The sequence below is a fragment of the Pseudophryne corroboree genome, chromosome 9, assembly GCF_028390025.1.
Source record: "Pseudophryne corroboree isolate aPseCor3 chromosome 9, aPseCor3.hap2, whole genome shotgun sequence".
Classification (NCBI taxonomy): Eukaryota; Metazoa; Chordata; class Amphibia; order Anura; family Myobatrachidae; genus Pseudophryne; species Pseudophryne corroboree.
In genome coordinates, this window is record NC_086452.1 from 196,391,293 (window position 1) to 196,535,471 (window position 144,179).

The window sequence follows — 144,179 nt, forward strand, 5'->3', positions numbered from 1 at the left end:
TCAAATGTCTGCAGATGGTTCTCTATATTGTGACTAATGTACAACGCAGGCTGCTTCACAATCAGCCAGTGTTTCTCAGGATTCCACACTAGTTTGGGTGTCAGCTCTGACAGGGGTTGTGTCTGACCTTTCATCAGAATTGGCTGCTACCAGGAGAGATAGGGAGTGTCTTCAGTCACAGCCAGTACATTCCCCAGAGCCTATGTGGGCTCAGGCTTTAGTAAAGTCGGTTCACGGATTGGCCTCATGTATGGATACTGCTAAGCACGGTTCCCCTCAATCCCCTCAGTCGGTAACAAAAAAGTGTTTCCTCCTGACAGTCTTACAGTCTGATGACTCAGATAATGATAGGCCTCCTTTAGAGGAGGGGGAGTTTGAAGAGACTGAGGAGTCTTATATTGACTATTCAGAATCTTCCGCACAGGGGGTGGAAGCTTTAATCCAGGCAGTTAGAGAGGTTTTAAAGATACCTGATACGGAAGTTGGCCAACAGGAACCCACTTTTTTCAGTAGACAACGGAAATTTTTAGTAACTTTTCCAGTGTCGCAGGAATTAGATAGCCAGTTCCAGGAGGCTTGGCTACACCCAGATAACAACTGACAAGAGAAAAAAGGGGGTTGTATCTGTAAGGTGCACTCAAAATAAAAATTTACTTTTATTATTGCATTTAAAAATTGCCGTCTTGTGGAACTAAATTCCTTAGCGAAAAAATAACTTTAAAACCAATTAGGAATGTGATAGAAATGTGCGCAAAGATAGAACAAATAGGATTTTAATTACCTACCGGTAAATCCTTTTTGCGTAGTCCATATGGGATGCTGGGGTTCCATTTAGTACCATGGGGTATAGACGGGTCCACTAGGAGTTATGGGCACTTTAAGAGTTTAATAGTGTGGGCTGGCTCCTCCCTCTATGCCCCTCCTACCAGACTCAGTCTAGAAACTGTGTCCAAGGATACAGACATACTTAGAGAGAAGGAAATACACAGATAGTGGTGAGATTCACACCAGCTCACACATAACAAAAGGAAAGCCAAGCTAACCAAACCGAAACGATTCAGCAACGACTGAACCAACAATACTTAACCTAGTAACAGTGCTGGAAAACGAAGCAATGGGCGGGCGCCCAGCATCCTCTATGGACTACGAGAAAAGGATTTACCAGTAGGTAATTAAAATCCTATTTTATCTTACGTCCTAGAGGATGCTGGGGTTCTATTTAGTACCATGGGGATGTACCAGTATGGGAGGGAGAGTGCTGAGGTTCCTGCAGAACAGATTGACCAAACTTTAGGTCCTCAGAGGCCACAGTATCGAACTTAAGGATACGCTTCATAGCTTACAAATTTTGAATGATATAGAATGGAAAGAAGATTATTTTCTATGTACAAGTGATGTAAAGAGCCTTTATACTTGTATAGCACACGATCAAGGTTGTGAAACAAGACAATTTTTAACAACACAGAGTGACCTTAAAAATTGCCAGTTTAATTTCATTATGGCAAGTATTGAGTTTATTTTAAGTCAAACATTTTTTTGTAATAAAGGTGACTTTTACAATCAGATCAGAGGGACCGCAATGGGTTCGTCATTCGTGCCAAGTTACGCAAATTTGTTCGTCTCCGGATGGGAACAAGATAGGATCTGGAATAACAACCCATTTCATAATCACATCATCCTGTGGAAACGTTACAAAGATGACCTCATCTTTATCTGGAACGGCCCAAAAGAAATATTAGACATTTACAACATATTTGAATGACAATGACAGAGGTCTTGAGTTCACCACCGTTATGAGTAAGGAGTTGGTCATATATCTTGACCTAGAAATTTTCATCTCAAATAATCAAATTCATACCAGAACACACTTCAAATCTGTTAGTTCAAACAATGTACTTCCAGTTAGTACAAACCATCACAGACAGTGGATAAAGAATATACCGAATGGGCAGTTCAGAAGACTAAAAAGAAATTGCACTGAACAGGACACTTTTCTGGAACAAAGCAAACAAATGCGGAATAAATTCATCCACAGAGGGTATGAAGAAAAAGCTCTACAGTCACAAATTGATAAACATTGCGGATGTAGAAAGAAAAGATCTATTACAGTATAAACCCAAAGTAATGACAGAAGATTTTCAAATTGCTTTTGTTACTCAGTTTAATAGCCAAAAATATTTATTTGAAAATATCCTGAATAAGCACTGGCATATATTATGCCTGGATGAACAATTGAGGACATTTGTTCGTGATAAACCAAAAATAATTTATAGAAAGGCCAGGAATTTAGAGCAAGAATTAACGAAAAGTTTTATTCCACCAGAAAAAGAGTCCACACAGATGAAGTCAAAAGGCTTCGTTCCTTGTTTGAACTGTTTAGCATGTAAGACCACTAACAAGCAAACTACAAAACCAGAAAAATCATTCAAATCAAAGACCACACAAAAGGAATATCAAATAAAAGATTCTTTATCTTGCAATACTGTAGAAGTTATTTATTTGTTGCAGTGTCAGTGCGGTTTCCAATATATTGGGCAAACTAAAAGAAAACTGAAGACAAGAATTGCTGTACATATTTTTAACATAAATAAAGGACTTTTAACCCATAGTGTGTCTAAACACTTTTTAGAGCATCATAATAAAGATCCGACTGGTCTAATTTTTACTGCAATAGAAAGAGTGAAGAGAAATTGGAGAGGTGGCAACATTGTACAGGATTTAAAGAAGAAAGAAACAGTGGATATTTTGGATGCAAACACTGGAGCCTTGGAGTTTAAATATTGATTTTGAGTTTAGCTCTTTTATATAAAATATTTATAATTTACACAAATATTTATTGATTAAATACACACGCTATTTTAGATATACCACATATATTTGATAGACGCATTGCTAAATTCTCCACATCTTTTTATTACCAAAGGGTGTGGTTGATTTTTAAATAGTGGGAACATTGTGTCTGGTTTCAATAAAGTTTTTTAATAAATACTGACACTGGGGCCACAGCACCATCCTTGACAAAGGGCTACGGCCAGAAACGCGTTGGAGCGTGCATACGTTTTTGCGGCATCAGGACGGAGACGCTATCTCAAGCCACCAGATAGCGCTATTATATAGCATCGGGGAGCAGCGTTTCACAGCACTGAGGACGGAGAACGGAGGCTACCAGCCGGGAAACTGCTTGATAGCAGGTAGGGAAAGTTAGGGAGAGTTTCCTCTTTAAACTGTTTACATCCAGAGCTACGGTTTCAATCCATCATACTGCCGGCACCTACCTGGACGCCCCGCACTTGCCTCACTCTGAAAGTCCCGTCATACAAATATTCACAAAAAGAGTTTAAACATTATATTGTTTAACCCCTTTTCTCTTACGTCCTAGAGGATGCTGGGGTCCACATTAGTACCATGGGGTATAGACGGGTCCACTAGGAGCCATTGGCACTTTAAGAGTTTGAGAGTGTGGGCTGGCTCCTCCCTCTATGCCCCTCCTACCAGACTCCATTTAGAAAATGTGCCCGGAGGAGCCGTTCAGAGCTAGGGGAGCTCTACAGAGCTTATTTAGTAAAAGTTTAATTTTAGAGTTTATTATTTTACAGGGAGGCTGCTGGCAACAGCCTCCCTGCTTCGAGGTACTAAGGGTTGGAGTAGTTTCCGCCCTGCGGGGTCGGAGCCACTCTCCGCTGACAGGACACTGAGCTCCTGAGGGGATGGAACGTCCCCCGCCACGGGATCGTTCACCCTGGCAGCATGCCGCCATCCCCTTACAGAGCCAGAATATCAGTGGCGAGTCAGTTACCGGCCCTCCTAACAAGCGGGGAGCCGGTGTGAAGATGGCGGCAACAGGGTATGGAGCGCAGTACTAACTGCGCTTCGGGGCTCATCGGTACATAGTGCGGCGCTGTGAGGGGCGCCCTGAGCCAGCGCCTACACCCTACACTGACCTCTCAGCCTGTCAGGGTCCCAGGATCGCTGCCAGCACAATTCCTCAGGCCAGTATAATCTCCAGAAGAGCGGGAAGACAGCGCCATTAAGGTGGCGGAGCTTCTCAGAGCAGACCCAGCAGCGTTCAGCGCCATTTTCCTGCCTGCAGAAATGCTGTCGGTGAAGAGCAGTCCCTCCAGAGCAACTCCAGCTATGTCTTACGGTACCTGGGGGGGGGGGGGAGAGGCTGTGTAAAGACTGTGTAACCTATTAAGGTGCACAGTCAGCACTGGTTTTGGGGTCTCCCTATACCTTGAAAGCGCTGTGTGTGGGTTGGCTCCAATCTCTGTGTCTCTCTTGCCATTCTTGGGGGTGAAACTCTGTCTAGCCTCCCCTGTGTGTGTGTGTGGAGTGTTTGAGGTCTCCATTTAGTTATTCCACGGACTCTGTGTCATATGCTGCAGAGGATATGTCCTTTCAGGATGATCTCATTCCATGTAATCAGGATTGCACTGTTTTAGCGCAGATACCAGCAAGGGAGCCTGAATGGTTATCCTCTATCAAATCTATGATTTCTCAGATTTCTACTAGGGGTTTACAGAACTCTATGGCAGTTTGGCCCGGTTCTGTTACTTAAGGGCCCCCCTCTGTAGGTTCCCACAAATGTGCTCTTGCCCAGATTATGCAAGATGACACAGATACCGATTCTGACACGGCAGACTGTGATGGGGATGTGCTCAGGGGGGCCGCATCTCTTGCTAAAGGGGTGCAGTTGATAGAGGCTATCAGGGATGTGTTGAATATTGCTGATACAATACCTGAGCAGGTTGAGGAGGTTTACTAAGTTACACTGACAATAAGAAAGCCTCGCTAACCTTCCCTGCGTCCAAAGAATTAAATGCTATTTTTGAAAAAGCATAGGAAAACCTGGAGAAAAAATTCCAGTTTCCTTGAAGGGTTCTGGTTGCTTTCCCCTTCCTTGAGGATAGAAAAAAAATGGGAAAACCCATCCATAGTGGACGTGTCTGTATGCAGACTCTCGAAAAAAGTGGTTTTACCTGTCCCAGGATCTACCGCCTTAAAGGTGCCGGCTGATCGCAAAATTGATACTACGCTCAAATCCATATACACTGCTTCAGGGGCGATACTACGTTCTACTATTGCTTGTGCATGGATTTCCAAAGCTATAGTAAAGTGGTCAGGCACGTTACTTGAGGATTTGGATACAATGGATAAAAGTGACGTTGAATTGTTTTTACATAACATTCAGGATTCTGCAGGATTTATGGTGAAATCCATGAAAGACCTGGGTTCAATGGCTGCAGGAATATCTTCCATGTTGGTCTCAGGTCGTCGAGGACTGTGGCTGCGCCAGTGGTCTGCCAGAATCCAGGAGAGGTTTGCAGACCCTACCCTACACAGGTCAGGCTCTCTTTGGGGAAGTGTTGGATGCGTGGATCTCCACGGCTACAGCGGGTAACTCACCTTTTCTTCCTTCAGCTGCACCTGCTACGAAGAAACCTTTTTCTCCAGCTGCATCACAGTCCTTTCGGGTTGCTAAAACAAGAAAGGCCAAACCATCTAACACCTTCTTTAGAGGAGGTCGACCAAAATCCAAGAAACGTGCTGCTGCGGGTTCCCAAGAACAGAAGCCTGCTTCAGGTACGCCAAATTCCTCAGCATGATGGTGGACCGCGCAGCCTGGAGGTAGGGCCGGAGGGGGCGAGACTCAGACATTTCAGTCACGTTTGGGTGTCATCCGGCCTGGATCCCTGGGTACAAGATATTGTGTCCCAGGGGTACAGGCTGGAATTTCAAGATCTCCCTTCTCACCGTTTCTTCAAATCAGGCTTGCCAGTTCTACTGGTAGACAGGACTGTCCTACAAGCAGCGGTCCAGAAGTTGGTGGAGGCACAGGTTATTGTAACAGTTCCTCCCCAGATGCAAAAAAAGGGCTACTATTCGAACCTTTTCTTGGTACCGAAACCGGATGGTTCGGTCAGGCCCATTCTGAACCTAAAATCACTAAACCCCTTTCTAAAGTGAGTTCAAGTTCAAAATGGAGTCTCTAAGGGCGGTGATATCAGGTCTAGAGGAGGGGGAATTCCTGGTATCCCTGGATATCAAGGATGCGTACCTCCACATTCCGATTTGGCAGCCGCATCAAACTTATCTCCAATTCGCACTGTTGGACTGTCATTTTCAATTCCAGGCCCTGCACCGAGGGTTTTCACCAAGGTGATGGCGGAAATGATGGTTCTCCTCCGCAGACAGGGGGTGAACATAATTCCATATCTGGACGATCTGCTGATAAAGGCATCGTCCAAGGAGAAGCTGTTACAGTCCATAGCTCTCACGACCCAGCTTCTCAAGGATCATGGTTGGATCCTAAATCTTCCAAAATCACATTTGGAACCAACCAGAAGGTTGTCGTTTCTGGGAATGATCCTCGACACGGAAGTGCAGAGGGTGTTTCTTCCAGAGGGAAAAGCGTTGGCGATACAAACAATGGTCCGGGATGTCCTGAAGCCAACCCGGGTGTCGGTTCATCAGTGCATTCGCCTTCTGGGGAAGACGGTGGCCTCTTACGAGGCTCTGCAGTACGGGAGATTTCATGCTCGGCCCTTCCAACTGGATCTCCTGGACAAATGGTCGGGATCTCATCTACACATGCACAAGAGAATACGTCTGTCGTCAAAGGCCAGGATCTCACTCCTCTGGTGGCTGCAATTACCACACCTTCTGGAGGGCCGCAGGTTTGGGATTCAGGACTGGATCCTTCTAACCACGGATGCAAGTCTCCGGGGCTGGGGCGCAGTCACTCGAGGGGAAACCTTCCAAGGAAGGTGGTCAAGTCTGAAGCTGGCCTGCCGATAAAAATTCTGGAATTAAGAGCCGTCTACAACGGTCTTCGCCAAGCGGCCCATCTTCTGATAAATCGGGCCATTCAAGTGCAGTCGGACAATGTAACAACAGTGGCTTACATAAACCGATAGGGCGGAACGAAGAGCAGAGCTGCAATGTCAGAGATAACAAGAATCATCCTCTGGGCGGAAAAACACGTGTTGGCACTGACGGCAATCTTCATTCCAGGAGTAGACTGGGAAGCGGACTTCCTCAGCAGGCACGAGGTGATCCGGAGGTGTTCACGGAGGTGACAAATCTTTGGGGTGTACCTCAAATAGACATGATGGCCTCTCGTCTCAACAAGAAGCTTCGGCGGTATTGTTCCAGGTCGAGGGACCCGCAAGCCATGGCGGTGGACGCCCTAGTGACTCCGTGTGTGTGTTCCAGTCGGTATACATGTTTCCTCCACTTCCACTCATTCCAAGGGTTCTAAAACGCATAAGGAGAACAAGAGTTCAGGCGATCCTCATTGCTCCGGACTGGCCAAGAAGGGCTAGGTACGCAGATCTTCTGGATCTACGGCTAGAAGAGCCGAGGCCTCTTCCTCTGCGGGAGGACCTGCTATAGCAGGGGCCGTTTGCTTATCAAGACTTACCGCGGCTACATTTGACGGCATGGAGGTTGAACACCAGATATTAGCTCGGAAGGGCATTCCGAACAAGGTTATTCCTACCCGGATACAGGCTAGGAAAGGAGTAACTTCAAAGCATTACAATCACATTTGGAAAAAGTATGTATCTTGGTGTGAATCCAAGAAGTTTCCTACGGTGGAGTTTAAACTTGGATGATTTCTCCTCTTCCTCCAAGCAGGTGTGGATATGGGCCTGAGATTAGGTTCTGTAAAGGTCAAGATTTCGGCCCTATCCATTTTCTTCCAGAAACAGTTGGCTGCCCACCCTGAGGTTCAGACCTTTTTGAAGGGAGTTCTGCACATCCAGCCTCCCTTTGTGCCGCCTACGGCGCCCTGGGATCTTAACGTGGTGTTGCAGTTCCTCCAGTCGGACTGGTTTGAGCCTCTACAGGAGGTTGAGGTCAAGTTTCTCACGTGGAAGGCTGTCACTTTGTTGGCCTTGGCATCTGCTAGACGTGTGTCGGAGTTGGGGGCTTTGTCATGTAAAAGCCCATACTTGATCTTCCATGAAGATAGAGCTGAGCTCCGGACACGTCCACAATTCCTTCCGCAGGTTGTGTCGGCATTTCATATCAACCAACCTATTGTGGTGCCAGTTGCTACTGACTCCTCAATTTCATCAAAGTCCTTGTATGTTGTGAGGGCTCTGAAAATCTATGTAAAGAGGACTGCTCATCACAGAAAATCAGACTTTCTGTTTGTCCTGTATGATCCCAAGAAACTTGGGTGTCCTGCTTCTAAGCAGACGATCTCTCGCTGGATCAGGTTCACTATCCAGCATGCGTATTCTACGGCAGGATTGCCGTGTCCTACGTCTGTTAAGGCCCACTCTACTCGTAAGGTGGGTTCTTCCTGGGTGGCTGCCCGGGGTGTCTCAGCTTTACAGCTTTGCCGAGCGGCTACTTGGTCTGGGTCAAACACGTTTGCAAGGTTCTACAAGTTTGATACTTTGGCCTCTGAGGACCTCAAGTTTGGTCAATCAGTTCTGCAGGAGCCTCCGCACTCTCCCTCCCGTTCTGGGAGCTTTGGTACATCCCCATGGTACTAATGTGGACCCCAGCATCCTCTAGGACGTAAGAGAAAATAGGATTTTAATTACCTACCGGTAAAACCTTTTCTCGTAGTCCGTAGAGGATGCTGGGTGCCCGCCCAGCGCTCCGTGATCCTGCAGTGGTTACTTAGTTCAGTACTTAGTTCATGGTAAAGTAATGTTTTGTTACTTGATAAGTAATATTGTTCAGCCGTTGCTGATGTTTCAAGCTAGTTAGATTGGTTTGCCTTGTGTGGGAGCTGGTATGAATCTCACCACTATCTGTGTATTTCCTTCTCTCTAAGTATGTCTGTATCCTTGGGCACAGTTTCTAGACTGATTCTGGTAGGAGGGGCATAGAGGGAGGAGCCAGACCACACTCTCAAACTCTTATAGTGCCAATGGCTCCTAGTGGATCTGTCTATACTCCATGGTACTGATGTGGACCCCAGCATCCTCTACGGAGTACGAGAAAAGGATTTACCGGTAGGTAATTAAAATCCAATTTTTTGTTTTTTAGGTAATGCGTCTACCATTCACACAAGCGCTCTGCTAAAACTTCATTTGGTGTACCTTTTAACTATCAGAGCAGAGTAATATTAACCTCAGCGCAGCCCCACTTATTTCTTCATTCAGATTTTGGATGCGGCAAGCCTGCCGTAGAATAAGCATGCTGGATAGTAAACCTGATCCAGTGAGAAATCGTCTGCTTAGAAGCAGGACACCCAACCTTGTTGGGATCATAAAGGACAAACAGAGCATCCGACTTCCTGTGATGAGAAGTTCTCTTCACATATATTTTCAAAGCCCTTACAACATTCAAGGACTTTGAGGCAATTGAGGAGTCAGTAGCCACTGGCACCACAATAGGTTGGTTGATATGAAAAGCCGACACAACCTTTGGAAGAAATTGCTGACGCATTCTGAGCTCAGCTCTATCTTCATGGAAAATCAAGTAGGGGTTCTTGCATGACAATGCCCCCAATTCTGACACACGTCTAGCAGATGCCAATGCCAACAGTGTGACCGCCCTCCAAGTAAGAAACTTGAAGTCCACCTCCTGTAAAGGCTCAAACCAATCCGACTGCAGGAACTGCAGCACCATATTAAGATTCCCAAGGTGCCGTAGGAGGTACAAAGGGTGGTTGGATGTGCAGAACCCCTTTCAAGAATGTCTGAACCTCAGTGAGAGCAGCCAATTGTTTCTGGAAGAAAATGAACAAGGCCGAAATCTGGACTTTTATGGAGCCCAAGCGTAGGCCCACATCCACACCTGCTTGCAGAAAGAGGAGAAAGCATCCTAGTTGAAACTCCACCGTAGGAAACTTCTTGGATTCACACCAAGAAACATACTTTTTTCAAATCCGATGGTAATGTTTAGATGTTACTCCCTACCTAGATTGGATCAGAGTAGGAATGACCTTGTTCGGAATGCCCTTCTGAGCTAAGCTCTGGCGTTCAACCTCCATGCCGTCAAACGTAGCCGTGGTAAGTCTTGATAGGCGAACGGCCCCTGTTGTAGAAGGTCCTCGCGAAGAGGAAGAGGCCTTGGATCCTCCAGCAGTAATTCCAGAAGATCTGCGTACCAAGCCCTTCTTGGCCAGTCCGGAGCAATGAGGATCGCCTGAACTCTTGTTCTTTTTATTAGTTTGTGAATCCTTGGGATGAGTTGAAGTGGAGGGATCACATACACTGACTGGAACACCCACGGAGTTACAAGGGCGTCCACCGCCACTGCTTGTGGGTCTCTCGACCTGTAACAGTACCTCTGAAGCTTCTTGTTGAGGCGGGAGGCCATCATGTCTATTTGAGGTACAACCCATCGACTTGTTACCAGTGCGAACACCTCCGGGTGGAGGCCCCATTCTCCTGGATGGAGATTGTGTCTGCTTACGAAGTCCGCTTCCCAGTTGTCCACTCCCGGAATGAAGATTGCTGACAGCGCCACCGCATGCTCTTCTGTTCAGAGGAGGATTCTTGTTACCTCTGACATCACCGTTCTGCTCTTCGTTCCGCCCTGTTGGTTTATATAGGACACTGCCTTTACATTGTCCGATTGAACCTGAATGGCCTGATCTTGCAGAAGATGTGCCACTTGTAGAAGGCCGTTGTATACGGCCCTTAGTTCCAGAATGTTTATTGGAAGGATGGATTCCAGATTTGACCACTTTCCTTGGAAGTTTTCCCCTTGGGTGACTGCTCCCCAACCTCTGAGACTTGCATCCGTGGTTCGAAGGATCCAATTCTGAATCCCGAACCTGCGGCCCTCAAGAAGGTGAGAAGCTTGTAGCCACCAGAGGAGTGAAATTTTGGCTTTCGGCGACAGACGTATCCGCTGGTGCATGTGAAGATGAGATCCCGACCAATTGTCCAAGAGATCCAGTTAGAAGGACCTTGCATGAAATCTTCCGTACTGTAGAGCCTCGTAGGAGGCAACCATCTTCCCCAGAAGGCGAATGCACTGATGAACTGATACCTGGGGTAGGTTCAGAACATCCCGGACCATTGATTGGATCACCAATGCTTTCTCCACTGGGAGAAAGACCCTCTGCACTTCCGTGTCGAGTATCATCCCCAGGAAGGGCAGTCTCCTTGTCGGCTCCAAATGCGACTTTGGAAGATTCAGGATTCATCCATGATCCAGGAGTAGTTGAGTTGAGAGAGCAATGCTCTGTAACAGCTTCTCCCTGGAAGACGCTTTTATCAGCAGATCGTTCAGATAAGGAATTATGTTCACACCCTGCTTGCGGAGGAGCATCATCTCCACCATGACCTTAGTGAACACCCTTGGTGCCGTGGAGAGGCCAAACGGCAGTGCCTGGAACTAATAGTGACAGTCCAGCAGCACAAATCTTAGATAAGCCTGGTGAGGCGGCCAGATCGGAATGTGAAGGTACGCATCCTTGATATCCAGGGATACTAGAAATTCCCCCTCCTCCAGACCTGAGATCACCGCTCTCAGAGACTCCATCTTGAATTCCCTCAAATAAAAGGTCAATGACTTTAGGTTCAATATTGGCCTGACTGAACCATCCGGTTTCGGTACCACAAACAGGTTTGAGTAATAACCCTTGTTTGTGAGGTGAGGTGGAACTGGAACAATGACATTTGACCTTAGCAATTTTTGAATGGCTTCCTGTAGAATAGCACTTTCTGTCAGCGAAGCTGGTAAGCCTGATTTGAAGAATCTGTGAGGTGGGAGTTCTTGAAACTCCAGTCTATCTTGTACCCAGGGGTCTAGGCATGATGACGCCCAGACATGACTGAAATTTCTTAGTCTTGCTCCCACCTGCCGGATCTCCAGGCTGGGAGGTCCACCATCATGCCGAGGATTTTGAGGAAGCAGAACCAGGTTTCTGTTCCTGGGAACCTGTTGGTGCAGGTTTTCTGGATTTCCCCAGACCTCCGCTAAAGAAAGTGGAAGGGGGTTTTGACTTTTTAACTTTCGTGGTCCGGAAGGACTGCATTGATAAGATTTCCTAGTCGGCGGTGTTGCTAAGGGAAGAAAGGTTGACTTACCTGCAGTTGCCGTGGAGATCCACGCATCTAATGCTTCCCCAGAGCCTGACCTGTGAAGGGAAGGTTCTCCACACTTTTCTTGGATTCTACAGCCATGGAAGAAGCCCTCGCATTAAGATAGCCAAGGTCCTTCATGGCCTCCACCATGAAACCTGCAGAATCCTGCATGTGACGTAAAAACAATTCAATGTCACTTCTATGCATAGAATCTAATTCCTCTAGTAATGTGCCTGACCACTTTACTATGGCTTTAGAAATCCACGCACAAGCAATAGCGGGTCTTAAAGCTACCCCCGTAGCTGTGTATAGTGTTTTGAGTGTAGTCTCAATCTTGCTGTCAGCTGGCTCTTTTAAAGCGGTGGACCCAGGGACAGGTAAAACTACCTTTTATACAACCTAGATACAGAAGCGTCTACTACAGGCGGGATTTCCCACTTTTTCCTGTCCTCCTCAGGGAAAGGAAAAGCAATGAGAACCCTTTTTGAGATCTGGAATTTTTTCTCCGGGTTTTCCCAAGATTTTTCAAACAATGCGTTTAATTCCTTAGACGTAGGGAAAGGGAGATTTTCTGTAAAGTAAGCCTCCTCTACCTGCTCAGGTACCTTATCAGTAATGTGTAAAATGTCCCTAATAGCCTCAATCATGAGTTGCACCCCCTTAGCAAGGGATGCATCTCCCCCCTGCATATCCCCATCACCGTCCCCTGTATCAGAGTTGGTATCCGTGTCAGATTGCATTATCTGGGCAAGAGCACGCTTCTTTGCGTATATAATGGGGGCTTTAGATGAGGTAGTGGGCGCTGAATACGACAACCTGCACAGACTTTCTAAAAACCTGTGTTTCTGTCTCATTTTGAGCTATCCGAGATGAGATCTGGGATATCATGCCCTTAATAGAATCCACTCATGGGGGTTTGGATTCAGAAAGCTGAGAGAACCTGGCATTCCTGAGTACATGGAATAGACTCTTCGGGAGAAGATACACACTCTGCAGCACAAGATACAGAGTTCTTAGACATGTTTATGTGAGATATATAAAAACACACAGGAAAATGCAGACACCGTTTTCCGCAGTGTACCTTCAGAGAACCACACAGTATAAGGAGCCAGCCACACAGCGCCCCAGTAGGCAGTTAATACAAGAAAACGGCCAGCACTGAACTGAATAACCTTAATAGGATTAAACAGCTATGATAACACTCCCCCCCATGTCTATAACACCCTGGTACCGCAGAGGTACTGTATGCTGGAGTTATGTGGAGGGTAGTGCCCCCTGTCAACGTCTCTTCATTGTGATCTGCAGAGAGAAAATGGCGCTGGTGGGTGCTGGATCCGCTCTGATGAGAAGCCACCCCCCCCCCCTGTAATGGTGCGTCTTCCCGCTTTCACAGATTATACTTGTCACACACCAGAGGCGGCGTTCGCCGCGCTTACCCCTGCGTGTCTGCTGGTCGGTGTTGCGGCCTCTGCCTTCGGTGGGCCACGGGCTCCGGCGTCTGGCTGGCGCGGCTCCCGGCGGTTCTCCGGGGCATGGGTGCCGCCATGACACCCGGCTTCACGTGGACGGGGGGGGGGGGGGTGACGTCATCAGACTGCTCCGCCAATCCAGCGGTGGCGGGGAATTCAAAGTCAGACGCCGGACGGAGCCTCAGTGCCTGAGTATCGTCTTTCCCTGACGTAGATGCCAGCGCTCTTGTTCCCGACAAGGATCTCTGCAGTTGTACTCCAGTGTCTCCGGCATTTCCAGTCTGCCAGTTCGCTGCACCGGTTCCAGTGTACTCAGCGGCCGGTATATCTCTCTGCGGTCCAGTCACCAGTGCTCCTAGGAATCAGCGTGGCTGCGGGCCTAAATCACCGTTCTCAAGTTCTACAAATTAACATCGTCTAAAACCCCTGCACTTCAGTTCCTCACATCATCAGCGTCTCAGTCACCGTTCTCAAGTTCTACAAATTAACAGCGTCTAAAACCCCTGCACTTCAGTTCCTCACATCATCAGCGTCTCAGTCACCGTTCTCAAGTTCTACAAATTAACAGCGTCTAAAACCCCTGCACTTCAGTTCCTCACATCATCAGCGTCTCAGTCACCGTTCTCAAGTTCTACAAATTAACAGCGTCTAAAACCCCTGCACTTCAGTTCTTCACATCATCAGCGTCTCTGTCACCGCTCACAAGTTCTTTATCCATCTGTGCCTTTATCATCATTTATAAGTTATCAGTGACTTTTAAACATCACCCACAGTTTCTTCAGTTACCAGCATCTCTAATCCTGCTCATAAAACCCTTCAGTGGGTCTGGACATTTCCCTCATTTATCCCTTTTGTCATTTGACTTTAAGTTGTTTTCCCTGCAATAAAATTCTTCAATATTTCATCAAACTCCACTGTCAGCGTCCTGTATGAGGAAATCCTATATTAGGCCTCCCCTTTTCCGGCTCAGTTGTGGTTCCTCTTCCCAACCATCGGAAGAATCCCCGAGTTCACAACACCCTCAGTCTAGGCCAGTGACAATACTGGCCTGAGGTGATTTTGCAGGTAACAGTAGGATTAGCCCGTTAGCATATGGGACCAGTGTAGGGTATGTTGTGCTGGCCAAGGACGCCCCTCACAGCGCCGTACACCAAGTGCTGCTGAGCCTTCCGAAGCGCAGCCTGTCAGAGCTGCGTTACCACCCTTTTGCCGCCGGCATCATACTCACCACTCTTCTATCTTCTGGCTCTGTCAGGGGGTGGCGGCCGTGCTGTGGGAGTGAGCGGTCGCCTCGTGGGCTTGCGGTCAGCACACTCATGAGCTCAATGTACTGTCAGCGGAGATAGAGAACCATTAACTTCTAGAGTTGGTTCCTACTCCCCCCCCCCTACCCCTAAGTCCCACGAAGCAGGGGCGCTGTTGCCAGCAGCCTCCCTGTACCTAACACTCTTAAATAAACAATAAAACTAGAAAAACTCCTAGGAGCTCTCCTAGCTGTGACCGGCTCCACCGGGCACTTTTTCTAAACTGAGTCTGGTAGGAGGAGCCAGCCCACACTATTAAACTCTTAAAGTGCCCATGGCTCCCAAGGGACCCGTCTATACCACATAGTACTAATGTGGACCCCAGCATCCTCTAGGACGTAAGAGAAAATGTGAATAATAAAAGAAAGAAAAAAATGTGTCTGCTCCGTTATTTCTTTCTTTCTTGTTTTAGTAAACACACAGTTCTGCATGTTTTTATAGGTTTTTAAGTTAACCCAACACACACAGGAATCTGCAGCCTATCTCTGTGAGGCTTCCAGAGAAGTAGGTTAACTTAATTTCAGAATTTAATCAATGGCAGTCTTGGCTCACAGAGCTTCATGGCTCCGTCAGTGGACTGCGGATGCAGAGTCAAAGAGGGGGGTGTAGAGGGTCTTCCGTCTGTACACAGGGGATGCCCTGTTCGGATCAGAATCGAATAAGTGGATATCCCAGGCTACGGCGGGTAAATCCACTTATCTTCCTTTTGCACCTCCTCCAAGGCGTACATACTCTGGTCCTTCCTTTCAGTCCTGCCACGTTCACAGGTAGAGCCAGAGGAGCCTCAAATGTCGCCAGAGGTCGTAGACATCAAGCAGCCACTTATACTACTCAACAGGAACAGAAGTCTACCCCTAAGCCTTCAGCATGACTCTCTGCCCGCTTACCTCTGGGATTTCAGGGTGGGAGCCTGTCACAGGGATTTCAGTCACATCTGTCAGGGCTCCTGTCGAGACGCCTGGGTCAGGGACCTGATCTCAACAGGCTACAAAATAGAATTTGAGGTTTCTCCTCCTCACAGATTTTTCACCTCAGCTTTGCCAGTTTCTTTAGAGAAACAGGTGACTCTGCAGGCGGCTATTTACAAACTTCTGGAATCAGCGGTCATAGGCCCTGTTCCAACACATCAACGGAACAGAGTTTTTTCCCCCTCAAATTTGTTTATGGTTTCCAAGCCAGATGGCTCAGCCAGATCTATTCTGAATCTAAAGTCCCTAAATCAATACATAAGGGTCTTTTGCTTCAAGATGGAATCACTGAGAGCAGTGATTGCGGGATTGGAGGAGAATGAGTTCATGGTGTCTTTGGATATCAAGGACGCCTACCTCCACATGCCAATCTGGCCTCCTCATCAGGCATTCCTCTGGTTTGCCCTACACGGTCTTCAATATCAGTTCCAGGCACTTCCCTTTGGCCTATCGTCCGCTCCAAGGGTTTTCACAAAGGTAATGGCTGAGATGATGCTCCAGCTCAGATTACAGGGGGAGAATATTGTTCCGTATCTGGACGATCTGCTCACAGAGGCACCAACCAGAAAACAACTTCTTCACAATGTTACCCTCACTCAACGTCTGTTTACTCAGCACGGGTGGATCCTGAATATCCAGAAGTCTCATTTGGAACCTATACAGAGGCTACAGTTTCTCGGAATGATACTGGGCACCGTGGCTCAGAGGGTATTTCTTCCCCTCAACAAGGCTCAGGACATTCAGGCTATGATACGGCTGGCCCTTCAAACATGTCAGGTGTCAATTCATCTTTGTATCCGCCTTCTAGACAAGATGGTTACTTCCTTCGAAGCCATTCAATACGGCAGGTTCCACTCCCAGACCTTTCAGCTACATCTCCTTACCAGGTGGTCTGGATCACACCTGCACATACATCAGATAATACGCCTATCCCTTCAGGCACATCTGTCTCTGCTATGGTGAATACTCCACATCTTCTAGAGGGGCGGTCTTTCAGCACGTCGGACTGGGAACTGCTGACCATGGATGCAAGTCTCCGGGGTTGGGGAGCTGTAACCCAGGGATGTCAGTTTTAAGGACGTTGGTCCAGGTTGGAAGCAACTCTATCAGTCAACATATTGGAGTTGAGGGCGATCTTCAACGCTCTAGGTCAAGTGTGTTCCCTGCTTCGAGGTCGACCTGTTGAAATACAGTCAGACAACGCCATGGCCATAGCATACATCAACCGTCAGGGAGGAAAAAAGAGCAGAGCAGCAATGAGAGAAGTAACCAAAATTCTCCATTGGGCAGAAGTATGCGACAGCCATTTCGGCTAGCTTCATACCAGGAGTCGACAATTGTGAGGCGGATTTCTTAAGCAGACAAGATCTCCATCCCGGAGCGTGGGGTCTTCATCCTCAAGTGTTCCAACAACTAGTTTCCAGATGGGGGTATCCTCAAATAGACTTGATGGTATCCCGGAACAACAAGGAACTTCAGATTTACTGTTCCAGGACACGGGACCCACAAAAGGTGTTTTAAAATATACATTCAGCTTGGGGTTACAACCCTAGATTCCTTCTTCAGAATAATTATGCGGTCAAATCAGAATTTTATATTATTACCTTTACTGCCTGAGACAATCCCTATTTGCCTATAGAATATACGGTATCTTATTGCCATTCACGTGGATGGGCTTTGTACTGTTTAGCAGTCACTGGGATACTGTTTTCAGCAGGGACGTGCGGTGAGCTAAAAGGCTATGGAGGCATTAGCTAGCACCAGAGCCAGATTTACACACAAAATTTGAGCAAAGGGTACATCTGGGCATTATACACAGGTGCAGCCGTATAAAGTCCTGGAATTTTGGTGATTTTTGATCAGAGATGTGTGGAAAAGATAAGCAGGTGAGCCATAGACTTTTTACTTCAGAGTATTGGCTATAAAAATGATTAGAATGATGCAAAGAAGATAATTCAAACATAATCTTTGTATTTTTCATATACTTTATACAATCAAAACTCTGGTACAAATGTAAGTATGACAGGAAAGGCTCTGAGGCTCTGCCTCACCTCACCGCACGTCACTGGTTTACAGGCCTGGTGCTACCCGCTCAGCAAAGGGATGCAAAGCAGGGAGGTGCCCGTCTGGAGGGGTGGTAGTCATGTGACCGCCGGTCGGTTGACCGACAGTCACATGACCTCCTCCGTGAGCCCGACGGCTCACTATCCCGATGGTCGGCATCCCGACCAACAGGGACTATTTCCACTCGTGGGTGTCCACGACACCCATAGAGTGGGAATAGAACCCGTGGCGACCGCAGGTCGCCACCGAGCCCGCAGCGTGGCGAGCGCAGCGAGCCCGCAAGGGGCTTGCTGCACTCGCCCCTCCCCGCCGGGATCCCGGCGTCGGTATGCTGCCGGGATCCTGGCGTCGGTAAGGTGACCGGCGGTCAGGAGACCGCCGGTCACCCGTACTACACCCGTCTGGAGAGGTGTGCTCCCTGTTCTACATCCCTGCTGCTGCCGGCTGCTGTGCCTATCACACTGTATGACAGGCCACAGCACCAGTAGCTTAAAGCCTCTCCCCCCCACCCACCCCGTGATCGCATCAGTGTTTGGTCTGAAAAGGGGGCAGAGCTATAAAGGACCAAACTGCTACAGAGGAGGATGAGCTGCTACAGCTACAGCCAGCCAGACTTTTTTTTAGGTAAGTGGGAGAGTGAGAACGTGTGTGTGTATATGTATATATGTGTGGGGTGGGGGGCATAGTGTGTATGAATAGCACTTTTGTGAGCATTATGTTTAAGCGGCACTACTACTGAGGGCATTATGTGTAAAAGCTGCACCACTACTGGGGGCATAATGTATTAACCCCACCACTACTGGGGGCATTGTGTATAAGCAACACTACTGAGGGCATTATGTATAAGCGGCTCCACTACTGGATGCTTTATGTGTATAAGTAGCACTACTACTGCCTGCATTATGTGTATAAGAACCACCACTACTGAGGGCATTGTGTATAAGCGGCTCTACTACTGAGGGCATTATGTGTATAAGCGGCTCTACTACTGGGGGCATTATGTGTATAAGCGGCACTACTACTGGGGACATTATGTGTATAAGCGGCTCTAATACTGGGGGCATTGTGTATAAGCAGCACTACTACTGTGGCCATTATCTGTATAGATGGAACTACTACTACTACTGGGGGCATTGCGTTTATAAGTGACACTTCTGGGGGCATTATGTGTATGTGACACTACTTCTGGGTGCATTATGGGTTTAAGCGTCACTACTTCTGGGGGAATTATGTATATAAGCAGCAGTACTGCTGGGGGCACTATTTGTGTAACGGATACCACTGGGGCATTATGTGTATAAGCAGCACTACATATGTGAACATTATGTGTATAAGCAGCACATATGTGGGCATTATGGCCCTCATTCCGAGTTGTTCGCTCGCTAGCTGCTTTTAGCAGCATTGCACACGCTAGGCCACCGCCCTCTGGGAGTGTATTTTAGCTTAGCAGAATAGCGAACAAAAGATTAGCAAAACTGCTACTAAATAATTCTTTGTAGTTTCTGAGTAGCTCCAGACCTACTCACAGATTGCGATCAGCTCAGTCCGTTTAGTTCCTGATTTGACGTCACAAACACGCCCTGCGTTCGGCCAGCTACTCCCCCGTTTCTCCAGACACTCCCACATTTTTCCCTGACACGCCTGCGTTTTTTAGCACACTCCCGGAAAACGCTCAGTTACCACCCAGAAACGCCCCTTTCCTGTCATTCACCGATCAGTAGAGCAACTGAAAAGCGCCGCAGGATCCACAGCAAAACTGCTACGTTTTTAGTTAAATAACTAAGCGCATGCGCCCTGCGTGCCTTGCGCAATTAGCAACAAATCGCAGCATAGCGAAAATTGGCAACGAGCGAACTTGGAATGACCCCCTATGTGTATAAGCAACACTACTATGTGCGGTGTAATAAGAATAAGATTGTGCTACCATATGGCGTAATTTGAAATGGGTGTACTATTGTATGATCACACCCCTTTCTCTAACGTCCTAAGTGGATGCTGGGGACTCCGTCAGGACCATGGGGTTTAGCGGCTCCGCAGGAGACAGGGCACAATAATAAAAGCTTTAGGATCAGGTGGTGTGCACTGGCTCCTCCCCCTATGACTCTCCTCCAAGCCTCAGTTAGATTTTTGTGCCCGGCCGAGAAGGGTGCAATATAGGTGGCTCTCCTGAGCTGCTTAGAATAAAAGTTTAAGTTAGGTTTTTTATTTTCAGTGAGTCCTGCTGGCAACAGGCTCACTGCTACGAGGGACTTAGGGGAGAGAAGTAAACTCACCTGCGTGCAGGATGGATTTGCTTCTTAGGCTACTGGACACCATTAGCTCCAGAGGGAGTCGGAACACAGGTCTCACCCTGGGGTTCGTCCCGGAGCCGTGCCGCCGACCCCCCTTGCAGATGCCGAAGTTGAAGAGGTCCAGAGGTCCAGAAACAGGCGGCGGAAGACTTTCAGTCTTCATAAGGTAGCGCACAGCACTGCAGCTGTGCGCCATTGTTGTCAGCACACTTCATACCAGCGGTCACTGAGGGTGCAGGGCGCTGGGGGGGGGCGCCCTGGGCAGCAATGTATTATACCTTTTTTATGGCTAAAATACATCACATATAGCCCTTGAGGCTATATGGATGTATTTAACCCCTGCCAGATCTCACAAACTCCGGGAGAAGAGCCCGCCGTTTTAGGGGGCGGGGCCTATTCTCCTCAGCACACGGCGCCATTTTCCTGCTCAGCTCTGCTGTGAGGAAGGCTCCCAGGCTCTCCCCTGCACTGCACTACAGAAACAGGGTTAAAACAGAGAGGGGGGGCACTTATTTGGCGATATGATTACATATGTGAAAATGCTATAAGGGAAAACACTTGTATAAGGGGTTGTCCCTGTATAATTATAGCGTTTTTGGTGTGTGCTGGCAAACTCTCCCTCTGTCTCCCCAAAGGGCTAGTGGGGTCCTGTCCTCTATCAGAGCATTCCCTGTGTGTGTGCTGTGTGTCGGTACGTGTGTGTCGACATGTAGGAGGACGATGTTGGTGAAGAGGCGGAGCAAATTGCCTGTATTGGTGATGTCACTCTCTAGGGAGTCGACACCGGAATGGATGGCTTATTTAGGAATTACGTGATAATGTCAACACGATGCAAGGTCGGTTGACGACATGAGACGGCCGGCAAACAAATTAGTACCTGTCCAGGCGTCTCAGACACCGTCAGGGGCTTGTAAAAACGCCCATTTACCTCAGTTGGTCGACACAGACACGGACACTGACTTCAGTGTCGACGGTGAAGAAACAAACGTATTTTCCTTTAGGGCCACACGTTACATGTTAAGGGCAATGAAGGAGGTGTTACATATTTCTGATACTACAAGTACCACAAATAAGGGTATTATGTAGGGTGGGAATAATCTACTTGTAGTTTTTCCTGAATCAGATAAATTAAAGTGTGTGATGATACGTGGGTTTCCTCCGATAGAAAATTATTGGAGGTATACCCTTTCCCGCCAGAAGTGAGGGCAAGTTGGGAAACACACCTTAGGGTGGATAAGGCGCTCACACGCTTATAAAAACAAGTGGCGTTACCGTCTCCAGATACGGCCGCCCTCAAAGAGCCAGCTGATAGGAAGCTGAAAAATATCCAAAAAAGTATATACACACATACTTGTGTTATACTACGACCAGCAATCGCCTCAGCCTGGATGTGCAGCGCTGGGGGGGCTTGGTCGGATTTCCTGACTGAAAATATTGATACCCTTGACAGGAACAATATTTTATTGACTATAGAGCATTTTAAGGATGCATTTCTATATATGCGAGATGCGCAGAGGGATATTTGCATTCTGGAATCAAGAGTAGATGTGATGTCCATATCTGCCAGACGATGTTTATAGACACGACAGTGGTCAGGTGATGCAGATTCCAGACGGCACATGGAAGTATTGCCGTATAAAGGGGCGGTCCATCGGACCTGGTGGCCATGGCAACAGCTGGAAAATCCACTTTTGTTACCCCAAGTCACATCTCAGCAGAAAAGGACACAGTCTTTTCAGTCTCAGTCCTTTCGTACCCATAAAGGCAGGCGGGCAAAAGGCCAGTCATATCTGCCCAGGGTTAGAGGAAAGGGAATAAGACTGCAGCAGGCAGCCCATTCCCAGGAACAGAAGTCCTCCACAGCTTCTGCCAAGTCCGCAGCATGACGCTGGGGCCATACAAGCGGACTCAGGTGCGGTGGGGGGTCATCTCAAGAGTTTCAGCACGCAGTGGGCTCACTCGCAAGTGGACTCCTGGATCCTACACGTAGTATCCCAGGTGTACATTGGAAATTCGAGACGTCTTCCCCTCACAAGTTCCTGAAGTCTGCTTTACCAACGTCTCCCTCCGACAGGGAGGCAGTATTGGGAAAAAAAAAAAAAAAAAATTTCACAGGCTGTATTCCCAGCAGGTGATAATCAAAGTACCCCTCCTACAACAAGGGAAGGGGTATTATTCCACACTATATTGTGGTACTGAAGCCAAACGGCTCGGTGAGATCTAAAAGATTTGAACAATTACATACAAGGGTTCAAATCAAGATGGAGTCACTCAGAGCAGTGATAGCGAACCAGGACGATATGGTGTCACTGGATATCAGGGACGCTTACCTACATGTCCAAATTTTGCCCTTCTCACCAAGGGTATCTCAGGTTCGTGGTACAGAACTGTCACTATCAGTTCAGAAGCTGCCGTTTGGATTGTCCACGGCACCCCGGGTCTTTACCATGGTAATGGCCGAAATGATGATTCTTCCTAAAAGAAATGTGGACGCTTTCCTGATAAGGGCAAGGTCCAGAGAACAGTTGGCGGTCGGAGTAGCACTATCTCAAGTAGTTCTACGACAGCACGAGTGGATTCTAAATATTCCAAAATCGCAGCTTTTTCCGACGACACGTCTAATGTTCCTAGGAATGATTCTGGACACAGTCCAGAAAAGGATGTTTTCTCCCGGAGAAGAAGGCCAGGGAGTTATCCGAGCTAGTCAGGAACCTCCTAAAACCAGGAAAAGTATCAGTGCATCATTGCACAAGGGTCCTGTGAAAAATGGTGGTTTCTTACAAAGCGATCCCATTCGGTAGATTTCACGCAAGAACCTTTCAGTGGAATCTGCTGGGAAAATGGTCCGGATCGCATCTTCAGATGCATCAGCGGATAACCCTGTCTCCAAGGACAAGGGTGTTTTCTTCTGCGGTGGCTGCAGAGTGCTCATCTATGAAAGGGCCGCAGATTCGACATTCAGGACTGGGTCCTGGTGACCACGGATGCCAGCCTGAGTGGCTGGGGAGCAGTCACACAAGGAAAAAATTTCCAGGGAGTGTGATCAAGTCTGGAGACTTCTCTCCACATAAATATACTGGAGCTAAGGGCAATTTACAAGGCTCTAAGCTTAGCAAGACCTCTGCTTCAAGGTCAGCCGGTATTGATCCAGTGGGACAACATCACGGCAGTCGCCCACGTAAACAGACAGGGCGGCACAAGAAGCAGGAGGGAAATGGCAGAAACTGCAAGGATTCTTCGCTGGGCGAAAAATCATGTGATAACACTCTCAGCAGTGTTAATTCCGGGAGTGGAAAACTGGGAAGCAGACTTCCTCAGCAGGCATAACCTCCACCCGGGAGAGTGGGGACTTCAGCGGGAAGTCTTCCACATGATTGTAAACCGTTGGGAAAACCAAAGGTGGACATGATGGCGTCCCGCCTGAACAAAAAACTAGACAAATATTGCGCCAGGTCAAGGGACCCTCAGGCAATAGCGGTGGACGCTCTGGTAACACTGTGGGTGTACCAGTCAGGGTATGTGTTCCTTCCTATGCATCTCATACCAAAAGTACTGAGAATCATAAGAAGGAGATGAGTAAGAACGATACTCGTGGTTCCGGATGGGTCAAGAAGGACTTGGTACCCGGAACTTCAAGAGATGCTCACGGAAGAACCGTGGCCTCTACCTTTAAGAAAGGACCTGCTCCAGCAGGGGCCTTGTCTGTTCCAAGACTTACCGCGACTGCGTTTGACGGCATGGCAGTTGAACGCCGGATCCTGAAAGGACATTCCAGATGAAGTCATCCCTACCCTGGTCGAAGCCAGGAAGGATGTAACCGCAAAAACATTTTCACCGCATTTGGCGAAAATATGTTGCGTGGTGTGAGGCCAAGAAGGTCCCTACAGAGGAATTCCAACTGGGTCGTTTCCTACATTTCCTGAAAACAGGACTGTCTATGGGCCTAAAATTAGGGTCCATTAAGGTTCAAATTTCGACCCTGTCGAATTTCTTCCAGAAAGAACTGGCTTCAGTGCCTGAAGTTCAGACGTCTGTAAAAGGGGTACTGCATATACAGCCTCCTTTTGTGCCCCCAGTGGCACCTTGGGATCTCAATGTTGTTTTGAGTTTCCTAAAAGTCACATTGGTTTGATCCACTCACCACTGTGGAATTAATATATTTCACATGGAAGGTGAAGATTCTATTAGCCCTGGCTTCAGCCAGGCGTGTGTCAGAATGGGCGGCTTTATCATATAAAAGCCCTTACTTAATTTTTCATTCTGACAGGGCAGAATTGAGGACTCGTCCTCAATTTCTCCTTAAGGTGTTTTCTGTTTTTCACATGAACCAACCTATTGTGGTACCTGCGGCTACTAGGGACTTGGAGGACTCCAAGTTACTTGACGTTGTCAGGGCCCTGAAAATATATGTTTCCAGGACGACTGGAGTCAGAAAATCTGACTCGCTGTTTAGCCTGTATGCACCCAACAAGATGGGTGTTCCTGCTTCTAAGCAGACGATTGCTCGCTGGATTTGTAGTACAATTCAGCTTGCACATTCTGTGGCAGGCTTGCCACAGCCAAAATCAGTAAAAGCCCATTCCACAAGGAAGTGGGCTCATCTTGGGCGGCTGCCCGAGAGGTCTCGGCTTTACAACTTTGCCGAGCTGCTACTTGGTCAGGGGCACACCCTGACTGAGGAGGACCTGGAGTTCTCTCATTCGGTGCTGCAGAGTCATCCGCACTCTCCCGCCCGTTTGGGAGCTTTGGTATAATCCCCATGGTCCTGACGGAGTCCCCAGCATCCACTTAGGACGTTAGAGAAAATAAGAATTTACTTACCGATAATTCTATTTCTCGTAGTCCGTAGTGGATGCTGGGCGCCCATCCCAAGTGCGGATTGTCTGCAATACTTGTACATAGTTATTGTTACAAAAATCGGGTTATTCTTGTTGTGAGCCATCTTTTCAGAGGCTCCTTCGTTGTTATCATACTGTTAACTGGGTTCAGATCACAGGTTGTACGGTGTGATTGGTGTGGCTGGTATGAGTCTTACCCGGGATTCAATATCCTTCCTTATTATGCACGCTCGTCCGGGCACAGTATCCTAACTGAGGCTTGGAGGAGAGTCATAGGGGGAGGAGCCAGTGCACACCACCTGATCCTAAAGCTTTTATTATTGTGCCCTGTCTCCTGCGGAGCCGCTAAACCCCATGGTCCTGACGGAGTCCCCAGCATCCACTACGGACTACGAGAAATAGAATTATCGGTAAGTAAATTCTTATATTTGTTGTTGTCCTTTTGTAATGTCTGGGATTGTACAAATTTGTAGTTTGCAGGGACGCGCCAAACACCCTAGCACTGGCTCTGGCTGTTTGAACCCCAGGTGAAGCGGCGAAAGGAGCCTCGAAACATATTTTTGTAAATGGGCCCACCACTCAAGTCATAAGTTCCGCCAATGGGAGCCTCGTAGTCTATACGGCTGCATTTTCACAATTCCGCAGTGAAAGCAATATGCATCTTCTGGCCCAGCTGCAGCCACCACCATATGGTTGTGTCTATGTTGCCTTCGTGCTAAGGACCTGGACGTGACAAAACGAGAGGGCAGGAGAGCACTTCCGTCCTTACAGCATCTAAATGTCTCCTTCGTTCTCCAATCGTTTGGGACAAATTTATTTCTCTATGCAGCATTGGACGCTCGCCACGCATCGGGCTAGGTGTCTCGCTCCGCTCGCCACGCATCGGGCTCGGTGTCTCGCTCCGCTCCGCTCGCCACACTTTACTATTCCAAATAGATTGTGACATGGACCCAGGGTAGATGCTAGAATCAAGTGGGCTAAGGGACCTTGATATAGAACCAACCATGGACCCAGGGGGTTATGGGAAAGGTCCTTAGCGCGAAGAGAATCTAGACGCTACCACCACCATATCCACAATGCACACTGCCGCCGCCTCGCACCACTGGGCACGCCGTGTACACACAGTGACAGGATCCGCACGGAATGTGTGACGTTCCATGTCTGCCCTCGCCCCGCACCGCGCGGCGGACTGAGGTCGGAGAGTGACGCGACGATCACGTGCGCAACAGGGCAGCCAATGGGCGGGTCGCGCGATGTGACGTGGGAAGGTGGAGCGTACGCAACATGGCGGCTGAGTGAGAGCAGCGGCGGCAGGAGGAGAGAAACAGGTAGGCAGGGAGGGGAGGCCGTGCGGCCAGCACAGCAGGGGAGACCCGGGGTAGCTACAGCAGAGATGGGGGGCAGGGGAGCGACACCCGCCAGTATGTGGTGATGCGTCAGAGTCAGGTTGCAGAAGTGACAGATGGAGGCGGACAGTGGGCTCTCTCTCTCTCTCTGATCCTGTGTATGTGCCGCTCTGTTCCGTCACTGGGAGCACTGCTCACTAGCACAGGGGCACCAGTATCACCAACACACCACAGTAACACTATCTCCTAGTGTCACTACCACAATAACAGTACAACTCGGTAATCCTATCATCTGTAGTGTGACTGCAACATTGTCACCAACACATCATCATCTCAGTGTCACCACCACAATAACACACTAACTCAGAAATCAGAATGTGAAACTACACTATTGCCACCATTACACTAATATAATTTATAGTGGAACTACTACAGTATGTTGTCACAATAACACTGCAACTCAGTATATTCTAGTACCACTACCACAGTAACCCTATAGTTTAGTAATAATCTCATCATTGCTTATTGCGACAATAAGAAATTAAGCATCTCCTTGGTGAATTTAAAAAAAAAAAACCCCGCAAGGGCAGAGTCTACAATACTGAACCCCTAATTTCTTTTTTGGGACCCCAGCGCGGTTCTGCTGACGACACTTGTGCAAGTGAACACTCTACCCGCGCCAACATCCGTAATGCTTTGCATTCCAGAGCTTGATAAATTCTACTATTAAGCAGCCCACATAGAAACCTGTGGGGCTGCTTTTGGTATCAAAACTGGGGATCGCAGCAGATATTTCCAGTATGTGCTGTGGTCCCACAAAGATTCATCTAGAGGATACTTAATATTTGGGGGTGCCCCACAAGTATTCATTAATAAATAGTTCCCATAGTGTCACTACAGCATGTCATCACCACAATGACGTTAGCTCTCAGTAATGGTGTCACTTCTATGGGGTCAATCCAGTGCGAGTTGCCATAGCTGCAGTGTTTCAGTGCCGGCAACAACACCACATCTCGCACCCTTTGCGGGCCAAATTTTCACAAACATATTTGCAACACTATGGGGCCGTGAGCAGTTTTGAGCGAGTTCAGCCTGATGTAAAGTGTGGCTGTTGCCGTGCTAACTTGGGATGCGAGAAATTTGCACCTAACTGGATTGCCCTCTAGTGCGACAACGGTACAGCAACACAGTAAATCTAGTAATAACATCACTTCTAATGTTGTAATCGCAAATGTTGCAAACACAGTAACAGTTGATCTCTGTAAAAGTATCACTTCATGTTGCAATAACATTGGGCCTTATTCAGGTTTGTTAGCAAACCAAAAAGGCACATCAATGGGTAAAACTATGTTGCACTGCAGGTGGGGCAGATGTAGCGTGTGCAGAGAAATTTAGATTTGGGTGGGATGTGATCAAGTGAAATCTAAAGGTGCAAACACGGTGAGATCCTTGCTATGCCCGATTTTGACTATGCGATTTCCCTTGAACTCGCCCAGATGGCACAGATTTTGACTATCTGTTCTTGAGATTTTGTCGATGTACGATTTTGACTGAAGGGGCCACATACACTAGAACGATATGTCTAAAGGCTGAAGTCAGGACGATTTTCCCTTGAATTCTCCCGGGAGCGTTTACATACGATTCCAAACGATTTGGTACAATGTGACTTTTTGGAGCATGCTATACATCACATAGGATATGTCAAGCGCCTACATATCACATGGGATGTATAGCATGCATTCACAGGTACTATCCGATGCATCTGATGGGCTGGATTAGGGTGCTTCAAACTTCCTACTATAGATCACAAGCTATGTATCGTGAGCACATAAACCACTGTTCGATTCCATACAATTCCACTTGATCACGACAAATAACGAGTGCAGCACCAACAACCTGGAGGAGTTGACCCGACGCTCACGGGGCCGCGCATCGGATCGGGTCGGATACACAGCTAAAAATGCACAATTTCACCCAATATATACTCCCGAGTGACCAAATCGAGCTGAAATTTAGCAAAATCGTTCTAGTGTATGGGGCCCTTAAGTGCCAATTTTGACTATACTTTGTACTAGATCAGGCATGTCCAAACTGCGGCCCTCCAGCTGTTGTGAAACTACATATCCCAGCATGACCTGACACAGTTTTGCTGTCAGAGAATATCTAGCCTTGCGATACCGACCCCATGGGAGTGCGCACCGGGATCGAATCGTTATCTCAAGCTGCCTAATATATTGGTGTGTACACACGGTGAGATATTTTCTTAAGATTTTGACTATATAGTCAAAATCGTAAGAAAAGTTAGTGCAGATCACAAGGTGAAAGTCACCTTGCGATGCTGATGCGCGGTCGGCATCGCAAGCCTAGATAGACTGTGCAGGCAAGTCAGTTTTGACTATCTTGTAGAAAAGATAGTCAAAATTGACACTTATCCAAAATCGCACATAGTATCGCAAGCACAGTCTTTGGGGTCGATTCAATTCGGCAACAGTTGAAACTCCCGGCGCTATTCAATTCAGCGACGACTGACCCTCAATTGTCGGGAATTCTTCTTTCATCCCTGGGGGATGAGAGAAGAAACCCGACAAAAGTGCAGCTGCGCGGCCGGCGCAAGACTGATTCTGTCGGGAATCAGCATCGCCGCGGGTAGTTAAGTCGGGGAATGCCCATTCTCCCGACAAAACTACCTGTTAAGTCTGCGAGAACGGGCCATCGCCGACTTAACTGGAGCTTAATTGAATAGCATCTGGAGCTAATTCCCGGCGCTATTCAACTGTTGCCAAATTGAATCGACCCCATTGTGTGCTTGCGATGCCGTCCTAGCCCCTGTCGCATAGTGAGAATCGGGGTTAGCCCAAATCTCACCGTGTGTATGCACCTTGAGATTTGCACTAACTTTCCTTAAGATTTTGACTATATAGTCAAAATCTTACAGATTTATCTCACCTTTAAAGCAAAAAACGGCTGCGCTGTATATCAGGAGAAGATAAAGAGATGGGAGCCGGCATAAGCAATGTAAATTTATTAACCATATAAAAGATTAAAAGATAACTAATTGTGAATAAACATCCATATATTATGTAAACACACCTTATTGGTCTCTAAAAAGAGGTCTCTCTTTCAACATAGAGGGACAGTAGCTGGAATAAGTTCCTTTGGTGATGTCCACAGTCACTGAATGCTGATAATAAGGATAGTGGCTGGTAATGGTAAATGATTGCAGCCGTCCCGGAATTTCAAATGATCAGTCTCACCACGCTCAGTAAATAGATTGATGTTTACCTCTCTTTGTGGGCTGGTATTGGACTGAGCGTCCTCGGCCAAAGTCCTGCGATGCCCACAGGCGCTAGGCAGCGGGAGGAGGGTGGAATAAAGGAGCCGTCGGTAGAGATGTCTGGCCGGGAACGGCGTGAGGCACAGCCGTTGTCAGCAGCAGTGAGCAAGTCGGATGAGGATCAAAGCGGATCAGTGCATGTGGTCACGTATGGAGACCTGAGCAGGTGTGTTGGAGGTAGGATCCTAACGCGTTTCGTCACGCTCCACGTGACTTTGTCAAAGGTCAACTACCTTTGACAAAGTCACGTGGAGCGTGACGAAACGCGTGACCACATGCACTGATCCGCTTTGATCCTCATCCGACTTGCTCACTGCTGCTGACAACGGCTGTGCCTCACGCCGTTCCCGGCCAGACATCTCTACAGACGGCTCCTTTATTCCACCCTCCTCCCGCTGCCTAGCGCCTATGGGCATCGCAGGACTTTGGCCGAGGACGCTCGGTCCAATACCAGCCCACAAAGAGAGGTAAACATCAATCTATTTACTGAGCGTGGTGAGACTGATCATTTGAAATTCCGGGACGGCTGCAATCATTTACCATTACCAGCCACTATCCTTATTATCAGCATTCAGTGACTGTGGACATTCACCAAAGGAACTTATTCCAGCTACTGTCCCTCTATGTTGAAAGAGAGACCTCTTTTTAGAGACCAATAAGGTGTGTTTACATAATATATGGATGTTTATTCACAATTAGTTATCTTTTAATCTTTTATATGGTTAATAAATTTACATTGTTTATGCCGGCTCCCATCTCTTTATCTTCTCCTGATATACAGCGCAGCCGTTTTTTGCTTTAAATTCTTCTCCTTACCACGTCCACATATTGTGTACGGCGGCGCAGTTTCTCAGGAGATTCTTTATTAATTCACTTATAGTTTTTATTTTTGGAGGCGCTTTTAGCAGTATTTTGTTTTTTTATCTCACCTTTAGTTGCAGTGTAAAATTGAAGCAGCCAGTATTTACCCTGCACAGAAACAATGTAACCCACCCAAATCTAAATCTCTCTGCACATGTTATATCTGCCCCCCCCCCCCCCCTGCAGTGCATATGGTTTTGCCCATTAGTGTGCATTTATGGTTTGCTAACAAAATGAATACCCTTTGTCAGCGACACCTAGGCACTGTTTCTCAGTAATAATCACTTGTAGTTTCAGAACAACATTTGGACCAGCACAATAGTACAAATCAGTAATAATATAACTTTTTGTGGTAGATGCAAGTTGCGATGGCCAATTCCGGCGCAGCACATCACAGCCAATAACTTCACTAGTTTTTCATTGTACATACAGGAGCAAAGGAAAATTATTAATGTTCAGGGTACTGTATATGTGCACAGCCAAATGTCCCTCTGAATTGAATCCGTCCTTTATGCAGGGCTTACATGATACAAGTGTTTTTCAAACATTGTACACAAGGCACCCAACAATACAGGTTTTAGGGATATCCCTGCTAGTGCAGAAATGGTGTAATCAAGCTACTGTAACTGAGGTACTAATTAAGTCATCTGTGCCCAAGCATGGACTGTTGGGGTGCTCTGAGGGCCGTGTTTGGGAACTACTCACTTTATAGTTATCTGGCCGATTTGACTGATCGCTCAGATAATTGTACGGTATATTCTTGTGACTGACAACTAATTATATCTGTCAGACATGCTGAAATATCTCCGTGTTTGGCTACCATCTCTGATGGTTTCAGCTTGTCAGATAAATTGTCTGAAAGTCATTTTATCTGACAGTGTACACCCCACGGCTAATTGGATAGCTCCCTTATTGTCACTACGGCATTGAAACCAACACTACTTTCTCTAACGTCCTAGTGGATGCTGGGGACTCCGTCAGGACCATGGGGATTAGCGGCTCCGCAGGAGACAGGGCACAAAAAGTAAGCTTTTAGGATCACATGGTGTGTACTGGCTCCTCCCCCCATGACCCTCCTCCAAGCCTCAGTTAGGTTTTTGTGCCCGTCCGAGCAGGGTGCAATCTAGGTGGCTCTCTTAAAGAGTTGCTTAGAAAAAGTTTTTAGGTTCTTTATTTTCAGTGAGTCCTGCTGGCAACAGGCTCACTGCTACGAGGGACTTAGGGGAGAGAAGTGAACTCACCTGCGTGCAGGATGGATTGGCTTCTTAGGCTACTGGACACCATTAGCTCCAGAGGGAGTCGGAACACAGGTCTCGCCCTGGGGTTCGTCCCGGAGCCGCGCCGCCGACCCCCCTTGCAGATGCTGAAGATTGAAGAGGTCCGGAACCAGGCGGCAGAAGACTTTCAGTCTTCATCAGGTAGCGCACAGCACTGCAGCTGTGCGCCATTGTTGTCAGCACACTTCACACAGCGGTCACGGAGGGTGCAGGGCGCGGGGGGGGGCGCCCTGGGCAGCAATGTATAATACCTGTATGGCGAAAAATACATCACATATAGCCCTTGAGGCTATATGGATGTATTTAACCCCTGCCAGATATCACAAACTCCGGAGAAGAAGCCCGCCGAAAAGGGGGCGGGGCCTATTCTCCTCAGCACACAGCGCCATTTTCCCTCGCAGAAATGCTGGTGGGAAGGCTCCCATGCTCTCCCCTGCACTGCACTACAGAAACAGGGTTAAAACAGAGAGGGGGGGCACTGATTTGGCGATATGAATATATATTAAATGCTATAAGGGAGGAACACTTATATAAAGGTTGTCCCTGTATAATTATAGCGTTTTGATGTGTGCTGGCAAACTCTCCCTCTGTCTCCCCAAAGGGCTAGTGGGTCCTGTCCTCTATCAGAGCATTCCCTATGTGTGTGCTGTATGTCGGTACGTGTGTGTCGACATGTATGAGGAAAATGTTGGTGAGGAGGCGGAGCAAATTGCCTGTAATGGTGATGTCACTCTCTAGGGAGTCGACACCGGAATGGATGGCTTATTTATGGAATTACGTGATAATGTCAACACGCTGCAAGCCGGTTGACGACATGAGACGGCCGGCGATCAAATTAGTACCTGTCCAGGCGTCTCAAACACCGTCAGGGGCTGTAAAACGCCCATTTACCTCAGTCGGTCGACCCAGACACGGACACTGATTTCAGTGTCGACGGTGAAGAAACAAACGTATTTTCCTTTAGGGCCACACGTTAAGGGCAATGAAGGAGGTGTTACATATTTCTGATACTACAAGTACCACAAAAAAGGGTATTATGTGGGATGTGAAAAAACTACCTGTAGTTTTTCCTGAATCAGATAAATTAAATGAAGTGTGTGATGATGCGTGGGTTTCCCCCGATAGAAAATTATTGGCGGTATACCCTTTCCCGCCAGAAGTTAGGGCGCGTTGGGAAACACCCCTTAGGGTGGATAAGGCGCTCACATGCTTATCAGAACAAGTGGCGGTACCATCTACAGATAGGGCCGTACTTAAGGAGCCAGCTGATAGGAGGCTGGAAAATATCCTAAAAAGTATACACACACATGCTGGTGTTATACTGCGACCAGCGATCGCCTCAGCCTGGATGTGCAGAGCTGAGGTGGCTTGGTCGGATTCCCTGACTAAAAATATTGATACCCTTGACAGGGACAGTATTTTATTGACTATAGAGCATTTAAAGGATGCATTTCTATATATGCGAGATGCGCAGAGGGATATTTGCACTCTGGCATCAAGAGTAAATGCGATGTCCATATCTGCAAGAAGATGTTTATGGACACGACCGTGGTCAGGTGATGCAGATTCCAAACGGCACAAAGATGTATTGCCGTATAAAGGGGAGGAGTTATTTGGGGTCGGTCCATGGGACCTGGTGGCCACGGCAACTGCTGGAAAATCCACCGTTTTTTACCCTAAGTCACATCTCTGCAGAAAAAGACACCGTCTTTTCAGCCTCAGTCCTTTCGTCCCTATAAGAGTCATATCTGCCCAGGGATAGAGGAAAGGGAAGAAGACTGCAGCAGGCAGCCCATTCCCAGGAACAGAAGCCCTCCACCGCTTCTACCAAGTTCTCAGCATGACGCTAGGACCGTACAGGACCCCTGGATCCTACAAGTAGTATCCAAGGGGTACAGATTGGAATGTCGAGACGTTTCCCCCTCGCAGGTTCCTGTAGTCTGCTGTACCAATGTCTCCCTCCGACAGGGAGGCAGTATTGAAAAAATTCACAAGCTGTATTCCCAGCAGGTGATAATAAAATTACCCCTCCTACAACAGGGAAAGGGGTATTATTCCACACTATATTGTGGTACTGAAGCCAGAAGGCTAGGTGAGACCTATTCTAAATCTGAAATATTTGAACACTTACAAAGGTTCAAATCCAGATGGAGTCACTCAGAGCAGTGATAGCGAACCGGGAAGAAGGGGACTATATGGTGTCCCGGGACATCAGGGATGCTTACCTCCATGTCCCAAAATTTGCCTTTCTCACCAAGGGTATCTCAGGTTCGTGGTACAGAACTGTCACTATCAGTTTCAGACGATGCCGTTGGATTGTCCAAGGCACCCCGGGTCCTTACCAAGGTAATGACCGAAATGAGGATTCGTCTTCAAAGAAAATGGACGACCTCCTGATAAGAACAAGGTCCAGAGAACAGTTGGAGGTCGGAGTAGCACTATCTCAAGTAGTTCTACGACAACACGGGTGGATTCTAAATATTCCAAAACCGCAGTTGTTCCGACGACACGTCTGCTGGTCCTAGGGATGATTCTGGACACAGTCCAGAAAAAGGTGTTTCTCCCAGAGGAGAAAGCCAGGGAGTTATCCGAGCTAATCGGGATCCTCCTAAAACCAGGAAAAGTGTCAGTGCATCATTGCACAAGAGTCCTGGTAAAAATGGTGGCTTATTACGAAGCGATTCCATTCGGCAGATTTCACGCAAGAACTCTTCAGTGGGATCTGCTGGACAAATGGTCCGGATCGCATCTTCAGATGCATCAGCGGATAACCCTATATCCAAGGACAAGGGTGTCTCTCCTGTGGTGATTACAGAGTGCTCATCTTCTAGAGGGCCGTAGATTCGGCATTCAGGATTGGATGCTGGTGACCACGGAGGCCAGCCTGAGAGGCTGGGGAGCAGTCACACAGGGAAAAAATTTCCAGGGAGTGTGATCAAGTCTGGAGAATTCTCTCCACATAAATATACTGGAGCTAAGAGCAAATTTATAATGCTCTAAACTTAGCAAGACCTCTGCTTCAAGGTCAGCCGGTATTGATCCAGTGGGATAACATCACGGCAGTCGCCCACGTAAACAGAAAGGGCGGCACAAGAAGCAGGAGGGCAGTGGCAAAACTGCAAGGATTTTTCGCTAGGCGGAAAATCATGTGATAGCACTGTCAGCAGTGTTCATTCCGGGAGTGGACGACTGGGAAGCAGACTTCCTCAGCAGGCACGACCTCCACCCGGGAGAGTGGGAACTTCATAGGGAAGTTTTCCGCGTGATTGTGAACCGTTGGGAAAGACCAAAGGTGGACATGATGGCGTCCCGCCCGAACAAAAAACGGGACAGGTATTGCGCCAGGTCACGAGACCTTCAGGCGATAGCTGTGGATGTCCTGGTAACACCGTGGGTGTAACAGTCGGTGTATGTGTTCCCTCCTCTGCTTCTCATAACCAAGGTATTGAGAATTATAAGACGTAGAGGAGTAAGAACTATACTCGTGGCTCCGGATTGGCCAAGAGGGACTTGGTACCCGGAACTTCAAGAGATGCTCACAGAGGACTAATGGCCTCAGGAGCTAAGAAGGGACTTGCTTCAGCAAGTACCATGTCTGTTCCAAGACTTACCGCGGCTGCGTTTGACGGCATGGCGGTTGAACGCCGGATTCTAAGGGAAAAGGCATTCCGGAAGAGGTCATACCTACCCTGGTCAAAGCCAGGAAGGAGGTGACCGCACAACGTTATCACCACATGTGGTGAAAATATGTTGCGTGGGTGAGGCCAGGAAGGCCCCACGAAGAAATTTCAATTAGGTCGATTTCTGCACTTCCTGAAAACAGGAGTGTCTATGAGCCTCAAATTGGGGTCCATTAAGGTTCAAGTTTCGGCCCTTTAGATTTTCTTCCAGAAAGAATTGGCTTCAGTTCCTGAAGTCCAGACATTTGTCAAGGGAGTATTGCATATACAGCCCCTTTTGTGCCTCCAGTGGCACCGTGGGATCTCAAAGTAGTGTTGGGATTCCTCAAATCATATTGGTTTGAACCGCTCAAATCTGTGGATTTGAAATATCTCACATGGAAAGTGACCATGCTGTTGGCCCTGGCCTCGGCCAGGCGATTGTCAGAATTGGCGGCTTTGTCTTACAAAAGCCCATATTTGATTTTCCATTCGGACGGGGCAGAACTGGGACTCGTCCCCAGTTTCTTCCTAAGGTGGTGTCAGCGTTTCACCTGAAACAACCTATTGTGGTGCCTGCGGCTACTAGGGACTTGGAGGACTCCAAGTTGCTAGACGTTGTCAGGGCCCTGAAAATATATATATATATATATATAATTCCAGGACGGCTGGAGTCAGAAAGTCTGACTTGCTGTTTATATTGTATGCACCCAAAAAGCTGGGTGCTCCTGCTTCTAAGCAGACTATTGCTCGTTGGATTTGTAGTACAATTCAACTTGCACATTCTGTGGCAGGCCGGCCACAGCCAAAATCTGTAAATGCCCATTCCACAAGGAAGGTGGGCTCATCTTGGGCGGCTGCCCGAGGGGTCTCGGCTTTACAACTTTGCCGAGCAGCTACGTGGTCAGGCGGGAACACGTTTGTAAAATTCTACAAATTTGATATCCTGGCTGAGGAGGACCTGGAGTTCTCTCATTCGGTGCTGCAGAGTCATCCGCACTCTCCCGCCCGTTTGGGAGCTTTGGTATAATCCCCATGGTCCTGACGGAGTCCCCAGCATCCACTAGGACGTTAGAGAAAATAAGATTTTACTTACCGATAAATCTATTTCTCATAGTCCGTAGTGGATGCTGGGCGCCCATCCCAAGTGCGGATTGTCTGCATTACTTGTACATAATTATTGTTACAATAATCGGGTTATTATTGTTGTGGGCCATCTTTTCAGAGGCTCCTTCGTTGTTATCATACTGTTAACTGGGTTCAAATCACAGGTTGTACGGTGTGATTGGTGTGGCTGGTATGAGTCTTACCCGGGATTCAAGATCCTTCCTTATTGTGTACGCTCGTCCGGGCACAGTACCTAACTGAGGCTTGGAGGAGGGTCATGGGGGGAGGAGCCAGTACACACCATGTGATCCTAAAAGCTTACTTTTTGTGCCCTGTCTCCTGCGGAGCCGCTAATCCCCATGGTCCTGACGGAGTCCCCAGCATCCACTACGGACTATGAGAAATAGATTTATCGGTAAGTAAAATCTTATTTCTCTATCGTCCTAGTGGATGCTGGGGTTCCTGAAAGGACCATGGGGAATAGCGGCTCCGCAGGAGACAGGGCACAAAAAGTAAAGCTTTAGGATCAGGTGGTGTGCACTGGCTCCTCCCCCTATGACCCTCCTCCAAGCCTCAGTTAGATTTTTGTGCCCGGCCGAGAAGGGTGCAATCTAGGTGGCTCTCCTAAAGAGCTGCTTAGAAAAGTTTAGCTTAGGTTTTTTATTTTACAGTGAGTCCTGCTGGCAACAGGATCACTGCAACGAGGGACTTAGGGGAGAAGAAGTGAACTCACCTGCGTGCAGGATGGATTGGCTTCTTGGCTACTGGACATTAGCTCCAGAGGGACGATCACAGGTACAGCCTGGATGGTCACCGGAGCCTCGCCGCCGGCCCCCTTGCAGATGCTGAAACGAGAAGAGGTCCAGAATCGGCGGCAGAAGACTCCTCAGTCTTCTTAAGGTAGCGCACAGCACTGCAGCTGTGCGCCATTTTCCTCTCAGCACACTTCACACGGCAGTCACTGAGGGTGCAGGGCGCTGGGAGGGGGGCGCCCTGGGAGGCAAATGAAAACCTTTTTTGGCTAAAAATACCTCACATATAGCCTCCGGGGGCTATATGGAGATATTTAACCCCTGCCAGAATCCGTTAAGAGCGGGAGACGAGGCCGCCGAAAAAGGGGCGGGGCCTATCTCCTCAGCACACAGCGCCATTTTCCCTCACAGAAAGGCTGGAGGGAAGGCTCCCAGGCTCTCCCCTGCACTGCACTACAGAAACAGGGTTAAAACAGAGAGGGGGGGCACTAATTTGGCGTTAGAAATATATAAAAAAGATGCTATAAGGGAAAACACTTATATAAGGTTGTCCCTATATAATTATAGCGTTTTTGGTGTGTGCTGGCAAACTCTCCCTCTGTCTCTCCAAAGGGCTAGTAGGTCCTGTCCTCTATCAGAGCATTCCCTGTGTGTGTGCTGTGTGTCGGTACGTGTGTGTCGACATGTATGAGGACGATGTTGGTGAGGAGGCGGAGCAATTGCCTGTAATGGTGATGTCACTCTCTAGGGAGTCGACACCGGAATGGATGGCTTATTTAGGGAATTGCGTGATAATGTCAACACGCGCCAAGGTCGGTTGACGACATGAGACGGCCGACAAACAATTAGTACCGGTCCAGACGTCTCAAAAACACCGTCAGGGGTTTTTAAAACGCCCGTTTACTTTAGTCGGTCGACACAGACACAGACAGGGACACTGAATCCAGTGTCGACGGTGAATAAACAAACGTATTCCTTATTAGGGCCACACGTTAAGGGCAATGAAGGAGGTGTTACATATTTCTGATACTACAAGTACCACAAAAGAGGGTATTATGTGGGATGTGAAAAAACTACCGTAGTTTTTCCTGAATCAGATAAATTAAATGAAGTGTGTGATGATGCGTGGGTTCCCCCCGATAGAAAATATGGGCGGTATACCCTTTCCCGCCAGAAGTTAGGGCGCGTTGGGAAACACCCCTTAGGGTGGATAAGGCGCTCACACGCTTATCAGAACAAGTGGCGGTACCGTCTATAGATAGGGCCGTCCTCAAGGAGCCAGCTGACAGGAGGCTGGAAAAATATCATAAAAAGTATATACACACATACTGGTGTTATACTGCGACCAGCGATCGCCTCAGCCTGGATGTGCAGAGCTGGGGTGGCTTGGTCGGATTCCCTGACTAAAAATATTGATACCCTTGACAGGGACAGTATTTTATTGACTATAGAGCATTTAAAGGATGTATTTCTATATATGCGAGATGCACAGAGGGATATTTGCACTCTGGCATCAAGAGTAAGTGTGATGTCCATATCTGCCAGAAGATGTTTATGGACACGACAGTGGTCAGGTGATGCAGATTCCAAACGGCACAAAGGTGTATTGCCGTATAAAGGAAAAGGAGTTATTTGGGGTCGGTCCATCGGACCTGGTGGCCACGGCAACTGCTGGAAAATCCACCGTTTTTACCCTAAGTCACATCTCTGCAGAAAAAGACACCGTCTTTTCAGCTTCAGTCCTTTCGTCCCTATAAGAGTCATATCTGCCCAGGGATAGAGGAAAGGGAAGAAGACTGCAGCAGGCAGCCCATTCCCAGGAACAGAAGCGTTCCACCGCTTCTGACAAGCTCTCAGCATGACGCTGAGACCGTACAGGACCCCTGGATCCTACAAGTAGTATCCCAGGGGTACAGTTTGGAATGTCGAGACGTTTCCCCTGCGCAGGCTCCTGAAGTCTGCTTTACCAAGGTCTCCCTCCGACAAGGAGGCAGTATGGGAAAAAATTCACGAGCTGTATTCCCAGCAGGTGATAATTAAATTACCCCTTCTACAACAAGAAAAGGGGTATTATTCCACACTATATTGTGGTACTGAAGCCAGAAGGCTAGGTGAGACTTATTCTAAATCTAAAAAAATTTGAACACTTACAAAGGTTCAAATCAAGATGGAGTCACTCAGAGCAGTGATAACGAACCGGGATCCATGTCCCAAATTTGCCCTTATCACTAAGGGTACCTCAGGTTCGTGGTACAGAACTGTCACTATCAGTTTCAGACGCTGCCGTTTGGATTGTCTACGGCACCCCGGGTCTTTACCAAGGTAATGGCCGAAATGATGGTTCTTCTTCGAAGAAAAGGCGTCTTAATTATCCCTTACTTGGACGATCTCCTGATAAGGGCAAAGTCCAGGGAACAGTTGGAGGTCGGAGTAGCACTATCTAGGATACTGTTACAACAGCAGGGGTGGATTCTAAATATTCCAAAATCGCAGCTGATCCCGACAACAAGTCTCCTGTGCTTAGGGATGATTCTGGACACAGTCCAGAAAAAGGTGTTTCTCCCGGAAGAGAAAGCCAGGGAGTTATCCGACCTAGTCAGGAACCTCCTAAAATCAGTGCATCATTGCACAAGGGCCATGGTAAAAAAATGGTGACTTCCTTCGAAGCAATTCCAGTCGGCAGATTTCATGCAAGAACTTTTCAGTGGGATCTGCTGGACAAATGGTCCGGATCGCATCTTCAGATGCATCAGCGGATAACCCTATATCCAAGGACAAGGGTGTCTCTCCTGTGGTGGTTACAGAGTGCTCATCTTCTAGAGGGCCGCAGATTCGGCATTCAGTTTTGGATGTTGGTGACCACGGAGGCCAGCCCGAGAGGCTGGGGAGCAGTCACACAAGGAAAAAATTTCCAGGGAGTGTGATCAAGTCTGGAGATTTTTCTCCACATAAATATAGCTAAGGGTAAATTTATAATGCTCTAAGCTTAGCAAGACCTCTGCTTCAAGGTCAGCCGGTATTGATCCAGTGGGATAAAACATCACGGCAGTCGCCCACGTAAATAGACAGGGCGGCACAAGAAGCAGGAGGGCAGTGGCAAAAACTGCAAGGACTTTTCGCTGGGCGGAAAATCATGTGATAGCACTGTCAGCAGTGTTTCATTCCGGGAATGGAAACTGGGAAGCAGACTTCCTCAGTAGGCACGACCTCCACCCGGCAGAGTGGGAACTTCATGGGGAAGTTTTCCACATAATTGTAAACCGTTGGGAATTACCAAAGGTGGACATGATGGCGTCCCGTCTGAACAAAAAACGGGACAGGTATTGCGCCAGGTTAAGAGACCCTCAGGCAATAGCTGTGGACGTTCTGGTAACACCGTGGGTGTACCAGTCGGTGTATGTGTTCCATCCTCTGCTTTTCATACCTAAGGTACTGAGAATTATAAGACGTAGAGGAGTAAGAACTATACTCATGGCTCCGGATTGGCCAAGAAGGACTTGGTACCCGGAACTTCAAGAGATGCTCACAGAGGACTTATGGCCTCTGCCGCTAAGAAGGGACTTGTTTCAGCAAGTACCATGTCTGTTCCAAGACTTACCGCAGCTGCGTTTGACGGCATGGCGGTGGAACGCCGGATCCTAAGGGAAAAGGCATTCAGGAAGAGGTCATTCCTACCCTGGTCAAAGCCAGAAAGGAGGTGACCGCACAACATTATCACCACATGTGGCGAAAATATGTTGCGTGGTGTGAGGCCAGGAAGGCCCCACGAAGAAATTTCAACTCGGTCGATTCCTGCATTTCTTGCAAACAGGAGTGTCTATGGGCCTCAAATTGGGGTCCATTAAGGTTCAAATTTCGGCCCTGTCGATTTTTCTTCCAGAAAGAATTGGCTTCAGTTCCTGAAGTCCAGAAGTTTGTCAAGGGAGTATTGCATATACAACCCCCTTTTGTGCCTCCAGTGGCACTGTGGGATCTCAACGTAGTTCTGGGATTCCTCAAAACACATTGGTTTAAAACCAGTCAAATCTGTGGATTTGAAGCATCTCACATGAAAAGTGAACATGCTCTTGGACCTGGCCTGGACCAGGCGAGTGTCAAATTGGTGGTTTTTTTCTCAAAAAAGCCCATATCTGTTTGTCCATTCGGACAGGGCAGAGCTGCGGACTCGTCCCCAGTTCTCTCCCTAAGGTGGTGTCAGTGTTTCACCTGAACCAGCTTATTGTGGTGTCTTGCGCCTACTAGGGACTTGGAGGACTCCAAGTTGCTAGATGTGGTCAGGGCCCTGAAAATATAGGTTCCAGGACGGCTGGAGTCAGGAAAACTGACTTGCTGTTATCCTGTATGCACCCAACAAACTGGGTGCTCTTGCTTTTAAGCAGACTTTTGCTAGTTGGATGTGTAATACAATTCAGCTTGCACATTCTGTGGCAGGCCTGCCACAGCCAAAATATGTAAATGCCCATTCCACAAGGAAGGTGGGCTCATCTTGGGCGGCTGCCCGAGGGGTCTCGGCTTTAAAACTTTGCCGAGCGGCTATTTAGTCAGGGGCAAACACGTTTGTAAAATCCTACAAATTTGATACCCTGGCTAAGGAGGACCTGGAGTTCTCTCATTCGGTGCTGCAGAGTCATCCGCACTCTCCCGCCCGTTTGGGAGCTTTGGTATAATCCCCATGGTCCTTTCAGGAACCCCAGCATCCACTAGGACGATAGAGAAAATAAGAATTTACTTACCGATAATTCTATTTCTCGGAGTCCGTAGTGGATGCTGGGCGCCCATCCCAAGTGCGGATTATCTGCATTACTTGTACATAGTTACAAAAATCGGGTTATTATTGTTGTGAGCCATCTTTTCAGAGGCTCCGCTGTTATCATACTGTTAACTGGGTTCAGATCACAGGTTGTACAGTGTGATTGGTGTGGTTGGTATGAGTCTTACCCGGGATTCATAAATCCTTCCTTATTGTGTACGCTCGTCCGGGCACAGTACCTAACTGAGGCTTGGAGGAGGGTCATAGGGGGAGGAGCCAGTGCACACCACCTGATCCTAAAGCTTTACTTTTTGTGCCCTGTCTCCTGCGGAGCCGCTATTCCCCATGGTCCTTTCAGGAACCCCAGCATCCACTACGGACTCCGAGAAATAGAATTATCGGTAAGTAAATTCTTATTTTTTCATATTAGTATCACTGTAGTGTCATAACATTGTCATCAACATCAGGGGTGCGCGCATTCACACGTTGTATATAAGTTTCATGATGCAAATTCGCACATCACAGCTATATTTTTTATCAATATATAGTGCCTTGCGAAAGTATTCACCCCCTTGGCTTTTTACCTATTTTGTTACAATAAATCCTGTAATTTAATTTTATTTTTTTTATCTGAATTTTATGTGATGAATATGCACAAAATAATCTAAGTTGGTGAAGTGAAATGCGAAAAATATATATAAAAAATAATTTTTATAAATAAAAATTTGAAAATTGGCATGTGCATATGTATTCACGCCCTTTGCTAGGAAGCCCCTCGAAAGTTCTGGTGCAACCAATTACCTTCAGAAGTCACATAATTAGTGAAATGAAGTCCACCTGTGTGCAATCTAAGTGTCAAATGATCTTTCAGTATAAACACACCTTTTCTGAAAGGCCCCAGAGGCTGCAACACCACTAAGCAAGAGGCATCACACCATGAAGACCAAGGAGCTCTCCAAACAAGTCAGGGACAAAGTTGTTGAGAAGTACAAGTCAGGGTTGGGTTATAAAAAAATATCCAAATCATTGATGATCCCCTGGAGCACCATCAAATCCATCATCCTCAAATGGAAAGAACATGGTACCACAACAAACCTGCCAAGAGAGGGCGGCCACCGAAACTCACAGACCAGGCAAGGAGGGCATTAATCAGAGGGGCAGCACAGAGACCAAAGGTAACCCTGAATGAGCTACAGAGTTCCACAGCATAGACTGGTGTATCTGCACATGTGACCACAGTAAGCCGTACACTCCATAGAGCTGGGCTTTATGGAAGAGTGGCCAGAAAAAAGCCATTACTTAGTGTTAAAAATAAGAAGGCATGTTTTAAGTTTGCCAAAAGGCATGTGGACGACTCCCCAAATGTATGGAGGAAGGTGCTCTGGTCAGATGAGACTAAAATTTCACTTTTCGGCCACCAAGGAAAACGCTATGTCTGGCGCAAACCCAACACATCCCATCACCCCAAGAACACCATCCCCACAGTGAAACGTGGTGGTGGCAGCATCAGGCTGTGGGGATGTTTTTCAGCAGCAGGGACTGGTAAACTGTTTCGAGTCGAGGGAAAGATGGATGGTGCTAAATACAGGGATATTCTTGAGCAAAACCTGTTTCAGTCTGCCTGTGATTTTAGACTGGGACGGAGGTTCACCTTCCAACAGGACAATGACCCGAAGCATACTGCTAAAGCAACACTCGAGTGGTTTAAGGGGAAACATTTAAATGTGTTGGAATGGGCTAGTAAAAGGCCAGATCTCAATCTAATTGAGAATCTATGGTCAGACTTGAAGATTGCTGTTCACAAGCGGAAACCATCCAACATGAAGGAGCTGGAGCAGTTTTGCCTTGAGGAATGGGCAAAAATCCCAGTGGAAAGCTCATAGAGACTTATCCAAAGCGACTTGCAGCTGTAATTGCCGCAAAAGGTGGCTCTACAAAGTACTGACTTTAGGGGGGTGAATAGTTATGCACACTGAAGTTTTCTGTTATTTTGTCGTATTTGTTGTTTTCTTCACAGTAACAAATAAAAAAAAAAAAATAAAAAAAATATATATATATATATATATATATATATATATATATATATATATATCTTCAAAGTTGTAGGAATGTTATGTGAATGAAATGATGCAAACCTTCAAATAGTCCATTTTAATTCCAGGTTGTGAGGCAACAAAACATGAAAAATGCAAAGGACGGTGAATACTTTAGCAAGGCACTGTAGATAGGGCCTGATTTATGTTTGTACACAATTGTGATTTTCTAGGCTACGGATCTGTTAATGTTAGCAAGTGTAGCTGCTGAAAAGACATGCCCATTGGAGTCATCGCAAACTCCTTTGCAATTGCATACACATGTGCAGCTTGTACTCAAAAATGAGGAACATTGAGGTGAAGGATAGACCTATAACTGCTCAGACTGTACACAGCACTAGTGACGCAGGCACCATGTTTTTGCACATGCGATCTTGCAGCTGATGGCAGATACATGCTCCAAAAATGGCCATGACATGTCTGCGTTTCTCCAGCCTCTTTCCGTCAACACTTCCAAACAGTCACTTCTCTATGAAATCCTCATTGTGAGTGAGATTGCAGCGGCACCTTGACACATGCGCAGGCTGCTGATAATCACGCTGGCCTTTGGGTGCAAACCTAAATGAAGCACATAGTATCATAGCACCATTAACGCTATAAACACTGCTCAGTGTATGTACTGTATACTGGAATCTTATGTCTGCGTATCAGTTCACTGTTTATTACTCATTAAATGGATCTGGATCTTTATATTTGTTCAATGTCTGTGATTTGGTCCATCTATCCTGCTATTATTTTATGTGCCACTCTACTGGTAAATACATCTTCCTTTCACTTTTGTGTGCCGCTCTATTGGAAATAGACCCTGCTGTCATTTTTATTTGCTCCTCTATGTGTAAATTAATCTTGATGTCTCTTAGACCGTAGTGTTTTCCTGTCATCTGCAGAATATTTCTGTCCGTCCCTGTACACAGATTCTGCTGCTATTCCCATTATTGTTCTTTCTCTCATAATAGTAATCTGACTGTATTTAATGTTGCTTAAATGATCTTGTCTACCATGTTTGTTTCCCAATGTCAGTAATTGTTTCTTGCCAGCTACCCACCTGTCTCCCTATCCTCATGTTTTGAGAAGCAGGATTAGGCGGCACCATCGGTTTGCTTACCTATGTTGACACTTCAGTTTTGCATACATATATTACCATATGTTACAAAACACAGCACATTTTTACCTTGGCAGATAACAGCCACAATATTAAAAGTGCAGAAGTTGGCAAATACTGGATTTGTGTAGCAGGTTTTTCCTGATCTAGTGACAATAAATGCTGAGTAAGACACACAGAGTATACGTAGGACAAGTAAGCTATACATGGCATTATGGAACATCTGTGACCAATTGTTTTGATATGTTGCTATTATATCTTAGCATGGTCATGTCTTCGTAATACAAAACTATATTTGAATACATAATAGTTTTACACTCTGGATTTCGTATGTAAGGGCCGTTCGTTCCTTTACCATCAGTCTTTGTTACATTACTTAAGGTACCTTTGTGGGTGAATGTTGCCAGGACCCTAGTGATGTGAAAATGACTCAGGGGAAGAAAAAGAAGAGAGTGAACCGCAGTGTTCTTCTCGCCAAAAAAATTATCATCAAAGACGGCGGCTCGGTAAGTTATATTCTGAATGATCCTTACTCCAGCTGAACAGCAATAGGGCTCCTGCTGGCAGAATTATTTTGGATATACTATATCGACTATAATACTTTGTATTTTGCTCTTTTATTTCCACTTGCACGTTAATTAATATATATGGCTATATTGTAATAGAATATATTTTTGTTTGAATCAAATCAACATATCTCCTTTCCTGATTTGGGCAAACTATTTCCTGGAAGTCCTTGACAGCATATGCAGTCAGCAGTTTAATTTCCTTTACTTTATTTTTGCATACAGTTTGGGCCTAGGCAGGGAAGGCTGAGTCTTCTTTGATTTCCTGTGTGATTTGTGTGCACAGCTCCCCGCTGTCACTTTTGATTTGCGAACTGGCTATGTGAGGCATGTGTGATTTGTAGCCCAATTGGCAGGGAGAATTTAAAAAATGTGTGTATCTAACATATCCACTTAACAATATGACACAATTGTCTTGTTTTCCACCTTTTGCCCTATAACATTCCCTTATATAGTTTTGTAGATTGTTTATTACTGAAGTCTCCAGTGCTAGTTTTGAGACCTATTAAATACATTTTTTCTCCTTGTTTCAGTTTAACTTCATGATAGGTGGTTTCACATTGGCAGTCTCAGTTTAGGTTGTTACATATTGGTATTAGATTCTCTGCTTCTTTAAAACTAGCTTATTTTATGACTCCTTATGACTCCTTTGCCTCTAATAATACTCCTTGTCTCTCAAGCCTCAGGGGTTTGGTTCTCCCAGCGTTTATCATGCAGTCATCGTGATCTTCCTCGAGTTCTTTGCTTGGGGTTTGCTTACGGCTCCAACCTTGGTGGTAAGTTTGTGGGGATTTTATTATCCTGGGGATTATGCCTTAATTATTTCTGTAATTAACTTGTTTTTAAGCACTTTAATTCTACTTTAAAGTCCTATGTAGCTGTTCCTGACTTTTGTTAAAGTTACTGCTTGCTGAATTTTATATATATATATTTCTCTTATGTCCTAGGAGATACTGGGAATCCATTTAGTACCATGGGGTATAGACTGGTCCACTTGGAGCCATGGGCACTATAGAAGTTTGATAACGTGTGCTGGCTCCTCCCTCTATGCCCCTCCTACCAGACTCAGTTTAGAAAATGTGCCCGAAGGAGGCGGTCACATCTCTGGAAGCTCCTGAAGAGTTTTCTGCATTTATTTTAAAAGTTTGTTGTTTTCAGGCAGGACTGGATGGCACCAGCCTGCCTGCTTCGTGGGACTTAGGGGGTGGAACAGACCAACCACACTAAGGGTTAGTGGTTCCGTTCCCCGCTGACAGGACGCTAGCTCCTGAGGGAACTATTCGCAAGCCCCACCACGGCGAGCTTACATTCCCGCAGCATGCCGCCACCCCTAACAGAGCCAGAAGAAAGAAGAGTGGTGAGTACTAAGCCGGCGTCCCAGTTAGTGGGTCGCCGGCCTTTATGGCGGCATGAGGGTACGGCGATGCACGGCTTCTACACGGGCCGGAATGAGTCTCCAGACTTAGTACACTATAGTGTACACAGAACCCAGACTGGCAATGCAGGCTTAAAAGGAGGCTTACTCCATTTTATGCACTCAGACACATAAAGACCATTGAAGGGGCGGGGCTTCACTGAGCGGATCCAGCAGCTCACAGGCGCCATTTTACCCTACTGTAGCTACAGAGACGCTGACTACAGGTACGTGCAACTCCTCTGGAGAACCTCCAGATTACCTCAGCGATACCAGGGGGTCATAGCAAGGGGGAGCGTTATACTAGTGTACTAAGGGGGTTCATTCCGACCCGTTCGCATGCTGCTCTTTTTCGCAGACGTGCGAGCGGGTCCATAATGTGCATGCACAGCGGGTGCAGTGCGCAGACGTGTCGCTGCCCGGCGACGGGGAACGCCGAGCAGCGACTGACTTAAAGAAGAAAACGATCGCTGCCGCGATCGCAACGTGGAGGAAGGCGTTCCGGGATGGCAACGGGTTTTCTGTGAGTGATGAGGAAAACGCAGGCGTGTCCAGGCCGGGTGTCTGACGTCAATTCCTAGACCTGGCAGGCTGAAGTCATCGCAGTAGGTAAGTAAGTCCAGACCTACTTAGAAACTGCACAAAATGTTTTTGCATAGCTCTGTTGCACAAGCGATCGCAGCCTTGCTATGCAAAGATACACTCCTCCATAGGCGGCGTCTAGTTGATCGCACGGGCTGCAAAAAGTGGCAGCATGCGATCAACTCGGAATGAGGGCCTAACTCCCTAATCTAGGTACTTAGTCTGCGACCCGGCTAAGCTTGGCTTTAGTGATAAGGGTGCCGTTTGCTGGTTCTATCCTCTCTGTGTCTCTCTGGAAGGGCTCTTTGTGGGTTAATTGTGCTTTTAACCCTTTCCTGTGTGTGTGCTGTCACTGCTGCAGTATGTCAGGCACAGAGTGTGTTTCATGTAAGGCACAGTGTTCCTCTTCTCCTGGGGGTTCACTAGTGTGTACTCAATGTAGTATCTCTTGTCAGGCTAGTGGGGAGGAGCCAGCATGGCTGGACTCCCTTCAGGGGATGATTTCCACCATCTCTACTAAATTATCTCGTAATGAGAAAGAGACACAATACTTAAGACAATCTATGGCTGAGTTTATGCAAAAGGACTACGCAGACCAGCGTCTCAGTCGTCTACTATTTGTCCACAAAAACGTACTTTGGCCCATATCCTGCATTCTAACTCTGATAATGAAGCGTCAGAAATGGAGGAAGGTGAGGTGGACATAGAGGGTAGGAGAGGGTACTCTGTCACATGGTGTAGAGGCTCTCATAGATTCTATCAGAGAAGTCCTAAATATCCCTGATAAGGTGACAGAGTAGTGTGAGGAATCTTACTTTAATATAAAGAAAAAATACTCAGCCACTATTCCCGTATCAAAGGAACTAAATACCCTGGGGTATATTTACTAAGATGGGAGTTCTATTTAAGATGGGATGTTGCCTATAGCAACCAATCAGATTCCAGGTATTATCTTCTAGAAGGTGCTAGTTAAAAGAGAAGTAGAATCTGATTGGTTGTTATGGGCAACATCCCTCCTTAAATAGAACTCCCATCTTAGTAAATTTACCCCCCTGTTTGAAGAACCGTGTACTGAAGAATCTCAGTACATCTGTCATCTGTGCATCAGCCTTCTGGGGAAAATGGTGGCTTCTTACGAAGCAATTCAGTACTGAAGGTTTCATGCAAGGGCCTTTCCAGTTGGATCTATTGGACAAAGGGTCCAGATCGCATCTTCACATGCATCAGCGGATTTGTCTGTCGCCAAAAGCCAGTATCTACCTCCTGTGGTTGCTGCAAACTTCTCACCTTGTGGAGGGTCAAATGTTTGGGATTCAGAATTGGATTCTGCTAACCACAGACGCAAGCCTCAGAGGTTGGGGTGCAGTTCCAAGGAATATGGTCAAGTCAGGAAATCATTCTTCCGATAGCCCTGAGTTCCAGGATGTTTATCTACAAAGCCCTTCTGCAGGCCTCATATCTTCTACAGAATCGGTCCATTCAGGTTCAGTCGGCCAGTGTGACAGCTGTGTCTTACATCAACCGACAGGGCGGAACGAAAAGCAGGGCCGCAATGACAGAGGTGTCAAGAATTGTCCACTGGGCGGAAAAACGTGCTGCGCCATTGTCTGCGATCTTCATTCCGGGAGTAGACAACTGGGAAGCAGATTTCCTCAGCAGACGCTACCTGCACCCGGGGGAATGGGGTCTCCACCCGGAGGTGTTCCAGTGGCTGACACATCGGTGGTGTTATCCACAAATCGACATGATGGCCTCTCGACTCAACAAGAAGCTCAAGCGGTATTGTTCCAGGTCGAGGGACCCACAAGCTGTAGCGGGCAACGCCATGACAACTCCGTGGGTCTACCAGCTGGTGTATGTGTTTCCTCTCTTTCCTCTGATCACAAGAGTTATCAAAAGAATAAAAAGGGAAAGAGTTCAAGCAATTTTCATTGCACCGGACTGGCCGCGAAGGGCTTGGCATGCGGATCTTCTCGAGATGCTAATCGATTTTCAATGAGGACAGAGCAGAACTCAGGACTCGTCAGCAGTTCCTTCCTAAGGTGGTGTCGGCGTTTCACATCAACCAGCCAATTGTGGTCCCGGTTGTTACTGACGCCTTTGCTTCTTCAAAGTCCTTAGATGTTGCAAGGGCTTTGAAGGAATAGGTAAAGCGAACTCGCTGTTTGTTCTATATGATGCCAACAAGATTAGGTGTACTACTTCAAAGCAGTCAATTGCTCGCTGGATCAGGCTCACTATCCAGCATGCTTATTACATGGCAGGCTTGCCGATTCCTAAATCTGTACAGGCCCACTCTACTAGGTCGGTGGGTTCCTCATGGGCGGCTGCCTGGGGTGTCTCGGCATTACATCTTTGCTGAGCAGCTACTTGGTCAGGTTCGAACACGTTTGCCAAGTTTTACAAGTTCGATACCTTGGCCTCTGAGGACCTTCAGTTTGGTCAGTCAGTTCTGCAGGAACCTCAGCACTCTCCCACCAGATTTGGGAGCTTTGGTACTTCCCCATGGTACTAAATAGATTCCCAGTATCCCCTAGGACGTAAGAGAAAATAGGATTTTAATTACCTACCAGTAAATCCTTTTCTCGTAGTCTATACTGGGCGCCCGCCCGTTGCTTCGTTATCCCTGCACGGTTACTAGTTTAACTACTGTTGTTTGGTTTAGCTGTTGCTGTTCCTGGTTTCAAGTTGGGTTAGCATGGCTTTCCTCTTTTTCTGGTTGTGCAGGTTCGTAATCGCACTACTTTCCTTATCTATATCCTTCTCTCAAAGTATGTCCGTCTCCTCGGGCACAGTTTTCTAGACTGAGTCTGGTAGGAGGGGCATAGAGGGAGGAGCCAGCACACGTTATCAAACTTCTATAGTGCCCATGGCTCCAAGTGGACCCGTCTATACCCTATGGTACTTAATGGATTCCCAGTATCCCCTACGGACTACGAGAAAAGGATTTACCGGTAGGTAATTAAAATCCTATTTCTCATACGTCCTAGAAGATGCTGGGGACTCCAAAAGGACCATGGGGTATAGACGGGATCCGCAGGAGACATGGGCACTTTAAGACTTTAAATGGGCGTGAACTGGCTCCTTCCTCTATGCCCCTCCTCCAGACCTCAGTTAGATTCTGTGCCCAGAGGAGACTGGTTGCACACTAGGGGAGCTCTACAGAGTTTCTCTAGAAAATACTTTTGTTAGGTTTATTATTTTCAGGGAGCACTGCTGGCAACAGGCTCCCTGCTTCATGGGACTGAGGGGAGAGAAGCAGACCTACTTCTGTGAGTTTAAAGGCTCTTCTTCTTAGGCTACTGGACACCATTGGCTCCAGAGGGCCTGATCACTTGGTGCGCCTAGCTGTTCGTTCCCGGAGCCGCGCCGCCGTCCCCCTCACAGAGCCTGAAGAGAGAAGCCGGGTGAGTAAAGAAGCAAAGAAGACTTCAAAGGCGGCAGAAGACTTCAGATCTTCCGGAGGTACCGCGCAGTGGTCGCGCTGCGCGCCACTGCTCCCTTCCACAAGCGGCACTACATGGGTGCAGGGCGCAGGGGGGGGCGCCCTGGGCAGCAATAAACCTCATGTTTAACCTGGATATATGTATATACATTGCCTAGGCAACGTATAGGGACCCCCGCCAGTATAATAAAAACGCGGGACCGAAGCGCGCCATATAGGGGGCGGGGCTTCCTCCTCAGCTCAAACCAGCGCCATTTTCTCCACAGCACAGCTGCAGAGATGCTGCGCCTGGCCCTTCACTGCTACCACAAGTAACAGGGTGCACGGCAATTTAGTGTTGATTACTATTATATAAAAAGCGCTTACAGGTCTGGGGCATTGGTTAATTCCTTCAGACTGGTGGGGCGCTGGGTGTGAGCTGGCAAACTCCCTTTCTGTCTCTCTGAAGGACCTTACTGTTGTTCTGTCCCCTATAGCTCAGTGTGTTTGAGGGTGTCAGTACGTGTGTGTCGACATGTCTGAAATTGAATGCTTTTCCCAGGAAGAGGCTGGTGAGGGAACTGAACAGAATGTGGGAGTGACTCCATCGGCTCCGTCGACTGCTGATTGGATGTGGAAAGTTTTAAATGCAAGTGTGGCTTTATTGCATAAGAGGTTAGACAATTCTAAGTCTCAGAACCAAGCATGGAGACAATCCATGGGTGATGTTTTATCACAGTCTCAGGCCCCCTCAGGGTCTCAGAAACGTCCATTTACCCAGGTAGCAGACACAGATACCGACACGGATTCCGACTCCAGTGTCGACTATAATGATGCCAAGTTACATCCTAAAGTGGCTAAGACTATTCAGTACATGATTGTGGCTATTAAAGATGTGTTGCATATCACAGAAGACCCCACTGTCCCTGACACAAGGGTCTGTATGTTTAAGGGAAAGAAACCTGAGGTAATGTTTCCTCCCTCTCATGAATTGAACGTTCTTTTTGAAAAGGCTTGGGAGTCTCCTGACAAGAGACTGCAGATTCCCAGGAGAATTGCTATGGCGTATCCTTTCCCCTCGCCGGATAGATTACGGTGGGAATCATCACCCACAGTGGACAAAGCCCTGGCGCGTTTGTCCAAGAAGGTGGCGCTATCGTCCCCTGACACGGCAACCCTTAAGGATCCTGCGGATCGTAAACAGGAAACTACCTTGAAATCTATTTATGTTACTACCGGTACGCTACTCAGGCCGGCCGTGGCATCGGCATGGGTGAGTAGTGCTATTGAAAAGTGGGCAGATAACTTGTTATCTGACATAGACACCCTGGATAGGGACGCAGCGGTTTATCTAAGGGAGGCTGCGAGGGATATTGGCCTCTTGGGATCAAGGGCCAATGCCATGGCAATCTCGGCTAGGAGGGCGTTGTGGACTCAGCAATGGATCGGTGATGCTGACTCTAAGAAGGCTATGGAGGCTCTGCCCTACAAAGGTGAAGTTTTGTTTGGTGAGGGCCTCGCGGACCTGGTTTCCACAGCTACCGCGGGTAAGTCTTCCTTTTTGCCTTTTGTCCCTCCACATCAAAAGAAAACGCCTCAATACCAGATGCAGTCCTTTCGGTCGCATAAGTTCAGGAAAGGACGTGGTTCTTCCTTCCTCGCGGCCAGAGGTAAGGGAAGAGGTAAAAGATCCCCGGCTGGGGCAAGCTCCCAGGAACAGAAGTCCTCCCCGGCTTCAACCAAGTCCACTGCATGACGCTGGGGCTCCGCTGCGGGAGTCCGCACCGGTGGGGGCACGTCTTCAACTCTTCAGTCAGGTCTGGGTTCGCTCGGACCTAGATCCTTGGGTGCTGGATATTGTGACCCAAGGATACAAGCTGGAATTCCAAGACGTGCCTCCGCACCGATTTTTCAAATCGGCCTTACCAGTTTCTCTTCCAGAGAGAGAGGTAGTATGTGCTGCAATACAAAAGCTGTGTCAACAGCAAGTCATTGTCACGGTACCCCCGTCACAACGGGGAGACGGGTTTTATTCAACCCTGTTTGTAGTCCCGAAGCCGGATGGCTCGGTCAGGCCGATTCTGAACTTAAAATCCCTCAACCTTTATTTAAAAAAATTCAAATTCAAGATGGAATCTCTCCGAGCAGTGATCTCCAGTCTTGAAGGGGGGGATTTTATGGTGTCGGTCGACATAAAGGATGCGTACCTACATGTCCCCATATATCCTCATCAGGCGTATAGGAGGTTCGCTGTTCAGGATTGTCACTACCAATTTCAGACGTTGCCGTGTGGTCTTTCCACGGCCCCGAGGATTTTCACCAAGGTAATGGCGGAAATGATGGTGCTCCTGCGCAAACAAGGGGTCACAATTATCCCGTACTTGGACTATCTCCTGATAAAGGCGAGATATCAGGAGCAGTTACTGAACAGCGTTGTGCTCTCCCTGCAGGTGCTGCAACAGCATGGCTGGCTCCTAAATTTACAGAAGTCGCAGTTGATTCCGACAACTCGGCTATCGTTTTTGGGCATGATTCTGGACACCGACCTACAGAGGATCTTTCTCCCGTTGGAAAAAGCTCAGGAAAACCAGAACATGGTCAAGGAACTTCTGAAACCGCCAAGAGTGTCGATTCATCACTGCACTCGAGTGCTGGGAAAAATGGTGGCGGCCTACGAGGCCATTCCGTTTGGCAGGTTCCATGCAAGAACTTTTCAGTGGGACCTGCTGGACAAGTGGTCCGGGTCCCATCTGCAAATGCACCGGAAGATAAGCCTGTCCCCCAGGGCCAGGGTTTCTCTCCTGTGGTGGCTCCAAAGTTCTCACCTTCTAGAGGGTCGCAGGTTCGGAATCCAAGATTGGATTCTGGTGACCACGGACGCGAGTCTCCGAGGTTGGGGAGCAGTCACACAGGGACAAAATTTCCAGGGAAAATGGTCAAGCCAGGAAGCTTGTCTGCATATAAACGTGCTGAAGTTAAGGGCCATCTACAACGGCCTGCGGCAGGCGGAACATCTTCTTCGCGACCTGCCCATCCTGATTCAGTCGGACAACATCACAGCCGTGGCGCACGTAAACCGCCAGGGCGGAATGAAGAGCAAAGCGGCGATGGCGGAGGCCACCAAGATTCTTCGCTGGGCGGTAAAACATGCAAGCGCTCTGTCAGCGGTCTTCATTCCAGGAGTGGACAACTGGGAAGCAGACTCCCTCAGCAGACACAATCTCAATCCAGGAGAGTGGGGTCTTCATCAAGAGGCCTTTGCAGAAGTGACAAGTCGTTGGGGACTTCCTCAAATAGACATGATGGCGTCTCGCCTCAACAAGAAGCTTCGGACATATTGTTCCAGGTCGAGGGACCCTCAAGCAATAGCAGTGGACGCACTAGTGACACCGTGGGTGTTTCAGTCGGTCTATGTGTTCCCTCCGCTTCCACTCATCCCAAAGGTATTAAGGATCATAAGAAGAACAAGGGTTCGGACGATACTCGTTGTTCCAGATTGGCCACGGAGGGCCTGGTATCCGGATCTTCATGAATTAATCACAGGAGATCCCTGGCCTCTTCCTCTCAGAGAGGATCTGTTACAGCAAGGGCCGCGTGTGTTCCAGGACTTACCGCGGTTGCGTTTGACGGCATGGCGGTTGAACGCCAAATCCTAGCTAGGAAGGGTATTCCTGGGGAAGTCATCCCCACTCTACTCAAAGCTAGAAAGGAGGTAACGGCGAAGCATTATCACCGTATTTAGAGAAAATATGTGTCTTGGTGTGAATCCAAGAAGGCTCCTACAGAAGAATTTCAGCTGGGGCGTTTTCTCCATTTTTTGCAAGCAGGTGTGGATGCGGGCCTGAAGTTAGGCTCCATTAAAGTGCAGGTGTCGGCCTTATCAATTTTCTTTCAAAGGGAATTAGCCTCACTTCCAGAAGTGCAGACTTTCGTGAAAGGCTTGCTACACATCCAACCTCCATTTGTGCCCCCTGTGGCACCGTGGGACCTTAATGTGGTGTTACAGTTCCTTACGTCACATTGGTTTGAACCTTTACAAACGGTAGAGTTGAAATTTCTCACTTGGAAGGTGGTCATGCTATTGGCCTTGGCGTCCGCAAGGCGAGTGTCCGAATTGGCGGCTTTGTCTCACAAAAGCCCCTATCTAATTTTCCATGAGGATAGAGCAGAGTTGAGAACTCGTCAACAATTTTTACCAAAGGTGGTTTCTTTGTTTCACATGAACCAACCTATTGTGGTGCCTGTGGCTACTGAAGCCTTGGCTGATTCCAAGTCTCTTGATGTGGTCAGAGCTTTGAAAATTTATGTAGCCAGAACGGCTCGGGTTAGGAAGACAGAGGCGCTGTTTGTCCTGTATGCTCCCAACAAGGTTGGCGCTCCTGCTTCTAAGCAGACTATTGCACGCTGGATCTGTAATACGATTCAGCAGGCTCATTCTACGGCTGGTTTGCCGTTACCGAAATCGGTGAAAGCCCATTCCACTAGGAAGGTGGGCTCGTCTTGGGCGGCTGCCCGAGGTGTCTCTGCTTTACAGCTTTGCCGAGCAGCTACTTGGTCGGGGTCAAACACTTTTGCAAAATTCTACAAGTTTGATACCCTGGCTGATGAGGACCTCCTGTTTGCTCAATCGGTGCTGCAGAGTCATCTGCACTCTCCCGCCCGGTTTGGAGCTTTGGTATAAACCCCATGGTCTTTTTTGAGTTTCCAGCATCCTCTAGGACGTATGAGAAAATAGGATTTTAATACCTACCGGTAAATCCTTTTCTCTTAGTCCGTAGAGGATGCTGGGCGCCCATACCAGTGCGGACTCTATCTGCAGTAATTGTATATAGTTATTGCTTATGTTACACAAAGGTTGTGTTTTGGTAAGGGTCAGCCTGTTGCTGATCTCGTTGGTTCACGCTGTTAACTTGTGTTAGTGAAATGCCATGTTGTACGGTGCGTTGTGGTGTGAGCTGGTATGTATCTCACCCTTAGTTTAACAAAATCCTTTTCCTCGAAATGTCCGTCTCCTCTGGGCACAGTTCCTATAACTGAGGTCTGGAGGAGGGGCATAGAGGGAGGAGCCAGTTCACGCCCATTTAAAGTCTTAAAGTGCCCATGTCTCTTGCGGATCCCGTCTATACCCCATGGTCCTTTTGGAGTCCCCAGCATCCTCTACGGACTAAGAGAAAAGGATTTACCGGTAGGTATTAAAATCCTATTTTTTTTTTTATATTACCTTTATATTATAAGGATTTAGGTTTTTTTTTGGTTTTTATCAGACACTACTTCTGAATTTTGTTTTTTTTAAATGTATGTTTGGTCTTTTAAATGAAGTATGCCTTTGGTTTTTTTTCATATGGGCTTACACTGAAGCTGTGTGCACATTATAAAATTCTCTGGCAGACCTGTCAGATATTAGGTCGTTGGCCTGAAAATTGCTTAGTGTGTATGTTGCACCAGGACCTGGCGGTCAGTTGATAATCTGCCGGATGAGTCACCGACATAGCGTGTGCGGCACCCGCTATGTCAGTGCAGTCGGAAAGTTATAGTTTGGAATTTGTAATGTGTACAGAAATTAACCCGATTCTGTATATAAAAAAACGTTACCTCCACGATTCTAGGTCCAGGTGATCGCTTGAAACAAAGCAGTTATTGTGTAGTGTATACGCCCCATATCTGGTGTTATCAGGATTTTTTCTTTCATAGGTGTTTGTCTAGTTATTGGCAAATCTGTTAGCTGTGTACCTAGCTTTAGTATGTACTTCTATTTCTGTGTATGAAAATGTAACCCGTTAATTCCATAAACTCCGAGAGTTAATGACCAATAAAGTGAAGGTTGTTTTGTTTAAGTAGTATTAAAACAAAGTGAGAGCGCTTCGAGACTGTATCAGAATCATCATGAAATTAAAGTGTTTGAGTTGTAGTTGTAATTGTGTTGAGGGTGGCATTTTATTCCTATGGCCACCAGATTTGGTCTTTATGTTCTATGGTCATGATTCAATTCGATGACTGTTGAATTGTGCCGGCAATTAGCTACCGGGCTATTCAATACAGCACAGTGGTAAGTTGGAGAATGCCCGTTCTCCCGGACTAAACAGGGTGTTTTGTCAGGAGAAAGTGCCTCCGGTGGTGCGAGATTAATTCCCGTCTTTGGGTGTCACAGGGTGCTGTATTGAATAGCCCTGGGAGCTAATTCCCAGTGATATTCAACTGTCACAGTATTTCTCTAACGTCCTAGTGGATGCTGGGGACTCCGTCAGGACCATGGGAATAGCGGCTCCGCAGGAGACTGGGCACAAAGTAAAAGCTTTAGGACTAGCTGGTGTGCACTGGCTCCTCCCCCTATGACCCTCCTCCAAGCCTCAGTTAAGATTTTGTGCCCGAACGAGAAGGGTGCAATCTAGGTGGCTCTCCTGAGCTGCTTAGAGTAAAAGTTTAAATAGGTTTTTTATTTTCAGTGAGACCTGCTGGCAACAGGCTCACTGCATCGAGGGACTAAGGGGAGAGAAACGAACTCACCTGCGTGCAGAGTGGATTGGGTTTCTTAGGCTACTGGACATTAGCTCCAGAGGGACGATCACAGGCCCAGCCATGGATGGGTCCCGGAGCCGCGCCGCCGGCCCCCTTACAGATGCTGAAGCAAGAAGAGGTCCATAAATCGGCGGCAGAAGACTTTCCTGTCTTCATAAGGTAGCGCACAGCACTGCAGCTGTGCGCCATTGCTCTCAGCACACTTCACACTCCGGTCACTGAGGGTGCAGGACGCTGGGGGGGGGCGTCCTGGGAAGCAATGAATTTACCTTAGTTGGCAAAAAATACATCACATATAGCTCCTGGGCTATATGGATGTATTTAACCCCTGCCAGTTTTCCAGAAAAAAGCGGGAGAAGAGCCCGCCGTGAAGGGGGCGGGGCCTATCTCCTCAGCACACAGCGCCATTTTTCCCACACAGCTCCGCTGGTAGGAAGGCTCCCAGAATCTCCCCTGCATCCTGCAACTACAGAAACAGGGTAAAAAAGAGAGGGGGGCACTTATTTGGCAAAATAACAGATATAAGCAGCTATAAGGGATAGACACTTATTGTAAGGTTGTCCCTATACATATATAGCGCTCTGGTGTGTGCTGGCAAACTCTCCCTCTGTCTCCCCAAGGGGCTAAGTGGGTCCTGTCCTCTATCAGAGCATTCCCTGTGTGTGTGCTGGGTGTCGGTACGTGTGTGTCGACATGTATGAGGAGGAAAATGATGTGGAGACGGAGCAGAGTGTCTGTAACAGTGATGTCACCCCCTAGGGGGTCGACACCTGAGTGGATGTACTGTTGAAAATTACGTGACAGTGTCAGCTCTATATAAAAAAACAGTGGTTGACATGAGACAGCCGGCTACTCAGCTTGTGCCTGTCCAGACGTCTCATAGGCCGTCAGGCAGATGGCAGATACAGACGCCGACACGGATACTGACTCCTGTGTCGACGGTGAAGAGACAACCGTGATTTCCAGTAGGGCCACACGTTACATGATTGAGACAATGGAAAATGTTTTATACATTTCTGATAATACGAGTACCACCAAAAAAGGGGTATTATGTTCGGTGAGGGAAAAACTACCTGTAGTTTTCCTGAATCTGAGAAATAAAATGTGTGATGATGCGTGGGTTTCCCCCCGATAACAATTAATAATTTCTTAAAAAGTATTGGCTGCATACCCTTTCCCGCCAGAGGTTAGGATGCATTGGGAAACACCCCCTAGGGGGGATAAGGCGCTCACACGCTTGTAAGAACAAGGGCTCTACCCTCTCATGAGATGGCCGCCCTTAAGGATCCTGCTGATAGAAAGCAGGAGGGTATCCAAAAAAAAAAAAGGTATTTACACACATACTGGTGTTATACTGCGACCAGCTATCGCCTCAGCCTGGAGGTGCAGTGCTGGGTTGGCATGGTCGGATTCCCTGACTGGAAATATTGATATCCTAGATAAGGATAGTATATTATTGCCTATAGAGCATTTAAAAGATGCATTTCTATATATGCATGATGCACAGCGGAATAATTGCCGACTGGCATCAAGTATAAGTGCGTTGTCCAATTCTACCAGTAAAATGGTCAGGTGATGCGGATTCCAAACGGCATTTGGAAGTATTGCCTTTGAAAGGGGACATTTGGGGTCGGTCTTTTAGACCTGGTGGCCACGGCAACAGCTGGGAAATCCACGTTTGTACCCCAGGTCGCCTCTCAAAATAAGACGCCGTATTATCAGGCGCAGTCCTTTGTTGGCAAGCGGACAAAAGGTTCCTCTTTTCTGCTCGTGACAGAGGGAGAGGAAAAAGGCTGCAGAGATCAGCCAGTTCCCAGGAACAGAAACCCTTTCCAGCCTCTGCCAAGCCCTCAGTATGACGCTAGGGCTTTACAAGCTCAGGCACGGTGGGGGCCCGTTCTCAATGAATTTCAGTGCGCAGTGGGCTCACTCGCAAGTAGACCCCTGGATCCTTCAGGTAATATCTCAGGGGTACATATTGGAATTCGAGACGTCTCCCCCTCGCCGTTTCCAAAAGTCGACTTTACCGACGTCTCCCTCTGACAGGGAGGCAGTTTTGGAAGCCATTCACAAGCTGTATTCCCAGCAGGTGATAATCAAGGTACCCCTCCTGCAACAGGGAACGGGGTATTATTCCACACTATTGTGGTACCGAAGCCAGACGGCTCGGTGAGACCGATTCTAAAATCTAAAATCTTTGAACACTTACATACAGAGGTTCAAATTCAAGATTGAGTCACTCAGAGCAGTGATTGCGAACCTGGAAGAAGGGGACTACATGATGTCTCGGGACATCAAGGATGCTTACCTTCATGTCAAAATTTACCCTTCTCACCAAGGGTACCTCAGGTTTATGGTACAGAACTGTCACTATCAGTTCAGACGCTGCCGTAGGGATGGTCCACGGCACCCCGGGTCTTTACCAAGGTAATGGCCGAAATGATGATATTCCTTCGAAGGAAGGGAATTTTAGTTATCCCTTACTTGGACGATTCCCTGATAAGGGTAAGATCCAGGGAACAGTTGGAGGTCGGTGTAGCACTATCTCAGGTGGTGTTGCGGCAGCACGATTGGATTCTCAATATTCCAAAATCGCAGCTGGTTCCGTCGACGTGTCTTCTGTTCCTAGGGATGATCCTGGACACAGTCCAGAAAAAGGTGTTTCTCCCGGAGGAGAAAGCCAGGGAGTTATCCGAGCTAGTCAGGAACCTCCTCAAACCGAGCCAAGTCTCAGTGCATCAATGCACAAGGGTTCTGGGTAAAATGGGGGCTTCCTACGAAGCAATCCCATTCGGCAGATTCCACGCAAGAACTTTCCAGTGGGACCTGCTGGACAAATGGTCCGGGTCGCATCTTCAGATGCATCAGCGGATAACCCTGTCACCAAGGACAAGGGTGTCCCTCCTGTGGTGGTTGCAGAGTGCTCATCTTCTAGAGGGCCGCAGATTCGGCATTCAGGACTGGGTCCTGGTAACCACGGATGCCAGCCTGCGAGGCTGGGGAGCAGTCACACAGGGAAGGAATATCCAGGACTTATGGTCAAGCCTGGAGACATCACTTCACATAAATATCCTGAAGCTAAGGGACATTTACAATGCTCTAAGCTTAGCAAGACCTCTGCTTCAAGGACAGCCGGTGTTGATCCAGTCGGACAACATCACGGCAGTCACCCACGTAAACAGACAGGGTGGCACAAGAAGCAGAAGGGCAATGACAGAAGCTGCAAGGATTCTTCGCTGGGCGGAAAATCATGGGATAGCACTGTCAGCAGTATTCATTCCGGGAGTGGACAACTGGGAAGCAGACTTCCTCAGCACGACCTCCACCCGGGGAGAGTGGGGACTTCACCCAGAAGTCTTCCACATGATTATAAACCGTTGGGAAAAACTCAACAGGTATTGCGCCAGGTCCAGGGACCCTCAGGCAATAGCTGTAGACGCTCTGGTAACACCGTGGGTGTACCAGTCAGGGTATGTGTTCCCTCCTCTGCCTCTCATACCCAAGGTACTGAGATTGATAAGATGGTGAGGAGTAAGCACTATATTCGTGGCTCCGGATTGGCCAAGAAGGACTTGGTAACCGGAACTTCAAGAGATGCTCACGGAGGATCCGTGGCCTCTACCTCTAAGAAGGGACCTGCTCCAGCAAGGACCCTGTCTGTTCCAAAACTTACCGCGGCTGCGTTTGACGGCATGGCGGTTGAACGACGGATCCTGAAGGAAAAAGGGCATTCCGGATGAAGTCATCCCTATCCTGATCAAAGCCAGGAAGGATGTAACCGCAAAAACATTATCACCGCAATTGGCGAAAATATGTTGCGTGGTGCGAGGCCAGTAAGGCCCGACGGTGGAAATTCGACTGGGTCGATTCCTACATTTCCTGCAAACAGGAGTGTCTATGGGCCTGAAATTGGGGTCCATTAAGGTTCAAATTTCGGCCCTGTCAATTTTCTTCCAAAAAGAACTAGCTTCAGTCCCTGAAGTTCAGACGTTTGTAAAAGGGGTACTGCATATACAGCCTCCTTTTGTGCCTCCAGTGGCACTTGGGATCTCAATGTAGTTTTTTTTTTTTTTGGATTCCAAAAGTCACATTGGTTTGATCCACTTAAATCTGTGGAGTTAAAATATCTCACATGGAAAGTGGTCATGCTGTTGGCCCTGGCCTGGGCCAGGCGCGTGTCAGAATTGGCGGCTTTATCCTGTAAAAGCCCTTATCTGATTTTCCATTCGGACAGGGCGGAATTGAGGACTCGTCCTCAATTTCTCCCTAAGGTGTTTTCAGCATTTCACTTAAACCAACCTATTGTGGTGCCTGCGGCTACTAGGGACTTGGAGGATTCCAAGTTGCTGGACGTAGTCAGGGCCCTGAAAATATATGTTTCCAGGACGGCTGGAGTCAGAAAATCTGACTCGCTGTTTATCCTGTATGCACCCAACAAGCTGGGTGCTCCTGCTTCTAAGCAGACGATTGCTCGTTGGATTTGTAGTACAATTCAGCTTGCACATTCTGTGGCAGGCCTGCCACAGCCAAAATCTGTAAAAGCCCATTCCACACGGAAAAGTGGGCTCATCTTGGGCGGCTGCCCGAGGGGTCTCGGCTTTACAACTTTGCCGAGCAGCTACTTGGTCAGGGGCAAACACGTTTGCTAAATTCTACAAATTTGATACCCTGGCTGAGGAGGACCTGGAGTTCTCTCATTCGGTGCTGCAGAGTCATCCGCACTCTCCCGCCCGTTTGGGAGCTTTGGTATAATCCCCATGGTCCTGACGGAGTCCCCAGCATCCACTAGGACGTTAGAGAAAATAAGAATTTACTTACCGATAATTCTATTTCTCATAGTCCGTAGTGGATGCTGGGCACCCATCCCAAGTGCGGATTGTCTGCATTACTTGTACATAGTTATTGTTACAAAAATCGGGTTATTGTTGTTGTGAGCCATCTTTTCAGAGGCTCCTTCTGTTATCATGCTGTTAACTGGGTTCAGATCACAAGTTGTACGGTGTGATTGGTGTGGCTGGTAATGAGTCTTACCCGGGATTCAAAATCCTTCCTTATTGTGTACGCTCGTCCGGGCACAGTATCCTAACTGAGGCTTGAAGGAGGGTCATAGGGGGAGGAGCCAGTGCACACCAGCTAGTCCTAAAGCTTTTACTTTGTGCCCAGTCTCCTGCGGAGCCGCTATTCCCATGGTCCTGACGGAGTCCCCAGCATCCACTACGGACTATGAGAAATAGAATTATCGGTAAGTAAATTCTTATTTTTTCATATTGGATCAATTTATGTTTCTCTAACGTCCTAGTGGATGCTTGGGACTCCGTAAGGACCATGGGGATAGACGGGCTCCGCAGGAGACATGGGCACTTTAAGAAAGAATTTAGGTTCTGGTGTGCACTGGCTCCTCCCTCTATGCCCCTCCTCCAGAACTCAGTTTGATACTGTGCCCAGACGAGCTGGGTGCTTTTCAGTGAGCTCTCCTGAGTTTGCTGAGAGAAAGTATTTTGTTAGGTTTTTTATTTTCAGGGAGCTCTGCTGGCAACAGACTCCCTGCATCGTGGGACTGAGGGGAGAGAAGCAGCCCTACTCTCTGAAGCTAGGTCCTGCTTCTTAGGCTACTGGACACCATTAGCTCCAGAGGGATCGTACGCAGGATCTCACCCTCGCCGTCCGATCCCAGAGCCGCGCCACCGTCCCCGTCCCCCTCTCAGAGCCGGAAGACAGAAGCCGGGTGAGTATGAGAAGCAAAGAAGACTTCACAGGCGGAAGAAGACTCCGTTCTTCACTGAGGTAACGCACAGCACTGCAGCTGTGCGCCATTGCTTCCACACACCTCACATACTCCGGTCACTGTAAGGGTGCAGGGCGCAGTGGGGGGCGCCCTGGGCAGCATTTGGGACCTCTTTTGGCAAAAGTTAAACATATATACAGCTGGGCACTGTATATATGTATGAGCCCCCGCCATAAATTGCATATTTAAGCGGGACAGAAGCCCGCCGCCGAGGGGGCGTAGCTTCTTCCTCAGCACTCACCAGCGCCATTTTTTCTCCACAGCTCCGCTGAGAGGAAGCTCCCCAGGCTCTCCCCTGCAGATACACGGTAGAAGAGGGTAAAAAGAGAGGGGGGGCACATAATTAGGCGCAAAAAACAATATATAAACAGCAGCTACTGGGTTAACATTAAGTTACTGTGTTATTCCTGGGTTTATAGCGCTGGGGTGTGTGCGTGCTGGCATACCCTCTCTCTGTCTCTCCTAAGGGCCTTGTGGGGGAACGGTCTTCAAAAGGGCATTCCCTGTGTGTGTGGTGTGTCGGTACGCTTGTGTCGACATGTCTGATGAAGGCTATGTGGAAGCAGAGCGGGAGCAAATGAATGTGGTGTCTCCGCCGACGGCGCCGACACCTGATTGGATGGATATGTGGAAGGTTTTAAATGATAATGTTAATTCCTTGCATAAAAGGTTAGAAAAAGCTGAAGCCTCAGGACAGTCAGGGTCCCAACCCGTGCCTGATCCTATGTCGCACAGATACCGACATGGATTCTGACTCCAGTGTCGATTACGATGATGCAAAGTTACAGCCAAAATTGGCTAAATCCATCCGTTATATGATTATAGCAATTAAGGATGTGTTGCACATCACAGAGGAAATCCCAGTCCCTGACAAGAGGGTACATATGTATGGGGAAAAGAAGCCGGAGGTAACCTTTCCCCCCTCACACGAGCTAAATGAGTTATGTGAAAAGGCTTGGGAATCTCCAGATTAAAAACTGCAGATTTCCAAAAGGATTCTTATGGCGTATCCTTTCCCGCCAACGGACAGGTTACGCTGGGAATCCTCCCCTAAGGTGGACAAAGCTTTAACACGCTTATCCAAGAAGGTAGCCCTGACGTCACAGGATACGGCTACCCTCAGAGATGCTGCGAATCGCAAACAGGAGGTTACCCTGAAGTCCATTTATACACATTCAGGTACCTTACTGAGGCCGGCGATCGCGTCGGCCTGGGTGTGTAGTGCTGTGGCAGCATGGACGGATACCGTGTCTGAGGAAATTGATACCTTAGACAAGGATACTATATTGTTGACCTTGGGGCATATTAAAGACGCTGTCCTATATATGAGAGATGCTCAAAGAGACATTAGTCTACTGGGTTCTAGAATAAATGCTATGTCAATTTCTGCCAGAAGGGTCCTGTGGACTCGGCAATGGACAGGTGATGCCGACTCAAAAAGGCATATGGAGGTTTTACCTTACAAGGGTGAGGAATTGTTTGGGGAGGGTCTCTCTGACCTGGTCTCCACAGCTACTGCTGGAAAGTCAAATGTTTTGCCATATGCTTCCTTACAGCCTAAGAGAGCACCGTATTATCAAATGCAGTCCTTTCGATTACAGAAAAACAAGAAAGTCCGAGGTGCGTCCTTTCTTGGCAGGGGCAGAGGAAAGAAGCTGCACAACACAGCTAGTTCCCAGGAACAGAAGTCCTCCCCGGCCTCTACAAAATCCACCGCATGACGCTGGGGCTCCACAAGCGGAGCTAGGCCCGGTGGGGGCACGTCTTCGAAATTTCAGCCACAAGTGGGTTCACTCCCAGTTGGATCCCTGGGCAATAGATATTGTGTCTCAAGGATACAAGCTGGAATTCGAGGAGATGCCCCCTCACCGATACCTCAAATCGGCCCTGCCAGCTCCCCCCCACGAGAGGGAAATAGTGTTAACTGCAATTCGCAAATTGTATCTTCAACAGGTGGTGGTCAAGGTTCCCCTCCTTCAACAAGGAAGGGGTTATTACTCGACCATCTTTGTAGTCCCAAAACCGGACGGTTCGGTCAGACCCATATTGAATTTAAAATCCCTGAACATATACCTGAAAAGGTTCAAGTTCAAGATGGAATCGCTGAGAGCGGTCATCACAAGCCTGGAAGGGGGGGATTTTATGGTGTCTCTGGACATAAAGGATGCATACCTTCATGTCCCCATTTATCCACCTCATCAGGCGTACCTCAGATTTGTGGTACAGGATTGTCATTACCAATTTCAGACGTTGCCGTTTGGTCTCTCCACGGCACAGAGAATATTTACCAAGGTAATGGCGGAAATTATGGTACTCCTGCGGAAGCAAGGAGTCACAATTATCCCATACTTGGACGATCTCATAAAAGCGAGATCAAGAGAGCAGTTGCTGATCAGCGTAGCACTTTCTCTGGAAGTGTTACGGCAACACGGCTGGATTCTAAATATTCCAAAGTCGCAGTTGGTTCCTACGACTCGTCTGCCTTTCCTGGGCATGATTCTAGATAAAGACCAGAAAAGGGTTTATCTCCCGATGGAGAAAGCTCAGGAACTCATGACACTGGTCAGGAACCTATTAAAACCAAAACGGGTGTCAGTGCATCACTGCACTCGTGTCCTGGGAAAGATGGTGGCATCATACGAGACAATTCCCTTCGGCAGGTTCCATGCGAGGACTTTTCAATGGGACTTACTGGACAAGTGGTCCGGATCACATCTTCAGATGCCTCGGTTAATCACCCTATCCCCCAGGGCCAGGGTGTCACTCCTGTGGTGGCTACAGAGCGCTCACCTTCTCGAGGGCCGCAGATTCGGCATTCAGGACTGGGTCCTGGTGACCACGGACGCAAGCCTCCGAGGTTGGGGTGCAGTCACACAGGGAAGAAATTTCCAAGGTCTGTGGTCAAGTCAAGAGACTTGCCTTCACATCAACATCCTGGAACTAAGGGCCATATACAACGCCCTACGTCAAGTGGAGACCCTGCTTCGCGACCAACCGGTTCTGATTCAGTCAGACAACATCACCGCAGTGGCTCATGTAAACCGCCAAGGCGGCACAAGGAGCAGAGTGGTGATGGCGGAAGCCACCAGAATTCTTCGCTGGGCGGAGAATCACGTAAGCGCACTGTCAGCAGTGTTCATCCCGGGAGTGGACAACTGGGAAGCAAACTTCCTCAGCAGACACGACCTCCACCCGGGAGATTGAGGACTTCATCAGGAAGTCTTCGCACAGATTACAAGTCGGTGGGAACTGCCACAGGTGGACATGATGGCATCCCGCCTGAACAAAAAGCTACAGAGGTATTGCGCCAGGTCAAGAGACCCTCAGGCTATAGCTGTAGACGCCCTTGTGACACCGTGGGTGTTCCAGTCGGTCTATGTATTTCCTCCTCTTCCTCTCATACCCAAGGTGCTGAGGATAATAAGAAAAAGAGGAGTGAGAACAATACTCATTGTTCCAGATTGGCCACGAAGGACTTGGTATCCAGATCTGCAAGAAATGCTCACAGAGGACCCGTGGCCTCTTCCTCTAAGACAGGACTTGTTGCAACAGGGGCCCTGTCTGTTCCAAGACTTACCGCGGCTGCGTTTGACGGCATGGCGGTTGAATGCCGGATCCTAGCAGAGAAAGGCATTCCGGATGAGGTCATTCCTACGCTGATAAAGGCTAGGAAGGACGTGACAGCTCAACATTATCACCGTATATGGCGAAAATAAGTTGCTTGGTGTGAGGCCAGGAATGCTCCTACGGAGGAATTCCAGCTGGGCCGTTTCCTTCACTTCCTACAGTCCGGAGTGAATTTGGGCCTAAAATTGGGTTCCATTAAGGTCCAGATTTCGTCCCTATCCATTTTCTTTCAAAAAGAGTTGGCTTCTCTACCTGAAGTTCAGACGTTTGTAAAGGGAGTGCTGCATATTCAGCCCCCTTTTGTGCCTCCAGTGGCACCTTGGGATCTAAACGTGGTGTTGAGTTTCCTGAAATCCCACTGGTTTGAACCACTCAAAACGGTGGAGTTGAAATATCTCACGTGGAAGGTGGTCATGCTATTAGCCTTGGCTTCGGCTAGGCGTGTGTCAGAGTTGGCGGCTTTGTCACATAAAAGCCCCTATCTGGTTTTCCATGCGGATAGAGCAGAATTGCGGACCCGTCCACAATTTCTGCCGAAAGTGGTTTCATCCTTTCATATAAACCAACCTATTGTGGTGCCTGTGGCTACTACTGACTTGGAGGATTCCGAGTTACTTGATGTGGTCAGGGCTTTGAAGGTTTATGTAGCCAGAACGGCTAGGGTCAGGAAAACAGAGTCTTTGTTTATCCTATATGCTTCCAACAAGCTTGGTGCTCCTGCTTCAAAGCAAACTATTGCTCGCTGGATCTGTAACACGATTCAGCAGGCTCATTCTGCGGCTGGATTGCCGCTGCCAAAATCAGTTAAGGCCCATTCCACTAGGAAGGTGGGCTCTTCTTGGGCGGCTGCCCGAGGGGTCTCAGCATTACAGCTTTGCCGTGCGGCTACTTGGTCAGGTTCAAACACTTTTGCAAAGTTCTACAAGTTTGATACCCTGGCTGAGGAGGACCTTGTGTTTGCTCAATCGGTGCTGCAGAGTCATCCGGAACTCTCCCGCCCGTTTGGGAGCTTTGGTATAATCCCCATGGTCCTTACGGAGTCCCCAGCATCCACTAGGACGTTAGAGAAAATAAGATTTTACTTACCGGTAAATCTATTTCTCGTAGTCCGTAGTGGATGCTGGGCGCCCGTCCCAAGTGCGGACTTCTTCTGCAATACTTGTATATAGTTATTGCTTCAATAAGGGTTAAGTTATGGTTGCATCAGGGTTTGACCTGATGCTCTGTTATTTGTCATACTGTTAACTGGTTGTGATCACATGTTATACGGTGTGGTTGGTATGAATCTTGCCCTGGATTACTAAAATCCTTTCCTTGTACTGTCAGGTCTTCTGGGCACAGTTTCTCTAACTGAGGTCTGGAGGAGGGGCATAAAGGGAGGAGCCAGTGCACACCAGAACCTAAATTGTTTCTTAAAGTGCCCATGTCTCCTGCGGAGCCCGTCTATCCCCATGGTCCTTACGGAGTCCCCAGCATCCACTACGGACTACGAGAAATAGATTTACCGGTAAGTAAAATCTTATTTCTCTAACGTCCTAGTGGATGCTGGGAACTCCGTAAGGACCATGGGGAATAGCGGGCTCCGAAGGAGGCTGGGAACTCTAGAAAGATTTATGACTACCTGGTGTGCACTGGCTCCTCCCACTATGACCCTCCTCCAAGCCTCAGTTAGATTTTGTGCCCGGCCGAGGTTGGATGCACACTAGGGGCTCTCCTGAGCCCTTAGAAAGAAAGTATAGTTTAGGTTTTTTATTTTCAGTGAGACCTGCTGGCAACAGGCTCACTGCAGCGAGGGACTAAGGGGATAAGAAGCGAACTCGCCTGCTTGCAGCCGGATTGGGCTTCTTAGGCTACTGGACACCATTAGCTCCAGAGGGATCGACCGCAGGCCCAGTCCTTGGTGTTCGGTCCCGGAGCCGCGCCGCCGTGCCCCTTACAGAGCCAGAAGCAAGAAGAGGTCCGGAAAAACGGCGGCAGAAGACATCAGTCTTCACCAAGGTAGCGCACAGCACTGCAGCTGTGCGCCATTGCTCCTCATACACACTTCATACTCCGGTCACTGAGGGTGCAGGGCGCTGGGGGGGGGGCGCGCCCTGAGAAGCAATAATAACACCTTGGCTGGCCAAAACTCCACAATATATAGTCCCAGAGGCTATATATGTGGAAAATACCCCTGCCAGAATATGAAAAAAAGCGGGAGAATAGGCCGCGGAAAAGGGGCGGAGCTATCTCCTGCAGCACACTGGCGCCATTTCTCCTTCACAGATCCGCTGGAAGGAAGCTCCCTGGCTCTCCCCTGCAGTCTACACTACAGAACAGGGTAAAAACAGAGAGGGGGGGCACTAAATTTAGGCGCAATATATATATTATATAAAAAAGCAGCTATAGGGGACATAACTCAGTTAGTCCCTGCATTATATAGCGCTCTGGTGTGTGCTGGCATACTCTCACTCTGTCCCCCCAAAGGGCTTTTGTGGGTCCTGTCCTCATTCGGAGCATTCCTTGTGTGTGTGCGGTGTGTCGGTACAGCTGTGTCGACATGTTTGATGAGGATAATGATGTGGAGGCGGAGCAGATGCCTTTAGAAGGGATGTCACCCCCTGCGGGGCAGACACCTGAGTGGATGGGCTTATGGAAAGTAATGAGTGCACGTATAGACTCCCTATATAAGAAAATCGACGACATGCCAAATGTGGGACAGCCGACTTCTCAGCTCGTGCCTGCCCAGGCGTCGCATGGGTCATCAGGGGCTCTAAAACGCCCGCTACCTCAAGCAGACCCAGATGTCGACACTGATACTGACACCAGTGTCGACGACGATGAGTCTAACCTGATGCCCACTAAGGCCATTCACTGCATGATTGAGGCAATGAAAGAGGTGTTACACATTTCTGATATAACTACAGGTACCACTAAAAAGGGTATTATGTTTGGAGAGAAAAAACTACCCGTAGTTTTTCCCCCATCAGATGAATTAAATGAAGTGTGTGAAGAAGCGTGGGCTTTCCCTGATAAAAAATTGGTAATTCCTAAGAAGGTACTAATGGCGTTCCCTTTCCCACCAGAGGATAGGTCACGTTGGGAAACACCCCCTAGAGTGGATAAAGCGCTCACACGTTTGTCTAAAAAGGTGGCACTACCGTCTCCGGATACGGCCGCCCTCAAGGAACCTGCTGATAGAAAGCAGGAGGCGATCCTGAAGTCTGTATATACACACACAGGCATTATACTTAGGCCAGCTATTGCGTCAGCTTGGATGTGCAGTGCTGCCGCTGCGTGGTCAAATAAACTGTCAGAAAATATTGACACATTAGACAGAGACACGATCCTGTTAACCATAGACCATATAAAAGACTCAGTCTTATATATGAGAGATGCACAGAGGGAAATCTGCCGACTGGCATCAAAAGTAAGTGCATTGTCCATTTCTGCTAGGAGAGGCTTATGGACTCGCCAGTGGACAGGAGATGCGGATTCAAAAAAGCACATGGAAGTGTTACCATATAAGGGTGAGGAATTATTTGGGGATGGTCTCTCGGACCTAGTTTCCACAGCAACGTCTGGGAAGTCAGCATTTTTACCCCATGTCCCCTCACAGCCTAAGAAGGCGCCGTTTTATCAGGTTCAGTCCTTTCGGACCCAGAAAAACAGGCGTGGAAAGGGCGGGTCCTTTCTGTCCAGAGGCAGAGGTAGGGGAAAAAGGCTGCAACAAACAGCAGGTTCCCAGGAGCAAAAGTCCTCCCCCGCTTCTTCTTCCAAGTCCGCCGCATGACGGTGGGGCTCCACAGGCGGAGCCAGGTACGGTGGGGGGTCGCCTCAAAAATTTCAGCGATCAGTGGGTTCGCTCACAGGTGGATCCCTGGATCCTGCAAATAGTATCTCAGGGGTACAAGCTGGAATTCGAGGCGTCCCCACCCCACCGGTTCCTAAAATCTGCCTTGCCGATTGCTCCCTCAGACAGGGAGGCGGTGCTAGCGGCAATTCACAAGCTGTATTCCCAGCAGGTGATAATCAAGGTACCCCTACTTCAACAAGGCCGGGGTTATTATTCCACACTATTTGTGGTACCGAAACCGGACGGTTCGGTGAGACCCATTCTAAATTTGAAATCCTTGAACACGTACATAAAGAAATTCAAGTTCAAGATGGAATCGCTCAGGGCGGTTATTGCAAGCCTGGACGAGGGGGATTACATGGTATCCCTGGACATCAAGGATGCTTACCTACATGTCCCCATTTACCATCCTCACCAGGAGTACCTCAGATTTGTGGTACAGGATTGCCATTACCAATTCCAGACGCTGCCGTTTGGACTGTCCACGGCACCGAGGGTATTTACCAAGGTTATGGCGGAAATGATGATACTCCTTCGAAGAAAGGGAGTTTTAATTATCCCGTACTTGGACGATCTCCTAATAAAAGCGAGGTCCAAGGAACAGTTGTTGGTGGGAGTAGCACTATCTCAGGAGGTGCTGCACCAGCACGGCTGGATTCTGAATATCCCAAAGTCACAGCTGGTTCCGACGACACGGCTACTGTTCCTGGGTATGATTCTGGATACAGTCCAGAAGAAAGTGTTTCTCCCGGAGGAGAAAGCCAGGGAGTTGTCATCTCTAGTCAGAGACCTCCTGAAACCAAAACAGGTATCAGTGCATCGCTGCACACGGGTCCTGGGGAAGATGGTGGCTTCTTACGAAGCAATTCCCTTCGGCAGGTTCCATGCCAGAATCTTTCAGTGGGACCTGTTGGACCAGTGGTCCGGATCGCATCTTCAGATGCATCGCTTAATAACCCTGTCTCCAAGAACCAGGGTGTCTCTACTGTGGTGGCTGCAGAGTGCCCATCTTCTAGAGGGCCGCAGGTTCGGAATACAGGACTGGGTCCTGGTGACCACGGATGCCAGCCTTCGAGGCTGGGGGGCAGTCATACAGGGAAGAAACTTCCAAGGACTATGGTCGAGTCAGGAGACTTCCCTTCACATAAATATTCTGGAACTAAGGGCCATCTACAATGCCCTAAGTCGAGCAAAAGCCCTGCTCCTACACCAGCCGGTGCTGATCCAGTCAGACAACATCACGGCAGTCGCCCATGTAAATCGACAGGGCGGCACAAGAAGCAGGATGGCGATGGCAGAAGCCACAAGAATTCTCCGATGGGCGGAGAATCCTGTACTAGCACTGTCAGCAGTGTTCATTCCGGGAGTGGACAACTGGGAAGCAGACTTCCTCAGCAGACACGACCTCCACCCGGGAGAGTGGGGACTTCACCCAGAAGTCTTCCAGATGCTGGTAAACCGTTGGGAAAAACCACAGGTGGACATGATGGCGTCCCGTCTCAACAAAAAGTAAAAAAAATATTGTGCCAGGTCAAGGGACCCTCAGGCGATAGCTGTGGACGCTCTAGTGACACCGTGGGTGTACCAGTCGGTTTATGTGTTCCCTCCTCTGCCTCTCATTCCAAAGGTATTGAGAATAATAAGAAAGCGAGGAGTAAACACAATTCTCGTGGTTCCGGATTGGCCAAGACGAGCGTGGTACCCGGAACTTCAAGAGATGCTCTCAGAGGACCCGTGGCCTCTACCGCTCAGACAGGACCTGATACAGCAGGGGCCCTGTCTGTTCCAAGACTTACCGCGGCTGCGTTTGACGGCATGGCGGCTGAACACCGGATCCTAAAGGAAAAGGGTATTCCGGAAGAAGTCATTCCTACGCTTATTAAGGCCAGGAAAGATGTTACGGCAACGCATTATCACCGCATATGGCGAAAATATGTTGCATGGTGCGAGGCCAATAAGGCCCCAACAGAGGAATTTCAACTAGGTCGATTTCTGCATTTCCTGCAAGCAGGAGTGGATATGGGCCTAAAACTAGGCTCCATTAAAGTACAGATCTCGGCTCTGTCGATTTTCTTTCAAAAAGAACTAGCTTCAGTACCTGAAGTTCAGACTTTTGTAAAAGGAGTGCTGCATATTCAGCCCCCGTTTGTGCCTCCTGTGGCACCTTGGGATCTCAACGTGATGTTGAGTTTCTTAAAATCACATTGGTTTGAGCCACTAAAAACCGTGGATCTGAAATATCTCACGTGGAAAGTGGTCATGTTATTAGCCTTGGCTTCAGCCAGGCGAGTGTCAGAATTAGCGGCTTTATCATGTAAAAGCCCTTATCTGATTTTCCATATGGATAGGGCAGAGTTGAGGACTCGTCCCCAATTTCTCCCTAAGGTGGTGTCAGCGTTTCACCTGAACCAGCCTATTGTGGTGCCGGCGGCTACTAGTGAATTGGAGGACTCCAAGTTGCTAGACGTTGTCAGGGCCCTGAAAATATATGTTTCCAGGACGGCTGGAGTCAGGAAAACTGACTCGTTGTTTATCCTGTATGCACCCAACAAGCTGGGTGCTCCTGCTTCTAAGCAGTCTATTGCTCGCTGGATTTGTAGTACAATTCAGCTTGCACATTCTGTGGCAGGCATACCACAGCCAAAATCTGTAAATGCCCATTCCACAAGGAAGGTGGGCTCATCTTGGGCGGCTGCCCGAGGGGTCTCGGCTTTACAACTTTGCCGAGCAGCTACTTGGTCAGGGGCAAACACGTTTGCAAAATTCTACAAATTTGATACCCTGGCTGAGGAGGACCTGGAGTTCTCTCATTCGGTGCTACAGAGTCATCCGCACTCTCCCGCCCGTTTGGGAGCTTTGGTATAATCCCCATGGTCCTTACGGAGTTCCCAGCATCCACTAGGACGTTAGAGAAAATAAGAATTTACTCACCGGTAATTCTATTTCTCGTAGTCCGTAGTGGATGCTGGGCGCCCATCCCAAGTGCGGATTGTCTGCAATACTTGTACATAGTTACTGTTAACTAAAGGGTTATTGTTGAGCCATCTGTTGAGAGGCTCAGTTGTTTTCATACTGTCAAACTGGATATAGTATCACGAGTTGTACGGTGTGATTGGTGTGGCTGGTAAGAGTCTTACCCGGGATTCTAAATCCTTCCTTATTATGTCTGCTCGTCCGGGCACAGTGTCCTAACTGAGGCTTGGAGGAGGGTCATAGTGGGAGGAGCCAGTGCACACCAGGTAGTCATAAATCTTTCTAGAGTGCCCAGCCTCCTTCGGAGCCCGCTATTCCCCATGGTCCTTACGGAGTTCCCAGCATCCACTACGGACTACGAGAAATAGAATTACCGGTGAGTAAATTCTTATTTTTTAGGCTTATTAGTTTTAAAGTAGGTCTAAGGTTCTAAAACACAGGTTCTCAGACTCTGTCCTTAAGACCCCACACTGTTCATGTTTTTTCAGATCACCTGTGGATTTTTAAACTGAGTGGGGTCCTGAGGTCTGAGTTTGAGAACCACTATTCTAGAGTACTGTAGAACTATAGCAATTAAGTATGCAATTCAAATTTGATGGAATATCAACAGGACTGATCAGCTTATGCTTGAGATAACTGCAAGAAGTTTTTCTCATGTAACATAAGTGGTTTGATAAACCCAATAAAACACCTCCAGCAGGTTTTTGTTTTTATTTAATTTTTTTTTTAACAGAGGGATACAGAAGGAACAAAAGGGGTAGCAGGGTTACATAGAACGCCAACCTCTCTGTTAACAATTGTATTTACACAAAATTAACCCATACATTTAGGGTGATGGATGTCTGCCAGCTCACGCGGGGGAGAAAATGGTTATTTATAGCCCAAAGGAGAAATAAAATAGGGGAGAAGCAGTATGTTTATGTCGTGTTATTTCTAGAGATGAGCGGGTTCGGATTTAACGCCAGAATTAACGCCAGTTCGGTTTTATCCGGATTTTTCTTATTGGCTATCCAAAACACATGACATCCGTGAGCCAATAAGGTGCCGTTTTGAGAACCGAGTAAATCCGAGTAAAACTGAGTAAAACCGAACCCGCTCATCTCTAGATTTCCTCCACTCAATAAAGTCCCTATGTTTGTGGAAATCTGACATTTCTTTTGGGGTTGGATTAGTAGCATTGGTATCACCTTATTATTATGATTGTTGAACTACAATATGTTCTCTCATGAAATTGTTAAACATTTGATTCTCCCACCTGCTTTATTTATTAAGACCTTTTCATAGAAAATGCACTAATCAGAAAATAAAAAATTATTTATTTAACTATAAAAGCGAACACCTAATTACACCACGTTCACCAGTGTCAGGGAATGGACAACATCACTTCCTCAGGATTGGGAATAAATTTCAAACAAATTTATGGCATAAACTGCTATATTAGGCATAGCACTCCACTACAAGACATTACATAACCATGCATTGTTATATTAGGCATAACACTCCACTACAAGACATTACATAGCCATACATTGTTATATTAGGCATAGCACTCCACCACATAGACATTACATAGCCATACATTGTTATATTAGGCATAGCACTCCACTACAAGACATTACATAGCCATACATTGTTATATTAGGCATAGCACTCCACTACAAGACATTACATAGCCATACATTGTTATATTAGGCATAACACTCCACTACAAGACATTACATAGCCATACATTGTTATATTAGGCATAGCACTCCACTACAAGACACATTGTTATATTAGGCATAGCACTCCACTACAAGACATTACATAGCCATACATTGTTATATTAGGCATAGCACTCCACTACAAGACATTACATAACCATACATTGTTATATTAGGCATAACACTCCACTACAAGACATTACATAGCCATACATTGTTATATTAGATATAGCACTCCACTACAAGACATTACATAACCATACATTGTTATATTAGGCATAGCACTCCACTACAAGACATTACATAACCATACATTGTTATATTAGGCATAGCACTCCACTACAAGACATTACATAACCATACATTGTTATATTAGGCATAGCACTCCACTACAAGACATTACATAGCCATACATTGTTATATTAGGCATAGCACTCCACTACAAGACATTACATAACCATACATTGTTATATTAGGCATAGCACTCCACTACAAGACATTACATAACCATACATTGTTATATTAGGCATAGCACTCCACTACAAGACATTACATAACCATACATTGTTATATTAGACTTAGCACTCCACTACAAGACATTACATAGCCATACATTGTTATATTAGGCATAACACTCAACTGCAATACACTAGATAGCCATACATTGTTACATGGGGTTGGGGCTGGGAGATCGGCGCTGGTGATCCCGGCGGTCAGCATACCGACCCCGGCAGCAGAATGGTGGGGGGTGGTGTGCTAGCGCAACAAAGCCCCTAGCGGGCTTGGTGGGAATAGTCCCTGTCAGTCGGCATGCCGACTGTCGGGCTGTTAAGCGGGCAGGATCCTGATCGCCGGTCACATGACCGGATCCCATTATATTTGGGATATCACTCCACTACTAGACACTACATAGCCATACATTGTTATATTTGGCATTGCACTACACTGCAGGACACCATATTGGTATACATTTTTAGGCATAGCACTCCACTGCAGGACACTACATGGTATAAATTGTTATATTAGGCATAGCACTCCACTGCAAGGAACTATATTTATGTACATTGTTATATTAGGCATAGCCCTCAACTGCAGGACACTACATTGGTATAAATTGTTATTCTAGGCATAGCACTCCACTGCAGGACACTACATTGGTATAAATTGTTATTCTAGATATAGCACTCCACTGCAGGACACTACATTGGTATAAATTGTTATTCTAGATATAGCACTCCACTGCAGGACACTACATTGGTATACATTGTTATATTAGGCATAGCACTCCACTGCAGGACACTACATTGGTATAAATTGTTATATTAGGCATAGCACTCCACTGCAGGACACTACAGTGGTATAAATTGTTATTCTAGATATAGCACTCCACTGCAGGACACTACATTGGTATAAATTGTTATATTAGGCATAGCACTTTACTGCAGGATACTGTGTTTTTATAATGTTATATTGGGCATAGCACTCCACTGCAAGGAACTATATTTGTATACATTGTTATATTAGGCATAGCACTCCACTGCAGGACACTACATTGGTATAAATTGTTAAATTAGGCATAGCACTCCACTGCGGGATACTACATTGGTATTAATTGTTTCATTAGGCATAGCACTTTACTGCATGATACTGTACTTTATTTTTATACATTGTTATATTAGGCATAGCACTCCACTGCACCATACTAGTTAGCTTTAAAAGCACTCTAAGCAATAATTTGGACCATCTGCCTTTTAGTTTGGTTTGGAAGGTCAACTAGAAATCTAAGGTTTACTGCTTTGACTTTCCTTTTTATCATAAACTCTTTGAGTGAACATAATGAGTGAACATCATTATCTGAATTTGTAGTCCATGATAATTCAGTTGTATCTGTAATAAGTGATGAGTGTTTTCCTCTCTCTATACATTTTTTTTTTTTTATTGGTTGAGGAACAAGTTACTCATAATCCACAGTATGAGTCACTGTCATCCATTCCTGTACTGATACATGCTAAGTGCTGTATTCATGTCTGTTTCCTGAGCACTAAATAACACATGCTGTCCCCATGTTTGTTGTCACCTATGCAGGTTTTACATGAAACGTTCCCCAAGCACACATTTCTGATGAATGGCCTCATCCAGGGCGTAAAGGTGAGGTGTATGCTCATCATTGGAATCTGAAACCTTTACATTGATTTTTGTTTAAATACCCAGTATGGGAGTATGGTATTGCTACTGACACTATCACTTTGTAGTAGTTTATTTTCTACATGGTATTCTACATGAAAAATGCAGTGTGTATGTATGTTGTATGTGCGTGCATATATATATATATATATATATATATATATATATATATATAAAGAATATATATATATATATATATATATATATATATATATATATATATAAGAATATATATGCCTGTGGAGCGCTCTTATTTGACAAAATATTCAATTTGTTTTTTTTGTTTTTATATAGATATAAATCGAGGATGATTTTATCTGTACCTCATAGATGTATACACCCAGATGTTAAAAAACACATCTTTTTATTAAAATGTAAATAACATAATAAAAAAATACATTTCTGTACTCAACAATATTGATCATTAAATAAACATGTGTTTGTTCAATTTTTGTTCATACAATAAAAACATTAAATTGTGTTTATTTTCACCAAGGGACACTATTTTTTGATTGTTATTTACATTTTAATAAAAAGATGTGTGTTTTTTAACATTTGGGTGTATACATCTTTGAGGTACAGATAAAGTCATCCTCGGTTTATATCTATATAAAAACAGAAAACAAATAGAATATTTTGTCAAATAAGAGCGCTCCACAGGGATATATATTCTTTGTATCTATTTCCATTCGATCCTTATCGGCAAGGGATTATTTTCCTGTGTTGAAGCTGCCCAAAGAGAGTAGTGTTGAACAAAAAACAAATTACATTAAACAAAATAATTGACTTCAAGGCTGGTTAAATTTATAATTTTATATCTTAGCATTAAGGAACTTCTTATATATATAATATATATCACACAAAAATAATACTATGATGCTTCATATAAAAAAGCAGGGCCTTCCTATCTCTAACTGTTTATTATCCAGTTTTTTTCTTTGTTTCCAATTGTAAAGCGCAACGGAATTTGTTTGGCCGGGGGCTAGCTGCACAGCACTGTGGCTGCGGAGGGCTGGTGTGCTTGGGGGTAACTCTTTAGTTGTGTGGCCGTGGGGGTTAGTTTGCCTGGGGGTGAGGAAAGCTGCACAATAATGAGGGGGGGTATCAGATTTTTTTGGGAGGGGGAGGGGTCGTCTGCCTTCTAGAGTTTCTAAAAATTTGTGAAGGCCTCAAAGACATCTCAATAGGTTGAAGGTTTTGAATTGAAATAAACATGAAGATGATAAAACCATGAGGTAGTGTTTTTCGTAATTTGTTTTATTTTTAACTGCCGTTTTATTTTTTCAGCCTATCCAATTAGGCTCCCGTTTTTTTGTGCCCGAAAAATTTACAGTTCTCTCGCGAAAATGCAGAAGATTTGTAAAAAGTCATGGACTTAAGTATTTTCACTACCGTGTTCTCGGTAAATAAAAAAATAAAAAAAATAAAGCTAGTTGCCAGGGATTTGGTTTCACCTGTCTGAGGCAGGCAAAACAAAATTCCTGATATGTGCTAAGATCTGGGCTAATTGGATTTGAGCCTGTGAGATGTGTGCTGAGTGGTCTGTGCTAGATTGCTCAGCACACATCTCTACCGTATGTACTGTACTCCCCTTAAATGTATTGGAGTTGTTTAACCTTTAAGAATGTTGTGGTTTTCTTCTGTCCGTTAGGATTGTTAGTGGATGAGTTTGTGGAGTCATAGCTGATTACTTGCAGATTTAGTACCTCTGTGATCAGGTACACCTTCCATAATACCCGATAAGTGCTGGCATCAGGGCTAATAGGATAGCCCTGGCGATCCTATTAGCAACAGTAAAGTACAGCTGCTAATAGGATACCGTTCATTGGGGCAGATGTATTAACCTGGAGACAGCATAAGGAAGTGATAAACCAGTGATAAGTGCAAGGTGATAAATGCACCAGCCAATCAGCTCCTAACTGTTCATTTACATATTGGAGCTGATTGGCGGGGCCGCGCATCGTTCATCGCTGGTGCCTCCACACTCAAAGATATGAACGGTATCTCATTAATTAATGAACTAGATCGTTCAAAACTTTGAATATTATCGCCCCGTGTGTAGGGCCTATTAATCCGTGCATCTGGTCCTCTCTTGTGATTACCGATGAGAATAGCTCATTTAATTTGTCTGCAATGTCATTATTGTTTTTGATTAAGACTCCCAGCTTGTCCTTTAAAGGGCTTATACTCTCCTTTAATCTTGTGCTGTTGATATATTTAAAAAAAAATTGGGGTTTCCTTTGCTTTGCTTTCTTTTGCTACTAGCTTTTCATTTTCTACTTTAGCCGCTCTTATTTCTGTTTTGCATATTTTGTTACAACCCTTATAGTGCTGGAATGACTCCTCATTCCCGTCTGATTTGTATTTTTTACGAATGCTCGCCTTTTTTTTTTTGCCCATTAGTTCCTTTAATCCTTTTTTTTTTTAAGCCTCACTGGTTTGGAATTTATAGTCCTTTATTTGCTGCCCATGGGAATAAATATGCGACTAACGAACAGCGATTTTAATATCTCCCATTTCTCCGTAGTATATTTTCCTTGAAACAAAATTTCCCATACAATGTCCCTTAAAGCTTCCCTCATCATGTCAAAGTTGGCTTTGCTAAAGTTTAGGGAGTCCTGGTTGAGCCTATATAGGGGGACATGTACTAAGCAGTGATAAAAGTGGAGAAGTTGCCCATGGCAACCAATCAGCTGCTCTGTATACTTTTATAGTATGCAAATTATAAATGTTATGTCAATGCGGATTGGTTGCCATGGGCAACTTCTCCACTGGCTCACTTCTCCACTTTTATCACCTCCTTAGTACATGTCTCCCATAGGACTGCTTCTGAAAACTTATATTGAATGTGACCATATTGTGGTCGCTGTTTTCCATGGGCTCCCCTACTATAATATTTGATATCAATTCCCCATTGTTAGTTAATACCAGGTCTAAGATTGCATTGTACTTAGTTGGTTCCTCGATTAGTTGAAGCAAGTAGTTATCATTTAGTGTGTTTAAAACCATTATTAACCCTAGCAGTATCACATGAATCATTTGTCCAATTTATCTCCAGATAGTTAAAATCTCCCATCACAATTACGCCTCCTACGCCTGCTTTTTCAATTTGCGTCCGTAACATTTCCTCATTAGACACATTAATACCAGGTGGCTTGTAGCATAGCCCCAATACTATCTTTTTTGTTCCCTTTCCCCCACATGCAATTTCTACCCATATGGTCAACTGGAACAAAAGGTTGACCAGGTCAAAAGGTCGACATGACAATGGTTGACAGAGTTTTTGGGCCAAATCTTGTATATATCCTGTTGTGTGTCCGTCAGTACAAACAAAGCCCTTTGCAGGCTCGGTGGCTCGCTGCGCTCGTCACAGGTTCTATTCCCATTCCACGAGTAGGAATAGTCCCTGTTGTTCGGCATGCCGACTGGCGGGATAGTCAGTGTTCGTGATGCCGGCGTTGTGACCGGCAGTCAGGTGACCCGGGTCACTCGTTGAAACTGCCCCTCAACATGGGTCCTACCCATGTTCAACCCTGGTCGAGACCTAAGTAGGATTGCTGGACTTACAATGACGACCGACTCAGCAATAACCCGGGTTTTTGACTTGGTATAAGAGGGGTATTAGAGGGCTGACTGCATAATGGGTAATTGGGTATTTCGTTTGTATATGTTTATATTTCGTCTGTTTTATACAAACAAGTTTTACTGATGTACCAGTAACCTTTCCTGTGTAGTTTTCTGTGACTGATTTATACGTTCCTAGTTAATTATAAATGTGTTCATTTTGTCATGGGATTACAATGCATCTTCAGTAAACTGGTTATGTCAATATAAAATTAGGTCATGTTTGGCTTGTGCATGTAGGGACCCATCTCTATGTATTTGCATGGGTAAAGCATATAGCAGTTGTCACTGGCATTAATCTCATTAATGATCTCCCTCCAGGGTTTATTGTCCTTCCTCAGTGCACCTTTGATAGGGGCACTGTCAGACGTATGGGGAAGAAAGTCTTTCTTGCTGTTAACAGTATTCTTCACCTGCGCTCCCATACCACTGATGAAGATCAGTCCATGGTATGTAGTAATGTTTGCTTTGCATACAGTACACATGTGTCTGTGTAACATTTTAACACGCTGATTCTTGTTTTTATAGGTGGTACTTTGCAGTTATATCTGTGTCAGGTGTTTTTGCTGTCACCTTTTCTGTGGTATTTGCTTACGTGGCAGATATCACACAGGAGCATGAGAGGAGTATGGCGTATGGACTGGTAAGTGCATTACTGAGCCGTCAACCACTGCAAACACAAAGGTTCCCCTATCAGGTCCCCTTTAAATATTACAAGCTATAGGAATCAATATATTTTCTAAATTTTACAGTACAGGTATATGTAATTTTCTTATCTTGTGTCTAATGCATTGATCTGCTGTGCTAGCTCTCTGTACTAGCTATTTATCATAAGTTAAGACATATAGGGCTAGATGCATCATCGCTTGGAAAGTGATAAAATGGAGAGTGAAAAAGTGGCAGCCAATCAGGTCCTAACTACCATGTCACAGGCTGTGTTTGAAAAATGGCAGTTAGGAGCTGATATCCTCACCGCTAGCCGCTAAGTTCCCACCATTGAATATAATGGAGGGAGCTGTGCGATGCGCTGTCACAGCGATCAGCCAATCAGGTGAGCGCAACGAAGTTGCGCTTCCTGATTGGCTTAGAGACCTGTCAGTGACAGCTGTCACTGACAGATCTTAATCGTGGAAAGGTGTCCCATGTGTCAGCATGGGACCCCTTTCAGTCCGTTTTTGGTGCGGGTAAATGCGCTTTCTTTTTTTGCCAAGTACGTGGATTTATCTCTGGAGCCTGTTGAGGTGAGTATATTGATCTTTTATTTTCAGGTACCCCGGGATTCTACATGGAGAAGAGGACCGATGTCGGCGTGTGAACATAGGTAAGTATGTGTGTGTCGGCAGTGTGTAATAAAGTTTTACTGTCGACGGTGTCTGTGTCCTGTTTTTATTTGGGTATTTTTTTCCCAGTAGTACTACAGGTACCAGCGGGCCCGTTTTTCTCCCGCATGCTGGTACTTGTGGTTCTCCAAGTACCAGCTTGCGGGGGAGGCTTGCTGGGACTTGTAGTACTAATGGAAAAAACAATATCTTTTTTTTTAACACAAAGGCTATCAGCCCTCCCATCCGCAGCCCATTGGATGGGGGGGGACAGCCTCGGGCTTCACCCCTGGCCCTTGGGTGGCTGGGGGGGGGGGACCCCTTGATTGAAGGGGTCCCCACTCCCCCAGGGTACCCCGGCCAGGGGTGACTAGTTGGATATTTGATGCCACGGCCGCAGGGCACTATATAAAAGTGACCCCCGGCTGTGGCATTATCTGTCCAGCTAGTGGAGCCCGATGCTGGTGTTAAAAATACGGGGGACCCCTACTCGTTTTGTCCCCCGTATTTTTGGCACCAGCATCAGGCGCAGAGCCCGGTGCTGGTTTTAAAAATACGGGGGATCCCTGCCCGATTTTTCCCCTGCATTTTTAGAACCAGGACCAGCTCGATGAGCCCGAGGCTGGTTATGCTTTGGAGGGGGGACCCCACGCCATTTTTTTTTCGGGTTTTTCCCCGTTTTTCCCCGTTTTTTAAAATCGCGGTAAAATCCGCAAAATCGGCCGATTTTCGCCCGCGACTCTGGCGAATCCGTTTTTCATTGCATATGGTGAATTCCGGAAGCCACCTTCCGGAATTCACCTGGCGAATTTGGTCGAATTGAAAAAACGGCGATAATTGCCGCGATTTCGCCCGCTATTGCATATACCCCATAGGGCTAGATGCATCATCGCTTGGAAAGTGATAAAATGGAGAGTGAAAAAGTGGCAGCCAATCAGGTCCTAACTACCATGTCACAGGCTGTGTTTGAAAAATGGCAGTTAGGAGCTGATTGGCTGGTACTTTTTCACTCTCCATTTTATCACTTTCCAAGCGATGATGCATCTGGCCCATATACTGTGAAAATGTGTATTTTTCTGGTGACAGGTCCAGCTTTGTATTGTGTGTAACAGTGAGCTCAGAATGGCTGAGTCTTTATATTCTGAATAGGTAATTGGTTCAGGTTATTTTCAGGCAGCATTTTGTGGCTTGTCAGTGACGTGTAATCACTTTTACATGGAGGCGACTTGTCTGACATTGCAGGTGTTTTCTTAATGACCATTTTTCTGAAAAGCCAAAAAAACAAATCCCTGTGTAAACACAGTAGAACACTTGCTCTCTTTGCTCAGATTCTCTTTCCGTAAAGAACTCCCATGTCACCTCAGGTTGTGAGTGGAATATGATCTACTTAACTGTATAATTAATTACACAGTTTTTTTTTTTTGTTTTTTGAAGATTTACTTTTTAGTTTTAAACATATCCGTGATTGCCCTCTTACACAGCAGGTGAACAGAAAAGTAACTTTCACATTATTGATTGAACTGGACATACTTGAGTGACTTGACACATACACCCAGTAATATATAATAATAATAATATACTGGAAGTGATCAACAGCGTCACGCTGGTACTTCTGTTTCCTCTGTATGTTTCCACCTTAGTAACCAACATACACTGCCAAATTAGATGCATATGTCTCTACTGAGGCTGTCTATAACAGTGTACACACTGGCTGGTGTATCGTGAGTCTCTCGGCGGGTGTGTGGCCCGATATGTCTGAATGACGTCATTCAGACATATTGCATTGGCTGTGCAGAACAGAACAGATGACTGATATATCTGCATATATATCGGGCCTTCTGGCTGTGTGTATGTGCCGTGTACACTTGCTGCAGGGGTCGATGTTACAGCTGGACAGCCAAATTCAAATGCCCACCCAGCTGCATGTCAGGGACCTACACATTGAGCGTGACGGCGGGACCACCTACATATCTGTCAACAAGAAAATGGAAGGGATTACTTTTTCTTTCTTTTTTTTTCTTTCTGTTTCTGTCTCCTAAATTTTGGTGATTGTTAATTATTACTTTGATTTTTATATTTATTTCTGCAGGTATCTGCCACATTTGCAGCTAGTCTGGTCACTAGTCCAGCCATTGGAGCTTACCTGAGCCATGTGTACGGTGACTCTCTTGTGGTGTTACTGGCAACAGCCATTGCACTGCTTGACATCTGTTTCATCTTAGTAGCTGTTCCAGAATCTCTTCCAGAGAAAATGAGACCAGCTTCTTGGGGCGCCCCAATTTCATGGGAACAGGCTGACCCATTTGCAGTAAGTGACTGTGTTTACATGTGCTAATACTTGGATTGTGCATCACTGATAAAAACATCTCCTATATGATACAAACGCTGTTGATATCAGTCAGCTATAATGGGTGTAAATAATATACAGTTTCTAGTCAGTAACAATGCCGTATGTGAGTTGGCCTTCTTATTCTTGATATGATAGAGATTTATTTCATTTAGTTTGGCTTCTGGAGTGATTTGATTGGCCATATTGTCATGACTGTTTCTGTTGTTCAACAGTCCATGCTGAGATTGTGTCCAGCCTTGTTCTCCTCTATAGGTGACACTCTCTCCTTTTTACAAGTTGATTGGCTATTTTCTGTGTCGTGGGTGTAAGATACGTCCCAACATTGATCTGTTAGTGGTTATATCGCTTTTGAATAAAAATGAGATCTTTCAGATGCATTATTTCACCAGTTATATTAAGAACAACCTTGAAATATCATACAAGTATGTGATCCTTGCCTGACATTGGCAATATACATGTAAATGGAAGTTTGATAGTTTGCAACCAAACCAAATGACTCCATATAAACTAATTGCATCCAGCCAATAAAAATTCAAAGCATTTTATAAACCTTTTTCCCATAAATGTTTTCTATGACGTAAAGAGCTCTTCTATTGGTACTGTGATGTCCTGGATTATTTCTCCTGTTTTTGGTTATTTACTTTCAGTATGGCAACTGTGTTGCCCTTTATTGGGAATGTTTTGTGGTTGTAGAATGTTACACAGTATTATGCACATATTGTTCTGTGGAAGGCTACACATGTCCCTTGTAATATAACTTTAGAACGGTTGATGCAGTAATAAAGTGTATGCTGTAAATCTGGGGAGGCAAGAACGGCAGATGGTGTGCAAGGAGGTTCATAAGTGTGATCTTTTAAACAATTATGCAACTTTGTTTCACAGTTTTAAAGGTTTAGTATTATTAAATGTCCTTTGCATGCCTAGTTTTACCAAAGGTAAGCTGCTTGTTCTTTTATATATTTCTCAATCCATATGTGTGTCCAAATGAAACAGACTCCGTCCACTGGTGTGACAACATAAAATTCTGCTGTTGGGGTTTTTTATATAAAGAGCATGTACTGATCTAAAAGAAGTGAAAGGTGATAACGCACCAGCCAATCAGCTCCTTAGTGTAATTTTTCAAAACGTAATGATTGGCTGGTGCGTTATCACCTTTCACTTATCACTTCTTTATCACTTCTCCAGGCTTAATACAACTGCCCCTATAGGACATTTAACATAGCATTTGGATCCGGCCTCATTAAAGGAACGCAATCATCTTTGGGTAGATTCAGTTAGTCACATGTTGTGTCATGGGGTCTGTACTCCCGGATAAATTGCTCAGGGCTGTTCAGTTAGAGACACATGAGCAGCCCGGAGGCAATTGTTAATGCATAATTCTACTTAGACCTCTAGTCAGTGCGAGCAAAAAAGAAGGGTTAACTGCTGATGGGTGCTCAATAGTTTACTTCAGGTCTCTATAGTTAAGGAGCTTCATGCACTTGATCTGAGAGAACAGGCCACGTGACGCAGCCCATGGTTAACTGAATCTGCCCCAATATGTGTACTAACATATCTGCATAGATTGATACTTACAGTATGGCAGTAATCAAAGCTGTATGTGGTTAGAAGGATCTTGCCCTAAAGGCATTACTATGGAATAATTATAAAGACCCAGAATTACTTTCTCTGCCAGACTGCCTCTTTTGGGGTGGGGGAGAGGGGGTATGGATCAGAGGGTCGACACACATGTCAACATGAATTTTTTGTGTTTTTTTTTTTTTTTGTTTACTCGGTAAAGTCACCGGAAACCCTAATTAGTCCACTGTGTCACTTTGCATGGCGCACTTTGCGCAGCGCTCGGCGCAGGTTACTGTTCCCAATAGTAGTCCACGTGGATGGGTAAAGTATGAAAAAGTTGAAAATTAACATTTGTTTTTAAAAAAAACTTGTGTCAACTTTTTGTCAATGTCGACCTAATGCATGTTGACCAATAGTGGTTGACCTGTTGACTGTCAACCTTATTAGTGTCTACCTACCATCCGGATACCATGTGATAGGGATCATCCAGATAAGTCGCCTATGTAGTAGCAAACAAGTGTAATCTTAAGGTGGGTACACACTTAGCGATATAGTAAACTATATCGCTCATTTTCCCCCTCCTGAGCGAAATAGTTTATCGTCCAGCATAGCGCGGCCCCGTGGGTCGTTAGGGACCCTCAGACCCGGGCATGCATGCAGCTCAATTTGGACTCATCGTCCAAAGCTGCATGCTCCGCTAGTATGTATGCCCACCGTCGGGGGGGCCCGGCCCGGTAGGGGAAACACTACCTGCACTCATCTATTCTCCTATGCTTGGAGGACTTGGGGGTGGGATTTCATTGTGGCTCCGTTTGTGCCTAGTCGCGCCTGGGCTACCGCCCCTTTCAAAGTGAATGGGAGCGTCTCTGTATGCTCAGCGGTGGGCCGATGCGCAGGCACCCCGCTCGCCACCTGCAATGTAGCCAAGCTCATTGAGCGTGGCTCCATTTGTAGGTTAGACGTCACTTTGTTGCAGGAATGCAGGACTCTGACCTAGCTTTTCTGTGCTTGTCCTCCAGTGTCAGCTTTGTAGAAGGACATAGTAAACGTTATCAGTGTTCTACTAGCTCAATTGATAACAGAAGGTAGATATATTAATGTTTGTTAGCTCAGACTGTATTAGGTAGCCCAAACCCAGCTTATTGTGTGAATGGAGCTATAGATATGACCTTCATTAAGGCATGCACTAAACCTTCATACACACATTGTTCTTTGTAAAACATTTCATTTCAGGAAACAGCTTTCAAATGTAATAAGAAACAACAAAATGATGGCATTCCTTTAAGTTTAGTTTTGCAAAATAATCTCATTTAACTGTTAAAATTTGTTACCAGTGTTTGGCTGTTTCATCCTGTAAGAAACTTCACCCTGTTTCATTAATATTGTTCCACATAAAACTGGAAAAATAAAAGATTCTAATAACTTAGGGGCCCTATACATTAATTGATCCGCCACCGAGCTGCCCGACGGGGGATACGGGCTACCCGGCGGCGGGGGGGGGGGGCAGTGACAGGGGGAGTGAAGTTTCTTCACTCCCCCCGTCACCCGGCTCCATTGAAGTGCAGGCAAATATGGACAAGATCGTCCATATTGGCCTGCATGTACGGCCGACGGGGCACCAGCGATGAACGAGCGCGGGGCCGCGCATCGTTCATCACTGGTGCCTCCACACTCAAAGATATGAACGGTATCTCGTTCAATAATGAACGAGATCGTTCATATCTTTGGGTAATATCGGCCAGTGTGTAGGGCCTATTACTGTTCCTCAGTTACCACTACAGTGACTCTTTCCTGTTATCTTGCACATAAAGTGGGTGAGACTGGTAATTAGATTGTATTTACACTTTTATATAGCGCACACACTTCAGATAATATTCATTCACATCAGTTCCTGCCCCAGTGGATTTCACAATCTATGGGCGGTATTCAATTGTTTTCATCCCTTTCCACACCTGTTCTGTTTCTGCTGACGGGCGTGGTATAATCATTTCAGCTTGCTACCCCTGGGGTAGCGAGGGCGCCCAACCCTTTACGCAGCTAAACATGCTTACTATGGACGTGATATGCGCGATAACTTTAGAAAGGAGATTAGGCGTGATATATAATTTGAATACCGCCCTATATGTCTTACCACTTGTACACACATACACATTGTGGTTCATTTGGTTAGAAACCAGTTAACCTGCCAGTATGTTTTAAGATTGTGGGAGGAAACTGGAGAACCTGGAGGATTCCCATGCAAAAACATATGAAGAATGTACAAAGCCCACACAGATAAGACCCTGTCGGGATTTAAGCTCAGGACCTCAGTGCTTTGAGACAGTAAAACTATGTCACAGTGTTGCCACATATCTGACACACTAACTTCAGGTCGGTCTGTGGTGCTAAGACAATGTACACAAACTTTTCTATCACACATAGCACATAGACGCACTTACTTGCACTGCAAGGTAACTTGCTGCTAGTAGGTTTCACCCCATAATCCCAAAACCGGAATTTTACCGGAATAATTGGAAAGCATGATACATAGGTATGCTGGACATTGACTTTGCAATATCAGTGTTTGGCCCAATAGAGCTGTCAAAATGATTGTGACTGATAAAAATCTGTCCAAAATAAATTGAATGCAGTCAGAAAATGATTGCTATGGTCTGTGTATTGCTGTCCTCTTCCAACCAAATTCATAGGTCCCAGTTAAGATGAAACTGATACAAGCACTCACCAACGTGTGTGGCCAAGTGGATTGAGTTGCTGCATCAGTCCTAGTTATCTATGTGTTAGCTGCGTTAAGTGCATGGAAAAATGGGGAAATCAGCCTGTACCCCCAAAAAGTGCAAACTAGAATTGGATAACAGTATAGAAGTCTCCTAGTAGCCAAAACCAAAGTATTTGGGGCTCTTAAAAGGTGACAAATGGCTCATAGTATAGTATAGTGTGAAAAAAATCTAGAATTTTTTTAATTTTTTTGCAAATCATACTTTCGATGAAGGGGGGGGGGGGATGTCATAAAAATGGCTGTAAGTTGATTTGATTTAAGCCACTTTAAAAAATGTGTTAAACATCTGTAACTTCCACCTGCAAGCAACACCTTTCCCATCAGTGCAGCACCTCATGTACCTGTCCCACATCATGTAACCCATTATTCTGCATTTTGCAGCATATTACTCCAAAAATGACGACATTATTGGTTACTTATACTATTTAAAAACGTCTACAGGGATTTTCTCCGGATTTCTACTAAGTCCAAATATTTTTACACTAAAATAGGGGTTTCCCCCAAACTTCACCTGCTCAGGGGCAGCAGACAAAAAGCAGTGTAAATTCCTGTGTAGCGGTAATGTGAATTAACGCACACCGCTAATAATCTAAGGAAAAATGCGCACCCATGTTAAGTTGCATTTACCTGTGTTAACCTCCATAAATGGGTTAATGCTCCTGATTGAGTTCGGCCCCTTTCCTTGATAAAACATGGAACTGTTGGAGATCCTACACTGCTTGTACTATAGAAATGGCTAATTCCATACATCTCCTTCTCCCATGTTCTTTGTGATGTAGTATTTTAAGTTGGCTGTTGCACGATTGCATGGTCTATGTAACACCTTGTGGTGCTTGTGCCCGTTTGCGCTGGCGTTGGTGCATTCTGCTATAAGCATGTTATAGCGAAATAAGCTTCGTGGGCAGCTATTAGTAGTCTTGCTTTAATTCATTGTATTACCCATCACTTCTGCAGTGAGTGGCATAGCATCTTTTTTGTGTGTTTCCATTTGCTCTCTGTTCCCGCTTTATTGAGAAAGTGTCTGGGCTTAAATTATGTGAATAACAATTGTGCTGTATGATAATTTTTTGGTATTTTAGGTTTTTATGTTTTTGTTTTTTTTCCCTTTCCCAGTCTCTGAAGAAGGTTGGCCAGGATTCCATTGTGTTGCTCATCTGTATCACTGTATTCCTCTCCTACCTCCCCGAGGCTGGACAGTATTCCAGCTTCTTTCTGTACCTCAGACAGGTGAGCAATACTTCCAGGATAGGAGCCCTTGCTTAGCAAGTATATGACTAAGCAACAAACGCAGTCATAGAATACAGATACGTCCTCATACATCCTGTGGTGAAATCTGCTAGTGGCCGGCATCTCTTTACTGAAAATGCGTCGTAGTCGCAACACAATGCAATTAGGACGCACAAGCAGACTGAGCTGACTAATTTGATAAGACACTTTTATATTGTGTGACCGAGTCTGCATACGGAGCAGAACAGAACTTGTATTGGAAAAAAGCTGCTGCTGCTACATTATAACACTTCATATACAGATTTAGAGACTCTGTAGCACACAAATATACAAAGGAGGAATTGCTTTTCCCTGTGGCTGCCGCTAGATGGCGCCCACAGCAGCAATTCAGTTGTTGCTCCGTTTGGGCATGATTAGCCATAAGCAGACACATTTCTTCTCGCAGCCCTCATGCTGGCGAGTAGAGATGTGCAGAAAGTGACCCGTTTGGGCGCCCAAACTTTAGTTGGGTAAACCTGTTTTATATGGCTAAACCCAGCACTCCTGGGCATGAACAGCGCAATTAAATAATATCCCCTGTTCTCCCATCAATTTAGACAGGAGATTGGGCACGCATAAATAATTGATTTCCACCCTAAATGTCATATATCAAATTAATCAGTACAGTCGCCTTGTGTATCCTGGTCACATTACATTGTGACTACAGGTCAGGTATCCGTTATCTGGATACCTGAAAGACTGAATATTTCGGCCCTGTAGTGACATCATGACGTGGGCAGCGTCATGTCGTCACTGGAGTCTGCGTCCAATCACAGATAGGAGGGGGAGTGGTTTTGCAGCCATTCCCTCACGTCACTACTGGCAGAACCTGCCGCGGATGTAACAGATGAGCCGTGGACCCCCAGGAACCCCGGTGACGAACCGGACTCACCGCGGATCCCCAGAACACCCCCCAGCCCCCTGTCGACGCACTGGACTGGACACGGTCTCCCGTGACCCATCCGGATAAAAATCCCATATACAGAATACTCCTGGTCCCGAGCATTCTGGATATGGGATACTCGACCTGCACTAGGATGCATTCGTAGAAAGAAAGATTCCCTATGTTAGAAGATTCTCACGCAATCTGGCGTGCTGAGAGAGGCTGCTTGGTGTGACTGCTGCAAAGATGTATGAGGACATATCTGCATAAACAGTTTGTTTTGCCCAGGTTGTTTCTTTTTGTTTACTATCACTTACACATTCCCTATATTCAGAGAAGATGTAAGGTGACTAGCGAATTTGTTATTAATATTGTCATTTTATTTTTATATATTCATTATTTAATAAACATTTTTGAGCTTACCGATTTGTTCTCTATATTGGCAGATAATGAAATTTTCACCGGAAAGTGTAGCTGCCTTCATAGCAGTACTGGGCATCTTATCCATTATTGCACAGGTGAGGGTTTTTCTGCACATCCTAAACTCTGCTCACCTCTTCCAGTTAAAGTCAAGAACAATCTCATCATTCCTGACTGCACATCAGTCACATCTAGTGTGTTTCATAACTGAGTACAGGTCTAATCTGTATGAAATTGAAATGTGCCTAAGAACGTATCGCTCATGATTTAAGAGTTATGCTATGCTATGTATTTCTAATTTTAAATCTCTACAATACATGAATTTTACAGTGTTACTATATTGGGTTTCTTGGGGGATGGGGGAGGGGGTGTATGTGTATATATATATTTTTTTAATATATATATTTTTTATTTTATTTTTTTTTAACTGTATGGCTCAGAACCAAATTTGCCTTGTGACCTATTATGTGTTTTATTTTTTTTCTTCTATACAGACCATTGTCTTGAGTCTACTCATGAGATCTATTGGAAACAAGAACACAATATTGCTGGGTCTGGGCTTCCAGATATTGCAGCTGGCTTGGTATGGCTTCGGATCAGAACCTTGGTAAGGAAGTTCTATCATAACATTGTAGCTGTGGTCATTGTCATTACACACCTCCCATTGTTTCATTTTTTGCATTCACTATAGTGCCTCCAGTCCCCTTCCCCCTCCTCTAAAAACAGCCTTTCAGTGGCACAGTCAGATATTTGCTGATATGTGTGCCCCATATGGATTTGAGGGTATTGTGTTGCGAATCAGAACCTCCCAACAAAGGTCCTGATTCGCTAGATAATACCCTTAAATCAGGACAGTTTGGCCATATGTTAATGTAGTATGAGAGTTTAATGCTGATTTGTAAAAGCTTGTTCTGATCTCACCACTGATCACTAGAAAATCTTTCCATACACACCTATGATCTCATAATCTGTGTTTATGTAAATATACCACATCCTGAAACTAGAGACACCACAAACCTGGTTCTGCTTAAGCTAAACTGGCTCCCTTTACAGTTCAAAATATAAGGGATTTACTGTTGCCGAGATTTGGACAATGAGAATTCAGGCACTTAAAAGCAGATTAGTTACATGTGTCAGTATATAATATAAATCACTACTTTAGGCTTTCTGGGTGGCATCCATCCTTGGTATTGTATTCTTAGTTTTTCGAAGTGTCACAGTCTGAAGAGGTAAACTAAGAAAGAGGACAAGCCAGTGCACTGTAGAAGGATTCATACCAAAAAGAGAATTAGGTTGATCTGGATAGGTCTTTTAGTTCCAGTGGAAGTATTCTCAAGATCTAAGCAGTGATGGAGCAAATGATTGGATCCACCCTATAACCCTTATTTCTCTAACGCCCTTGAGGATGCTGGGACTCCGTAAGGACCATGGGGAATAGACGGGCTCCGCAGGAGATAGGGCACTTTAAGAACGATTTGGACTCTGGGTGTGCACTGGCTCCTCCCTCTATGCCCCTCCTCCAGACCTCGGTTTTACACTGGGCCCAGAGCAGGATGGGTGCACTGCAGAGAGCTCTCCTAAGTTCTCTGCCTAAAAGCATTTTTGTTTGGATTTTTTTTCTACTTTTTCTACTTTTTCACAGGGAGCACTGCTGGCAACAGGCTCCCTGCATCGAAGGACTGAGGAGAGAGGAGCAGACCTTCTTGTCTAAGATAGGCTCTGCTTCCTCGGCTACTGGACACCATTAGCTCCAGAGGGGGTGAACGCGGGTTCTTACTGGGCGTCCACCCCCGGAGCCGCGCCGCCGTTCTCCTCACAGAGCTAGAAGAACAGAAGACAGAAGTCGTCAGGCGGCAGAAGCCTTCAGCTTCACGGAGGTAACGCACAGCACTGCAGCTGTGCGTCATTGCTCCCATACACCTCACACACTCCGGTCACTGTAAGGGTGCAGGGCGCATGGGGGGGCGCCCTGGGCAGCAATATAATCACCTCTTATGGCAAAAGACAATATACATGTACAGGTGGGCACTGTACATGTATATAAAAGAGCCCCCGCCATATTTTTGTAAGTTTGAGCGGGACAGAAGCCCGCCGCCGAGGGGGCGGGGCTTCCCTCAGCACTCCCCAGCGCCATTTTCTCTCCACAGCACCGCTGAGAGGAAGCTCCCCGGACTCTCCCCTGCTTACACACGGTGAAGGGGTGTTTAAAAGAGAGGGGGGGCACATAATTGGCGGATAACATATTACACAGCGCTGCTGGGGAAAAACATTTTGTGTTGGTCTCCAGGATCATTGCGCTGGGGTGTGTGCTGGCATACTCTCTCTCTGTCTCTCCAAAGGGCCTTGACAGGGATACTGTCTTCAGGAAAGGGATTCCCTGTGTGTGTGTGTGAAGTGTGTCGATACGCGTGTGTCGACATGTTTGACGAGGAAGGCTCGCTTAATGTGGAGGGGGAGTGCTTGAATGTCATGTCGCCGTCGGCAACGCCGACACCGGAATGGGTGGATATGCTGAATGTCTTGAATGCAAATGTTAATCTATTGCATAAAAGGTTAGACAAGGCAGAAGCTAGGGATCAGTCAGGTAGCCAGTCCATGCCTGTCCCTGTGGCGCCAGGCCCTTCGGGGTCTCAGAAGCGCACCATATCCCAGATCGATGACACAGATACTGACTCTAGTGTCGACTATGAAGATGCAAAATTACAGCCGAAGGTGGCAAAAGGTATTCGGTACATGATTATTGCCATTAAAGAGGTTTTGCATATTACTGAAGAACCCCCGGTCCCTGACACGAGGGTACACATGTATGAAGGGAAAAAGCCTGAAGTCACCTTTCCATCCTCATTTGAACTAAGTGAATTGTGCGAAAAGGCTTGGGAATCTCCGGATAGGAGACCACAAGTTCCCAAAAGGATTCTTATGGCGTATCCTTTTCCACAAACTGATAGGATACGCTGGGAATTTTCGCCTAAAGTAGACAAGGCGCTGAAACGCTTGTCCAAAAAGGTGGCACTGCCTTCTCAGGATATGGCTTCCCTCAAGGAACCTGCTGACCGCAGGCAGGAAATTACCTTGAAGCACATTTACACTCATTCAGTTACTATTGCTAGACCGGCTATGGCGTCGGCCTGGGTTTGTAGTGCGGTTGTGGCATGGGCAGATTCCTTATCTACGGAGATTGACACCTTAGATAGGGATGCTATTCAAATGACCATAGAGCATATCAGAGATGCTGCCTTGTATATGAGAGATGCTCAGAGAGACAGTTGTTTATTAAGCTCCGGAATAAATGCTATGTCTATTTCTGCTAGCTAGGCGGCTCTTGTGAACTGACAGTGGACGGGAGATGCCGATTCAAAGCGGCATATGGAGTCCTTGCCTTACAAAGGGGAGGAGTTGTTTGGTGACGGCCTCTCGGACCTTGTCTCTACGGCTACGGCTGGTAAGTCGAATTTCTTACCTTATGTCCCCCCGCAGCATACAAAAAAGGCACCTCATTATCAAATGCAGTCCTTTCGTTCCAATAAAAACAAAAAGGTACGGGGATCTTCCTTTGTTGCCAGAGGGAAAGGTAGGGGAAAGAAGCTGCACACAGCTAGTTCCCAAGAGCAAAAGTCCTCCCCTGCCTCTGCAAAGTCCACCGCATGACGCTGGGGCTTCCCGGGGGGGAGGCAGATCTAGTGGGGGCTCGTTTTCGGTTTTTCAGCCACGTCTGGGTTCACTCGCAGGTGGATCCCCGGGCATTAGAGATTGTTTCTCAGGGATACAGGCTGGAATTCGAAGACTTGCCTCCTCGCCGGGCCTAAAATTAGGGTCCATAAAGGTCCAAATTTCGGCCTTATCCATTTTCTTTCAAAGAGAATTAGCCTCTCTTCCTGAAGTACAGACTTTTGTGAAGGGGGTGCTGCATATTCAGCCTCCCTTTGTGCCTCCGGTGGCACCTTGGGATCTTAACGTGGTGTTACGTTTCCTCATGTCACCTTGGTTTGAACCACTCAAAACTGTGGAGTTGAAATACCTCACGTGGAAAGTGGTCATGTTGTTGGCATTAGCTTCGGCTAGACGTGTTTCAGAATTGGGGGCTTTATCACATAAAAGCCCATACTTGGTTTTTCACGTGGATAGGGCAGAGTTGAGGACTCGTCCTCAATTTCTGCCAAAGGTGGTCTCATCTTTTCATATGAACCAACCTATTGCTGTGCCTGTGGATTCCGAGTCCCTGGATGTGGTCAGGGCTTTGAAGATTTATGTGACCAGAACGGCTAGAATCAGGAAGACTGAAGCTCTGTTTGTTCTGTATGCGGCCAACAAGGTTGGCGCTCCTGCTTCAAAGCAGACTATTGCTCGCTGGATCTGTAACACTATTCAGCAGGCCCATTCTACGGCAGGATTGCCGTTACCGAAATCGGTTAAGGCCCATTCCACTAGGAAAGTGGGTTCTTCTTGGGCGGCTGCCCGAGGGGTCTCGGCATTACAGTTGTGCCGAGCAGCTACTTGGTCGGGGTCTAACACCTTTGCAAAGTTCTATAAGTTTGATACCCTGGCTGAGGAGGACCTCCTGTTTGCTCAATCGGTGCTGCAGAGTCATCCGCACTCTCCCGCCCGTTTGGGAGCTTTGGTATAATCCCCATGGTCCTTACGGAGTCCCAGCATCCTCAAGGACGTTAGAGAAAATAAGATTTTACTTACCGGTTAATCTATTTCTCGTAATCCGTAGAGGATGCTGGGCGCCCGTCCCAAGTGCGGACTTCTTCTGCAAGACTTGTATATAGTTATTGCTTACATAAGGGTTATGTTATAGTTTATCGGTTGAAGCGTGGCTATGTTGTTGTTCATACTGTTTACTGGGTAGTTTATCACAAGTTATACGGTGTGATTGGTGTGGCTGGTATGGATCTCGCCCTTAGATTTACAAAAATCCTTCCTCGTACTGTCCATCTCCTCTGGGCACAGTTTCCCTAACTGAGGTCTGGAGGAGGGGCATAGAGGGAGGAGCCAGTGCACACCCAGAGTCCAAAGCGTTCTTAAAGTGCACTATCTCCTGCGGAGCCCGTCTATTCCCCATGGTCCCTGCGGAGTCCCAGCATCCTCTACGGACTACGAGAAATAGATTTACCGGTAAGTCAAATCTTATTGTTCCTTCCTCAACTTTTTTTTACCAGTGCTCTGCATAGGATTTCGGCAACTGGCTTTTGCCATTACTATATTTTTACACCCACCAGAGGGGCTTGGATAAAGGCATGGCTGAGTCCTCTCTTGTTAGTTGCTTTCCAATGTTAGGTTATTTTTTTCCCCAATGTTAGGGGGTTTTTCTTACAAAGTGAGAGCCATGTTAGGCCACATGTTCTTTCTCCGTGGAATCAGTATATGGTTCTGAAGGTCCTGCAGTGTTCTTCCTTTGAGCCTTTTGTATTTTTTGCAATTGGCAGATAAGTTTTCTCTTAGCTGATGTTCTGACTAGGTCGGCCTCTGAGGAAATGACTCTTTCACATAAGTCCCTTTCTCTAACGTCCTAGAGGATGCTGGGGACTCCGAAAGGACCATGGGGAATAGACGGGCTCCGCAGGAGACATGGTCACTTTAAGAAATACTTTAGGTCTGGGTGTGCACTGGCTCCTCCCTCTATGCCCCTTCTCTAGACCTCAGTTTGATACTGTGCCCAGAGGAGATGGGTGCACTTCAGGGAGCTCTCCTGAGCTTCCTGACAGAAAGTATATTTGTTAGGTTTATTTTCAGGGAGCCTGCTGGCAACAGACTCCCTGCATCGAGGGACTGAGGGGAGAGAAGCAGACCTACTTCTGTGAGTTTCAAGGCTCTGCTTCTTAGGCTGCTGGACGCCATTAGTTCCAGAGGGATCGGTACGCAGGTCTCACCCTCGCCGTCCGTCCCAGAGCCGCGCCGCCGCCCCCCTCGCAGAGCCGGAAGATAGAAGCCGGGTGAGTATGAGAAGAAAAGAAGACTTCAGAGGCGGCAGAAGACTTAATGATCTTCACTGAGGTAACGCACAGCAGTAAAACTGTGCGCCATTGCTCCCATACACCTCACACACGACAGTCACTGTAAGGGTGCAGGGCGCAGGGGGGGGCGCCCTGGGCAGTATATAGACCTCTTTTTTGCACAAATAAGTATATATACAGCTGGGCACTGTATATATATATATATATATATATATATATATATATATATATATATATATAAATAAGAGCCCCCGCCAAATTTTGATATTTTAAGCGGGACAGAAGCCCGCCGCCGAGGGGGCGGGGCTTCTCCTTCAGCACTCACCAGCGCCATTTTTCTCCACAGCACCGCTGAGAGGAAGCTCCCCGGACTCTCCCCTGCTTATACCACGGTAGACAGAGGGTTTTAAAGGAGAGGGGGGGCACAAATTAGGCGCATATTGTATATGTAAACAGCGCTATCTGGGTAAACATAAAATTGTGTTTTTTTTTCCTGGGTCATATAGCGCTGGGGTGTGTGCTGGCATACTCTCTCTCTGTCTCTCCAAAGGGCCTGGTGGGGAAACTGTCTTCAGATAAGAGGTTCCCTGTGTGTGTGGTGTGTCGGTACACGTGTGTCGACATGTCTGAGGTAGAAGGCTCACCTAGGGAGGAGGGGGAGCGTATGAATGTGAGATCTCCGTCGGCAGTGCCGACACCTGACTGGATGGATATATGGAATGTTTTAAGTGCTAGTGTGAACTTATTGCACAAGAGATTGGACAAAGCTGAAGCTAAGGAACAGTCAGGGAGTGAACCCACGTCTGTCCCTATGTCGCCGGGACCTTCAGGGTCTCAGAAGCGCCCACTATCCCAAATAGCAGACATACCGACACGGATTCGGACTCCAGTGTCGACTATGATGATGCAAAGTTACAGCCAAAAGTGGCTAAATGTATTCGATATATGATTATTGCAATAAAAGAAGTGTTGCTGTTGCATATCACAGAGGAACCCCCTGTCCCTGACACGAGGGTACACATGTATAAGGGAAAGAAGCCTGAGGTAACTTTTCCCTCCTCACATGAGTTGAACGAATTATGTGAAAAAGCGTGGGAATCTCCAGACAAAAAACTGCAGATTCCCAAAAGGATTCTTATGGTGTATCCTTTCCCACCAACGGACAGGATACGGTGGGAATCCTCCCCTAAGGTGGACAAAGCGTTGACACGCTTGTCAAAAAAGATAGCGCTGCCATCCCAAGATACGGCTACGCTCAAGGATCCTGCTGACCGCAAGCAGGAGATTACCTTGAAATCCATTTACACACATTCTGGTACATTACTCAGACCGGCAATTGCGTCGGCCTGGGTTTGTAGCGCGGTAGCAGCATGGACAGATTCCTTATCGGCGGAGATTGAGACCCTAGATAAGGATTCCATTTTGTTGACCCTAGGCCATATAAAGGATGCTGTCTTATATATGAGAGATGCTCAAAGAGACATTAGTTTACTGGGTTCCAGAATAAACGCTATGTCAATCTCTGCTAGACGAGTCCTCTGGACCCGGCAGTGGATAGGTGATGCCGACTCAAAAAGACATATGGAGGTTTTACCTTACAAGGGTGAGGAATTGTTTGGGGAAGGTCTCTCGGACCTGGTCTCCACAGCTACGGCAGGTAAATCAAATTTTTTGCCTTATGTTCCTTCACAACCTAAGAAAGCGCCACATTATCAAATGCAGTCCTTTCGTTCAAATAAAAGCAAAAGAGTACGAGGATCGTCCTTTCTTGCCAGAGGTAAGGGCAGAGGTAAAAAGCTGCACTGCACAGCTAGTTACCAGGAACAGAAGTCCTCCCCGGCTTCTGCAAAATCTACCGCATGAAGCTGGGGCTCCGCTGAGGGAGTCCGCCCCAGTGGGGGCACGTCTTCGACTTTTCAGCCACATCTGGGTTCACTCACGGGTGGATTCCTGGGCAATGGAAATTGTTTCTCAGGGATACAGACTGGAATTCGAAGAGGTGCCTCCTCGCCGGTTTTTCAAATCGGCTCTACCGACTTCTCCCCTAGAAAGGGAGATAGTGTTAAATGCTATTCACAAATTGTGTCTTCAACAAGTGGTGGTCGAAGTTCCCCTGCTTCAGAGAGGGAAGGGATACTACTCAACCCTGTTTGTAGTTCCAAAACCGGACGGTTTGGTCAGACCCATATTGAATTTAAAATCCCTGCACCTATACTTAAAACGGTTCAAGTTCAAGATGGAATCGCTCAGAGCGGTCATCGCCAGCCTGGAAGGGGGGGGGGGGTTTATGGTATCCCTGGACATAAAGGATGCATACCTTCATGTTCCCATATATCCACCTCATCAGGCATACCTGAGATTTGCGGTACAGGATTGTCATTACCAATTTCAGACGTTGCCGTTTGGGCTTTCCACGGCACCGAGGATTTTCACCAAGGTAATGACGGAAATGATGGTGCTCCTGCGCAAGCAAGGTGTCACAATTATCCCGTGCTTGGACGATCTCATAAAAGCGAGATCACGAGAGAAGTTACTGAACAGCGTGTCTCTTTCATTGAAGGTGTTACAGCAACACGGCTGGATTCTCAATATCCCGAAGTCACAGCTGGTTCCTACGACTCGTCTGACTTTCTTGGGCATGATTCTGGACACAGACCAGAAAAAGGGTTTTCTCCCGATAGAAAAAGCTCAGGAACTCATGACTCTAGTCAAGAACCTATTGAAGCCAAAACAAGTGTCTGTGCATCATTGCACTCAAGTCCTGGGAAAAATGGTGGCAACTTACGAAGCCATTCCCTTCAGCAGGTTCCATGCAAGGACTTTCCAATGGGACCTATTGGACAAGTGGTCCGGGTCACAACTACAGATTCATCAGCTGATCACCCTGTCCCCCAGGGCCAGGGTATCTCTCCTGTGGTGGCTGCAGAGTGCTCACCTTCTGGAAGGACGCAGGTTCGGCATTCAGGATTGGATCCTGGTGACCACGGACGTGAGCCTCAGAGGGTGGGGAGCAGTCACACAGGGAAGAAACTTCCAAGGACTTTGGACAAGTCAAGAGACTTGTCTTCACATCAACATCCTGGAACTGAGGGCCATATACAACGCCCTACGTTAAGCGGAGAACTTGCTTCGCGACCAACCAGTTCCGATCCAGTCAGACAACATCACCGCAGTGGCTCATGTAAACCGCTAAGGCGGCACAAGGAGCAGGGTGGCAATGGCGGAAGCCACCAAGATTCTTCGCTGGGCGGAAAATCATGTAAGCTCTCTATCAGCAGTGTTCATTCCGGGAGTGGACAACTGGGAAGCAGACTTCCTCAGCAGACACGACCTGCATCCAGGGGAGTGGGGACTTCATCGGGAAGTCTTCGCACAGATTGCAAGTCAGTGGGGACTGCCCCAGATAGACATGATGGCATCCCGCCTCAACAAAAAGCTACAGAGGTATTGCGCCAAATCAAAAAACCCTCACCCTAGTGACACCGTGAGTGTTCCAGTCGGTCTATGTGTTTCCTCCTCTTCCTCTCATACCCAAAGTGTTGAGAATAATAAGAAAGAGGAGTGAGAACAATTCTCATTGTTCCAGATTGGCCACGAAGGACCTGGTATCCGGATCTGCTGGAAATGCTCACAGCAGATCCGTGGCCTCTTCCTCTACGACAGGACCTGTTACAACAGGGGCCAAGTTTGTTCCAAGACTTACCGCGGCTGCATTTGACGGCATGGCGGTTGAACGCCGGATCCTAGCGGAAAAGGGAATTCCGGATGAGGTCATTCCTACTCTGATAAAGGCTAGGAAGGACGTGACAGCTTAACATTATCACCGTATATGGCGAAAATATGTTTCTTGGTGTGAGGCCAGGAATGCTCCTACGGAAGAATTCCATCTGGGCCGTTTCCTTCACTTCCTACAGACTGGAGTGAATTTGGGCCTAAAATTAGGCTCCATTAAGGTTCAGATTTCGGCCTTATCCATTTTCTTTCAAAAAGAATTGGCTTCTCTCCCAGAAGTGCAGACTTTTGTAAAGGGAGTACTGCATATTCGGCCTCCCTTTTATACCTCCGGTGGCACCTTGGGACCTTAACGTGGTGTTGAGTTTCCTTAAGTCGCACTGGTTTGAACCACTTCAAACGGTGGAGTTAAAATATCTCACTTGGAAGGTGGTCGTGTTATTAGCCTTGGCTTCGGCTAGGCGAGTGTCGGAATTGGCGGCTTTGTCTCATAAAAGCCCCATCTGGTTTTCCATATGGATAGGGCGGAATTGCGGACCCGTCCTCAATTCTTGCCTAAGGTGGTGTCGTCTTTTCATATGAACCAACCTATTGTGGTGCCTTTGGTTACACGAGATTTGGAGGATTCCGAGTCCCTTGATGTAGTCAGGGCTTTGAAAATTTATGTGGCCAGAACGGCTAGAGTCAGGAAAACAGAAGCACTGTTTGTCCTATATGCAGCCAACAAGGTTGGCGCCCCTGCTTCGAAGCAGACTATTGCTCGCTGGATCTGTAATACGATTCAGCAGGCGCATTCTACGGCTGGGTTGCTGTTACCAAAATCGGTCAAGGCCCATTCCACTAGGAAGGTGGGCTCGTCTTGGGCGGCTGCCCGAGGGGTCTCGGCACTACAACTGTGCCGAGCTGCTACTTGGTCGGGTTCAAACACCTTTTCAAAGTTCTATAAGTTTGATACCCTGGCTGAGGAGGACCTAAGGTTTGCTCATTCGGTGCTGCAGAGTCATCCGCACTCTCCCGCCCGTTTGGGAGCTTTGGTATAATCCCCATGGTCCTTACGGAGTTCCCAGCATCCACTAGGACGTTAGAGAAAATAAGAATTTACTCACCGGTAATTCTATTTCTCGTAGTCCGTAGTGGATGCTGGGCGCCCATCCCAAGTGCGGTTTATCTGCATTACTTGTACATAGTTATTGTTAACTAAATCGGGTTATTGTTGAGCCATCTGTTGAGAGGCTCTATTGTTTCATACTGTTAACTGTGTTTCATATCACAAGTTGTACGGTGTGATTGGTGTGGCTGGTATGAATCTTGCCCTTGGATTAACAAAAAAAAAAAAAAAAAAATCCTTTCCTCGCACTGTCCATCTCCTCTGGGCACAGTTTCTCTAACTGAGGTCTAGCGGAGGGGCATAGAGGGAGGAGCCAGTGCACACCCAGACCTAAAGTCTTTCTTAAAGTGCCCATGTTTCCTGCGGAGCCCGTCTATTCCCTATGGTCCTTTCAGAGTCCCCAGCATCCTCTACGGACTACGAGAAAAAGATTTACCGGTAGGTTTAAAATCTTATTTTATCTGGCTTTCCATGAAAACAAGGTAAGCGTTCTTGTGCTCCAAACTGAAGCTGTTTCAGGTTTTAGCATCATCAAGCAACTAGTGGTACCATCCTCTTGTCCATAGCCCAGAAAAGTGGCTCAGGTAGTGCAGCTCATCCAGGATGGCACATCAATGCGAGATGTGGCAAGAAGGTTTGCTGTGTCTGTCAGCGTAGTGTCCAGAGCATGGAGGCGCTACCAGGAGACAGGCTAGTATATCAGGAGACGTGGAGGAGGCCGTAGGAGGGCAACAACCCAGCAGCAGGACCGCTACCTCCGCCTTTGTGCAAGGAGGAACAGGAGGAGCACTGCCAGAGCCCTGCAAAATGACCACCAGCAAGCTACAAATGTGCATGTGTCTACTCACACGATCAGAAACAGACTCCATGAGGGTGGTATGAGGGCCCAACGCCCACAGGTGGGGGTTGTGCTTACAGCCCAACACCGTGCAGGACGTTTGGCATTTGCCAGAGAACACCAAGATTGGCAAATTCGCTACTGGCGCCCTGTGCCCTTCACAGATGAAAGCAGGTTCTCACTGAGCACATGTGACAGACGTGACAGAGTCTGGAGACGCCAAGGAGAACGTTCTGGTGCCTGCAACATCCTCCAGCATGACCGGTTAAGCAGTGGGTCAGTAATGGTGTGGGGTGGCATTTCTTTGGGGGGCTGCACAGCCCTCCATGTGCTCGCCAGAGGTAGCCTGACTGCCATTAGGTACCGAGATGAGATCCTCAGACACCTTGTAAGACCATATGCTGGTGCGGTTGGCCCTGGGTTCCTCCTAATGCAAGACAATGCTAGACCTCATGTGGCTGGAGTGTGTCAGCAGTTCCTGCAAGACCAAGGCATTGATGCTATGGACTGGCCTGCCCGTTCCCCAGACCTGAATCCAATTGAGCACATCTGGGACATCATGTCTCGCTCCATCCACCAATGCCACGTTGCACCACAGACTGTCCAGGAGTTGGCGGATGCTTTAGTCCAGGTCTCGGAGGAGATCCCTCAGGAGACCATCCGCCACTTCATCAGGAGCATGTCCAGGCGTTGTAGGGAGGTCATACAGGCACGAGGAGGCCACAGACACTACTGAGCCTCATTTGGACTTGTTTTAAGGACATTATATCAAAGTTGGATCAGCCTGTAGTGTGTTTTTCCACTTAAATTTTGAGGGTGACTCCAAATCCAGACCTCCGTGGGTTAATAAATTTGATTTCCATTGATGATTTTTGTGTGATTTTGTTGTCAGCACATTCAACTATGTAAAGAACAAAGTATTTAATAAGAATATTTCATTCAGATCTAGGATGTGTTATTTTGGTGTTCCCTTTATTTTTTTGAGCAGTGTATTTTTAATTAAGAAATTTCCAATAGGGCTTGTTCACACATGCGCTCGGAAAATGGGTAGAAATGCATGAACACTAACGTGTGCCTTCTGTTTGTTTGTTTCCTTGCACTGTTCACGTGTTGTGCTTTTATCCATACAGTTTATTGGTAGTGCACTTTGATGTACATATTACAGATTGGGCATGTTGCATTCTAACTTTATTAATATACAATAAACCTTTAGGGGGTGATTCAATTGTTTACTAAGCGCCCTTAATTGCATATGGCCTGTCACTTTAGACTGGATGATATGCAATTGTTTGGGTGCCCGTAGTTTCAAGCACTGAAGGTACCTAGAAGTACCGGTTGTAGTTGCACAAAAGGGCTAAACCCAACTAAAGTACTGGGTATGACGTGAAAAGCGTCGAACGGGCACCTTTTTGCACATTTCTGCTCGCCAACTCTGGAGGCAGCGAGCAGAAATATTAGTCTGCCCGTCGGCAGAAACAATTGAGTAGCTGCTAGCTAGCAGGCACAGGTACGGGAGTCAGCAATAATAATTGAATCATACCCTTAAAATACAGTAGTGGACATTGGCACATAAAAAACCAGGAACCAGTTATTCTGTGTTTTATTTATTTAGTTTTTAATTTCTTTTTTAATTGATTGTTGGTTAAAAAGAGTGATAGCAGTGGATAGGTGTGAATGAGCCCCAAGAGGTGTGAATGCCAGTGAGTAACATTGATTGCAAATGAGTATATGCTGATGTGAATTCAGCCCTTTGTAACATTCCAGCATGATGTGCATTTAGTTTGGACACTGTTGGCACTGATTAGTGGTAATCAGCAGCTTGTCTCAGAAAATCTGACCCCTGATACATACATCCCTGTTCCACAATACAGAACATTATATTCCAGTTTCTTTTGTAATACTAAATGTAGTTGGAAGTAGCTTTGCTTAGTGGGGAGGAGGAGCGGAAGTCCATGTTTAAACCACCGTATTCAAAGCTTTGCATTGCACTATGAATTCTAATATTATTGTGATTATACATTCTCTTGGAACGGTCAGGATGATGTGGGCTGCTGGAGCTGTTGCTGCTATGTCCAGTATTACATTCCCTGCAGTGAGCGCCTTGGTTTCACGGACTGCAGATGCTGACCAGCAAGGTGGGTGGAAAAAATCTGTTGCACACATTATATTTGTAAAGCCAAGATAATTATGTCTATGACGTCAACTAGTTGAAGCCAAGTAATGACTCTTCTGAAATATAACAGCTCCCATATATTATAAAGATAGGCCATTCTAATATTCACCAAATGAGTGAATGTAATGCAAATGTCATATGTAAAGAAATGCTTTCCGGCAGTGATTTAATAGTGTGTGAAATGCCTTACCTCTGATGGGAGGGGGAATAATCTCCCCAGTTACCATATGTCAGGATACATACATTATTTTTCTCCAAAATGTAAATCTTTTATATTTTCCTTTCACCGTAAGTACATTATATGGCTCTTGCTCTCTGTCTGATTCGCTGACTGTGCCGCTCGCATTCTCTTGATACAGATGTGTCCATTTACATCTAGCCTACCTGCATGTTAAATAGCCCTTCTAGTCATGCCATGCCGTGGCGTCACTTGATAGTACCGCATGTATTTTCGTGCAACATTTTCCATTGCAACGCATCTTATGGGCTACAGTGATTTCCTAGAAAACAATATCATGTAGCATTTTGTGTGCACGTACAGTTGCTACATGATAATAGGCATACCGCATATCGTTACTCTTTCATCCACTAGGGGACACTGGAACTCTCAAACAGCTGGGGTGTGAAGTATGCAGACCGGAGGTAGCACAATCTATATAAAAAATGTATGCACAGCTGTCTCCTCCCCCTTCACGCCCCCCAATCCCTCAGTTTGAAAAATTGTGCTAGAGGTGCAGCACAGAAAAGGAGCTCCTGCTCTACTAAAGAATGTATATCTAATATCTGACTAGGGCTGAGCCAACCTATCTGAAAGGAGGGCGAAAGCTCCTAAGTGTAGGAGAGACAAAGATCCCGTTTGAAGGGATCTGCATCTCTCTCAGGAGATCGAAAGCAGCAGGAGCACAGTGAGTACTTCCTCTGAGGGGGGGATACAGCGGTTAGGCAGCGGGCAGCAGAGCAACCATCCTTCTCTGCAACTGAGCTTTATTCCCCAGAATTAGTGTAAGCCGCGTTAGGTTCAGAGCACACAAGCTGAGAAGCAGGGAGCCACTGGGGTCGCCGTGGGGAGAGCGGATACCAGGCGGCTTGGCGGAGCAGGATGCTGAGGGCTTCGGATGGTCCAGCTGCGGCGGGACCGGAAGCTCAGGAGCGGCGGTAAAATCAAGGCGAGAAGTGCAGGTAAGCCACTGACAGGTACCCGGGTGCGGGAGGCAGTGAACGGAGCGGGTGACGTCTCCGTGCTGGCAGAGGGCGACAGGCGAGTTATGATGTGACCTTAATATTTTAGTAGCGCCCATTTTGTTTTTAGTGTTAGGCGCACAGCTTGAGCGGGCTTTCCCCTCTGAGGGGGGTGGATATAGGTAGAGTGCAATCACATAATAGCAGTATATGAGGGGGACTCAACCTCAAATCACTGAACATATTTGTGAGAGTATCCAAGTTCCGTATGGAAATGCTGCGCTCGATTATACTGGCCATGGAACCCGGAGATTATATAGTATCCCTGGATATAAAAGATGTCTATCTGCATATACCTATTGCCATATCGCATCAGCAATATCTGTGGTTTGCTATTGGCAACCTTCATTATCAATTCCAGGCTCTGGCGTTTGGACTGGCCACGGCCCCTCAGATCTTCACCAAGGTTATGGCCGTGATGACAGCTCATCTGCCTCGTCAGGGAGTCGGGATCCTGCCGTATCTGGACGACTTGATGATCCTGGCGAACTCCCAAGATGTCCTTCTCTGTCATCTACAACTGACGGTAAACTTCCTACAAGCCCACGGATAGCTCGTCAACTGGAAGAAGTCCTCTCTGGTCCCTGCTCGGAGCATGGTGCACTTGGCGGCACTGCTGGAATCACAGCCAAAGACTGTTTCTGTCTCCAGAGAAAGTCCTGAAACTTCAGGACAGAATACGATGCTTCCTCTCTCGCCCAAGAGTGTCGATACACTCGGCGATGCAAGTACTAGGCCTCATGGTGTCTGCGTTCGACATGGTAGAGTACTCTGTTTCATTCCCGCCCTCTACAGAGGTTAATCCTTTCCAAGTGGGATGGCCTGCCTCATCGGATCAGGTCTCAAATGATCTCCTTGACTCCGGAGGTTCGTTTGTCACTGAGCTGGTGGCTACTGGACCAACAGTTGAGCAGGGGCCGTCCCTTCTGGATTCCCAACTGGGTCCTCCTCCCTCCTGACTACGGACGCCAGTCTGAGGGGTTGGGGCGCGGTGCTGGAGCAACACTCTCTCCAGGGTCGGTGGACCAGGGAGGAAACTCTCCTCCCGATAAACATTCTGGAATTGCGGGCAGTGTTCAATGCTTTGACTCTGGCCCTGCCTCTGATACAGAACAGGCCTGTTCAAGTGCAGTCGGACAACGCCACCACAGTGGCTTACATAAATCATCAAGGCAGCACTCAAAGCCGCATGGCAATAATGGAAGTATCAAAAATCCTTTATTGGACGGAACGCCATCTGCCACCAGTATCGGCAGTGTTCATTCCAGGGGTCCTCAACTGGGAAGCGGACTTACTCAGGACGTACACACCGGAGAGTGGAGTCTTCATCTGGAAGTCTTTCAACTCCTAGTGGACAAGGGGGGCCTACCAGATGTAGACCTGATGACGCCTCGACACAATCACAAAGTTCCGGTCTTCGGATCAAGGACAAGCAGCGTTCGTGGACGCACTGGCAATTCCATGGAACTTTCGGCTGCCCTACGTGTTCCCTCCAGTGTCACTCCTGCCCAGGGTACTACGGAAGTTCAAGCAAGAAGGAGGAATACTACTTCTAGTCGCTCCAGCGTGGCCCCAAAGGCATTGGTTCTCAGACCTGCAAGGTCTATTGATAGAGCGCCCTATTCTACTTCCTCAACGACCAGACCTCCTCCTCGTTCAGGGCCCTTGTGTCTACCCGCACCTGGCCAGTTTGGCTTTGACGGCGTGGCTCTTGAAGGCACTCCTTAGGGCCAAATGATTCTTTGAGGCGGTTATCCAAACTATGTTAAAGGCCCGCAAACCGGCTTCTGCATGGATTTATTATAGGGTCTGGAATTCTTACTTCACCTGGTGTTCTGCTAAGAATTATGATGCTTCCAAGTTTAGTAGTTCCAGACTTCTGGCTTTTTTGCAACAAGGCCTGGATTTAGAAATTCGTCTGGCCTCCCTCAAGGTTCACATATCTGCCTTGTTGGTGTGGCTTCAGAGGAAAATTGCGTCTATTCTTGACATGCATACATTCACTCAGGGCATACTGCGGATTCAGCCTCCCTATGTCCCTCCTGTGTCTCCGTGGGATCTGTCTGTTGTCCTGAATGCCCTGCAAGAGTCTCCATTTGAACCTCTTGAGTCAGTGGACCTTAAATGGCTCACAGCCAAGGTCCTGTTTCTGCTGGCTATTGCCTCAGCTAGAAGGTTGTCGTACTTAGGCGCTTTGTCTTGTCATCCACCCTTTCTGATATTCCATTGTGACCGGGCAGTTCTGAGAACTCGCCCAGCTTACTTACTAAAGTGGTGTCATCTTTTCACCTTAACCAAGAGATTGTGGTTCCAGCCTTCATATCTTCTGACTTGTCCTCCAAATAGCGGTCTTTGGATGTGGTAAGGGCTCTCCGTGTTTATGTGGAGAGGACTGCCTCTATCACGAGGGATACCCTTTTTGTACTTTTTGGTTTCCACAAACGTGGCTCGCCTGCGAATAAGCAAACCTTGGCCTTATGGATCAGAATGGTGATTGCACAAGCTTATGCGCAGGCTGGGTTCCCGGCTCCTGCTGCTATTAAGGCCCATCCTACTCAGTTTGTTAGACCTTCTTGGGCGGCCCACCGTGGCGCGTCTGCAGAATATTTGTGAAAGGCAGCTACGTGGTCATCAGTGAGTACGTTCATTGGGTTCTATGCCTTTGATACTTCCGCCTCCCAGGATGGTTCCTTTGGACGCCGGGTTCTCATACCCGCTAAGGTGCGTCCCCTCCCTTGAGGAACAGATTTAGGACATCCCCGATGTATTCCCTGTGGAACACAGTGTACCCCACTGCAGAAAAGTTACCATGGTTAAATCTCTTTCTGCGAGGTACACTGGGTTCCACAGGGCGCACACCTGGAAGCACTTAGCTTCTTTGGATTTATATGGCATTAGCCGCTGGTCCCTTCTCCTGTCGTGAGAACGTTGTTTTATGTGACTAACATCTGCCTTCTCTTTTACCTGCTTCTGCATTGGACTGGTTGACTAAAACTGAGCTCACAGTGCCTGGAGGAGGGGTTATATAGAGGAGGCCCAGCAATGCATCCAGGGACAGTCTAAAGCTTTAGCCTGTTGGTGCCTCTGGATCAAGATCCATTTGTACAGCCCGATGTATTCCCTGTGGAACCCAGTGTACCTCGCAGAAAGAGATGGGTATATGCAATTGTGGTCAAATTCCGTCTGGAATTCGACCGTTTTTAAATTCGACACAATTCGACAGACACCCTCCCGCCGGGACCCGAATTCGACATATTCAATAAAAAACGGATTTGACAGTCCCGCTGTCGAAAAACGGACCAATTGACGATAGTGTGCGTCCTGGATTCGACTTAATGGACGGCACAAAAGTGTGTAAAAAACCCTGAAAAAAAATGCGAGGGATCCCCCCTCCTAAGCATAACCAGCCTCGGGCTCTTTGAGCCGGTCCTGGTTGTAAAAATACGGGGGGGAAATTGACGGGGGACAAAAGACGTAGGGGTCCCCCGTATTTTTAACACCAGCACCGGGCTCCACTAGCTGGAGAGATAATGCCACAGCCGGGGGACACACTTACACCGGTCCCTGCGGCCGTGGCATTAAATCCCCACCTAGTCACCCCTGGCCGGGGTACCCTGGAGGAGTGGGGACCCCTTAAATCAAGGGGTCCCCCCCTCCAGCCACCCAAGGGCCAGGGGTGAAGCCCGAGGCTGCGCCCCCCCCCCCCCCCCATCCAAGGGCGGCGGATGGGAGGCTGATAGCCAAGTGAAAAAATAAAGAATATTGTTTTTTGTAGCAGAACTACAAGTCCCAGCAAGCCTCCCCCGCAAGCTGGTACTTGGAGAACCACAAGTACCAGAATGCGGGGGGGAAACGGGAACGCTGGTACCTGTAGTTCTACTGCAAAAAAAAAAACCCAAATAAAAACAGTACACGCACACCGTGAAAGTAAAACTTTATTACATACATGCACACAGACACACACATACTTGGAATGGAAGAGTTGATCTTGAACCTCAAATCTCTGAATCCGTACTTGCGGGTGTTCAAGTTCAATATGGAGTCTCTAAGAGCTGTGGTTGCTGGCCTGCAAGAGGAGAATTCCTGGTATCCCTGGATATCAAGGATGCGTACCTTCACATCCCGATATGGCCGCCTCATCAGGCGTACCACAGATTTGCCCTGCAAGATAATCAGTTCCGGGCCTTACCTTTTGGTCTCTCCACGGTACCGAGGGTGTTCACGAAGGTGATGGCGGAGATGATGCTCCAACTCCGGGTGATGGGAGTAAACATCGTTCCGTACTTGGACAATCTCCTCATAAAAGCAGTGTCCAGAACACGTTTGTTGGAGAGCATCGCCCCGACTCCTGAGGAATCACGGGTGGATCCTAAATCTGCAAAAATCCCAATTGGTACCTTCGCAAAGACTTCAGTTCTCGGGGATGATACTGAACACTGTGTCTCAGAAGGTGTTCCTTCTTATGGACAAAACTCTGACAATTCAGTCAATGGTTCACTCTATTCTGAAACCGTCAAAAGTCTCGGTGCATCTTTGCATACGCCTGCTGGGAAAGATGGTGGCCTCCTACGAGGCAATTCAATATGGAAGATTTTATGCCTGTCCGTTCCAGCTGGATCTGCTGGACAAGTGGTCAGGTTCGCACCTGCGCATGCACCAGAGGATATGCCTTTCACCAACGGCAAGGATTTCCCTGTTGTGGTTGCAGATTTCCCACCTAGTGGAGGGTCGACACTTCGGTTTTCAAGCTTGGATTCTGTTGACTACGGATATGAGCCTCCGCGGTTGGGGTGCAGTGATCCAGGGGGCTCAGTTCCAAGGACGGTGGTTGCCTCAGGAGGCTTCTCTTCCGATTAATATTCTGGAACTCAGGGCTACAGTATTTACAATGCCTTTCTCCAAGCCTCTTCTCTCCTTCAACATCAGGCCATACAGTTCCAGTCGGACAATGCCATGGCGGTGGACATAAATTGTCAAGGAGGAACCAAAAGCCGGGCCGCAATGCGGGAGGTGTCCAAGATACTTCTCTGGGCAGACCGAAATGCCAGAGCCATTATCGGCCATATACATTCCGGGAGTGGACAATTGGGAAGCAGACTTCCTCAGCAGACACGATCTGCACCCGGGGGAATGGGGCCTTCACCTGTAGGTGTTTCAACTGTTGATTCATCGTGGGGCTGCCCGCAGAGTGATATGATGGCTTCTCAGCTCAACAAGAAGCTGCTGTGTTACTGTTCCAGAACGAGGGATCTGCTGGCCGCAGTGGTGGATGCTCTCATGCCGTGGGTTTACCGGTTGGTTTACTTGTTCCCTCTCATTCCCAAAGTTCTAAAAAGACTGAAAAGGGAAGACGTTCAGGCAATTCTGATAGCCCCGGATTGGCCCCGCGGGGCCTGGTATGCGGACCTTCTGGCCATGTCCCTCGAAGAGCCCTTGCCTCTGCCACTTCAGGAAGATCTGCTGCAGGGGCCGTTCGTCAATCAAGACTTATAGCGGCTATGTTTGACGGCATGGAAGTTGAAAGGGAGATTTTAGCCAGAAAAGGTCTTTCCGGAAAAGTTATCTCGACTATGGTCCAGGCCAGGAAGATGGTCACGTCAAAACATTACCATTGCATATGGAAGAAGTATGTCTCTTGGTGTGAGGTTCGGAAGTAATCTACTGTGGCCTTTCATCTGGGTCGGTTTTTATTCTTCCTGCAGGCAGGTGTGGTTATGGGCCTACGCTTAGGCTCCATTAAAGTTCAGATATCGGCCTTGTCTATTTTTTTCCCCAGAGTCGGCCGTTATCCTGGAAGTCCAGATGTTCTTAAAAGGTGTCCTTCGTATTCAACCACCCTTGGTGCCTCCCACGGCGCCGTGGGATCTCAATTTGGTTCTGACGTTTCTCCAATCTGACTGGATTAAACCTTTGCACAGGGCGGACAACAAGTATTTGATGTGGAAGACTGTCGTGCTGTTGGCCTCGGCCTCTGCGAGGCGTGTTTCGGAGTTAGGGGCCCTGTCCTGTAAGAGCCCCTATCTAGTGTTTAATGAGGATAGGGCGGAGCTCAGGACTCGCCTGCAATTTTTGCCTAAGGTGGTGTCGGTGTTTCACATCAATCAACCGACAGTGGTTCCTGTGGTGTCTGACACGTCTGTTACGCCAAAGTCCCCGAACGTGATTCGGGCTTTGAAGGTTTATGTCAAGAGGACTGCTCGTCACAGAAAATCTCACTTTTTGTTCTCTATGTCGCTACCAAGATTGGTTGTTCTGCTTTGAAGCAGTCTATTGCGCGTTGGATCAGACGTACAATCCAACAGGCTTACTCTTCGGCAGCTTTGCTGCTGCCATGGTCTGTTCAGGCCCACTCCACGCGGTCGGTGGTTTCTTCCTGGGCGGCTGCTCGGGGTTTCTCGGCCTTACAGTTATGTCGAGCTGCTACTTGGTCAGGTTCGAACATGTTTGTTACATTTTACAGGTTCGATACCTTGGCTGCAGAGTACCTTCAGTTTGGTCAATCGGTTTTGCAGGGGTCTCGGCACTCAGTCTGGAAGCTTTGGGACTTCCCCATGATACTAAGACCATCCCAGTATCCCCTAGCACGTTATTGTAAATAGGAATTTAATACCTACTGGTAATTCCTTTTCTCATAGTCCGTAGGGGATACTGGGCGTCCACCTCTGTGCTTCGTTTCTACAAGTTTGCGTCTGCTGTTGCTGTCCCTATTTTCAAGTTGTGGTTAGTGTTGCTATCCTCTTGTTGTGTTGTGTGCTTTCTTATCTATTTTCCTCCTCTCAAAGTATGTCTGTCTCCTCGGGCACAGTTTTCGTAGACTGGTTCTTTGTTAGGGGCATAGAGGGGAGGAGCCAGCACACTGAAGAAATTTAAAGTGCAAAGGCTCCAATGGACCCCATCTATTTTCCATGATGCTAAGACCATCCCAGTATCCCCTACGGACCACGAGAAAAGGAATTACCGGTAGGTATTAAATTCCTATTTTCGTTTCTGGCCACTACCTAGTCAGCAGAAAACAGAACAACAAGTACTAGTTACATTATTTCTGGTACACCAAATTAAGATACATTTGTTTGTGCTTCAGTTGTTGTATTAGTTACTCTTGAAATACTTTGCTGTGCTAGTCCTGTCCATAACTTTTTTAGCCAACCATACTGTAGAGCACAATGATTTGAACCCTATGTGGCAGTATGGATGGTGTAATGGTTAGCATTACTACCTAACAGCACTGAGGTCATGGGTTCAATTCCCACCATGGCCCTAACTGTGTGGAGTTTGTATAATATTTAATAGGGTAAATGGACTTGTATAAGTGCTACTAATAAACAGAATTAAATGGTATACATTGCTTATACGTTACTGGGATGTGTCCTTGTTTCTTATGTCCTTCTTTTGCTTGTAGAAATTTCAGTGGTGGGTTCACAATTCCAAAGGGTATGTGGTGAGAAACAAACCAAACAATGAGTAGTAATGTCAAAATGGCGATTTCTATCAAATCTACAGGATCCCATAGAAATTAAATTAGAAGGGGGTGTAGGTCAGACAGCGTACCCCGACTCACAAGAGAGCCCCAAAATATGTGTACATAAAGGTTTCTTTGTCTTCTTAAAGTCCCATATGGCCTTCACCAGAAGCAATTAGGAAACTTGTGTACCCCACTCACTTGTAAGGCAAAAGAGGTGTAAGCAGTGCACATAAAGGTATCTTAATCTATGGAGCGGTTCAAATATAATTTGCGTACCACACTCGCGAGTAAAATGGTGGTATAAATCCTATCTGGGTGTTTTTTCCACAGTCCTTTGATCACTGATGTTGATAAAATTAAATATCACAGTGCCCAGTCCTGTCAACCCGTTTCGGCTCAATGGGAGCCATTGTCAAGATGTATTTTATCAAAGGTAATACACCAACGTTTGCTCGTTTGGGGGTCTGGACTCCCTTCTTTCGTGGCAAATTTTTGGTGATTTTAACCTTTTTTCCTGGTTTTTAACTATTGACCTTTTTTATTCTGCGTATGTAATTTTGATGTAGATTTACCCCAACTATGGAGTTTTCGTGATCAGTATTTCTTTTTAACATATGGACTGGTTCATACTATTTCCTCCTATCTGGACACACGGTTATATGTTGAACCTCTTGAGAATGACTGCTTGAGACTGTGGAAAAGAAACCCAGATAGGATTTATACCCCCCGCCCCCCTGGCGGCTGCCACTGTCAATCATATCCCGCAAGGTGAATTGTTGCGCACACTCACTGGGGCGTGTGCGCATGCGCATACTCTCTGTATACAGCCACTGTGCGGCTGCATCCAGGTCTGAACAGACCCCATAGTCCGAATATTGTATTACCAGAAATTTGCACCTCTGCAAAACGGACTGTTTCACCGCAAACTTTTGATTTTCAGGAATTTTTTGCTTCATTTTTCTAAATGCCTGAGACAATTGGCAGAAATAGATTACAGATACACTGCAGGATAAATAGTAATACTTTTCCTAATTCACATATTGTCCTTTAATCAGGTGTTGTGCAAGGGATGATCACAGGAATCCGGGGGCTGTGCAATGGGCTTGGACCTGCCCTGTATGGCTTTATATTTTACATCTTTCATGTGGAACTGGATGAAAACCCTATTGGAGATACAGATCAGAAGGACAAGGTGGCAACGTCGCATTTACAACAGGTACCTGAAAACAGCTTCACACATCAAACATGTAGCCTGAATACCCCACCCAGCGTGAGCTACCAGATTCCGAGCAACTTTGCTAGTGTCAGGCGTATTTTATACGGAGCACAACGGAACTTGGAATGGAAAAAAGCAGAGGCCGCTGCATCATAGCATCGTATACAGATTCAGAGACTCACACAGCTATATGGGTGTAATCAGCCCAGTCTCCTGGTGCGCCCTATTTGCATCAAAGTACAACTCAGACATATTTTTGTACAAAAGACATCCAGCGTTAGCAGAGTCTCAATGGATCTGGCATGCTCAGAGAGGCTGTTTGGCGTGACTGCAGCAATTATGTATGAGGACACTGTAGTCCTCTCTGGCAAAATTGGAGCACTTTGTTAAAACATTTATGTCTACAAAGTGAGGCTGAACCCCTAAAGCTTAGACTTAAAAGCAATAAGGAGTCAAAATATGAACCACAAATTGTTAAGACTCTCTTTAGCAGTGTCAGAAGACATTGCATTTCTAACAGTCTGCTGTCATACCATATGTTGTTGGTGGTCACACTGCTAAACAAGAGGACTGTATTTCATGTATGAATAGCAGTTACCACTGTACTCTGAGTTTAGTATTTGGAGGCCTGTAGATTTGTCTAGCTAGAAATTTAAATGTCTCTTGAACTACTCTATGTATTGTCAGAATGTCCATTAAGTCTCCTCCTCTCTCTGCAGATTTCGATCATCCCTGGACCTCCCTTTCTGTTTGGAGCCTGCTCAGTGTTACTGGCTCTGCTTGTAGCTTTGTTTATTCCAGAACACACCAATATGAACGTTCGCAGTGGAAACTGGAAGAAGCATGGCGCAGGGCATAGCCATCCACACAGTCCCCCAGCACCTGGTGAGGGCAAGGAGCCTCTTCTGCAGGACACAAATGTATGACAGACGTTGTATTGGCTTCTGCTGCTCATGTAGTTGCATTCCAATCAGTAATAAGCTGAGGCATCTGCAGGACCAACTTGTTTCCTCTAACATGGAAGAGCTGACCAAGTGTCCTCTCCACTGACAGGACCAACCCCTGGCCCTCTCCACCGAAGGGATGTCTGTCCTGTGGCCTCCGTTCCAGCAGGGCAAATCTCCAGCCTTTTCTACCTACAACCTGATTGTGTCCATCAGAATATGTATAAAGTGTATACCACCTCTCCAGTGCCAGATTTTAATTCCGAAATCTGTGTGGACATATGTATGTGGTCCAGGTAGAGTCGGAAATGCAGCAGGTTACACACGCTGGCCTGGCACAGAGAAACTTGCTCCGTAAGTTTGTTTGTGTTGCCTCCAGCAGATCTTATACTTTTTTTTCCTTTCTCCTTTTGTTTTAACGAAAGCCAAAGTATTTGTATTTTTATTTTGTTAATTACATTTGCATGACTTAGTTCCTTTTTGACTCCAGCCAGAGCAGTTTTCCTCTGTCAGTTTCTTCTTAAAGGTAGGATACTAGTGCAGAGTTTACATGTTTACAGTATATACAAGGATTAAGATAGCCAGTTATACCAGTCTGGGAGCAGTCTACTCGTCCTGACGTGATTTTGACTTCATTCGTTACATGCAGTTAAACAACTAGCTTTTATTGTGTAAACCAGTAAGCCTTAATTGATGAATTTCATGCTAACGTGAACTTGATAACTGTACTTTTTAGGAACAGGAGGAAAAGTGTCTCAGATGTATAGAACAAGGTTACAAACTGCAAGGTTAAAATCTTTGTTTAGCAGAGATCTAATCAGCATAATCTACAAGAGGGGTGAAACGCGTTCTCTGTGTATTAACTGACCACTTATATTATATGGGTGTGGTCAGATAAACGTTTCAGAAGGCTGCGCTTTTCGCAGGCATTGTTCTACAACTGAATTGTTTTAATACTGTTCTAAATGGGCAATTGCAGTTTCCTTGCCCAATAGTAGTTTTCTTTAGAGTTAAAGCACTTTCATGACAAGACTCAGGCAGCGGAACAGGACGTTTCTGGAAGTGGAGGAATGCAGCCGTCTGCGTCTCATCTAACATCATGCCATTTTATAGCGGTAACAGATATCTGGGTAGTTCTGTTCTATACATCTGACCATAAATCGTTTTTCTAGCATGTTCACTTGAAAAGAATTCTAAAATTGGAGCAGGACATGAACACTGCTTGGTTTGTACACTCAAAAGAAGACTAGACTTCTGGACAGGATCACTTTTATTTTGGTGTGGAGTCATTGCTCTTGTGTTTTAAAACCATTGTGAAAGATTCCAAGCCTTAGCAGTGGATGCATACTGCTGCAGAAGGGTCATCCTCTGCAGTTTATCATTTGGAAAGAATTTCCAGCTATGTAGCAGTATGTATTTATACTGTATTATCCCCCCCCCCCCTTTTTCTTTCCTTTCCTACTGCTGTGCCATTTTGTGTGCTGCCGATTAGCGTTTAAACTGGATGGAAACAACAAAAAGATTGACGCTATTTTTTCTCTTTGCCCTCGGACCTTCTTAGAATCTAAACTGAAATGTTACAGAAACATTCAGCATTGTATTCGTTATATACCACTATATGTTTAATTTCCAAGACTTGAATATACAGCTCACAAAGGGAAGCCAATCACTTTGAGACTGTACATTTGTGGCCTTTTTTTAAATGTTTTCTTAAAACTCCTGAATGCCAGAAGCCGGCAGCTCAAATGATATGCTGGCACTTGTTATGCTTAAAGAATAGACCCTTTTAGTCATAGATTCTGATGATAAACTCCAGAAAAAGCTTTATAGAAAAAAAAAAGACTGATGTGAATATATCTTCTAAAATGATATATAATTTGTGTATATTTTTGCTTGGTTATTTAAAGTGTTTCTTTGTACAAAGTGTTGTATAATTTAATAGGATCACTTTTTTTTTTTTTGCGCTTGGTACATTGAACATTTCTCATTGGTTAAGGTCTGAATGATGTACGTTTATGAATAAACCTAAATATTTTTATATTGAACCTTAAAAAAAATAATTTTTGCAGGAAAAAAAAAAATGGTGTCCACAGTATTAGATTTTTTACATGGTCCTGTGGGTCCGTTCTCTAAATCAGGCCTCAACAAATATCAGTTGCCAGCTCAACTAAGATTTTAGTCTTGGCTTTTATATTTTCAAAGAAGTATTTTCCCCATTTCTATACATATTGCTAATAGTCTAAAAAATGTAAATCTGAACATAAGAAATTGCTGTTCTCTACATAGAGGTGGTAGGTACCAGCAATCTGCTTACTGGAGTGGGTAGGATGTTGTGTGGTCACATGACGGATGCACGCCAGGGACTGCCATATAGCAGAGTCTACTGCCCATTAAAGGAGTGGTCTGTACACCTTTTAATATATACATTTTGGTTGGGGACAATGGACTTTTAAGATAGCTCCTGGAGTTTATATAAATTTGTCGATCCCTGTTCCAATTCCAAATTGTAATATACTATATACATTGAAATACACATATTTTGCTGCACTGCTTAAGCTTTATCCTGGTCTAGAATTATATTCCACTTAGTGATATCTTTGTTTCCTACCTCTGCAAGATTGGGTCCTTTTTGTAAAGATTATTAGCCTGGCAGCTGATGACACATTAACTAGTTGGTGTATTTATCACACTCGGTTGTATTTACAAGTGGATAAAGTGTTTGAAGTTGCTTTATACATTATAGCTTTAAAACCTCAGTAACCAGCTGGAGTGCAATTCATGCAACTGCATATCAGTAGTTTTAATCATGATGCCTGGCACAGCTTGCTTTCAGTGGCTGTGATGTACATAACCAATGTGTAGTCAGCAGCTATCTAATCACACTAAGCTTGACCTTTGACCTGTGTTTACATTACAGCATTCATAGGGATTAAAGTGGATTTTTCTCTAATGGATGCAGTCATGTTTGGAAAGAGCATTTTTAATGCCCTCTCCTCCATGACTAGACTCACGTTTTTTAGAAGATCTATTTACTACCTCTTGTTTAAAATTGTGAGTATGGACAAGTACAAAGTTCAGCCTCTATACCGTTTAAACACAAGTAGGAAGCAGAAAGATGAAAGACCAACAGAAACCATAAGGACACCTGAACTAATTGGAACTGCAGAGGTCCTAATAGAAGTTACAAAGAACTAATATTCCCAACACAGAATAAACAACTACACTGCTCAAAAAAATAAAGGGAACACTTAAACAACACAATGTAACTCAAGTCAATCACACTTCTGTGAAATCAAACTGTCCACTTAGGAAGCAACACTGATTGACAATCAATTTCACATGCTGTTGTGCAAATGGAATAGACAACAGGTGGGAATTATAGGCAATTAGCAAGACACTCCCAATAAAGGAGTTGTTATGCAGGTGGTGACCACAGACCACTTCTCAGCTCCTATGCTTTCTGGCTGATGTTTTGGTCACTTTTGAAAGCTGGCGGTGCTTTCACTCTAGTGGTAGCATGAGATGGAGTCTACAACCCACACAAGTGGCTCAGGTAGTGCAGCTCATCCAGGATGGCACATCAATGCGAGTTGTGGCAAGAAGGTCAGCGTAGTGTCCAGAGCATGGAGGCGCTACCAGGAGACCAGCCAGTACATCAGGAGACGTGGAGGAGGCCATAGGATGGCAACAACCCAGCAACAGGACCGCTCCCTCCGCCATTGTGCAAGGAGGAACAGGAGGAGCACTGCCAGAGCCCTGCAAAATGACCTCCAGCAAGCCACAAATGTGCATGTGTCTACTCAAACGATCAGAAACAGACTCCATGAGGGTGGTATGAGGGCCCAACGTCCACAGGTGGGGGTTGTGCTTACAGCCCAACACCGTGCAGGACGTTTGGCATTTGCCAGAGAACACCAAGATTGGCAAATTCACCACTGGCGCCCAGTGCTCTTCACAGATGAAAGCAGGTTCTCACTGATCACATGTGACAGAGTCTGGAGACGCCAAGGAGAACGTTCTGTTGCCTGCAACATCCTCCAGCATGACCGGTTTGGCAGTGGGTCAGTAATGGTGTGGGGTGGCATTTCTTTGGGGGGCCGCACAGCCCTCCATGTGCTCGCCAGAGGTACCCTGACTGCCATTAGGTACCGAGATGAGATCCTCAGACCCCTTGTGAGACCATATGCTGGTGCGGTTGGCCCTGGGTTCCTCCTAATGCAAGACAATGCTAGACCTCATGTGGCTGGAGTGTGTCAACAGTTCCTGCAAGACCAAGGCATTGATGCTATAGACTGGCCCGCCCGTTCCCGAGACCTGAATCCAATTGAGCACATCTGGGACATCATGTCTCGCTCCATCCACCAACGCCACGTTGCACCACAGACTGTCCAGGAGTTGGCGGATGCTTTAGTCCAGGTCTGGGAGGAGATCCCTCAGGAGACCATCCGCCACCTCATCAGGAGCATGCCCAGGCGTTGTAGGGAGGTCATACAGGCACGTGGAGGCCACACAGACTACTGAGCCTCATTTTGACTTGTTTTAAGGACATTACATCAAAGTTGGATCAGCCTGTAGTGTGTTTTTCCACTTTAATTTTGAGTGTGACTCCAAATCCAGACCTCCATGGGTTAATAAATTTTATTTCCATTGATAATTTTTGTGTGATTTTGTTGTCGGCACATTCAACTATGTAAAGAACAAAGTATTTAATGAGAATATTTCATTCATTCAGATCTAGGATGTGTTGTTTAAGTGTTCCCTTTATTTTTTTGAGCAGTGTATAAAAATAATTTAAGATGCTCTCAGATTCAACCTATAGTATAGAAATAATAATTGTTCAGTTAGTAAAACACTAACAATGATTCCCATATCAAGTAATCAATTTTACCTGGATAATACCAGCAATAAAAATCACTGATTAGGCTTTAAATTAGTGATTTGCTTTCTCTAGGGAGCTGCTGTTACATTGCATTATCGAGATCCTCATTAATGAAACTAGAGGGCAGTACACAAGGGAAGAGATGTGTGCTGAGTGATCTGTCACAGACCGCTCAGCACACATCTCCCCCCCCGCTCAGCACAGCGCGATGTGTGCTGAGCGAGGGGGGGGGGGGGGGGTGTTGCCAATCTAGCACAGGCGATAGCCCCGCGCAACACTATCACTGTGGGGCATACACACAGGGAGACTTGTGCGTAAAATCTAAGCAATCTAGTCAGATTGCTTAGATTTTAAGCACAAATCTCTCCGTGTGTATCCCTCTTAACTGCAAAAGCACTCCTAGGAGATATGATGCTCCTTAATATTGATGAACCAATGCCTGTTTATTGCTAGGATTACATGGAAGGACAGGGGGCCTTATTCAGCGATGGATGCTTTTTCACAGCAGCTGCATCTTTGGAAGCAACTGCTGTGCAAAAAATAAGCTAATGCTCAGATCCGAGTGCTGTGTCCGAAGACACAGGGTCAAATGACCCATTGGTCGCAATGTTTGCAGCATCTGCTTTCTGAGTTATGGGGCCCTACACACTTTGCGATCTGCCGCCGAGCTGTCCGGCGGCGGATACGGGCGACCCGGCAGCGGGGTGGCAGTGACGGGGGGAGTGAAGTTTCTTCACTCCCCCGTCACCCGGCTCCATAGCAGTGCAGGCAAATATGGACGAGTTCGTCCATATTGGCATGCATGCACAAGCGACGGGGCACCAGCAATGAATGAGCGCGGGGCCGTGCATCGTTCATCGCTGGTACCGCCACACTGAAAGATATGAATGGTATCTCGTTCATTAATGAACGAGATCGTTCATATCAAATCTGCGCTGCAAGATCCAGACACTGTCCGCACTGCTCCCGACACGACCATTTTCTGGAAACGCCCTCAAACGGCTGCAGCTTGGAAGCAGTGCTCTTGCAGGACTCTAAACTATCAGGATTCCATACATCTTTGAATCAGGCCCGGAGTCCCATAATAAAGCCAACAAATATCAGCCTGCCAGTATTTAAAATTATATGCCAAATAGGTATGTAATTCAGGATACCACAGCATATATACAGGGTAAATCTGTGTTAAGCAGTTATCACTGTATGCATATGAGAGCACTCTTCTCGTATACTGAAATGCAGGATTTAAGGCACTGACTGCTTTATTTCAGAGTATGACTTGTGCAGTGTAACTCTCAGCTACTTCTATTATTTACTGTTGTTTCTGTTAAACAGAAGGTCTTGCATCTGTAAGGGTTACAAATAGAGATAAGCGGGTTCGGTTTTACTCGGGTCTCAAAACTGCATCTTATTGGCTCACTGATGTCTCTCTTGTTTTGGATAGCCAATAAGATGCCTTTTTGAGAACCGAGTAAATCCGAGTAAAACCCAAACCCGCTCATCTCTAGTTACAAATGAATATCCCTTAGGACTTTTCTATAACTGAAGTCGTCCTGCGAAAAAGAAATATTACATTATTAAAACAAGTGGGGGTTTTCCTATTAAACTATTGTTTTTCACTCCACATAGGCTGAGTCTGACCTCCTCTTAGAGTACTTCTATAGTTTTATTATGAATGGATAAAAAAAAGCAAACAGTATAATACACCTTTTGATATAGAGGGAATTGTCAATATATGGTCAAATTAGAAGATGCCTGCACTGATAAATATTACAGGTTGAGTATCCCTTATCCAAAATGCTTGGGACCAGGAGTATTTTGGATATGGGATTTTTCCGTATTTTGGAATAATTGCATACCGTAATGAGATATCATGGCGATGGGACCTAAGTCTAAGCACAGAATGCATTTATGTTACATATACACCTTATACACACAGCCTGAAGGTAATTTTAGCCAATATTTCTAATAATTTTGTGCATTAAACAAAGTGTATCCACATTCACACAATTCATTTGTTTCATATACACCTTATACACACAGCCTAAAGGTCATTTAATACAATATTTTTAATAACTTTGTGTATTAAACAAAGTTTGTGTACATTGAGCCATCAGAAAACAAAGGTTTCACTATCTCACTTTCACTCAAAAAATTCAGTATTTCGGAATATTTGGATATGGGATACTCAACCTGTATTAACAATTACTTGCAAAGTACAACTGAGTCTACAAAGTTGTACCTGTGATAAACCTTGACGTGAGTAGTCCGGCCTTCATCAATTCATCCATTTTATACGCTTGCTACAACTAGCTTATAGATCCTTCAGCAATGTTATACTTTTATCAGTTGTTGTCCCGCAGGTAATGCATGGCTCAGAGGAACACATGGGTAATAAGGGGGCAGAGGCACACATGGGTAATTGGGCACCCACTGTCAATTTTATTTTATTTAAGTTTAGCAACAGTGTGCAAAGGCACGTGCCAGTACAGGGGCGCCAGTCAATGTCGTGGGGTACAGGGTACTGAGGTAAGTAATACCGTTTTACCATCGATGTAGGTCAGTGACTGCAGTGCTGCTAACTCGGGAGGGCAGAGGCCATCTTGAGGTTTCTGGCTGGCTGCTCAGAGACCTGACAAGCTCCGCCTCCTGTCAGGACCTGAGCACCCAGCCAGAAACCGCAATATGGCCACCGCCAGCCCAAGTCAGCACACTGCAGTCAGTGACATGCAGGTGATGGTGGACCAAACAGTAACGAATATAAACATACAATATAGTGCTTAAATAAACTGAAAAAGCTAATCCGGTGTAATAAACTTAGGCTGCACATGTGCCTTTTGGTGAAACGCACACTGACCGCCAACACTTCCACATTCCATAATGCTGATTACCGCATCCATCCAGCTGCTCAATACTAAAGGTGACCATACACTAGACAACCCGTAAATGATGATTTGTCATTAACGATTTCCCTTAAACTCCCCCGGCAGTCCTGGGCAAATGATATAGTACAATACACGTGATATATTTTAAGATCTGAGAGTGGCTACATCCAGAAGCATGCTGTTGTTGACTATAGATTCAGATCTTCCCTGCAGCAGGGAAGATCAGAAGCTCCAACCAACGACCAGCGGGATCTGCACTATTATGAACAATTTGCAGTTCCGATCCATCGAAAATGGGCAAATCCCTCATAATATCATTGAGTGCATAGGTCTTCAATCTGCGGCCCTCCAGCTGCTGTGGAACTTCACATCCTTCTGCCTCAGTTTTAGCATACCTTAATAGCAAAATTATGGCAGGGCATGCTGAGATGTTAGTTTCACAGCAGCTGGAGGGCCACAGGTTGAAGACCTGTGGTTTAGAGTATGGGCACTGAAGCTGCATAAAGGAGCTGGACGGAGCTTAGGAGAGAAGCCCCGTCATAGCCTTCACTGGGATCAGGTAATGAGCGGTTAGGCAGATCACACTGCCGCCGCTCACTTGCTTTGTATTGCGGGGGTGAGGGGCAGCCAGCTCATGCTGCCGCCCGCTGTGTGGGGACTGTATATTTATTTAACTGAGTGTCCCCCTGCTACCCTGCCCAGCCGCGGATTGCACAGCAGCCACCGCTGGACGCCAAGCCGCCGCCACTCCCCAGCCACCGGCTCCACTGTGTGCAGGAAAGTGTTTAAACGTGTGTGCCTCCCTGCCCAGCCGCGCCACCGCTGGGCGCTTGCCGCACGGAGCCAGCGATCAGTCTCCCAACACTGCCGCAGAGACGCTCGCCGATCCCCGGCTCTCAGCACGTCTCATCCCCTACTCCGGCCGTGGACAGCTCTCACTGCTGCCGAGGCCCGCACACGCTCATTGACCCGCTCCCCAGTCTCCGGCTCCACATCACTCCTCCCTCCCGCGGTTAGCTAACGCTACTCACCGTTCCAGCGTCTCTGTACTCATAAGGGGGAGAAGGGGCAAGCTGACCGCGGACAGCTCTGACTGCTGCCGCGGTCCGACACTGCAGGGGGAGGAATGCCCGCATAGAAGATAGAGGAGGCCCCATAACTAAGCTGCATTTTAATGCAGCAAGCAGTTCAGGCTATTAAGCCTGCGTAAGGGGGTCTAAGTTATTTTAATGTTATGTGTATGTCCATGTCCATATGTGTGTATGTATATATATATATATATATATATTTGGTATGTAGGTATGTCTGTATATAATATATACTCATATAGCAGCTAATATTGGTAAAGTCTTATCTTGCAATAGCAAGCACATGGCAGGATGCCATTTTAACATTACTTCCTGGTTCTTCCAGGAAGTTTGCTGTCCTACAACTCTCGGCCACTGGATGGAGCAGGGGTGTTGAGTAAGGCTAATGCAAAATCAAAAAAGCATCATAGCTGCAAAGTCTGTCAGCGTGTGTTCCCTGATGGAACTACCACATGCACAATATGCAACTATGAACCCTTACCCTGATCCCCCTTGGGGAATGCTGCGGAATGTAATGACGGGTTTACAATCGGCATTGGCCGCTGCATGAAGGAGCGTCAAGTGGCTAGATCTGGGGCTAGGGCAATTCCTCTTGAGATGCCAGAAGGCAGGTCCAAGTCTAGCTCAATTCTGAAAAATAGTTATTTGTCTTAGAACTTGCCAGTTTCAGCTATGTTGCATTCTGACGATTCAATGCCAGACCTCATATCTCAAGAGGAGCATGAGGTGAAGTGGACCAGGAGTCAGATAGTGAGGTTACTGATAGCCCGGCCATTGATAATCTTATCAAGGCAGTACGTCAGGTTCTACAGTTTACGGGGACTGAAGACCCTCTTTCAGATGATGAAGTGTTATTTGCTAAACGACAAGGAACTCCGGTGTGGTTTCCTTATTCAGAATCTCTTAAAATAAGAATTTACTTACCGATAATTCTATTTCTCATAGTCCGAAATGGATGCTGGGGACTCCGAAAGGACCATGGGGAATAGCGGCTCCGCAGGAGACTGGGCACAAAGTAAAAGCTTTAGGACTAGCTGGTGTGCACTGGCTCCTCCCCCTATGACCCTCCTCCAAGCCTCAGTTAGGATACTGTGCCCAGACGAGCGTACACAATAAGGAAGGATTTTGAATCCCGGGTAAGACTCATTACCAGCCACACCAATCACACCGTACAACTTGTGATCTGAACCCAGTTAACAGCATGATAACAGAAGGAGCCTCTGAAAAGATGGCTCACAACAACAATAACCCGATTTTTGTAACAATAACTATGTACAAGTAATGCAGACAATCCGCACTTAGGATGGGCGCCCAGCATCCACCACGGATTATGAGAAATAGAATTATCGGTAAGTAAATTCTTATTTTCTCTAACGTCCTAGTGGATGCTGGGGACTCCGAAAGGACCATGGGGATTATACCAAAGCTCCCGAACGGGCGGGAGAGTGCGGATGACTCTGCAGCACCGAATGAGAGAACTCAAGGTCCTCCTCAGCCAGGGTATCAAATTTGTAGAATTTAGCAAACGTGTTTGCCCCTGACCAAGCAGCTGCTCGGCAAAGTTGTAAAGCCGAGACCCCTCGGGCAGCCGCCCAAGATGAGCCCACTTTCCGTGTGGAATGGGCTTTTACAGATTTTGGCTGTGGCAGGCCTGCCACAGAATGTGCAAGCTGAATTGTACTGCAAATCCAACGAGCAATCGTCTGCTTAGAAGCAGGAGCACCCAGCTTGTTGGGTGCATACAGGATAAACAGCGAGTCAGATTTTCTGACTCCAGCCGTCCTGGAAACATATTTTCAGGGCCCTGACTACGTCCAGCAACTTGGAATCCTCCAAGTCCCTAGTAGCCGCAGGCACCACAATAGGTTGGTTTAAGTGAAATGCTGAAAACACCTTAGGGAGAAATTGAGGACGAGTCCTCAATTCCGCCCTGTCCGAATGGAAAATCAGATAAGGGCTTTTACAGGATAAAGCCGCCAATTCTGACACGCGCCTGGCCCAGGCCAGGGCCAACAGCATGATCACTTTCCATGTGAGATATTTTAACTCCACAGATTTAAGTGGTTCAAACCAATGTGCCTTTTGGAATCCAAAAAAAAAACTACATTGAGATCCCAAGTGCCACTGGAGGCACAAAAGGAGGCTGTATATGCAGTACCCCTTTTACAAACGTCTGAACTTCAGGGACTGAAGCTAGTTCTTTTTGGAAGAAAATTGACAGGGCCGAAATTTGAACCTTAATGGACCCCAATTTCAGGCCCATAGACACTCCTGTTTGCAGGAAATGTAGGAATCGACCCAGTCGAATTTCCACCGTCGGGCCTTACTGGCCTCGCACCACGCAACATATTTTCGCCAATTGCGGTGATAATGTTTTTGCGGTTACATCCTTCCTGGCTTTGATCAGGATAGGGATGACTTCATCCGGAATGCCCTTTTTCCTTCAGGATCCGGCGTTCAACCGCCATGCCGTCAAACGCAGCCGCGGTAAGTCTTGGAACAGACAGGGTCCTTGCTGGAGCAGGTCCCTTCTTAGAGGTAGAGGTAGAGGCCACGGATCCTCCGTGAGCATCTCTTGAAGTTCCGGTTACCAAGTCCTTCTTGGCCAATCCGGAGCCACGAATATAGTGCTTACTCCTCACCATTTTATCAATCTCAGTACCTTGGGTATGAGAGGCAGAGGAGGAAACACATACCCTGACTGGTACACCCACGGTGTTACCAGAGCGTCTACAGCTATTGCCTGAGGGTCCCTGGACCTGGCGCAATACCTGTCGAGTTTTTCCCAACGGTTTATAATCCTGTGGAAGACTTCTGGGTGAAGTCCCCACTCTCCCCGGGTGGAGGTCGTGCTGAGGAAGTCTGCTTCCCAGTTGTCCACTCCCGGAATGAATACTGCTGACAGTGCTATCCCATGATTTTCCGCCCAGCGAAGAATCCTTGCAGCTTCTGTCATTGCCCTTCTGCTTCTTGTGCCACCCTGTCTGTTTACGTTGGTGACTGCCGTGATGTTGTCCGACTGGATCAACACCGGCTGTCCTTGAAGCAAAGGTCTTGCTAAGCTTAGAGCATTGTAAATGTCCCTTAGCTTCAGGATATTTATGTGAAGTGATGTCTCCAGGCTTGACCATAAGTCCTGGATATTCCTTCCCTGTGTGACTGCTCCCCAGCCTCGCAGGCTGGCATCCGTGGTTACCAGGACCCAGTCCTGAATGCCGAATCTGCGGCCCTCTAGAAGATGAGCACTCTGCAACCACCACAGGAGGGACACCCTTGTCCTTGGTGACAGGGTTATCCGCTGATGCATCTGAAGATGCGACCCGGACCATTTGTCCAGCAGGTCCCACTGGAAAGTTCTTGCGTGGAATCTGCCGAATGGGATTGCTTCGTAGGAAGCCCCCATTTTACCCAGAACCCTTGTGCATTGATGCACTGAGACTTGGCTCGGTTTGAGGAGGTTCCTGACTAGCTCGGATAACTCCCTGGCTTTCTCCTCCGGGAGAAACACCTTTTTCTGGACTGTGTCCAGGATCATCCCTAGGAACAGAAGACACGTCGACGGAACCAGCTGCGATTTTGGAATATTGAGAATCCAATCGTGCTGCCGCAACACTACCTGAGATAGTGCTACACCGACCTCCAACTGTTCCCTGGATCTTACCCTTATCAGGGAATCGTCCAAGTAAGGGATAACTAAAATTCCCTTCCTTCGAAGGAACATCATCATTTCGGCCATTACCTTGGTAAAGACCCGGGGTGCCGTGGACCATCCCTACGGCAGCGTCTGAACTGATAGTGACAGTTCTGTACCATAAACCTGAGGTACCCTTGGTGAGAAGGGTAAATTTTGACATGAAGGTAAGCATCCTTGATGTCCCGAGACATCATGTAGTCCCCTTCTTCCAGGTTCGCAATCACTGCTCTGAGTGACTCAATCTTGAATTTGAACCTCTGTATGTAAGTGTTCAAAGATTTTAGATTTTAGAATCGGTCTCACCGAGCCGTCTGGCTTCGGTACCACAATAGTGTGGAATAATACCCCGTTCCCTGTTGCAGGAGGGGTACCTTGATTATCACCTGCTGGGAATACAGCTTGTGAATGGCTTCCAAAACTGCCTCCCTGTCAGAGGGAGACGTCGGTAAAGTCGACTTTTGGAAACGGCGAGGGGGAGACGTCTCGAATTCCAATATGTACCCCTGAGATATTACCTGAAGGATCCAGGGGTCTACTTGCGAGTGAGCCCACTGCGCACTGAAATTCATTGAGAACGGGCCCCCACCGTGCCTGAGCTTGTAAAGCCCTAGCGTCATACTGAGGGCTTGGCAGAGGCTGGAAAGGGTTTCTGTTCCTGGGAACTGGCTGATCTCTGCAGCCTTTTTCCTCTCCCTCTGTCACGAGCAGAAAAGAGGAACCTTTTGTCCGCTTGCCAACAAAGGACTGCGCCTGATAATACGGCGTCTTATTTTGAGAGGCGACCTGGGGTACAAACGTGGATTTCCCAGCTGTTGCCGTGGCCACCAGGTCTAAAAGACCGACCCCAAATGTCCCCTTTCAAAGGCAATACTTCCAAATGCCGTTTGGAATCCGCATCACCTGACCATTTTACTGGTAGAATTGGACAACGCACTTATACTTGATGCCAGTCGGCAATTATTCCGTTGTGCATCATGCATATATAGAAATGCATCTTTTAAATGCTCTATAGGCAATAATATACTATCCTTATCTAGGATATCAATATTTCCAGTCAGGGAATCCGACCATGCCAACCCAGCACTGCACCTCCAGGCTGAGGCGATAGCTGGTCGCAGTATAACACCAGTATGTGTGTAAATACCTTTTTTTGGATACCCTCCTGCTTTCTATCAGCAGGATCCTTAAGGGCGGCCATCTCATGAGAGGGTAGAGCCCTTGTTCTTACAAGCGTGTGAGCGCCTTATCCCCCATAGGGGGTGTTTCCCAATGCATCCTAACCTCTGGCGGGAAAGGGTATGCAGCCAATACTTTTTAAGAAATTATTAATTGTTATCGGGGGGAAACCCACGCATCATCACACATTTTATTTCTCAGATTCAGGAAAACTACAGGTAGTTTTTCCCTCACCGAACATAATACCCCTTTTTTGGTGGTACTCGTATTATCAGAAATGTATAAAACATTTTCCAATGTCTCAATCATGTAACGTGTGGCCCTACTGGAAATCACGGTTGTCTCTTCACCGTCGACACAGGAGTCAGTATCCGTGTCGGCGTCTGTATCTGCCATCTGCCTGACGGCCTATGAGACGTCTGGACAGGCACAAGCTGAGTAGCCGGCTGTCTCATGTCAACCACTGTTTTTTTATATAGAGCTGACACTGTCACGTAATTTTCAACAGTACATCCACTCAGGTGTCGACCCCCTAGGGGGTGACATCACTGTTACAGACACTCTGCTCCGCCTCCACATCATTTTCCTCCTCATACATGTCGACACACACGTACCGACACCCAGCACACACACAGGGAATGCTCTGATAGAGGACAGGACCCACTTAGCCCTTTGGGGAGACAGAGGGAGAGTTTGCCAGCACACACCAGAGCGCTATATATGTATAGGGACAACCTTACAATAAGTGTCTATCCCTTATAGCTGCTTATATCTGTTATTTTGCCAAATAAGTGCCCCCCTCTCTTTTTTACCCTGTTTCTGTAGTTGCAGGATGCAGGGGAGATTCTGGGAGCCTTCCTACCAGCGGAGCTGTGTGGGAAAAATTGCGCTGTGTGCTGAGGAGATAGGCCCCGCCCCCTTCACGGCGGGCTCTTCTCCCGCTTTTTACTGGAAAACTGGCAGGGGTTAAATACATCCATATAGCCCAGGAGCTATATGTGATGTATTTTTCGCCAACTAAGGTAAATTCATTGCTTCCCAGGACGCCCCCCCCCCCCCCCAAGCGTCCTGCACCCTCAGTGACCGGAGTGTGAAGTGTGCTGAGAGCAATGGCGCACAGCTGCAGTGCTGTGCGCTACCTTATGAAGACAGGAAAGTCTTCTGCCGCCGATTTATGGACCTCTTCTTGCTTCAGCATCTGTAAGGGGGCCGGCGGCGCGGCTCCGGGACCCATCCATGGCTGGGCCTGTGATCGTCCCTCTGGAGCTAATGTCCAGTAGCCTAAGAAACCCAATCCACTCTGCACGCAGGTGAGTTCGTTTCTCTCCCCTAGGTCCCTCGATGCAGTGAGCCTGTTGCCAGCAGGTCTCACTGAAAATAAAAAACCTATTTAAACTTTTACTCTAAGCAGCTCAGGAGAGCCACCTAGATTGCACCCTTCTCGTTCGGGCACAAAATCTAACTGAGGCTTGGAGGAGGGTCATAGGGGGAGGAGCCAGTGCACACCAGCTAGTCCTAAAGCTTTTACTTTGTGCCCAGTCTCCTGCGGAGCCGCTATTCCCCATGGTCCTTTCGGAGTCCCCAGCATCCACTAGGACGTTAGAGAAAAAGCAGTTAACAGAGGTCAAAACTGCAGCTGCTACGACGCTTAAAAACCCATCAGAGCGTAAGCTAGAAGCTATGCTATAGTCAATGTATATAGCAGTAGGGGTGTTGCTTAGACCTGCTTTGGTGGGGGTTTGGGTGAATAAGGCTGTAATTACATGGCCAACACAGCTCAAGTTGGCCCTACAACAAGACCACCTTATACTTCTCGCTGATCACATCTGGGAATCGGCTGAGTATCTCTGTATGTCTTCTATGGACATCGGCCAGATTAGTTCTCACCTTTCAGCTTCACTAGTTGCGGCACGACGTGCGCTTTGGCTGCATTCTTAGTAGGCAAAGGCAGAGTCCAAATGAGGAATAGAAGCATTACCTTACGCTGGCTAGATGTTGTTTGATCCTGAATTGGACAAATGCATTTCTCAGGCCACTGGGGGGAATCTGTTTTCCTACCATTGCCTACACAGGTTCCTAAATGGAAATACTCTGAACCAGCGTTCAAATCCTTTAGACCTCAGTCCTTTCGAGGCCTTGCTACAGGAACAACCACAGACAGTAGACCTGGTAGAGGAAGTGGTTTCAACAAACCACTAACCGTCATCAAGACGCTAAGTATACCGACAAGCCAGTGGCAGGATGGGTTTCCAGCCCATCTCCAATCTTCAGTTGTGGGCATCCACAGATAGGTGGATCCGCAATTTAGTGTTTAAAGGTTACAAAATAGAGTTCGATTGTCTTCCACCGATGCGATTTTTCAAGACAGGTCTGCCTGTGTCAGAAGACAAGAAGGCGGTTCTACAGACCGCGATACAGTCTCTCATAGATTGAGCAGTTTTGATTCCATTTCCAGTTACCAACAAGATCACGGTTATTATTCCAGTTTTCTGTAGTTCCAAAGCTGGATGGCTCTGTCAAACCGATATTGAACCTAAAGGGGCTCAATCAGTATGTCACTTACTATAAAGTCTAAATGGAATCCCTGCGGTCAGCGATTGCAAGTTTAGAACCACAGGAATTCATAATTTCGCAGGATCCCAAGGAGGAGTACTTACATCAGCGCCTCGGGTATTCACGAGAGTGATGTCTGTCATGATAGCTCCTCTCAGATCCCTGACAGTGATAATGGTTCTGTGCTTAGACGATCTGCTCATCAAAGCTCCGTTTCAACAGATAATCCGTCAACATCCCTTACTAACGTACAAGGTACTAGTTCAGCATGGTTGGATTGTCAACTTCAAGACTTCAAGTCTGATTCCATCTCAAAGAATTCAATTCCTAGGAATGATTCTCGATACGGTGGATCAACGAATTTACCTGCCAGAACAGAAAGCACAACGTATTCGTCATCTGGTACAGTTAGTGCTCAAACCACGGACAGTCTCGGTGCATTTGTGCATTCGATTGTTAGGAAAGATGGTGGCATCTTTTGAAGCACTGCAGTTCAGAAGATTTCATTCACGTCCTTTTTAACTGGATGTCCTTGCACAGCGGCCAGGCTTGCATCTTCAAATTTATCAGATGGTGCGGTTGTCTCCAAGGGCCAGAGTATCACTTCTCTGGTGGCTCCCAGTACACAATCTCACCACAGGAAAAAGGTTCGGAGTCTGGAATTGGATAATTCTAACGACGGACGTGAATCTCAGAGGTTGGGGAGCAGTGGTCCAAATTTGTCAGCTTCAGGGTCTCAGGTCAGACCAAGAAAGATTACTGTCAATAAATGTCCTGGAACTTGCAATGCGCTGCGACAAGCAGTGCACATGCTCCGGGCTCAGACTGTCCCGGTTCAGTCAGACAATGCAAAGGCAGTCGCATACATCAAAAAACAAGGAGGAACTCTAAGTCGCATGGCCATGCGGGAAGTTGCTCCAATCCTCAATTGGGCCGAGCATCACCAGGTGATATTGTCGCTAGTGATCAGTCCAGGAGTGGACAACTGGGAGGCAGATTAACTCAGCTGTCAGGATTTCATCCAGTAGAATGAGCATTAAATCCAGAAGTGTTTCAGATGTTGGTCCAGCGGTGGGGTTAACCACAGGTGGATCTAATGGCATCTCGCCAAAATCATCAAACATCCCAGTATGTGTCCAGAACAAGAGATCCAAAGGCAGCGGCAGTGGATGCTCTCACGATCGTGTATCTGTTTCCGCTGCTTCCTCGGTTCCAAAGCGGATCAAAAGAGAGTCAACTACAGTCATACTAGTGGCGCCTCATTGGCCTCGGAGAGCGTGGTTCTCGGATCTGCGCGGTCTACTCGCAGACGCCCCGGGGGCGCTTCCGCTACGCCCAGACCTGCTGCAACAGGGTTCATTCCTTTACCCCGATTTAGCGTGGCTGCGTTTGATGGGTTGGCTGTTGAAACCGCCCTCTTAAGATGAGAGGGCGTTCCAGAATCTGTTTTACAACCATGTTACGTGCTAGGAAGCCAGTTACGGCAGCTCATTATCACAGGATTTTGCCTATATAGGGTGGTGTGAAGCTCGGAAGTTTCCGACATCATCTTTCAAGTTATCCCGTCTTTTGCTATTTTTACAAACTGGGATTAGATGGAGGACTATGTTTATCTACACTAAAGGTGCAGTTCTCTGCCTTGTCAATTTACTTTCAAAGGCGTTTGGCCCTTTTGCCAACAGTGCACACTTTCCTGCAAGGTGTCCTCAGAGTACAACCTCCATTTATACCACCTACAGCTCCATGGGACTCGAATCTGGTTTTAGATTTTTACAGTCTTCAGTTTTTGAACCCTTACAAAAGTGGATGTTAGGTTTCTCACTTGGAAAACAGTTTTTCTCCTAGCCTTAGCTTCAGCAAGGCGTGTTTCAGAATTGGGTGCCTTGTCATGCAAGCCACCATCTTTGGTGTTTCATGATGACGCTTTCCTACCAAAGGTAGTATAATTTTTTCCACATCAATCAACCAATAGTAGTTCTGGTATTATCAAGAAGTGCAGAAACTCCAGCTACTTTGGATGTGGTACGCGCACTACGCATTTATGTAGCCAGAACAGCAACAGTACGTAAAACTGATACATTGTTTGTTCTCTATGATGCAGTCAAGATGGGTTGGTCAGCTTCCAAGCAGACCTTGTCCAGATAGATTAAGCTGACCATACGTCAGGCTTACCTTCATGCTAGGCTACAACCGCCTATATCAGGTTCAGCTCATTCCACACGTTCTGTGGGAACTTCATGGGCAGCAGGTCGAGGAGCTTCTACGACACAACTTTGCCGTGCGACTACATGGTCATCAGTGCACACATTTGTGCGCTTTTATAAGTTTGATACGTTTGCGGCATCAGCATCTAGCTTTGGCCGTCTAGTGTTACAGGTGCTAAACAGCTCTCCCGCCCAAGGGGGAAACTTTGGTACGTCCCAAGAGTACTCCAGTGACCCCTAGTGGATGAAAAAGAAAATAGGATTTTGGTACTTACCAGATAAATCCTTTTCTTTGAATCCACAGGGGGCACTGGACGCTCCCACCCAGAGCAGTTTTTACCTGTCTTGTAGTAAGTTCATTGGATCTTATGGTAACACATTCTCACCTTGTTCAAATGTTCAGTTGATATCTATTATTGTGCCAACTGTTTAGTTGTCCGTTACGTTATGTGTCAGTTTCATTGTTGTCTGTTATGTTATAATGTTATATGTAATTCTCTATTGGTCATCCTCTCTATCGCTCCTGTTCGGCTCAGTAAAAACACTGAGGTACCTTTGGGAGTATGGAGGGGGTGGAGAGTTACTAATTTAAATATTTAAATGTGCCTGTCCCTGCTAACGCCCCGTCCATATCCCAAGAGTACTCCAGTGCCCCCTGTGGATTCAAAGAAAAGGATTTATCTGGTAAGTACCAAAATTCTATTTTTTCATATAAATTTTTCTCATTTCACTTCACCAACTTAGACTATTTTGTGCAGATCCATCACATAAAATTCAGATAAAAAAAAATAAAAAATTACAGGTTGTAATGTAACAAATAGGAAAAAAGCCAAGGGGGTGACTACTTTAGCAAGGCACTGTATCTCTATGTATATAAAGATGTAGCCACACATTGTGGATGCACCTAGTCGTGGTTGCCACAGTGCACGTATTTTCGCACCTGCGATGCATTGCTAGTGGTGGGTGTGAATAGGCGCAGCTAGTCGTTGAATCGCGCAACAATGACCCTGGCTACATCTGTATATATATATTAATACACTTTACTGTGCAAAAGTGTTACGCTGGTGTGGAGAAAATGCTGCAAAGTAAGAATGCTTTCAAAAATAGAAGTGTTAGATTTATTTTCTGTTCATTCACTTAAACTATCTTAAATCAAGGGGACAGATGTATTAAGCCTTGAGAAATGTTAAGTGGAAGGTGATAACGCACCAGCCAGTTAGCTCCTCCTGTCATTTTTTAAACCCAACCTGTAACTTGACAGTTAGGAGCTGATTGGCTGGTGCATTACCACCCTCCACTTATCACATCTCCAGTCTTAATACATCTGCCCCAATATTGGTGTGACCACCCTTTGCCTTCAAAACGGCATCAATTCTTCTAGGTACACTTGTACAAAGTCATTTTGTAAGATTATAGTCAGGTGTATGACTAACCAATCATACTAAACAGGTGAAAATGATTATCATTTTCATAAGTAGGTTGAAACAGTCAGTCATTAACTGACATAGAAACAGCTGTGTAGGAGGCTTAAAACTGGGTGAGGAACAGCCAAACTCTGCTACAAAGGTGAGGTTGTGGAAGATCGTTTCATGTTACAGGTCACACACCATGGGCCTAATTCAGACCTGAATGCATTTTCGTACAGCGGGCGATCAGGTCTAAACTGCGCATGCACCGCAATGTGCAGGTGCGTCGCACGGGTACAAAGTGGATCGCCGCTCAGCGATGGGTTTGTGCGAAGAATACATTTGCACGGGCGTTCGCAAGGAGATTGACAGAAAGAAGGCGTTTGTGGGTGTCAACTGACCATTTTCTGGGAGTGTTTGGAAAAAATAAGAATTTACTCACCGGTAATTCTATTTCTCGTAGTCCGTAGTGGATGCTGGGAACTCCGTAAGGATCATGGGGAATAGCGGCTCCGCAGGAGTCTGGGCACAACTAAAAGAAAGCTTTTAGACTACCTGGTGTGCACTGGCTCCTCCCACTATGACCCTCCTCCAAGCCTCAGTTAGGATACTGTGCCCGGAAGAGCTGACACAATAAGGAAGGATTTTGAATCCCGGGTAAGACTCATACCAGCCACACCAATCACACCGTATAACTCGTGATACCATAACCAGTTAACAGTATGAAATTTAACTGAGCCTCTCAACAGATGGCTCATAACAATAACCCTTTTGTGAACAACAACTATGTACAAGTATTGCAGACAATCCGCACTTGGGACGGGCGCCCAGCATCCACTACGGACTACGAGAAAGAGAATTACCGGTGAGTAAATTCTTATTTTCTCTGACGTCCTAGTGGATGCTGGGAACTCCGTAAGGACCATGGGGATTATACCAAAGCTCCCAAATGGGCGGGAGAGTGCGGATGACTCTGCAGCACCGAATGAGAGAACTCAAGGTCCTCCTCAGCCAGGGTATCAAATTTGTAGAATTTTGCAAACGTGTTTGCCCCTGACCAAGTAGCAGCTCGGCAAAGTTGTAAAGCCGAGACCCCTCGGGCAGCCGCCCAAGATGAGCCCACCTTGCTTGTAGAATGGGCTTTTACTGATTTAGGATGCGGCAGTCCAGCCGCAGAATGCGCCAGCAGAATTGTGCTACAAATCCAGCGAGCAATAGTCTGCTTAGAAGCAGGAGCACCCAGTTTGTTGGGTGCATACAGGATAAATAGCGAGTCAGTTTTCCTGACTCCAGCCGTCCTGGAAACATAAATTTCCAAGGCCCTGACTACGTCCAGTAACTTGGAATCCTCCAAGTCGCTAGTAGCCGCAGGCACTACAATAGGTTGGTTCAAGTGAAAAGCAGATACCACCTTAGGGAGAAACTGGGGACGAGTCCTCAATTCTGCCCTATCCATTGGAAAATCAGATAAGGACTTTTAAATGACAAAGCCGCCAATTCTGATACACGCCTGGCCGAAGCCAAGGCCAATAACATGACCACTTTCCACGTGAGATCCACGGTCTTTAGTGGCTCAAACCAATGTGATTTTAGGAAATTCAACACCACGTTGAGATCCCAGGGTGCCACTCGAGGCACAAAGGGGGGCTGAATATGCAGCACTCCTTTTACAAATGTCTGAACTTCAGGTAGTGAAGCTAGTTCTTTTTGGAAAAAAATCGACAGAGCCGATATCTGTACCTTAATGGAGCCTAATTTTAGGCCCATAGTCACTCCTGCCTGTAGGAAGTGCAGAAATCGACCCAGCTGAAATTCCTCTGTTGGGGCCTTATTGGCCTCACACCAAGCAACATATTTCCGCCATATGCGGTGATAATGTTTAACCGTTACATCTTTCCTGGCTTTAATCAGCGTAGGAATGACATCCTCCGGAATGCCCTTTTCCTTTAGGATCCGGCGTTCAACCGCCATGCCGTCAAACGCAGCCGCGGTAAGTCTTGGAACAGACAGGGCCTCAGCTGCAGCAGGTCCTGTCTGAGCGGCAGAGGCCATGGGTCCTCTGAGATCATCTCTTGAAGTTCCGGGTACCAAGCTCTTCTTGGCCAATCCGGAACCACGAGTATTGTCCTTACTCCTCGTTTTCTTATTATTCTCAGTACCTTTGGTATGAGAGGCAGAGGAGGGAACACATAAACTGACTGGTACACCCACGGTGTCACTAGAGCGTCCACCGCTATCGCCTGAGGGTCCCTTGACCTGGCGCAATATCTCTCCAGTTTTTTGTTTAGGCGGGACGCCATCATGTCCACCTGTGGCCGTTCCCAACGATTTACAATCAGTGTGAAGACTTCTGGATGAAGTCCCCACTCTCCCGGGTGGAGGTCGTGCCTGCTGAGGAAGTCTGCTTCCCAGTTGTCCACTCCCGGAATGAACACTGCTGACAGTGTTAGCACGTGATTTTCCGCCCATCGGAGAATCCTTGTGGCTTCTGCCATTGCCGTCCTGCTTCTTGTGCCACCCTGTCGGTTTACATGGGCGACCGCCGTGATGTTGTCTGACTGGATCAGTACCGGCTGGTTTTGAAGCAGGGGTTTTGCCTGACTTAGGGCATTGTAAATGGCCCTTAGTTCTAGAATATTTATGTGCAAGGAAGTCTCCTGACTCGACCATAGTCCTTGGAAGTTTCTTCCCTGAGTGACTGCCCCCTAGCCTCGAAGGCTGGCATCCGTGGTCACCAGGACCCAGTCCTGTATGCCGAATCTGCGGCCCTCTAGGAGATGAGCACTCTGCAGCCACCACAGCAGAGACACCCTGGTTCTTGGAGACAGGGTTATTAGCCGATGCATCTGAAGATGCGATCCGGACCATTGGTCCAACAGGTCCCACTGAAAGATTCTGGCATGGAACCTGCCGAAAGGAATTGCTTCGTAAGAAGCCACCATCTTTCCCAGGACTCGCGTGCAGTGATGCACCAACACCTGTTTTGGTTTCAGGAGGTCTCTGACTAGAGATGACAGCTCCTTGGCTTTCTCCTCCGGGAGAAACACTTTTTTCTGGACTGTGTCCAAAATCATTCCCAGGAACAGTAGACGTGTCGTCGGAACCAGCTGTGGCTTTGGAATATTCAGAATCCAACCGTGCTGGTGTAGCACCTCCTGAGATAGTGCTACTCCTACCAACAACTGCTCCCTGGATCTCGCCTTTATTAGGAGATCGTCCAAGTACGGGATAATTAAAACTCCCTTTTTTCGAAGGAGTATCATCATTTCCGCCATTACCTTGGTAAACACCCTCGGTGCCGTGGACAGTCCAAACGGCAGCGTCTGGAATTGGTAATGGCAATTTTGTACCGCAAATCTGAGGTACTCCTGATGAGGATGATAAATGGGGACATGCAGGTAAGCATCCTTGATGTCCAGGGATACCATGTAATCCCCCTCGTCCAGGCTTGCAATAACCGCCCTGAGCGATTCCATCTTGAACTTGAACTTTTTTATGTATGTGTTCAAGAATTTCAAATTTAAAATGGGTCTCACCGAACCGTCCGGTTTCGGTACCACAAACAGTGTGGAATAGTAACCCCGTCCTTGTTGAAGTAGGGACACCTTGACTATCACCTGCTGGGAATACAGCTTGTGAATTGCCTCTAGCACAGCCTCCCTGCCTGAGGGAGTCGTTGGCAAGGCAGATTTGAGGAAACGGCGGGGGGGGGGGACGCCTCAAATTCCAGTTTGTACCCCTGAGATACTACTTGCAAGATCCAGGGATCCACCTGTGAGCGAGCCCACTGATCGCTGAAATTTTTGAGGCGGCCCCCCACCGTACCTGGCTCCGCCTGTGGAGCCCCACCGTCATGCGGTGGACTTGGAAGAAGCGGGGGAGGACTTTTGCTCCTGGGAACCTGCTGTTTGTTGCAGCCTTTTTCCCCTACCTCTGCCTCTGGACAGAAAGGACCCGCCTATTCCTCGCCTGTTTCTCTGGGTCCGAAAGGACTGTACTTGATAAAACGGCGCTTTTTTAGGCTGTGAGGGAACCTGGGGTAAAAATGCTGATTTCCCAGCTGTCGCTGTGGAAACTAGGTCTGAGAGACCATCCCCAAATAACTCCTCACCCTTATAAGGCAAAACTTCCATGTGCCTTTTGGAATCTGCATCCCCTGTCCACTGCCGAGTCCATAAGCCTCTCCTAGCAGAAATGGACAATGCACTTATTTTAGATGCCAGCCGGCAGATCTCCCTCTGTGCATCTCTCATGTATAAGACTGAGTCTTTTATATGCTCTATGGTTAGGAGAATAGTGTCCCTGTCTAGGGTGTCAATATTTTCTGACAGGGAATCTGACTATGCAGCGGCAGCACTGCACATCCATGCTGACGCAATAGCTGGTCTAAGTATAATGCCTGAGTGTGTATATACAGACTTCAGGATCGCCTCCTGCTTTCTATCCGCAGGCTCCTTTAGGGCGGCCGTATCCGGAGACGGAAGTGCCACCTTTTTAGACAAACGTGTGAGCGCTTTATCCACCCTAGGAGGTGTTTCCCAACGTGCCCTATCCTCTGGCGGGAAAGGGAACGCCATTAGTAATTTCTCTATCGTCCTAAGTGGATGCTGGGGTTCCTGAAAGGACCATGGGGAATAGCGGCTCCGCAGGAGACAGGGCACAAAAGTAAAGCTTTTACAGGTCAGGTGGTGTGTACTGGCTCCTCCCCCTATGACCCTCCTCCAGACTCCAGTTAGATTTTTGTGCCCGGCCGAGAAGGGTGCAATTCTAGGTGGCTCTCATAAAGAGCTGCTTAGAGAGTTTAGCTTAGGTTTTTTATTTTACAGTGATTCCTGCTGGCAACAGGATCACTGCAACGAGGGACAGAGGGGAGAAGAAGTGAACTCACCTGCGTGCAGGATGGATTGGCTTCTTGGCTACTGGACATGAAGCTCCAGAGGGACGATCACAGGTACAGCCTGGATGGTCACCGGAGCCACGCCGCCGGCCCCCTCACAGATGCTGAAGCAAGAAGAGGTCCAGAATCGGCGGCTGAAGACTCCTGCAGTCTTCTTAAGGTAGCGCACAGCACTGCAGCTGTGCGCCATTTTCCTCTCAGCACACTTCACACGGCAGTCACTGAGGGTGCAGGGCGCTGGGAGGGGGGCGCCCTGGGAGGCAAATGAAAACCTTTAAAAAGGCTAAAAATACCTCACATATAGCCCCAGAGGCTATATGGAGATATTTACCCCTGCCTAAATGTACTAAATAGCGGGAGACGAGCCCGCCGAAAAAGGGGCGGGGCCTATCTCCTCAGCACACTGCGCCATTTTCTGTCACAGCTCCGCTGGTCAGGAAGGCTCCCAGGTCTCTCCCCTGCACTGCACTACAGAAACAGGGTATAACAGAGAGGGGGGGCAAAATAAATGGCAATATATATTAATATAAAAGCAGCTATAAGGGAGCACTTAATCATAAGGCTATCCCTGTCATATATAGCGCTTTTTGGTGTGTGCTGGCAGACTCTCCCTCTGTCTCCCCAAAGGGCTAGTGGGTCCTGTCTTCGTATAGAGCATTCCCTGTGTGTCTGCTGTGTGTCGGTACGTGTGTGTCGACATGTATGAGGACGTTATTGGTGTGGAGGCGGAGCAATTGCCAAATATGAGGATGTCACCTCCTAGGGGGTCGACACCAGAATGGATGCCTTTATTTGTGGAATTACGGGATAGCGTCAACTCGCTTAAGCAGTCGTTTGCCGACATGAGGCGGCCGGACACTCAATTAGTGCCTGTCCAGGCGCCTCAAACACCGTCAGGGGCTGTAAAACGCCCCTTGCCTCTGTCGGTCGACACAGACCCAGACACAGGCACTGATTCCGGTGGTGAAGGTGACGAATCAACCGTATTTTCCAGTAGGGCCACACGTTATATGATTTTGGCAATAAAGGAGATGTTACATTTAGCTGATACTACAGGTACCACTAAACAGGGTATTATGTGGGGTGTGAAAAAACTACCAGTAGTTTTTACCGAATCAGAAGAATTAAATGACGTGTGTGATGAAGCGTGGGGTGCCCCGATAAAAAACTGCTAATTTCAAAGAAGTTATTGGCTTTATACCCTTTCCCGCCAGAGGTTAGGGAGCGCTGGGAAACACCTCCTAGGGTGGACAAAGCGCTAACACGCTTATCAAAACAAGTGGCGTTACCCTCTCCTGAGACGGCCGCACTTAAAGATCCATCAGATAGGAGGATGGAAAATATCCAAAAAGGTATATACACACATGCAGGTGTTATACTACGACCAGCTATTGCGACTGCCTGGATGTGCAGTGCTGGGGTAGTTTGGTCAGAGTCCCTGATCGAAAATATTGATACCCTGGACAGGGACAATATTTTACTGTCGTTAGAACAAATAAAGGATGCATTTCTTTATATGCGTGATGCACAGGGAGATATCTGCACACTGGCATCACGGGTAAGTGCTATGTCCATTTCGGCCAGAAGAGCTTTATGGACACGACAGTGGACAGGCGATGCGTAGAGGAGTTATTTGGGGTCGGTCTATCGGATTTGGTGGCCACGGCTACGGCCGGGAAATCCACCTTTCTACCTCAAGTCACTCCCCAACAGCAAAAGGCACCGACCTTTCAACCGCAGCCCTTTCGTTCCTTTAAAAATAAGAGAGCAAAGGGCTATTCATATCTGCCACGAGGCAGAGGACGAGGGAAGAGACAGCAACAGGCAGCTCCTTCCCAGGAACAGAAGCCCTCCCCGGCTTCTACAAAAGCCTCAGCATGACGCTGGGGCTTCGCAAGCGGACTCGGGGGCGGTAGGCGGTCGTCTCAAGAATTACAGCGCGCAGTGGGCTCACTCGCAGGTAAATCCCTGGATCCTGCAGATAATATCTCAGGGGTACAGGTTGAAATTAGAGACAGAGCCACCTCGCCGTTTCCTGAAGTCTGCTTTACCAACGTCCCCCTCAGAAAGGGAGACGGTTTTGGAAGCCATTCACAAGCTGTATTCTCAGCAGGTGATAGTCAAGGTACCTCTTCTACAACAAGGGAAGGGGTATTATTCCACTCTTTTTGTGGTACCGAAGCCGGATGGCTCGGTAAGGCCTATTCTAAATCTGAAGTCCTTGAACCTGTACATAAAGAAGTTCAAGTTCAAGATGGAGTCACTCAGAGCAGTGATAGCGAACCTGGAAGAAGGGGACTTTATGGTATCCTTGGACATCAAGGATGCGTATCTCCACGTTCCAATTACCCCTCACACCAGGGGTACCTCAGGTTCGTTGTACAAAACTGTCACTATCAGTTTCAGACGCTGCCGTTTGGTTTGTCCACGGCACCTCGGGTCTTTACAAAGGTAATGGCCGAGATAATATTTCTTCTTCGAAGAAAAGGCGTATTAATTATCCCATACTTGGACGATCTCCTAATAAGGGCAAGGTCCAGAGAACAGCTAGAGATGGGTTTAGCACTATCTCAAGAGGTGCTAAAGCAGCACGGATGGATTCTGAATATTCCAAAATCCCAATTAATGCCGACAACTCGTCTGCTGTTCCTGGGGATGATTCTGGACACAGTTCAGAAAAAGGTTTTTCTTCCCGAAGAAAAAG

The 144,179-nt window shown here is 46.9% G+C and overlaps 1 protein-coding gene across 1 annotated transcript; it reads left to right on the plus strand.

Annotated features, from left to right (window-relative positions):
* The first annotated feature begins 25,975 nt into the window (after positions 1-25,975).
* MFSD14A (major facilitator superfamily domain containing 14A) lies at positions 25,976-116,940 on the plus strand. Its single transcript, XM_063940065.1, has 13 exons — positions 25,976-26,267; positions 45,602-45,726; positions 46,467-46,562; positions 77,731-77,793; positions 81,775-81,902; positions 81,982-82,096; positions 84,862-85,080; positions 90,572-90,685; positions 92,054-92,125; positions 92,522-92,634; positions 105,700-105,797; positions 115,592-115,752; positions 116,472-116,940. Exons 1-13 carry the CDS (start codon positions 26,177-26,179, stop codon positions 116,676-116,678), a joined length of 1,602 nt encoding a protein of 533 aa, XP_063796135.1. The 5' UTR covers positions 25,976-26,176; the 3' UTR covers positions 116,679-116,940.
* Positions 116,941-144,179: the final 27,239 nt, after the last annotated feature.

Excerpts from the sequence above, each read along its gene's own strand:
- MFSD14A (XM_063940065.1), top strand. The coding sequence starts at position 26,177 with ATGGGCGGGTCGCGCGATGTGACGTGGGAAGGTGGAGCGTACGCAACA. Across the intron at positions 77,794-81,774 it reads GCCTCATCCAGGGCGTAAAG|GGTTTATTGTCCTTCCTCAG; the intron begins GTGAGGTGTATG and ends ATCTCCCTCCAG. Across the intron at positions 115,753-116,471 it reads CAACGTCGCATTTACAACAG|ATTTCGATCATCCCTGGACC; the intron begins GTACCTGAAAAC and ends CTCTCTCTGCAG.